This window comes from Neovison vison, chromosome 3 (assembly GCF_020171115.1).
Source record: "Neovison vison isolate M4711 chromosome 3, ASM_NN_V1, whole genome shotgun sequence".
Taxonomy (NCBI): Eukaryota; Metazoa; Chordata; class Mammalia; order Carnivora; family Mustelidae; genus Neogale; species Neogale vison.
The window spans coordinates 154,803,598-154,947,776 of record NC_058093.1 but is presented as its reverse complement, the minus strand read 5'-3'; the positions used below and the strand labels follow the sequence as shown (position 1 = coordinate 154,947,776).

The following is a 144,179-nucleotide window of genomic DNA, read 5'->3' as shown; positions in this document are numbered from 1 at the left end:
TGGCTCATTAATACCTATGTAATGAGATCATGGCTTTTTGTCACTAGAGTTCTTTCTAGCTTCTCTTGAAGCTTTGCTGCTCCACTTCTTACACTTCTTGCTAGAGTCTTCTCTCACCCTGCTTCCACTCATCCCAGCTCTCCAATTTACCTTTTCTCTGATCAGTACTGCAACTCCCCCTGCACTGAGTTGTCGGGTACCAGACTGGGCTCCAGAATGCTGGCTCTTCCTCTGTCCAGATCTCCATTTCAACCCCAACATTAGACCTTTTCACAGGCACACACCTGCACTCACACTAGCTTCTTCTGGATATAGTTAAAGCAAATCCTTAAAATGTGGACCAATGAAGCTAGTCAAGAGCATTAAAACTGACATGTACTCTTGGGCTGTTCTTTTCAGTGCCCCAAATCAGGGTCACTGTGGTATAGAAGGGTCTTCCATACTCACCTAAGACACTGCCATATGCCCAAACGCGGGAAACCATAGCCTCAAAGTCTTTATGATATTTTCCCCTACATGGACTCCAACCCCAACTCCTTCCCCACAAGTGACTTGGTAGATCTCACGTAAATGGCATCAAACAGGTCACAAGGCAAAAAATACCCCAAGACTGACTACTGGCAATATTAACATACACATGAATATCAGCAGAGAGAAAAAGAATGATAGTATGCCAAGTGCAATATGAAGCATTATTTATTTCAAGAACTATAGGGGATAAGGAAGTGACTGTTTTCCAGAATTTCTGGGAAAATATCTCCATAAACAGTGGGGCATCTTGTGTCTGGGCATTTGCCTAGAAAATTAGTGTCAATAGGAAAACATTCCTAAAACTCCAAGACAGTCTCAGATTTGTTTAATTGTGCTTCCCATCTATAAAAAGTCTGAAAGCATTTACCTCTTTTATATTTATAAATCATACCTATATGCAATTATATGAATGCATTATATACATTATAAAGCATATCCAATACAAAATTTTAAAAATGAGATGGGAGAGAGAAAAGAAGGAAAAAATAAATAAACTCTCTTATTTTCCCCACTCCCAGTGAACTGTTTTATATACTCCCTGACGAACATGAATATCATTTTTGGCAATGGCAAACTTGAGTACCATTTTGGTAATGGTTAATCTAATAAAAGTACTGTGGGCCATAGATGTGACATTAGAAGAGTCAGTGATATGACCAACATCATTCAGTAAGGAATAGACACAGGTAGACAGGACTTTAAAATCCTATTTCTAAATTCCTCCTCTACAGCTCAGAGTGGAAGCTGGAACATGCCTATCTGTCTCCCTTCTATTGATAGAAATTGTACTCCATGTGTTATGGATGCCATGGGTAAATCTCTCACCATTTCATCATAAAGAAACCTATGGGATATTCAACATTTCCCAGTCATCTTTGTCCCCTGGTTCTCTGCCCAGATTTCCAATTTGGATTGTTTCCTTAGGGATTCATGCCTCCCATTCTTTATAAAACTTCTTTCTTGTGCATCCATCTACCAGATCCTTCTACGGGAAGATGTGAAGGTTCTGGTGGGGAAAGAGAATCCAGATGCCTTGGCATTTTTGTTTCCTTATAATAGGCACCTACTGAAACCAGCTAAAGGGCATCGTGAGCTGTCCTTGACTCTCCAGAGCACAAATAGCATTTATCTCTGGGCAGCGGGCAGCTCCAATGCGGGTTTTTGTCAACCTGTCAATTTTTTTTTTCTTAAACAGAAAGCAGAGTTCAGTAAATAAAGATAAATGATTGTGCTCCTTCTCTGCAGACCCTGGAGCTAAACTGAACAGGCCTCTTATGGTTTGGCCCTGCTTCATTGACTGTTCAGACAGCCCAGTAATACGACAGATGTACCCAGCCGTTCCCTCTTCCCCGCTGTCCATTAGATTATGTTCATTTTGTCTGAGATGCCATTAGAAGTCTCAAGGTCAAAGAAGTCACAGGGAAGAAAAGAGATGACTAATTTTTTCCTGCAGTCCTTCATTGCCCAAAAAGCCTCCAGACAGGTGGGCTATTGCTTTGTGAGGGGCACAAATTGGGGGAAAAGGGGACTCCATGCAATTTACTTGAAATAAAATGCAGGTGTGCAATTAACCCAGACACTTCTGGCAACCAGCACAGTCCGACACTGGAAGTTTCATTTGAATCAGGGGAGAATACCATTTGGGATATTTTCCTAAATGACAAATGAATGATTTGCCTACATGTTGAGGAAGAGTCTGGGGAGCAAAGCGGGCTTCTATTTCTTTCTTTCTTTTTTTTAAAGAAATAAAGATAATTTTATTTTGGGGTCCCAAACAGGGTTTCCCTTGGGATTTCTTGAAGATTTCATGCAAATCGGGAATTTGCCCACGCTTAGCAACTGCGATTATGCACGTAATGGTCCTTGAATTTATACAGTGTGTTACTCCTGAGCCCAAAGCACTTAATGCACATGGCCCCATCATTAACACTTAGAATCATAGAATGTGAAACCTGGAAGAGACTGAGGATCACCTGCTTCAGTTCCTCCACAGACAGAAAAATAAGCAGCATTGTATGGGGGCCTTTATTTGCTTCATGCATATAAGGAAGATTATCTTTCTAAATAATGGCAGGAGCTACATTTTCTTTATCTCTAAAAGTCCCCACAGCATCTAATGTAAGCCTGAATACAAGAGAAACAGAGACAAGTCATATACAGCATTGACTGGTAGAATTACAGAGCCAACAGTTGAAAACTCAAAGACAACCTAATCTCTCCAGAACTCCAGGAGTTCTACCCAAATGTCCAGAAAGGAGGTATACAAAGGGGAAATTACAGAGGGCCCCAGGGTCCTTTTACTGAAGGAAGAACACAAAAGCAGCACTCAGCATAGCCAACTCTCCCAGTAAAGGAAATTAGATGATCACAGAAAACAACAGCATTTGGCAGCTATCAAGTCAGATCCCTCTGTAGGGTGCTGCGTAAAATTCTGTGAGGGTACAAAAAAAAAAAAAAAAGGTAATGCAGTTTCTGCCCTCAGGGAATCCCCTCCTTGAGAGTAGTAGGGGGAATGAGAAATATTGTAGAGGGGTGAGAAATATTCACAGACATCTATAATTCAAAATAAGGTGAGTGCCATAGTAAAGAGGCAATTTCAGTGCTAAGCAGACTGAGAGTATCTATACACTAATGACTGTCAAACCTCATCTAGATTTAGCTTCCGCGTTCCAGACTCACACATCCAGCTGCTTGTTCCCATCTCCACCTGGATATGCTCTCCTCAACTTTGAAAGTCCCAAATGGAATTTATCACTGCCTTCTCCTTCCTATATCTTCTACCCCAACCCTCCTTCCAAGTTCCTTGTCTAAGCCACACACCTCAGGTGCCCATCTTAATCAGGGGAAACACGACTCCACCCCACTCCACCTCTACAGTTACTCAAACCAGAAACCTGGGAATCGGTCTTGACTCTTCCCTCTCCTTCAATGTATTTTTTTAAGATGTTATTGATTGATTGATTGATTGATTGATTGACTTAACTTTGGAAAGAGTGTGTGTGTATGCAGAGGGGCTGAGGCTAAAGGAGGAGACGAAGAGGGAGAAGGAAGAGGGGAATAATCTCAAGCAGACTCAGAGCCCTCCGCCCCCAATAGAGGGCTGAATCCCACAACTCTGGGATCATGACCTAAGCCGAAATCAAGAGTTGGAGGCTCAACAGACTGAGCCATCCAGGTGCCCCTCTCCTCCACTTCTTATAGCCAATCAACTCCTGGTTGTTTTGTCTCTGAAATAGCTCTAAATATGTCTATTTTACTCAACACTTACTGCCAATATCCTAGTTCAAGATGCCATCATCTCTTGAACTTGAACTGTGGTCTCCCTATTTCCTAGCTTTCCCCCTCCAATCCAAGATGCACATCAGAACCTAATCACCTTAAATTCACATCTAATTGTATCCTCTTACAGTTGCTCTTGGGAAAAATCACTTACTATGTTACAAAGTTTTTCCCTATCCCCTTCCTACTCACCTCTCCAACTTCATTTGCCATGAACTTCCTTCCCTCTTAAACTCTCCCATCTTAATTTTCCATTAATAATAGGCTCTGCTGAATTCCTTGATATTGTCCTTATTGGCATATTTTATTCCCTTTGCCCATGCTATTTCCCTCTTTGAATCCCTGTTGTACCCTCCCACACAAAGGCACTCGGCCACACTCACATGTCACATAGTTAGCTCCAACTCACCTTCAGAGTTCAGCTCCAATCTCACTGACTGCAAAATTCTCCTACCCCTACACTAAGTCCAGACTCTGTCTCCACAGCATCTTTTTACTCAGACTATTTCTATAGGATCTTCTTGCTCTACCATAACATGCACACTACATAGTAATTTTTTTCAATGTCCATCTTCCTTTTAGGGCTGTGAAGTCTGACTTGTGCCCTGTTTCATGCTCAGTGATTAGAACAACAAATCCACATAGTGTTTAATAAATATTTAATGAATGAATGATTACTGAGTGATATACGGAGCATTTAATCTCAGGTAAGCAAGTCTCCAAAGGTTTAAAGAAGGACACTCTTTAAGTGAAAATTAGGTATATTAGAAACAATTTAAAAGGTTCTTATCCCAGCAGGCTAGTGCCATGCCTAGATCAGACCACAGCTGAGATCGTCATTTTACTGAGCATTAAATTCATTCACAAATGTTAATGGGTCTGAAAAAAAAATAATTACAATGGTAACAAATTAGGGGTCTGTTACACTAACTAACTTTTCTCTATTAACACAGAATTTACTTTGAAGAGAAGAAAGAGCCAAGTGAGCAGATTTCATAATTGCAGAACTTTATTTTCACTTTGCTCTAACTTTCCCAGTGAAACAGAACATAAAGAAAGCCTTTTGCAAATGGATAATTACACACTACATCTCAGGATTATGAGATACTGTGTAACCTTTTCTCCTCCTTTTCTAATGTGACTGAGCACTATCATAGAGCTATTCTTGCCCTTATGGGGAAAAAAAGGCACTTCAAGTCACTCTTCATATCTAATAGCATGATTTCGTGTTTATTAACATATACCCATAAAATGTATAATTTTTCAGCACCTGAAGGGACCATACGGATCAGCTAACTCAAACTTCTATTTTAAAAAGCTGAAACTAAGGTCAAGAAAAGTTAAATGATTCCTTCTAACACAAAAATTCTGGAATAAGGGAAACTTCTATCAAATAACAATAATGGCTGCCTTTTTGAAAAGGTGAAGTGGAGGGTCATCCTTAGGAATGGGAAGAGAAGATGAAATGAAAACAGGTGTCAAATTAAAGGTAAATCAAATTATTTATTTGACATTTATCCCCTGCACATAGAGGAAGTTAAGATATTATAAGGTTAGGAGCACAGACTAGGGAATCACACACACTTAACCTCCAAACCAAATGAATCCCAACCTACCACTACAGCCTTTCTTGGATATATATTCCAGTTACTCGTCACACAAAGTTTCACCTATACATTATTTACGGCTAACTCTGGCAACTTTCTTCATTGTCATAATCAAAGTGTCCAGAATTAATCACATATGTGGGCAAACTCCCAGAAACCTCTGTAATAATGATCTTTCAGATGGTTTCTCCTCCTCTTACCTAACTTCAAATTTTTAGATTTAAAACCCTGTCTCTCAGGCCTTCAATTTTTACCAGGATCATACCCATCTGAATGCCTATTGTGGGTAACCTTATATTTCAATCAGTCATTTGGAGTAACACAGACCAAATAGGTTGGCTGCGTCTAATCTTTTCAACATGTCATATTTGACTTTCTCCATTTGAGAAGCTTTCCACAGTCAAGCAAATTAGTTCATTTTTCTTACTAAACGTAAACACTTAAATCCTTTATAAAGAATCAGGGTATCAGAAGATCCATCAATAGAATTCAAGGAACAAAACATTCATAAGATCTCTTCTTCACTAAGAAAGCAACATTTTTATCTTTACAAATAAGAATTCAACTTTGGAAACCTTTTATAAATTCACGGAAACAACTCTTGTTAAAGTCAATGATGACCTTTAGTTGCTAAATCTGAACTTTAAGTTTTCATGTGGCTTCTCCCAGTGGCAGTATTTGTCATAACTAATTATTCCCTCTTCCTTGAAGTCCTTCCTTCTTTCGGCCTTCGGGTCACTGTTCTCATTTAATCTCCTAGCAAACTGGCTCCTGCTTCCCAGATTCCTTTTCTATTTTCTCCTCATTTTACCAAATTCTAAACACTGGGCTGCATCAGGGGTAAGCTTTGGAGATTTCCTTTATTTACCCATATATATCCAAACTTGTGGCTTTAAATGTTACCTAAGTGCTGTTAGCTCTCAATTCAGACCACCAATAAAATGCATTATTCTGTAACTACCTACCTTTCAACATCACCAACTGGATATCTGACAGGCATTAGTCTTTAACCTGTATAAATTAATTCTCTTGATTTTACCCCAAACTTGCTTCTCCTACTACCTTCTCCATCACTATAAAGAGTAGTTCTATTTTCCCATGTGTTCAGGTCTGACATCTTGATTTCTCTATTTAACTCATGATTTATTTCCAACCCCAAAACAAATCCCACAGGCTCTACTTTCAAAAAATCAAAACAGAGTGTAACTATCTTTCTACTTCCTACAACATTTTAGAACAAGCTACCATCATTTCTTAGCAAGAACGGTACAACACCTTCTTAACTGGTCTATTTTATGTACAGAAATTCGAATAATTATTTAAAAACTTATGTCTGATCACATTTTTCTACTCAAATTCTTCCACTTCCCACTTCCCTGGAATAGGAGACATGTCTTCCCAGGGCCTACTGGATTCTACATAATCAAGATTTCACTACCTCACAGACACATCTTCTAACTTCTCCTTATTCTTCACTGCAATCCAGCCATACTGGTATTTCTGCTCGTTTCCAAATGAGGTAAGTCACTTCTGTTTTGCAACTTTTTCTCTTGCTATTTCCCTGGCTAAGAAGACTCTTCTCCTAGATATATAAATGATTTGCTCTTTCCTCCCTTCCTCCCTCCCTCCCTCCCTCCTTCCTATCCTTTCCCCTCCCTCCCTCCCTCTCTCTCTTTCTCTCTTTTTCTTCACTAATCTCCCTACCCTGGCTTATTATGCTCATTTTTCTGCTACATTTATCTCCACTGCACTTGTCATTATCTTATTTGCTATATACTTATTTATTATGTCTTTCCCCACTAATTCCACCAGAAGGTAAGTTCTATATAAGCAGGAAATTTATTTTGTTCACTGCTAATTCTCAATACCTAAAATAGTGCCTGGCACACAGTAGGTATGCAGTAAAAACTGCCAAGTTTCAATGAATGAATGGTAGTTGTAGTAAATGTCTTTTTTTAAAAACAATTATTTATTTATTTGACAGAGATCACAGGTAGGCAGAGAGGCAGGCAGAGAGAAAAAAGGAGGAAGCAGGCTCCCCACTGAGCAGAAAGCCTGATGTGGGGCTCGATCCAAGGACCCTGAGATCCTGACCTGAGCCAAAGGCAGAGGCTTAACCCACTGAGCCACCCAGGTGCCCCTAAATAAGTCTTATTTGAGCTTAAAAAGAACATGTTTTGTTTGTTTGTTTGTTTGTTTGTTTGTTTTACTGGAAATGCTGCAAAAAGCCATGAAAATTGAGGCTTAAATTATTAGTCAAGATATCAGTGGTACAAAAACAAAAAAGATAACAGAGATGCCCAGGTGTCTTAGTCAGTTAAGCATCTGACTCTTGATTTCAGCTCAAGCCTCCATGCCCAGCATGGCTTTAAAAAAAAAAAAAAAAAAAAAGATATAATTTGAGGAACATTGGACAAGTTCTCCAACTCAAAAAGAACCCTTAAGTTGAATGACATTGAAGCTTAAATTTCATTTCAAAATATTAAAAACCCAGTAAAAAAAACTGTCTTGCTCATAAAGCCACTTATAAAAAAAATTTAAAAGTCATCCAGTTATGGCCACTGAAAGAAATCTTCAACGTTTCCAGTAAATGTGACTCCAACAAAAAAAAAAAAAAAAAAAGGAAGTAAGGAAAGAAGAATGAATGAATGAAAATTCCTGTTTTTCCTACACTGATATGTAAGGACAAGTCATGATCTTGTGAATACGATAATTATGTGAGACAATTGTTGATTCTTCACCATCATTCCAATGTAAAAGGGATGATCCTGGTTAATTCTGCATATTGTTTTTATCTTCTAAATACTTGAGTTTTGTTTTGTTTTGTTTTTTAAGTTTAGTGAGCCAATTCTGAAGTCTGGCTCTCTTTGCAAAAATATCTTTTTCTCTGAGGCACCCTATGACCATGCATAGGTGACTGACGGAATTATCATCAATTACTCCTCAGAATACCTCAGAACTGTGGCCAGTACTATACTATACAATTAGCAGTGCTAATCCTAATAACCAATGATATTCTCAATGATAGTATTCATTATAATTTCACATATTTTCATCATAGTGATTAGCACATTGCCCTTCTCATACTACTTATACAATAAATATTTGTTAATTTGTGTACACTATGGTATGCATTTAAAAGACCTGGATTTGAAAGTTAAAGGAACTCTTTCTGCTTATTAGCTGGAAAATCTTAGGCAGCTTGATCTCTCCATACTGAGAATTTCTCATTATCATTTAGATAATGATGTCTATCTCCATTCACAAGACTGCAGTGAGAAATACCAGAGGTCATTCATGTGAAGCTCATCGCACTGCACCTTATACATTACCGACATCTCTGCAGTTGGTTGAATCTGAGTTACTCTCTCCTGTGATTACAGCCTCTTGAGCCTGAGTTCTCAACTCTGGCCATGTTGTAGAATCTCTGAATAAATTTTACAAAGGACTAATCCTCTGGCCTCACCCAAGATTAATTAGATTCTCAGGGAAAGAATACGGTCACAGGTAATTTTTCAAATGTGTTCAGGTGATTCTAATGTACAAATAAGGGTGAGAACCTCATGCTGAAGTCAACCTGGTTAAGCCCATATCCCAGTTCTACCAATTACTTGCAATTTGACTTTGGTAAAGTAAATTAATCCCTTTAGGCTTCACCCTCCAAATCTGTAAAATGGGATTAATAATGGCACCTTCTTCCCAGAACTGGTATTCAAAGAGTTAATTCATAGAAAGAGCTTAAAATACTATTAGTACATATTTATCAGTTCAATAAATGAGAACTAACAGTATTAATAAAAATCATCTCTATTTCATTCCTCTCAAGAACAGACACTACTGTGTGCCCATTTCTCATCACAAAAATGAGATAATGTTTAAGTGGGTAAGAGAAGAATCAATGAAACAAGATGGGATTAGGAGGGAGACAAACCATAAGTGACTCTTAATCTCACAAAACAAACTGAGGGTTGCTGAGGAGAGGGAGGTTGGGAGAAGGGGGGTGGGGTTATGGACATTGGGGAGGGTATGTGCTTTGGTGAGTGCTGTGAAGTGTGTAAACCTGGCGATTCACAGACCTGTACCCCTGGGGATAAAAATACATGTTTATAAAAAATAAAAATTTTTTAAAAAATGAGATAATGTAACTAATGCATGTTCCATTTATGATTATAGACCAGTTATGGCCTACTTTTGGATATGTTACAATGCATAACCCTACAGAATAAAATCTCAGTGTAAACCATATCTGCTCACAACTCAAAGAAGATCAATTGTGAACCACTTAGGGTAAGACATTCACCTGGGAAATAAATGAGAAGAGAAATATCATAAAGGGAAATGAGATATCACACAAGCTCACAAAATTACCCCTGGCTGGCCTTAGTGGGGAGCAAATGAGAAGGGAAAGGAAGGTTGTTTCAACATATTTAAATTATAAAAAAAAACAATTTGGAGAAATCCCAGTCTTCAAGAAAAGGGCAATATTGACTATGGGGTGGGAAATCCCTGGAAGCTCACTTCTTTGACATGAAGATTGAGCAGTCTATTATTATATAAATAGAATATTAAGATGACATTAAAAACCTAGTTGTGATCTATGTTTCAATCTTCAGAGCAAAACTTATCAAGAAGGACACACTGTATAATGGCTAAATATGTTTTCTTCATTATATTGGCACTTTACAAATTCAGAAAGGAACATTTAGCTCACACCATTTGTTTTCCTCAGACAGTTCCAAGAAGAAAAATGCTAAATAATTATATTCTTGTTACTATCCAGAATATTCATTTGATATTCAATACAAAGACTAATATGAGGAGGTGGAACATAATTTCTCTTCACCTATGTGATACAGTACTTTTATTATCCAAGGTCTTTACTGAAAACTTAATAGACTGCTTACAGCCTACCATTTAATCTATGAACTTTGCATTCTGTTAATTCCCACATTGACTACATAACACAGGAAGAGTTTTTCAAAAAATGAGTTTGTAGTAACAGTAACTAAGTTGACATACGGTGAATTGTTCTATTTTCTGGCATTTTTTATTGAAAAAACATGATGCTTGCTGCCTTATAGTAATGATGATGATTATTTCCAACATATTTAATAAAGTGCTTTAGATTTGACTATTTCTATTAAATTAACCAGATGGTGATAGCACATAATTTCACCCAGAAATGTACATTAATTATTAACAATAAATGTAGGGCAAAACAACAGACTTCAGCAATATAACTGCACATCTGCAAAGGAGATTGTTGGCGATTTGAAAATGCTAATTCTGTGATTAATCTTCCATTTGGCTACTGAGCAGCAGAAGTCGTGCAAACAAGAATGCTAAGATGAATGATGGAGCATGCAGACTTCAAATCAGATTCTGATCTCAGACAGAAGGAGACTTTGGTAGGCAGTAGGAACTTCTCACCAAAAATATGTATTTTTATCACAGAACTATTCAGAGGAAGATGTGTTCTGTTGTCTTTAGTGAAGCATCTGTCCTTGGAATAACAAAGGAAACCCTTTCTTCTCGTTCTTTTCCAAAGATTTCAAATCCACTATCCTGGAGCCTTACACTTCACAGATTTACCATTTCACATAGCCTGAAATCTCCTTTCCACAATACAAGGAAGATTATCCTCTATTGTTAACAAAATCATGGTGCCTTCACATCTGAAACACAGCAAGCAATTCTGAGCTCTTCGCCTAAAAGGAGATAGAACAACAGTGGAAAAGTTCTAAATAATCAAGTAGACTGATTAAGGACTTTCTGTGAGAGGACAGACTGGGAGGAAAGGAACCTCCAATCCAGAAACAAACACGGAAGGGAAAAACAACTGAAGTCTTTAACACTACAAATGATGAATAACAGGTCAACTCCACACTGGATGGGCAAAGCTCAGATAGTAAGAACACAGATAAGCCAGAAGAGTTCATATTGTTGGCTTTTTGAAATGGACATAATGTAGTTTATAACTTAAAAAAGTAGATGGGGAAAAATTTAAGAAAGTTCTCTTTACAACTTCCTGATCTTTGCAACCCAAGAAGGAACAGAAACCAAAAGTATAATTTTAGAAATTTTTCATGTTTTAAGTTTTCATTTGTATTCCAGTTAGTTAACATACAATCTATTAGTTTCAGGTGTGTAATACAGTGATTCAGCATGTACATATTATCTCCTGGTACTCATCACAACGAGTAAAATTTTTTCATCTTAATTCACAGGGAATACATTCAAAATGAGTTATAAGATATTCTAGGTAAATAATTAACCAAAGATAATTAATAATTTATTTTTATAAGGCAATATGTGAACACCTTAGACTCTGACAGTCAGTCAGAAGGGATATAGAGAAGTCCTTGTATCTCCTATTCAGAATAAACTTTAATAATAATTACAATCAACAAAATTGATAAAACTTTAGATAGACTGACCAATTAAAAAATATGAAGACTAAAATTATCAGAATCAGGAAAAAAAGAGAAGACACTATCTGTCTCTAAAAAGGATTATATTACTATAAATAAGATACAAGGGCATATGATGTATAATTTTATACCAACAAATTAGCTAACCTAGATAAAATCGACAAATTCTTAGAAAGAAACTATTAAAACTGACTTAAGAAGCAGAAAATCAGAATAGACACGTAACAAGTAAAGAGACTGACATAGTAATCAAAAAAGTTCCCATAAGAAGAGACCAAGACCATATGGTTTTACATGTGAATTCTACCAAACATTACCAAACAGCAAATTTTTCACAAACTCTTACAAAGACAGAAAAGGAGGGAAAAAATACCTACTCTATGAAACCGATATTCTACAAAGCCAGTATTACTCTGATAGCTAAACCAAACAAAAACATCACAAGAAAACCATAAACCAATAGCCATTATAAACACAGATGCAAAAATTCTCAACAAAATACTATCAAACCAAATCCAGCAACATACAGAAAGGCTCAAACACCATGACCAAATGGGATTCAACCCAAAAATGTAAGATGAATCAGTGAGAATGTAGACAAATGAATATATGGAGTAGTTGTTTTCAAAGCTGCTTGCAAAATAAACACTTGGGAAGTTTTTTAAAACTAAAAAAAAAAGTAAGATTTGTTCCCCACATGAAAATCAATCAATACTACCATACTAATACATATTAATAGAATGTAAGACAAAAAACCCCATGATAATCTCAGTAGGTGCAGAAAAAGGATTGGATAAAATCCAACACCGTTTCATGATCAAAGCACTTTCAACAAAATCAGAATAGAAGGAAACTTCCTCAATCTAGAAAGGGTGTCTACAAAAAACTCAAAATCAACAACATACTTAATTGTGAAACATTGACAACTTATCCCTTAAGATAAAGATGTCCCTTCTTACCATTCTGTTCAACAATGTATTGGAGTTACTCATCTAGAAAACTAGACAAGAAAAATAAATAAAAGTCATCCAGATTGGAAAGAAAAAAGTAAAACCAATCTCTATTTACAGATGACATGATTTTGTATAAAATATTCAGGTATTACCAAAAAGCTCTTAGATGAATAAAAAAGTTTAAACAAAGTTGCGAGATAAAATATCAATATACAAAAATCAATTGTACATTATAATACAATAGCAATGAATAATCTTAAAAGGAAATTGAGAGAATACTTCCATTTACAATAGCACCAAAGAATAAAATATTCAGTAATAAATGTAACAAAAATAGTGCAAGACTTCTATGCTGAAAACTATAAAACATCACTGAAATAAATTAGTCTTAAATAAAAGGGAAAACATCCTGTGTTCATGGATTCAAAGACTTAATACTGTGAAATTGACAATATTCTTCAAATTGAGCTATAGATTCAATGTAGTCTTCATCACAGCTCCAGCTAATTTCTTTGCAGAAATTAACAAGGTAACCTTAAAAATCACATGGAAATTCAGGGACCCAGAATGGCCCAAACAATTCTAATAAAGAAGAATAAAGGTAGAACATTCACATTTGAATATTTCAAAGCTTACTACAAAGCTAAGATAATTAAGACAGATTCATACTGGTATAAAGGTAGACACATCAATGTACCAATATAACAATGGAAAAGAATTAAAGTTCAGAAATAAACTTTTACATTTATGATCAATGATTTTCAACAAGAGTATACCAAGACGATTCAATGGGTAAAGAACAGTGTTTTCAACAACAATAAAATGAACCTGGACCTCCCACTTCACATTATATACAAAATTAACTCACAATGAATCACAAACCTAAATGTAAGAGCTAAAACTATAAAACCCCTAAAAGAAAACACAGGAGTAAATTTGTGACCCTGGATTAGGCAATGGTTTCTTACATAGAATATCAAAATCATAGGCAACAAAACAATATATTGAAAAACCACACCTCATAGAAATAAAAAACTTTTATGTTTCAAGGGATGCCATCAGCGTCCTTTCCCTTTACAATCAGGAAAGTAAAAAGATAACCCAAAGAATCAGAGAAAATAGTTGCTAATCATATATCTGATAATGTTCTAATGTCCAGAATATATAAGGAAAATTTAAAATTTTTTAAATAGTAAAAAAAAGAAAGAAAGAAGAAAAAAGACAAATAACCCAATTAAAAATCTGGCAGCACATTTGAAAATACTTTTTTCAAAAAAAGATACACAAATAGCAAATAAGCACATGAGAAGATGTTAAGTGTCATTAGTCATTAGGGAAATAAAAACAAAAAGCACAATAAAATACTTCTTCACTAGGATAGCTATAACCAAAAAGATAGACAATAAGTAGTGTTAGTGAGGATAGAGAGAAGTTAACACTCACTCATTGATGGAGGGAATATAAGTGCAGCCACCTTGGAAAATAGTTTTGTCAGTTATTTAAAAAGGTAAACATACAGCACATCATTAGTTTTTGATGTAGTGTTCCAAAATTCATTGTTTACATATAATATGGTGACTAACAAAACATAATAAAAAATAAATAAATATGAAGAAATAAGAGATGTGAGAAGCTACCAAAGGGCTTTAAATAAAACCAAAAGCAAACTTTAAAAAAAAATGTAAAAATAAATTCTAATCCTTCTAATTATCAAGTTCAAAAAAATTAAAAAAATAAAAAGGTAAACATAGAGTTAGTATGTGACCCAGGAATTCCATTCCTAGATATATACTCAGCAAATTTAAAAGCATGTTTACACAAAAAAATGTACACAAATACTCATAACAGCATTATTCCTAATAGCCAAAAAGTGGAAACAATTCAAGGGTCTATTCATTGATGAATGGATAAACAAAATGTGGTATATTCATATAATGGAATAATACTTGTCAATAAAAATGAATTTAGTACTGATACAAGCTACAAAATGGATGAAACCTGAAAGCATTATGCTAAGTTAAAAAAAAGGTCAGCACAAAAGTACACATAATGTATGATTCCATTTATTTGAAATCTTCAGAATAGGCAAATCCACATAGAAAAAATAGATTAGTGGTCACCAGGTGCTGTAGGGAGGAGACAAGGTGAGTGACTGCTAATGAATACAGGATTTTTTCTTAGGGTGATGAAAATGTTCTATAATTACAGAGTTCTGCATAAACTATGAATATATTAAAATCCACTGAATTACACACTTTAAATGGGAGACTTTTATATGCTATTTAAATGATATCTCAAAAAAATAATCACATGTGCTGGTTTCTAAGTCTACTATTGCATGGGTACAACCAGAAGTGGAACTCCTTTCAGGCCATATATCACTACCATCCTGTTTTTAGGCAACTAGGAAAAAAAGCATCTCATCCAAAGAAAAGCCCTCTAACATGGCGTATATTAAGATATCTTGTTACAATCAAGAAGAGTGACAATAATTACACCTAAACACAACTGTTCTTTTTACATTAAGGACACTGAATAATAAAATCCCTCTATTATTATCTGCAAAATAATAAATAAGAAAAACATTATGACATGGTTCAAGACATGAAGATTTTATAATATCCTATGCATACATTCTCTTCACTTCTTATAACTTTTAAGTACTCTAAGGGGACTATTGTGTTGTTTTGTGCTGCCATTGTATGTTTTATCAAGTCCATTTGCTCACATATTAAAATATAGTTGCTCCTGTGGCCTGCTTCTCAAGGTTTGTCTTAGGGGATATTAGCTAACCAAAAATACTCTGTGCCTTAACAACGGGCATTTTTAAAAAAAAACAACAGTTTCTCTAATCAAGATAACATGAATTGTCTCTATTGCTACTCTTCAGTAGTTAAAGACAGAGATCTTAACCTCAAGAAAATCACCAGGGTGTGTCATAACCTACAATGCCTCAGGACAAGAACACCAGGAACAGTGTAGGCAAATGAGTAGCACAAGGGACATGGGGTAATTAATTAATTGGAAATTCTGGCCTTCAGAGAAGTCAGAAGTCCAAAACGCTGTGCTCTATAGGGAAAGTAAATTATGGAATGGATTTGTTCAGGAATTGTTCTATTTGTCCATCTATCCATGCATCCATCCATACATCTCTTTGTCCAGTATCCAAATACATTGTAGACCCTAAACCAGGAATGAAGCATTCAATAGCTAAAGAGGCCAGAGTTGAGGGAAGAAAATAGTAGACATTATGATCAGAATCCAAGTAATTTAGAAACTAGGGATATACCCCTAGAAATCCCTAGTTTCTAGTGTATATGACATTATGGTAAGAATCCAAGTAATTTCCCTAGTTTCTAGTATGTATATATGTAAAATACTATATATACTATATATATACACATACTATATAATATATATAATATATATATATATATATATATGATATCCACTACTGCAAGACCATATCATTAATAGAATGCCAAAAGATGCCAAGCTCTGTACTTGCTCCTTTTTGCCTATCAACCCATTGAACCCTCACAGAACATGAGATGGGTATTATATTTTACAAATAAGGACCATAATGATCAAGGAATTTAAATATCTTGCCCAAGATGATTTAACATGTAATGCTGGATTCTAATTCCAAAGCCCATGATCATTCTATCGTGTTATGTTGCTTACAAGATTCCCTTATGCAGCAGGGCAGGCAACCCTAGACAAGCTGAAGTTCAAAACAGAGTTACAGTCCCAGAAGTGAAAATGATTGCTATGCTTAAAAAAAAAAAAGAGGTCATCAAATTTACAGGTTACCTAGTATATCAAAACACTAGAAATTAGATGCCACAAATCAGTCAAAGTCGCTGAATGGTATCTGTTGGTCCAGAACATCTCAGGAACTAGGTAAAAGTGATCTCAATGAGAGAAAGACATCATTAACTCCATCTGAGAGGAACAACATGGTGGCTCATTAGGAACAAACCCTAAGATACATTGCATTCTGAGTACTTGTAGCAAGGCTCAAATCCTTATACTCTCACAAAAGGTTGAAAATTTCTTATCTGAAATGTCTTCTTTAATATTAAAGGGGACATTTACCTTTCTTCTTCCAATATAGAAACAATATTTCTTCAAACTGGCAAGCAAAGAGTAAATACCTATTTAACTTATCTGCTGGTTGCAATGAACATTACTTTGATTTGATAACTCCTAATGATGACAGAAGACACCAGTGATACAGACAAACCATTGGGTTGAAAACAGAAATATCAACATAGGCACAATCTCCTAATTTTCTCATCTTTGGTGTACATTAGTTGGTTAATGGACTTGAGCCAGGATATCTACACAGACAAAACAAAGTGGAAAATTGAGCAATTATCTGATGAATTTAAGCACTAAAGAACGTGACTTTGGGTAATTAAGATTTTGTTCTAAACTGCTGAAGCATCCCTCTTTGGGGAAAAATCATAGAGACATGAGCAGAAGCAGGTATGTACATTTGTTTTTTCCCATTGCATTCTATAGCAGCCTGAGGAGACTTCGCAGGGCTGGAGAGGGACCCAAACTTTGGACTGTTTTCTACAAACTACATGATGAGGCATGCCCCTCTGGCTGCCATCACTGAAAGCCAGAATACAAATAGAAATAAGACATGGCAGAATCTCAGCTTCAGCACTTTCCTGAAGTTTAATGCTTATGATTTGACAGAAAAACAGTTCCCCTCCCCTAGAGTGGCCAGGGATCCAAGACTTATAGTTGCAGTAATATAATGTGTCAATTTAGTGGCAGGATCCAACATGCCAGCACTCTTGGTTGAGGAAGCACCAGACCCTCACATGGCATGATGGATACGGGGATGGGGGTGTTAGGATCTAAGCTGTGCCATATGGTACTTGTCCATAATCGGTTCCCATAGAGCTGTGAAGGCAGCCAACCACCTGGCAAATGATCAGCCTTGAACAGGTTACCCCTTATCTATCAGTATTATTATCCATGTTTGATAGTTAAGAAAACTGAGGCACGAAGAGACTGAGTAACTAGCTCAAAGATATATATCGAACAAGTGATAGTATATATCGAACAAGTGACAGAACCAGGGCCAAAGACCAGGTCTGTCTGACTCCAAAACTGCTGTATTCCAATGATCTCATATACCCTTAAATAAACCCAATTCCCATAAAAGTGAAAATGAAATATACAGTTATGTAATTTATTATCTCTCTTGGGGTATTTTCATTGTTAATATAGGATAAGGCAGTTAGCTCAGTATACTGCAACAGACATTCCCTAATTATATCATGGAGTATTGGAGCATGACTGGCCCATTGGACCAGAAGGATCCAGACTGTTAAACAATGCAGCAGACTGTCCCTCAGAACTTAAAATGAAAAAAATTAAAACCAGATACAGAGGGAATGGAATATGTTACTATTATCTGAACTATTCAAGTAAATAGAATCATATGTACACAAAAATTTAAATACTCTAAGCATGTCAAAATATAAATTTTAACCACATTTTTATGGATCAAAACAGACTGAATACTGAAAATTCTATAGGATTACACCTTAAACTTAATATGAAATATTAAACTTTCCATTAACCAGTTTATAATCAAGTTCAACTATACAGAATATCACCTGTATCAACACAGCCAAAATTCTTCAAGGTCTGCACAGTCCTCCAAAACATTAGCCAGGACTTAAACAAAAAAGATATGCCTGATGTTGTATTTCTTCAGACATTTGAAAAAGAAGTTTTATAATTCAGTAACTCCTTAGCACAAAACCATACAGCAGAAAGGGGAGCGGTTAGGGATAAGTAGCAATTCTGAGAAAGTTGTTTACTAGCTTCTAGGACTTCCTAAGGAGTAAAAGCAGCTCAAAATGGTGCATATATATGTCCACACCAATTATAACAGATATCCACACAAAACACTTTGTTTTAAATTGAGAAAAGAGGAATTTTGAGTGATTATACTAATTCAGGTCTTTTTTTTTTTTTTTTTAAGATTTTATTTATTTATTTGACAGACAAGAGATCACAAGTAGGCAGAAAGGCAGGCAGAGAGAGAGGAAGGGAAGCAGACTACCCACTGAGCAGGGAGCCCGATGCAGGGCTCGATCCCAGGATCCTGGGATCATGACCTGAGCCAAAGGCAGAGGCTTAACCCACTGAGCCACCCAGTGCCCCAATTCAGGTCTTTTTGTGAAGGAAGAATGTTATAGAACTTCTACATAAGGATCTGGTTTCCAAGGACAGCTCAGAAGTTCTCTTTTGTAAAATTATGGCTAATGAATTTGTTTTAAAAAAATTAAAACATCCCAAACTTGAAAAGTAAAGCAAGAAATGAATTACATACAAATTTCAAGAATGAGAGGGCATTATACATCATATGTAATATCAAGTGACAATACCAGGACACTAGACTGGACAAGAATTACTATGAAAAATTGCCTGGTTTAAATAGCAATTAAGGATTTAATGGGGGAAAGTAATCAAGAATATGGGTGATCTAGCCAGTAAAAGAGCATTAAATGAGTGATATAGTACTCAAAATATGTCCTGTGAATATTCATGAGTTGATCTTATTGTGACTTATCTACATGGTGACATTTTCCAGTAGGAAAACATTTGACTAAAAGAAAATAGCTCCTGAGTTTCTGAACATTATCAACTTTATATTGTAAAGGAAACAAAATTAAGTGCTATGAGTAAATGATGGGCAGCTGGATGAAATGTTACAGAACAGGGATGGTATGATTTAAAATGGCAACTTATCACTTCAGAAAACTCTGTGTGGTTTGATATGCTCATCCCAAGAAATAGAAAACATATTAAAAACAGTTGGTTTAAAAAGACAGAAATATCTTCCTGGCCTACCTCTCAAACATTTTTGCATATGCTTGTTCACTATGATAATTGCTTTCGTTAAAAATGGAAAAGAATTATAAAGAAGTTTCAGGTAATAAAAAAAAAGTTTATGTCCAAATTAAGAAAAGTGTGCACTTTTGCTCTTGTGAAGCTACCTAGAGGGAAACAATAACAGCAACAGGAGTGGCAAGAAAAGTCCACTAGAGGAATAAAGAATCAACTCAGGAAAATGACATAATTTCAGAGCCCTCAGTGGATATGAAAATCAGGAGAACTAAAATATGTGTGTGCAGGTGAAATGTTGGCTGCACTTAACTCATGCAAAAGAACCTGCTGAGAAAATGCATCAAGTTTGACCTGAATTAGCCAGACAGGCTGTCTAATGCTGTGTCTGCATATCAGCAAATGGTGTAAGAAGACTAAATAAATACGTATGTAGTTTTGTTGCCATAGAACTTCCTTGTGAACATACTGTCAACACTATTTTCTTTTTACATCTTAGTCTAAAACATGACAGTCAAACAGAGTAATTTTCCCAGATACAATTTGTTTTTCTTCAGAAAGTGGCTGACCATGGTTTCTGGAAACGCAGGAGGCATTCTTCCTCTTTGGGTGGAGTTCATAAGCCCACCATTTTTTTCTGAAGCTTTGCCTTACAGAGGTGCTAATGACTACTCCCAGCCAACTTTTCTTTCTCTTTTTGGCATCATAATCATGAATACATTCGGCATCCAAGACTGAAACAAAGGAACACTTCTCCAGCAACTTAACAGAAAGGAAAATATTCACAGCCAAAGAAATTCTCTGTCCTTCAGCGTCAAAAATAAAGTCCAACTTTTTCCCATTCATATTAATTGGATTTAGGGTTTAAGTCCAAGTTCTGATTAATGCCATAAGAAAAGGAAAATGTACATTCCTGTCCTTCCCCCAACTCCTTTTATACAGAAGTTTGAGATTTACAGATCTCTAAAGCTAATGGGAAGATGAATTTCACTTAAAGCTATTGCAACTTATCAAGAACTCCAAACATTCTTCCTTTCCATCAAAAGTAAAATTCTTGGTCGGTTTGCTTCCTAGAGAAAAAAAAAGTACATGATCACTAGGGAGATGGATATTTATAATTAATACACCCTGTGAATGTCAGCTTCAGCATAACTTTTCCCTCCACACTTGTCATGGTGTCGCATTCATCCTTGAGGGATCCATCAATTCACACAGAAGCATCAGGAGGCCAGAAGGAAAGTTTGTCTTCATTTCTACCTTCTTTCCAAGGTTAACTATCTTCAGATCACATTCAGACTAAAATAAGGAACTCAGGGCTTTTTTCCTAGGGTTTTAGTTCTTAAATGTAAAAAGAAAAGAAAGAAAAATTAAGCCTAAAATAAGTGTGATACATATTCATGAAGGTCAAAGCCATACTCAAGTCATTGCAGTGTTGGTGACCTTGAGCTGTATCAATTTACTGATCTTCATCTGTAAAGGATCTTAAGAAATGTACACCAAAGATACTGAATACCTGCAGATACAATGATACATCCATACATTTCTACTAGAAAAAAAATCTAAATACAGAATCATAGAATGGTAAAGGTGTTGATTACAACAAAGCAATGACAGTGACTCGTTTCACTACAATAAAGACTCCAGCCTAAAGGATGAAGTATCCTTCTCTGCTTGTCCAAAAAATGTAAGAGTAAAGTAGAAGCAGATCCAAGATTGTCTTCTTTCTGCTATCTGCTACCTTTATGCTCTTGTCCCCAAGCATTACACACTAGCTCTTTCCTCATTCTTGATTTGTATATAACACTAAAAATCCTTGGTACTATTTTTTTTTAAAACTGATAAGGTATATATATTTTTTATTATGTTCAGTTAGCCACTGTATAGTACATCATAACTTTTTGATGTAGTGATGTAGTGTTCAATGATTTATTAGTTGTATACAACACCCAGTGCTTATTTTCAAATATTGTTTCTATGAGCCTCAGTTTAGCTGGACTGAGATGTCTTGAAATTTTTTTTTTTAAATAGTTTTGTGGTTCTTTTTTGCATTTCCTCTTAGTCATCTATTCCTTCTTTCTTCTGTCCTTTTAATCTTTGACTTCATCTGATTTTAAAACCAGCACAGTCAAATTTACTCTAAATGAGTCTTCATGCTCTGAATATATAATCTGAACTTTATTTCATAGACTCTCCCATCCCCTCTTTGGCCACAGGACTGCCTCAATACCTACTGAATGGTGTCCAACCCATAGGGTAGAGACTCTTCTAGCTTCTTCTTTACCTTACAGATCTCTTTCTTTCTTATCTGATATATATATATATATATATATATATTTTTTTTTTTTTTTTCTCTGACTCTTCCCCCACATCTTGATACTCCACCACCTGCAGCAACTATAACTCTTCTTCCTATACCTGTCCTTGCCCTTGAGTCTCTTCCTTGGCAATACTTATCCAATGCCAGATCTGACTAGCCATTCCACCAGTAATTCAAAATTCACATGTTTAAAACCTAGTTAACCAAGCCTCTGCCCATATGAGTTCCCCTTCTACAGAGGATTACATTTCTTTTTTTTTTTTTTAATATTTTTTTAGTTATTTATTTGACAGACAGAGATCACAAGTAGGCAGAGAGGCAGGCAGAGAGAGAGAAGGAGAAGCAGTCTCCCTGCTGAGCAGAGAGCCCAATGCAGGGCTCGATCCCAGGACCCTGGGATCATGACTTGAGTGGAAGGCAGAGGCCTAAACCACTGAGCCACCCAGGCATCCCCCAGAGAATTATGTTTTTCTTGTAACTAGCATAAATAGTTCTACAAAGTTAGTTTACAAATATGGTCAAACAGAGACTCAACACACCAGCAGAACAAACCCAGACACCCAGAATTTTAGCCTTGAGGTCCCCTTCTCCTCTGAACAGTTTAAACAAAAAGCCCAGGTATCTACAGTCCTAAAAGTGAATTGTCCCAACTCACTCCCAATCAGAATCTAACAAGTCCTAAAAGTGAATTGTCCCAACTTTCACTCCCAGTCAGAATCTAACAAGTTTCTTGCTGACATTGTTTCCTTCCCCCCCCCCCCCGCTTTTTAAGGGTCAAGGAATTGTCACGGGGGAATCTAAAACTGGGTTGTTTGGGGCAAGCACTTTGTGTGTATTGTGTGCACTGCGTGTACTGTGGATCCAATCAGTGACAGGAAGATCCGGCAATGTGGATTCTCTAAGAGCAACTGACCTCACCCTCAGGGTCCTTCCCCCACCCCATGACACCCCAGAGATTCAGACACATCATCAGTTATGGGAGAGGAACACATGTGTGGTTTACAAGGACATCCAAGTGATTCTGATACACCTTTACCTTCTTTTTCCACCACATTGAGCACCTCAAGTTCACTATTAGCTTTTCTTACTCCTTACTATGAATTCCAAAATGTTTTGATCATTTGTCCCAAGGTTCTTGTCATTTTTTAAATATAAAAAATAGTCTAAAATATCAGTATCCTTTAGCATTTGATAAAAATTCCATGGACAGTAGGTTATGTTAAGTATGTAGCTTTTACTTTTAGCAAAATTAGCTCTTCCATTTATAGGAGTATCCCATCCATAACACAAACGTTCTGTGATCTGTATTTGAGAAGCACTATCCGCATCTTCCCTCTGCTTGAGTTCTGCAGCATACTCCTGCTACATCACTGATTGTCTAATTCCTCTTATCTGAGTTCAAATGCTTCCCACCATATCCACTACCCCATTTTCATTGATTTTTCACTGGTAAAGACATTTTGAAGCTGTAAAACTTTTCCTCTTCTCTACCTATTAAACTATCTGAAGAACAAATTATGTCCTTCCATTCATAAATCTTGCCCTGCCAAGTCTCAATAGAGACTTTGGCAATTACATTTTGTGTATATGTGTTTAAATATCATTATCTTTGTTCTCCTCCACTCAAAGTAATTTCTTCACTTTGAATTCCCTACACTGTCTCAGATTTATCTTATCTCTTGTTGCCCTTGTCAGTTACTTTTTAAAGTACAGTTTCATGATGCTTCCATTCTCTCTTCTATACTGGAATACAGAAAGCTCGTCTTCAAGTCCTTTTAATGTTTCCACTAACAGAGGGCACAACTTCACTTATAGAAGATCAAACCTGGATTAAAACAGACATCTAATATATCATTATACATTCCTACAATGGTGCTTGTAGTTTCCAATTTTTATTTAAGTGTCAGATGAATTATATATCCTCATTAGCACTTCTGCAAACACCACCTATAAATTTCGATGGAAATTCTGCTATTTATGGAGTTTGGGAGGTAGATTCCAGAGAACAGAAGGAGGGAGTTGTTCAATAAATGCAATTTCTGGCTCCCTTTCCTCCTTTTAGGCTGAGATAACTTAGTTTACCAGACACTAAGGGCACGGTGTTTAGTCAAAGTATTTATTTCAAGTTGTCAGAAGCAAGAGGCTAAGAAGAGATTAAATTTACTGCACAAAGACATGTTTTTACATAATCTAACTAGGAATTTCTCAAAAGCAGACACATGCTGTTAAACACACACACACACACACACACACTCAAACAGAGGGTGTAGAGTCTTTTTCCCACTACTTGCCACTGCAGTTGCTCAAAGTGAATAAACTCAGGCAAATATGCAGCCAGGTATCTAAAATATGTTACCATAAGGAACTGAGAGTCTGGAAGCCAAAATTCACATCTTCAAATGTGTAAAGGAATAACCAAGCCTGTGGTCAAAAGTAAATGTATATTTTGAATTCAGGAAATCAACCAAGTAAGAGAATGATCCTAATCATTACAAGGAAGAGTGAAGTTTAATCCTGAGGCAAGGACAATTTTCCTTTTGGCATCTGGTGATTGTCATATATGTTCTCTGCCTACTTATAGATGACTCAAGACCTGAACAAAATATATACCAGGGGACCACAACTTCTGTAGGCATATTCTGGTTAGAGCTAAGGTAAAGGTAGGAATTTTGTATCCTCAGAAATTTTGTATATGACATCTCCTTGTCATCAAGTGGATAAATGTCACTAGTTGATAAAATTAAGTAGTACACATGTAAAACGTTATTGCTACTGAAGTACTGACTTTGAGAAAGTTCAGAGAAGAAAGTGATGAAAATGGACTGACATAAGGATTGTAACAATGATGATAATACTTAGTTATTATTACTATTATCACTATTTACTGAGCACTTTCTACATGCCAGACATTGTTCTAGGTACCTTATCTCACTGAATTCTCACAGGATGACTGTGAGATATCATTACTTTCATTTTTACATCAGGAGAGCAGGTTGGAAGAGGCAAGTAAAGTGAGACAGACAGAAGTTCTGGAATAGAGATGACAACCCAGAACAGTCAGACCCTTAACCTAAACTGTCATGGGGATCCTCAGTAGGATCCTGAAGACTAGAAAGGACTGGGAAGCAAAGGACAGAATAATAAACCATTTTAAAGACGTAAGATTAGCTGGATGGGCTTGGAGCACCTCTACTTGGAGAAAGGGAGATACATTGAATAGGTAGGGTAGGGTCAGATTGTAGAAGGAAGGCTGCAAGGCAGTCCTATAAATGCATAACTTCATGGGTTTCTGGTTTCCCCAAAGTCTCAGCCTCAGGAATTGCTAGAATTCTTTTCTTTATTAATGCAGCAGGTATCTATTATTGGTCAAACATGAATTTAATTCTGGTCTTCATATATGAGGAATGACTTCTGACAGATCACTTAACTGTTCCAAGTCTGTGTTCACATCTGTCCCATGAGGATAATAACAGTGTATATGTCATAGGGCTACCATGAGAATTAAATGAGATAATTCCCAAAACATATTCAGCCCCATGTCTGACATACAGTAATCAGCCAATAAGTATTAGTTCTTATCATGACTCTGCAAGGCACTGTTCTAAGAATAAAAAGAACCATCAAGTTTAGTATCAACCCCTAAACTGCTTAACTTCAGAAAAGGAATATTAATATAGTTGCTGTTCTGCAGATTAAATGACACAGGAGGAGTCTTTCCTATGAGGAATCCCAGGAGTTGCAACCAAGCAAGAATTACTCCCTCGTTCAGCTTGTACCCTCATAGCTCTCAGTTTGGATCAAGTATGTGGACATTGTATCTGCAAAATAACAGACATTCCATTAGAAGGAGGCCTGTGTCCTCTGTGTGTGGATAGCTGTGGAACATGGGAAACAAGAGTCTGAAAGAAGAACTAAGCTTAATGCCAGACAAAGTGACTCAGTGGTATGTGTATCAAGCTGGTAATGTTCTCTGGGGACTCATATACAAGGGAGAAAGAACAAGGTTAAATTAATTTGTTGGATCATTTAAATTAGGTTATCCTGAATATCTATAGTCTTCTTCTAAACTGATCAATTTAAAAAGCTGGTTTGGAGTGACTCCTCTGTCCCCACATAGCTCTTCCACCATCTAGTGATTTCATCGCCATGCTTTTCCAGGGACTCAATATACTCACCCTTGTTGTGGAGAATAGTCCTTTGTTTAACTAGGTTTGTCTTCCTCAGAGCCTACCTTACTCAAAAGTCACTTTTTGCTTTCTTCCTAATTTCCTTTTTCCTTGTCCCATACTATTAATTGCACTCCTTAACATATCTGGTCTCTGCTGTATGTCAGGAGGGAGGCAATACAGTTACACAAACTTATCTAAGGTGAGAATGACTGATCTTACCAGCATCATGCACACTTTGAAAATGTATGCTTACAATATGCATATTGAGTGACAGTATGTTTAGAATCCAAGTTCAGCTCTAGTCAGGAGAAATCATGCTCTTTTATACACTGAAGGGAAAAAGAGAAGGCAATACAGGAGAGATTGCAGGGGGTTTCTGGCAATATGGACAAGTACCCCTTCTTCTGGCATGTCTGACTCAAAATGCCCTTGTTATATTGGAAAATACTCACTCATAGAATACTGTTAATGTGACACATGTATTTAGAACCAGAAGGAATTCTAATTTGAGAATGTATGCCAGTGGTATTGAATTATGCCTTCTGGGAAGATGGTGATGATTCCAACAAAATTTCAGCAACAAAAAGCAACACAAAGACCAACGACATTCAAATTGGTTTGACATAAAGATAACCAGGTAGACAGAGACATTCTGACTTTTTATCTCAGCTTGGGACTTACAGGCCCCCTGATGAAAGGGACTCAAGCCACAGCATTGAGGACCACTCAATAAAGATGTTTTCCCAGTATGTGGCAGCAGTTAAAAAGCAAATAGGTTTCCGGGATATAACAAAAAGCGTTGGAAGATACAGTGGCACAACGAACAATGAGGCTTTTTTCTTCAGAGGGACTGGACGCCTGCCATCTTACCACCTGAAAGCTACGGGGCAGGTTGAAAGAATCCCAAGCAACACACGTCTGAGACAGCTCGAAGTGAGGATGATCTATTCTGAATGTCTGGAAAGGCGAATTACTGGCAGTCAGATGGAAGGATTCACAATTATGAAAGGCATAGCGAAAGCTGATCAGATTCTCCTTTCTACTAGGCTTCATGCTTCAAAACAACCAGAACCTCATTTTATTAAAATGCTCATCGCTGTCAGTTAAGGAGACAGGAGTCTGCTTGACAGCATTGCCTGAAAGGCATTGTTAGGGATGCTGGCGGGGCTCTCAGGCCACCTGACCTAGACAGGGCTCTTGCTTATGCATCCTCATAGCTCAGTCCCGGAAGCTAAAATACACTGTGAAGACAAGTCAGGCTGATTTCTAGATTAAATTCCCCTGTCCACTGCTTTGTGCTTCAACGAATGTGGTAAGCTAAGCATGAACTTCAGCAAAAGGGCTGTTGAGCAAATAAAGGCAGATAAAGAATGTTAAAGTACTAAAAAGAAAAAAAAAATTATAAATTGCAAACTGTCAGACCATCCAAAGCCCTAGCCAAGTCCAAATGGCTTCATTTTCCTTTTCTAGCCTGGCCAGTCCGCTTGAGTCTCTCCCACTGGTATTTTTGGGATACAATCCAGGCCATTATGAATAGATCCAACAATGTGCAGTGATCTTGAAGCTTGCAGAAAAGTTTGGGACTAGTTAAATTACACCCCATTTATCTTTACCAAGGGATTGTGTAGATCTGTCAAAAGTATCCTTGGTTCCCCGGTGAGCTAACTTGCAGTAATTCTGCCATTTGGGAAAGATTTAGAGGTACAGTTCATAATAAATGCTCAGGATTCAGTATTTCCTTTAAGTTGAATCTTCAGCCTCCTTCCATTTCAACAACTATAACCTCTTTCCTTTTGTAACATATAGCTATTCACCCTGGGTGTCTCTTCTGTTAGATATGGAATGATGCTCCTTTGTAAACCTTAACCTTCACTCAGACGTGGAAGGCTGTTTCCATACTCAATCAGGCCATTTGTTAAATATTTTCCTGGGGTATAGCTGGTTTAACCTCCTGTGTTCCTGAATGTGATGTTTTTCCTTTTTAGAATGGCAGTTAACTAAAATGATTTTGTAGGGTAACTGTTAGAGCTTTCAAGGATCCACGTGCCAGAGTATATGGTCTTGTGACAAGAATTTGTGTCCTAGAGCCAGAGGAGCTGAACTGGGTATCAGGCTCTACCCTTGGGAACTTTGCTGTTTTTTAGAGAGTTCATCTGGCTCAGCCTTGATTTCCTCATCTGTGAAATGAGAATAGTGTCTGCCGTCAGAAATATATTCGCATAATGCCCTCCTTTGACTCACTGATCCTTTTCTGCTTTTTTTTTTTTAAAGATTTTATTCATTTATTTGACAGACAGAGATCACAAGTAGGCAGAGAGGCAGGCAGAGAGAGGGGTAACAGGCTCCCTGCTGAGCAGAGAGCCCGATGTGGGGCTTGATCCCAGGACCCTGGGATCATGACCCGAGTAGAGGCTTTAACCCACTGAGCCACCCGGGTACCCTTCTCCTCTTTTGCCTTACTCCTTACCCACCTTTTTTCCTCTCTCCTTCACCTTTCATCCTTCTGACCTTTTTCTATATCCTATTCTGTCTATAATATTTTCCAGCTACCCCCTCCATTCTTGCCAGAGAAGTCTATTAACAGAACCTACATGTGTAGCACTCATTCCTGCAGACTTTAGCACTCATTCCTTGAGTCATGTTGGCCATTTTCTCTCCATACTCCAAGCATTATTCAAATATTGTTCTGCCTTTATGATTCTGCTTCAGTCTCACCTTCCCTGTGTAAACTTGTTTGATGATTCTACCCAATACTCAGCTCTTTTTCTCAGTCCTTACTATACTTACAGTGTGTCCTTTAGGAGTCAGTCACTCTTCTGCATGTTTTTATTTGTTTGGATTTTGTCTACATAGTCAGACTCTAAGCTCACTAAGGTCAAATTTGTACATGGTTTGCATTCCCTGAAGCACCTATCCTATCTGTAGAAACATTATAGGTTTTAAAATATGTTAAATGATGGGCAAATAAATATTAGTCCACTTCTCTACTTCGGTCTTAACTATTTCAATATTTATAGCTCTAGGTGAGAGAACTCCCTCATTCCCTTAGAAGATTCTCACTTCATAGGCCTATTATTGCCATGTTTCTAGTTCATAATTAAATATTTAACTAAAAATTTTTTAAGAATAATTTTGAAAGAAAAAAAACCTTCTGAATAAAATTTTGACTCCTGTCTATGGCTTTAATGTTAGGGTACTATAATATCCAGTAATGTTCTGATAAATGGTTAACAACCATTTTTATAGGAAAAGGGTTAAAAAAAAACCCAAAACTAATCTGTATTGTTTGTCGGTTTCCATGTGTAAAAAGTCCCATCATAGCTGACTTCAAGCTCTTAAGAGTGATGTCAGAGAGCAAAGTCACGCACATTCAGCTACTTGAGTCATTACATGCCAGATCCAGGTCACCAATGAATATCACACCATCTTTAAGACCGTTGACTTTCTCTGTTTTGGAATATCTTAAGATTTTGTCTCTCCAGACAGCTCTAAAACACACTCATTCTGTAAATATCATTCCCATTGACAAAAAACAAGCAAACAAGCAAACAAGCAAACAAACAAAAGGAAACCCACAAGAAACAAAACCACACACAAACAAGAGCTATCCAGGGACAGATGTGAACTTTCCACTTTGGGAAATTTTTCTCAGAATTCCTTCCTAGACTGTTCTAATAAAGACTGACATGTTGGTCCTTTTACATGAAGAACTGAAATCACCTCTCTTCATTCCCAGAATAAGAGTTCACCTGTAAAATACTAACATTGCTTTATCCATCTCTAATAGATGGTGCAATATCTATAAGCATATGCTAGAGAAGTGGAATTCACTAAGTGTTTCTTTCATTTTAACCAGCTGTTGGCATATAGCATTAGTTTGATATACTTATGTACCAGCAAACATTGCATTTGTCATTCCAGGCATTGGTCTTAATTACTTAAAACTCCTCCTTTCTGGGGCACCTGGATGGCTCAGTCAGATGAGCGACTACCTCTTGGTTTCTACTCAGATCATGATCTCAGGGTGCTGAGATCAAGTCCCCACATCGGACTCTTTGCTCAGCAAGGAATCTACTGGAGATAATCTCCCTCTCCTTCTGCTTCTCCCCACTCACACTCTCTCTCACTCTAAAATGAAAATAAAATCATTTAAAAAAAATCCTCTTTTTCTAAATATAACTCTCTTCAACAACAGTCTGATAAATGCCTTTATCTCCACAATGGTAGTTTCCAGCCTTTCCCACCATAGCTGATTTTAAGCTTCCAATATGACATCAATAAGTTAATAAAATTCCTGAAAATACATCAGTTAACTCTAGTGAACTAAGACTCTAAGACAAAACCAGTCCAGCTTCCACACATCTACACCCCAAGTGTACTCATGGTGGTACCTTATGGTACTACTGAAGAGTGGGTGAGGCATCTCTTTATTTTTCCTATTCTATTCAATGCCATACTTCTTAGGGTTGTCTAATTCAGAAAGTATCCTTGATTTATTTCCAAAGGACCAAAATTCTAGTCTGGATCTTCCATAATTAGCTATGAGACTTTATGTCCATCCCTTAACCTTCTCTGGTCACAGCTTCTCCCTCTGAGGAAGAAAGACTGCAACATATGTGAGATGGCTTTTCAGCCCCAACATTCGTCTTTCTGATATAAGCACTGAAAAATGGGCTTTGCATTAATAAGCAAGTACAAGTCCTTGGCATCTGTATCAAATCTTACACATCTATAGATGTTATATCTAGAACATCTTCAAAGTCTCATATAGTTTGAAAGTTTCAAATTTCAAAGTTTCTTTTCTTTCTCTTTTTTAATAGAATTTTTATTTATTTATTTGATAGGCAGTAGGCAGAGTAGCAGGTAAAGGGAGAAGGAGGCTCCTTGCTGAGCAAGGAGACAAATACATAGGGCTTGATCCTAGGACCCCAGGGAACATGATCTCAGGCTCCTCACTGAGCAAGGAGACAGATCGATCCTAGGACCCCAGGGAACATGATCTCAGGCTCCTCACTGAGCAAGGAGACAGATAATGGGGCTTGATCCTAGGACCCTGGGAACATGACCTGAGCCGAAGGCAGTTGCTTAACCAACTGAGCCACCCAGGTGCCCCTCAAATAGTTTCAAACTTACCAAAAGATGCCAACTGAAGCATAAACTGTCTATATATATTAGTTTATCAATTTCTTCTGCAGAAAACATCTCTAACTGGCATTTTACCCGTTTCTATTTACTTCTGAAGTCATCTCTGTAACTCCTTCCCCATGAGGACTGTTGCTTTATTTCTTCTCTGTTTTGTTGTTGTTGTTGTTGTGTTTCTCTCTCTTTGACACACAGTGATAAAAAGAAAGACCTGGATAATAGGTTTGATTAACTTAAAAAATTCATTCTATCAGCCACCCATCCCAGCAAATGGATCACATGCATCACAAAAGATTTAGATCACTGTCTCTGTCCCAAGATTGTAATTCTTATATATCTGGCTCCCCTTTGGTAGGCCATTCTATTATTTAAAATAATGTATACTAACAGCTTTGCACACTAAAGGTTGAAATACTGGCTGTCTCTAGAGAATACAGAAAGATAATGTACTTGTTTTCAACAGAGTTAACATTACTTTATATGACCTCTGTACTTGCAACATAGCAAACAGCAACTGTAAACTAGTGCAAATCAAGAATTCAGCTCAGGCATCTAACCTCATACTGTTCACATGTCAAATGTGAGCTCGAGCAGCAGGAAACTGGCCTGCTCTTTCTAATTACAATTATGATAAGAGTTTAGCACAAGTCTACTTAAAATCATAAAACCTTTCGGTGCAAGATTGGTGTTTTATCTCATTGTATATTCATATGATTAGGTTTATTTGACTGCTCAGAGGAAAAAATGACTCTCATTGTCCAACATATCTTATTTAGGATGCTACGAGGAGTAACCCATGTGCAATCACACATTGTCTAGTTTTCATGCAAATAGCACAAGCATGAAAAACAAGATGATGGGAAAGGCTTTTCCTCTCCTTCCTAAAACTAATCTCTTCCTTCCAGGGAGACCACAAATCTCAGGTTCAAATAAAAAAGTCTTTAATTGGGTGGAATTTCTATGCAAAAAACTAATGCTATTTGGACCAGCAGGCAAGTGCAATTCTCCATCTCACCGGGGAACCACATTTTCCCTACTAAACTGGGTCCCTTTTTCCCAGCACTGGAAAGGCAAAAAGTACTCCAATTAGTGAAGCTGATTTTTCTCCTATCACTCTTCTCTCGTGTGCCAGTGTGGGGTAAGTAAGGGTAGGCATGGGAAATTGCTTTAAGTCATTGATGGAAGAACCAACTGATTGATTGATATTGGGCTGAAGCAATCTTCCCGTTCATCCATTGGTTTGCCACTCATCGGGAAGCCAAGAGCACTGAAAGTGAGCCAAGCCTGTCAGATGTGCCACTGAGAACACTGTTCTTTGCAGAATATTTTTGGATGCCAGATGCCAATCACTCATGGGACTTTGCTGCTCAATAAGAATTTCAGATGTGGACTTTAATTATAGTCTAGCAGAAAAAGGATGATGGAGGGAGTAGAAGCAGCTTTATTTTTAGCAAACCCAGCTCTTAGCCACCACAAACCCTGGGAATCTATTTTAGGGGCTTGTCATTGTTGTTTGGTGACTTTCATCAATGTTGCTAAAAAGTATCAGGTTGACAGTTTGGGGAGTCAAAGGTCTTCATCCTAGTGAAGTGAGAGACAATGACCATATATGGGAGGAGCTAAGCCCTGATGTTCTAGTATTAACTTAGAGAAAATGCTGAACCTCCTAGGAGATGTAGAAAAGTTTAGATTTTAAGAATAATCAGTTGCCTTTTTAGATTTTAAGAATAATCAGTTGCCTTTTATGCCTGCCTCAAAATGCTTTAGAGAAGGGTGGCAAGCTCATCAAGGAGTTTACAATCAAGTAAGAGAATAAAGTAGAAATTAAAGAAGAGAAGAGTTCTAATTTTGTTAACACTTTAGTCTCCATGTGGACTTTCATGGACCACATGGATTTCTGGTGAAGCAGTCATTTGTGGCTGAGGCAATCAGTAAGGTAATGACATTTATTGAGCACAAACTTCATCCTAATTAAGAAGAAAGAGAGCACAATGACTCTCTCCTCAGGACCTCCACATACGTAATTGGAGAACACGTCAACAGGTAGAAATGCATACTTCTGTCATATATTAATAGTTTCACAGAATTGCTAACTGGGTTCAGAGAAATGGCAACAAATTAGTGTGATATTTAGGAAGCCGGCTTTAAAAAGACGGCTATGGGGGCGCCTGGGTGGCTCAGTGGGTTGAAGCCTCTGCCTTCAGCTCAGGTCATGATCCCAGAGTCCTGGGATCGAGCCCTGCATCGGGCTCTCTGCTCGGCAGGGAGCCTGCTTCCTGTCCTCTCTCTCTGTCTGCCTCTCTGCCTGCTTGTGATCTCTGTCTGTTAAATAAATAATTAAAAAAAAAAAAAAGACGGCTATGGCATATCCTACCCTGACCCTGCACATACACACAACCTAGCTAGGAGCTGGACATAAACTCTCTTTTTATACCATGAGGCAGTCATCAAAAAATAAAGACTTGATATCTGTGAATTGGCAACCCCTCGGCCCACTACCATTTTCAGAGCTCTGCATGTCACATTTTGGAGCTTAATGTTAAAGGGCAAGGAGCCTAAGACATCCTACTTAAAGGCTGCTGTTTTATTATTTATTTATTTATTTATTACATTCGATGTGCTGTCTTTACATACTCCTCATCTTAAAAATCATGGTCATTACAGGCCATCAATATTTATTAGACAAATAATGCTTGAATCATAATGCTTTGGAATTAAAGAAAATCATATCCTGAACAGATGGAGAACCCTGGAGGAGCTTGCAATCAAATGAGAGAAGTCAAATAATTCAGCACAGACTTCAAAACAGATGTAAGGACTTCCTGTTTACTATTCAGTTTCATTCAAAAACTATACCTTAAACACTGTATTTGATTTCTGATGTGCTCTAGGTGATTTTGAGGATATAAAGTAGACGTAAAATGCAGTATTTCCTATCTACTACAGCATACAAGATAAAAATGTACTGCAAATGCAATTACATATAATAAAATACCAAAAAGAGGGACTTAAGTAATATGAATTACCTTAGATCAGATCAGAAGGAGATCAGTATGGGCTGAAGGACAGATTTCAAAAACTCCATAGAGATAAGGCAGTTATCTAGCTAATAGCAAAATAATAAATAAATTGAAATACTTACCCTAAATAATGGACTCTTTGGCCTGAACTATCTATTTTATGATTCTGGTTTGATCAGAAAAATGAGATATATGTATATAGATCTTGGGTAGTCATAAAACACTGTTAGTTAGGTGGAATTAAGTTTAAAGCTATTTCACCATAGTAAAAGGATCTCTTACTAGTATGCTTTTTCAGTGCTATGGAAGTAATACATGCAGTTCCCTTTTGTGAAAAGACTACTGTGATCTGAAGAGACCATAATGTACAGTCCAACTTCCACTGGCTCTCCTCCTAGCCATGTCTGGAATAGTTCCTATTCTCATACTATGTCCATATGAAGTGGGCAAAACTACCACCATCTGTTCAAAGCAGCAAGGGATAGCTCATAACAGCAAGTCCTAATGACCTGTCTCGATCAATTCATCACAAGTATTCACTGAATTCTTGAGTTGTTCAAGACAATCTTCAGAGGTATATGGAATACAAAGAAGATTCCTGCCCTCCAAGAGCTTACTGTAGAGTAGGGAATCAAAATAAATACATATAAAAATAATTAATTATTAAAAATGCAATGAATAAAAAAGTCAAATGAATAGTACCAGATATGGTAAAGGGGACCAGTTTGAGAGAAATATTTCTCCCTTTCCAAGTTCTTTAAAATTATCAGCACATCTTCTCTCCTTCTCCACACAGCAGTCAGGCAAAGGCTAGCCACAGACAGAAATCCATTTCCTGGCCATCACCCAAGTCTGCTTCCAGACTTGCTTGTCTCCTTAACCCTATACTCTGGCTACCAACAGCTAGTTCTAGAGCTCCTCAGTTTGGCAACTTACTGAAACTTTCCTTTCTTGTTTAGTAAATCTGGTTTCTTCTTGACTTTCCATTTTGTACCCTCCTCTGAATCCCATATCATCCACAGATTCAGATAAGAAACAATATCATTGCCCAGCCTAACAGAAGACTAAAAGCTATGTTAGCCCCTGGCCACTCCTGCCAAACAAAGTAGTGTCAGAGTAATGAGAAAAGGAGAGATGAAACATGCATAATACGTCGAGGCACAGGAAAACCAAAACAAAATCAATGCCAAGAAGTAAAAAGTTCAGAGTTAGAGACGGAAAGGATGATGTTCCTCCAATCTGATTATCTCCCAAAACAGCCAGTGAAAAAGACGCTTTAAGTCACTATCTTGAAATCCTTTTGTAAGCATTTAATGTTAAACAATGACTGTTTGTTGGGTTAGTGCTCAGAGCTCTGCACTTATCTACCCAACTGTGCTTCATTTTTTCTGTGGCTTGACTGGTCCATGCTAAACTAATAAACAGTGTGGCTATGGTCATCAACCTGTTGCATTCTCTACCTTTATGATTTTGATGCAGATTTACGGATTCCCATTCAAAACAAAAAGAAGTGACTTCCAGAGCACAGAGTTCTGAAGCACTACAGATACCCAATCTTCTCAGGTAGGATGTAGCTTCTAATGAAAAGGACTGTGCCTATGATTCTAAGTCTTGAAAAGAAAAGTGAAACAAGAATATTTGCTCTTTTGCCTCCATACTTACCTTCTTTCAATGACCAAACTCTTGCACTCCTAATCCTCAGAGACTTTGAAGAATTGTTAAGAAAACTCACAGAAGAAAGAAATAAAAGAGCAAAATAGAAAAGAAAGTGGGTTGTTTGAACTTACTTTCAGAAGAATAGAATCAAGACTTCCCCTGACTCTCTACATCTTAAGAAAATGTGGCAGCTCAGTTATGGGTGATGGCTAAAGGACTCGCTCTATGACTCTTTTATGACCACTCAGAATGTAACTCAGGTGCTCAAAGACCAAGAAGACAGATGCTGTAAGCAATTCTAATGTGTCTGGGGACAGCTGTGGTGGCCAAGCTGTCAGCAAGGTTGATATGCTGACACAGTGCCTTAGACTAACACCAACAGCCCTGTCTCCTAAACGCAAAGCCCCTGCAACAATTACTAGGTTATTATGCCATAACATACAGATTCTTAAGGAAAATTAAATACGTGAACCATTATCACTTCCTATTATTATTGTTTCAATGGCTCCCAAGGTGTCTTTTGCCTATTAAAAACAAACAGACAAACAAACAAACATGGACTCTAGAGCTAGAGAATCTGAATTTGTTTCTGTATATGACATTGGGAAAGAACTGAATTTCTCAGTATTTTGATTTCCTCATCTAAAATGGGAGCAAGACAGCGGGGAGCCTGCTTCCCTCTCTCCCTCTCTGCCTGCCTCTCCGTCTACTTGTGATTTCTCTCTGTCAAATAAATAAATAAAATCTTTTAAAAAAAAAATAAATAAATAAAATGGGAGCAAGAATAATAATATCTATTTCACAAGGTTGTTGAGATAGATTCAGTAAGTCAAAACACTCAAAGTAGGGCGCCTAGAACATGTTAAGTGCTATTAAGTGTTAGCTATGTGTGCTGTTATTATCACAACTTGCTGAGGGCTTATAGACCAACACTCTGCTCAAAAAACATAAAGAATCCCTCCACTGTCTTCTAGAAAAATTCCTAATTCCTTAGATGAAAATACCATGCAAGTGAACAACATTTAATTTTGTTCAAAAAAGAGGGATTCAAAGAATTAAATGCAACTGGTTCTGAACTGCTTACACCAAGGAAGTTTTATTCTATAGAGTTTCACAGGAGACACAACGCTATCCACATACAAAATGTTACCAACTCAAGTTTTCATCTGTGAATTATTACTTTTACAAAAAGGCAAATGTCAACACCCCTCTTCATTTCCACATGCGACTACATTAAATGGGTTTTTGCCCACGGAATCCAAGGCACCCAGAACCACAGAACCTCATAAACAAAAGAAGATACATTCTAATGTCTAGCATTTGTACAACACATCTCAAAGGAACCAAACCTCCTTAATGCTTGTTTCACCAGAAGAAAACTTTGAGCATTCTTTTTTTCCTATGCCGCAACTGATACTGCTGTGGGACAAGGGCCCCAATATAAATAAATTACAACCAGCATCCACTGCCATAGGACAAGGTCATAGAAAAGGATTAGCAGAATTTGAATATTGAAAAATTCAGACTGGGTCTAAACAGAAATAATGTCCTAATTGTAACAAGCTTCTCACTAACTCCTTCTTGGTAAGGTAACTAGAAATGACTATGTTATAGTTATAATCCATATATAGAACATGCTATCCTCTCTGCTTATCTGAAATAAATACTATATTAAGAAAGCTGAGGGGTAACTCTATGGTCAACTAATCTTTGACAAAGCAGAAAGAATGTCCAATGGAAAAAAGACAGCCTCTTCAATAAATGGTGTTGGGAAAATTGGACAGCCACATGCAGAAAAATGAAATTGGACCATTTCCTTACAACACACACGAAAATAGACTCAAAATGGATGAAGGACCTCAATGTGAGAAAGGAATCCATCAAAATCCTTGAGGAGAACACAGGCAGCAACCTCTTCGACCTCAGCCGCAGCAACATCTTCCTAGGAACATCGCCAAAGGCAACGGAAGCAAGGGCAAAATTGAACTATTGGGATTTTATCAAGATCAAAAGCTTTTGCACAGCAAAAGAAAGTTAACAAAACCAAAAGACAACTGACAGAATGGGAGAAGATATTTGCAAACAACATATCAGATAAAGGACTAGTGTCCGAAATCTATAAAGAACTTAGCAAACTCAACACCCAAAGAACAAATAATCCAATCAAGAAATGGGCAGAGGACATGAACAGACATTTCTGCAAAGAAGACATCCAGATGGCCAACAGACACATGAAAAAGTGCTCCACATCACTCGGCATCAGGGAAATACAAATCAAAACCACAATGAGATATCACCTCACACCAGTCAGAATGGCTAAAATCAACAAGTCCGGAAATGACAGTTGCTGGAGAGGATGCGGAGAAAGGGGAACCCTCCTAGGCTGTTGGTGGGAAGGCAAGCTGGTGCAACCACTCTGGAAAACAGCATGGAGGTTCCTCAAAATGTTGAAAATAGAACTGCCCTATGACCCAGCAATTGCACTACTGGGTATTTACCCTAAAGATACAAACGTAGTGATCCGAAGGGGCACGTGCACCCGAATGTTTATAGCAGCAATGTCCACAATAGCCAAACTATGGAAAGAACCTAGATGTCCATCAACAGATGAATGGATAAAGAAGATGTGGTATATACAGACAATGGAATACTATGCAGCCATCAAAAGAAATGAAATCTTGCCATTTGCGACGACGTGGATGGAACTAGAGCGTATCATGCTTAGCGAAATAAATCAAGCAGAGAAAGACAACTATCATATGATCTCCCTGATATCAGGAAGTGGTGATGCAACATGGGGACTTAAGTGGGTAGGAGAAGAATAAATGAAACAAGATGGGATTGGGAGGGAGACAAACCATAAGTGACTCTTAATCTCACAAAACAAACTGAGGGTTGCTTGGGGGAGAGGGGTTGGGAGAAGGGGGGTGGGGTTATGGACATTGGGGAGGGTATGTGCTTTGGTGAGTGCTGTGAAGTGTGCAAACCTGGTGATTCACAGACCTGTACCCCTGGGGATAAAAATATATGTTTATAAAAAATAAATAAATAAATAAAAAGGCTGAGGGGTGCCAGGATGGCTCAATCAGTTAAGCATCTGCCTTTGACTCAGGTCACAACCTCAGGGTCCTGGGATCAAACCCTGCTGTGCAGGGAGCCCGCTTCTCCCTCTCCCTCTGCTGTTCCCCTTGCTTGAGTTCTCTCTCTGTCAAATAAATAAATTTTAAAAATCTTGAAAAAAATACAGAAAGAAAGCTGACATATCATGGTGTATTTTCTGTTTGTCTCAGCCTAAACTATATGTGTTTTTAGGAAGCCTCAAATTAAAGAAGTTTCCAAGAGGTATTAAAATGAGCTATCTGAGAAAGTGGGACGCTTCTTATGACTGGAGCCAAGATCTTGGTATCCAAAGTGGACAAAATTGGATAAAAAGCACCTATTTACAAAAGGCTCCCTTAATAGTCTGGGAGTGCTGACAATGGCCTTGCACCTAGGCCTCTGTTTTTCCACTGCAGTGTTATCTGCTATTACTCCCTTCTGTTCTCTACATCACTGTTTTTGTTTTTGTTTTTTTTAAGATCTATTTATTTATTTTAGAAAGCAAGTGTGCAATCAAGGATAGAGGCAGAGGAAGAGGAAGAGAGAGAAACTCCAGCAGACCCCCCACCAAGCCCAGAGCCCAGCACGGGGCTCGATTTCACAACTTCGAGATCATAACCTGAGCTGAAATCAAGAGTCAAACGCTTAACCAACTGAGCCACCTAGGCATCCCTCTGTATTACTTGTTAAGAATAAGCTGGTTTCTCCCCTCTTATGTGCATCACAATTTCTGAGATTGGTCTCATAGTCCCCATCACCTGCTGCAGTTTTCTCTGTCCAGTTAAGATTCACTTCCTACCTCTGCGTAACATCATCCCTGATCATCCGAGCCTAAAGAGGTACTTCCTCCCCTTTTAATGTTGTGAGCCAGTTCAGAGGAATCACTTTGTTGCTCTCTTTCCCCTCTCCCCACTGAACCTTGCAGACGGTATTTGTTAAATGAATTGTATTCCTTATAAATGCTACTATATTGTAATAATTTCCTTATCCCATTTATGCTGTCTCTAAATATATGTATAGAAGACTGACTATATCACAGCTCAGATGAATAAGCTAGAAGGTAGAGGGAAAAAAGTGAAAAAGGCATTGGGACCATGTGGTACATAAAGAAGTCCTTGCTCTTCAGAAGGGCCCTGGCTTTGACTTCATGAACTTTACCAACAGCCAGGTTTTTTTTTCCTTTTAGTGATGTTATTTTTAATTAAGTAAAGGAGTTACCAAGCTAATTTTTCACAAATGGAGGGAAAAGAAGGACTCTTTCACTTGAGGAATGAAATCTTATTTCATTTCCCCTTTCATATGTGTATTTAGGTTGTCTTCTGTGACCTTGGTGAGCAAATTCTACCACTGTGCAGCTGAGGTTCCGAGACAGAAGGGCCTGGTCTTCTCCAAGCAGCATTTGTTCACCCCATAGAACTTATCTGGTGATTCCAAGGAACAAATGGCTTTTGCTGGGCTCTTCAATAATATGATTTGCATGCTTGAAATGAGATCGCCAAAGTAATTGTAGAATATTGCTTGCCATTACCGTCATTAAAAACAGGCAGATGTAGGAGCACTCCCAGGGAAAATCTTCCTGCTGGGTTTTCATGGAGATAAGTGCACAAAATCCACTTTTGAAAAGATGTTGAATGGAATGAATTTGCCATTCACTGGCTGTCTGATGATGATTTGCTTGTTAATTGGAAGTTTAGGCTTTAGAGAAGCCTTAACAAATTTGATTGCTAAATTCAGGAGGTTTACTCCCTCCTTACAAGCCATATTCAGAGGCATAAATCCTACTTTTTGCATGTGTGCCTATGTGCTCATTTAGAATCTCTGTAAAAAGATACCAATCCCTGACCCCCTTGTCAGTGCCACTTTTTGGAGTGACTTTACCAAAGGACAAAGGACAAAGTATTTTGTCCCTTTGCAAATGTCTCTAGGGCCCAAATATTCACTAATGGGAGGGAACAAAGCCATGAGATAAGCTGAGAGAAAGGGCATAAAAGTTATTAGGCTATTTCAGTGCATATGTCTATTGATTATCCCATTCTATGTTTCTAATAACTGGGAGGCTGGACCCCACTTCCGGACACCATTTCGTTTACTTTGCAAATCAGCTCCACTGCTGCTAATAAACTCAAGTAAAACTTTAGAAAGGGGGTGTGGGGGGAGGGAGCCATGAGCAAACATTTCTTTGGAAACCCTGCTGCTTCTCTTTCCTGTTCCAACACAGGCTGAGTGTCCTTTGATCTAAACAATGTCAACTAACTGGCAAGGTTAGCAGCCCCCTGAGAAGGGTCTGCTTTATTTTTAATGACCACCGTTGCACATCTACAAAATGACTTTATTCATCCCTGTCCATTACCTATCCAGATTAGTCTCCTCTAAGTGATGATAAGTTTATTGCCAGACATGGAGAATGACAACTGCCACATGGAGATACATGGCAGTTACATAGACAATCTAGACAAGAGCTCCTATATGGTATCATAGAGCATTTCCAAGATCTAATAGTTCTAGGAAAGAACAGCCAAATCGCCTTTCTTTTTCCATCATTCCCAGGGATTTAATAGTATATATGTACATCACCTAATAAGCCGGCACTGAGCATTATTTATATAGTAAATGATATTGGCATGTAATTATATAAAACATTAATATAGTGTGGGATCAGTTCTATGCAGATGCATACAAATAATAACTGTTTTAAATATTTAGTAAATTAAAAGCCTCTCCATTATCCGTATTTGCCATTACAAACAACACACCTAGGCACTCCTAAACTACAATACCCAGGAGGAGGTAAATCTGCCCCTCTAGGAGATTAAAACTCCAGCCTTGCACCCTCCTGCAGCTTGTTAGACAGAGACCACTGTGGTTGCATTGATTTACTCAAAAGTATTTATTAGATATTGTCTATGTGCCACAGACTGTGTAGATGCTGGTGATATACTGGTGAGAACCGTCTCTTCTTTTAAGGAACATATAGTCTAGTGGGGATGAAATGAAACTGAACACTGTAGTGGTAAAAACTTAACAAATATCAGTTATGAGGGAGAGGCAGCCAGTCTAGTCTCAGAGGTGTAGGGAAGGCTTCCTGGAAATGATGACCATTAACTGAACATCAAAGGAATGACAAGGAGTCACTCCTAGATGTTTTTGGTGGAGAAATATCACATACAGAGACTTGGCTGCAAGAGACTGAAAGATGCTCGAAGGCTGGATAATGTTCAGGAGAGCTGGCAGGAAGCATGAGCAAAGAAAATGGCAGTGCTAGTGAGGAGGGGGATCCTAGGGTTGTGAAGGAGACAGGCAGGGTCATGAAGGCTTTTGCATCACTGGCTCCTGGCCCAGTGATTGCTCAATAAATATACAGAACAAATGCATGCATGGATGAATGAAAAGTCAGGGACACACGTGAAATCCTGGCACTAAAGTTGACCAAGAAGAAACATTCACTTTGCTCAGAGTTTAGGGATATAACCAGCTCCCCTACATACCATTCTTATGACTCTAAAAATGGACCAAAGCAAACTGTGCTGTGAAGCAAAATACATTTATGCCAAATCTTTGGTGAAATCATAGAGAAGTCACCTCAATGGAAAGGGGCCCCAAAGGCTTTGCCTCTGACTTGCCCTTAGGGTATCGTAGAGCTGGGCTCCTCCTAGAGAAGACCTGCCTATTTCCTCAAGGGTGGTCTAGACACTTCATTTCTGGTTACCATGTGGAAACTGATAACAGATAACACTGTTTCCAGTGCTCTGTAGAAATTAAGTGAATTTCCAAAAACAACTTAAAAAAACATTTTCCCAGGAGACTTCAGGGTAGGGGAGGGGGAGCAAAAGAGTAGAGAAAGAAGAAAAAAGGGAGAGACTTAGTTTTTCCTTCAAGCTACCCCTCATTGTCCCTCCAACTGACCCTTTTTCACAGCAGCTCTCTGAATAATGGTAGTCCTTAACAAGGAACTTAATCACCTCTAGAGTTTCACCCATACCCTCGTGGCATAGGAATGCATCCTATCACAGATACACACTGCTGCTTGCCTGATATGAAACAGGTCACTGATGGGGTTGATATGAAAATGATGCTAAGGAGACCGCTGGCTGGCAAAGCAGTGATGGCAAGGGAGCAGAGTTCAGAGAGGACAGGGTCTCTCTTGCCATCTGAAAGCAAAGCAGGCCTCTGACCTATTACAGTAAATGAATTCAGTCACAATATTTAACTTATTTTGAATTGCAAATTGTAGGAAAGCAGCATATGAGATTTTTGTTTGTCAGAAAGAGGCATAGTGTTACAAAGGCTGAGAAACCACATACAAACCCTGTGACAGAGCCTGCTATCTTTCTGGGTTTCTTCCACTCAAGATTTTTAACATCAGTGGTTTTTCACACAACACACACATGCACACACACACTCACACAGTACAGTAATGCCATCTACTTAGGTAGTGTTTGCCCTGTATAATGCTAGGACAAAGTAATCTATCCTCCTTTCATACTGGGTAACCACTCTCCTACATCCTATGAACTTAAGATAAAATAGAGAGTGTTTATTCACCAGAGTTGAGGGAAATTAAACAGAGGAAGCAAGGCTAGTGAAGAGTTACAAAGTTTTATCCAAGGTCAGCTTTGCCTGTTAGTAGTAGAGCTGGAAATAAAAGTCAGGACACCCTCCTTCGTTTTTCTTGTCCTGTGCCCATTGGACCAAAGGGCTCTCAATCAATAAGCAGCCAGTTATGACGGATTCACATTCTACCCAGTGTCAATAAAAACAAAAATCAAGTTTTAATCAAAACACATAACCAAGATCTACATTTCTCTTGGCCACAATAAATCTTCCCCAAAGGAAGCGAGCTAAAATTCTTTACATTTAAAAAATGAGCTCCGCTGGGACTCCAAATTCCAGTTCGATTTTTGAGCCAAGGCATTTTTTTTCTTTATCATGCACTTGGTGCTGTAGTGTGATAAGGGCCCCATGCAGACCATAAAACTAATTTATCATCTGTAAGGTGTACAAAGAAAATGGTAGCTGCCTACTTGTCTGCTTGACATATGAGGTCATTTTTGCCGCTAGCTTTCTAATACTGAGCAATTTTATCAGCTATTTATATACATTAATTGTGGGTACCCATATGCTCAATGTTGTATTTAATAATGCATTGCATTGAATATGCATTCCTTAAGTTTTAGCATACAGCAAGCATCCTGCATTTAACTATTTGGTTTGCCTGTTAAAGCCCATAATTCAGTTACGCCATGTTACGTACTCTCTCAACTGAATTTATGTTTCCTTAAATCTGGCTCACCCTGCCGAAACCCATTGAACTGGACAAGGCCACCTCACATGTCCCAAGGGCTCCAAGCAAAAACAAGCAGAGGAAGTGCCATGGTCCACTTAATAATACTCAAGCAAAAGGATTATTTGATGAATCCCTTTCCCCAAAGGACAGCAGCATATTCACGCTTCACAGTGTAAATATAAATACAGTTCTCAGGCAACAGAGACAGGGATGTTAGATAAAGTGTGAAAAATACCACGGCAGACGGCTATGCCAGAGTGATTTCTTAACTATCAAAAGGGAATCAGTTCAAACATTCTAAGCAATCCCAACCCCCAACTCCCCAAGGCTTTCCCAATTTATCCCTCAGAAAAGAAAACAAAGCCAGTTTAGCTGGTTCTTTGGCCGACTGATTGCTCTAGCCATTTCTCCATGCTAGAAAACTCACTTCCTGATAAGGAAAAGCCCAGCTCATCACCTACGCTAGGCAGTATCTTCCCACAAGCTCACATATCACAAGTCTTAACACTTGCATCATAAAATTAACTGCTGTAGGACAAAAACTTAAATGGCCCTGATCAAAGACAAACAAATTCTATGGGTATAATAATCTATAAAGTATTATTCCTTGAATGCCTTGGCTCAGAATACATATTCAGAGGAGCTTTTGTTACCCAGTAGAACAAAAGAATGGCAGAATTATGATGGGGGCGGGGGAGGAAATCAAGGCAGCCAGGCCCAAGTAAAACATAGCAAACGGTGGATCAGAATAGGCAAAGCCAGCCTAACGGTCCAGGTGGTGAGGTGGGCAGGGGACCAAACAAGAAGGAAGGCACTGAGCTGACAGTCTACACAAGAAGACAATCATGCTTTTTACCTTGTTGGAGTCTGTTATCTACGTGGTGTGGGTCACTTAATCTGGCATTTAAATGTGTTCAGAAGTCTTGCTACAACTGGGTAACTTGAAACATACAGAAAATAAATAACATAGTTCCTCACTCTGGTTCAAGGTATGAGTACTAACTATCTCCCTGATACACGTGCTGTTGATATAAATGGAAAAATCCACATATAAATTCTGACATTCCCTTGGTTCTTCTGTAGAACTGTGAACCTCTAGCTTTCATGTAGGGTAAGCAGGATATAAAAAGTAAGCTGTCATGAATATACCCATGAATCCTTCCAGTTATCAAGCCACCAAGCAGGGCTATCTGAATTTGCTCAGCCTTACCAGACATTTCAATGCTAAAGCTTTTTGATCTAATAATGAGTTAAAGGCCCTTTGGCCTAGGCCCTGTAACATTGATCAAGGCAACCTGGGTCAAAAGACACTGTGTCATTGCACCTGATCCTTTCAATGCCCCGCCATCCCATCTCCAAGCTCTTATACCTCACAGTCTTCTACAGTAATTGTTTCTTTCTCTTTAAGAGAACCACTTAGAGCCATTAGTCCCATGTTTGCCCAATCCTTTCCCCCTGCCCCAGAAAGTGCTTGCTCTCTCTCTCTTTATATAATTTCCCTAAAAACCAAGATATGCCTGGATTAGCAATAACAACAGACGAAGCCCCACTATGTAAATACTCTCTTGTATTGACATTTAACAATGTTGTGTTAGAAAATCACCTCAATCAATCTGAAATGGCTCCAGGCTAAGCCTGGGTAACCTAACCATACAATCATGTATAGTTTCAAACTCCTATCCTAGCCCCCTACCTGGTATGTTAGAATCATTGCCAAATTTATCAGGAGCAAAAAAATATTTGATCTCATAAGAGTTTAATTAATGCATTTAAAATAAATGCAAGGCAATCCCAAAGACCTTGGTTAAAATACATAATCAAGCGGGTAACTATTCCAGAAAGAAAAATTTCAGGAGCGCTATCTGATACCTCAAAAATAAAAGTTTAAATTTAAAAAAAACTATAACAAATAAACTATTTTCTTAGACCTAACATAAACTCTCTTTTGCCCCAAGTTATGCCTGTTTAGCCCTGATACTTTTAGGAGCTTTTACAATTTTATACCTCTCCTTCATTTTTCCTGATTGTTAAACTACAGGATGCCAAATTTGGTAGTTAAGTTCATGAAATTATTGAGGTCAGGAAAATGCATTAGATCACTTAGAAGCAACTACTAAGGGGGCGCCTGGGTGGCTCAGTGGGTTAAGCCGCTGCCTTCGGCTCGGGTCATGATCTCAGGGTCCTAGGATCGAGTCCCACATTGGGCTCTCTGCTCAGCAGGGAGCCTGCTTCCCTCTCTCTCTCTCTCTCTCTGCCTGCCTCTCCATCTACTTGTGATTTCTCTCTGTCAAATAAATAAATAAAATCTTTAAAAAAAAAAAAAAAAAAAGAAGCAACTACTAAGTAGAAGAGAAAGGATTCCAGAACATGGTTAGAGGAGTCTAAGAAGGACATTGGGAAGGAGCAGCTTAAGACATAGGAAGAAATCAGAGAATACAGTTTCTAAGGAGCCAAAGAAAGAGTATTATAATAAGACTTGAGAAGTGATTAATGTTCTTAAATTCTACTGATAAGACAAAATAAGTATCCCCTAAATACAGAAACAGAAACATCTTTTTTTTCCAGTCTTACTGAAAAATAATTGATATACATCACTGAGTAAGGTTAAGGTATACAGCATTATGGTTTGATTTACATGTGTTGTAAAGTGACTATCACAATAGATTCAGCTAATATCCATCTTTTCACATAGACATAGTAAAAAAGGGGAGCAAAAAATATTCTCCTTCTGATGAGGACTCATATAGGAAAGTTAAGAAAGCAAATCCTGTATCATATGGCAGTGTTAGCTATAGTCATCATGTTGTGCATCACATCCTTACTTATTTATCTTATAACTGAAAGTCTACACCTCTGACAAAATTAGCTGTACTGAGTGGCAGGGGTGAGAGCCAGGGGCCAATGGGTTAAGAAGGGGTAAACTGGGAAACACAGAAAATGAGAAGAAAAACTCTGTCAAGATGTGGGCTGTAACAGGCATAAGGCAAATAATAAACTGGAAGATTTTGTTTTGTTTTGTTTTTGTTTTTTGTTTTTTAAAGATAATGTAGAATATGTAATCCCAAGGAACCCTGAAGAGTCAAAACAATCCTGAAAAAGAACATAGTTGGAAGTCTCTCCATTCCTGATTTCAAAACTTACAACAAAGCTATAATAATCAAAACAGTATAGTGCTACCATAAAGACAGACACATAGATTTATAAAACAAAACAGAAAACCCATAATTAAACACATGTATCTATAGTCAAATAACTTGCTACAAGGTTGCCAAGACATTTCAATGGGAAAAGGATAGTCTTTCGATAATGGTGCTGGGAAAACTGTATTATCTATATGCAAAAGACTGAAACTGAACCCTTCCCTTACAGTACCAAAATAGCTCAAAATAGATTAAAAATAAGAGAGAAAACTCTAAAACTCTTAGAATAAAACATAGGGGGAAATCTTTATGACATTGGATTTGGCCATGATTTCTGGGATAAGGCATCAAAAGCATAAGCAACAAAAGAAAAAAATAGATAAATTGGACATCAACAAAATGTTAAACTTTCTGCAAAAGACATTATCAACAGAATGAAAAGGCAACTGACAGAATGGGAGAAAATACATACAAATCAAATAAATAATAAGGCATTAATATCCAGAATTTATAAAGAACTCCTACAACTCAGTAACAACAACAGAAAATAACCCCATTTAAAAATGGGCAAAGAATCTGGAAGACATACAGATGGATATGAGACACAAGAAAAGATGTTCAACATCACTAATTATCAGGGAAATGCAAATCAAAACCAGAATGAGATACCACGTTATGCTTGTCAGATGGACAGAATCAGAAAGACAAGAAATAAGAAGTGTTTATGAAGATGTGGAAAAAAAGAAACCCTCGTGTACTGTTGGTGGGAACGTAAGATGCTGCAGCCTCTGCGGAAAACAGTATGGCAATTCCTCAAGCATAGAATTACTGTATGACCCAGCAAATCTACTACTGGGTATATGCCCAAAAGAACTGAAAGCATATACTCAAAGAGACTTTTGTACATCCAAGTTCATTGTAGCATTATTCCCAATAACAAAAAGGTGTCCATCAACAAATACACAAATAAACAAAATGTGACATATTCATACCATGAAGTATAATTCAAGTTTTAAAAAGGAGGGAAATCTGACAGTAGCTATAACACCTGTGAGCCTGGAGACATTATGCTACGTGAAATAAGTCAAACACATACACACAGAATACTGTATGATTCCACTTACACAAGGTACCTAGAGTAGTCAAATCCATAGAGACAGAAAAAAGAATGGTGTTTGCCAGGAGATAGGGAGAAAAGAAAATGGGGAGTTAGTGTTTAATGAATATAGAATGGCAGTTAGGAAAGATAAAAAAATTTCTGGAGATGGTGGTGACAGTTGCAGAACAATGTGAGTGTACTTAAAACCATGGAACTGTATAATAATAAATGGTTAAAATGGTAATTTCATATTATATATATTTTACCACAAAAAAATATATGAGGGAGATTATTTAGGAAGGAGACTCACAGAAGACCCCAGCTATGAATCAATTCCTGTATCTCAACAGGAAGTATGAAGATAAAAACAATAATCAGGGGCACCTGGGTGGCTCAGTCCATTAGGTATTGGACTCCTGACTTCAGCTTGGGTCATGATCCTGGAGTCATGAGATCAAGCCCCACATGAGGCTCTGCACTAAGTGTGGAGCTTGCTTGAGATTCTCTCTTCCTCTGCCCCTACCCCTGCACCCTCCAAATTTTAAATAAATAAATAATAACCATTTACCATGTGAACAGTGTACGCTTTCCTTGTGATTAGCAGATACTATAATTCCTATTTTTCAGATAAAAATACTGAATCACAGAAAGATGAAGTAACATATCTAAGGTTTTCTGTAGTTGCAAATTCCTATGCCAACACCTTTCTCAGGAAACCCACAGAACCACTGCCAATGATACAGTGCACACCCTGCAGTTTTTTCTTGTGTGTCTTACCATGAAACCTTCCACAATGGTCTGATCCCTCCCTAACTCCAACTTCTGATTCTTTTCTCCCTTCTATCTTTTCTACTGAGTAAATCCACTCAGATGTGTAATCGCACCCCCCCACCCCGCCTCCGGCCCTTGCCTTTGCCCCTCACTCTCTTTAGACTTAATTGGAGAACTGTGCCTTCAGGGCTGTTTTATGTGATTATGATATCTAAGAGCTGAGGAGAATTGTTGCTCTATGAATGCCTGTGATTGAGTTGACTCTGATCCATAGTGCCCTCAGTCAATGTGTTCTTGGAAAGGATAGAAAAATAGATGGGCACTTGCTTCAGAAATGCTACCCTAAAAAAAAAAAAAAAAAAAAAAATTAAAAAATTAAAAAAAAAAAAAAAAGAAATGCTACCCTATTTTCCAGCTTGTTGCCATTCCATCCACCCAGTGTCATCCACAGCCCTAAGCGGAGCCTGAGGTAAAACTAAAAATCAGTAATATTAATCCTGCCTTATTTTAAAATTTTGATATGCTGCTCAACATGGATTTTTGCACTGATTTTAATTGTTTTAACATTGCATTAAAATATTCTTATCTTGATTACTGGGTTCTTTGGTGCCCTCTTAAATGTGTCTGAGGCAAATGCCCTCACTCACCTCACCCTAGTTCTGACCCAAATCTATCGCCATGACTAAAAACAAAGAAGAAAAAAAGGAAAAACAGAAAACAGCCTTCCCTGAATCACTTACTACAACAAAATAGTGAAGTCAGGTGCCAGTCAAGTGTTCTAGGGATAAAAGACATGAGAAGGATCAGCTATAACCCTAAGTAGAAAAGAGTCCAGCGTGAATGTCTTTCATGTACCTTTTTGACAAGACGGTTTCAACCTAAAATCAAAAGCTTATATTTAAACACCATAAATTGCATATCTATGAAAAATGAAGTCCCTAAAGGCTAACTTTCTGCATTTTTGTTCTCTTTAAAGAAGGTATTAGAGCAATTTGGACTGTCTTCTTAAAAGATTTTTATTGTTTTGTGATAGGTAGCAGGAAGCTATCAACTGAATATGTAGCCAACAGGTCAGAAAGAAAGCAATGTGGCTTGACTGCTAAGTATGTCAATTCTGTCTTCAACTGACCGGAGGCTCGTGTGTGTGTGCGTGTGTGCGCACGCACGCACGCACACACACACACACACACATATTTTACATTTCTCACCGCAGGCCTTATTTATCAGCTCACAGCTAAGCAACCTGAAATAGCTTTGTTTTCTAAGCACCACAGACCTTTTCTCTTTGACTAAGAAATCTGTCAGGAGACCTGGCAGAACATTCTCCCACTCAGTGACAATGGGGATGAGCAAGCCTGCTCTTCCCTTTCCAGGGAATGCATTTGGAACCAGCTTGAGAATGCTCTGGTCAGATCTCAATGTGCAGGATTGTTGAGAGAGGAAAAACTGTCTCTTCATTCCTCAGGCAAGGCAAATGCCATCACATTGCAGGCTCTGTGGGAGAGTGGAGATAATGAGGTATTTTGAAACAGCGGACATTGTCAGAAAGACAGAAATTGGGAAAAGGGCTGAGGTGGTGAGTGATTATTTCTCAAAGGAGCAATGGAACACAAAATGGATCTCAGTTTGGGTTAAGCAAGGGAGATGAGAAAAGGAAGTGTGTTATGAATTATTTACCACTGGATATAGTTTTGCTTTGATCTTAGTCCTAATTGTGCTTTGTCTTGGTGTGTACGAAGTGAAATGAGTTGCCAACTCTACTGACTATGTATTCCCATGGACACACACATACCCCAATGTTCCTTAAAAGATATACATAGCCCAAGTTTAGATTCACTTATGAAGTGTACGTGATCGACCAATAAATATCTTCTTTATCATGGGCTTAATGATAATTCTATCATTAATAGAAAATCTACACTTAATGAAAAATCTATCATTAGAGATGCATGAATATGGGTTAATCATTATTTCCTCACTTGAACTTTATATTTATAAGTAAAGAGTGCCTAAAGCAAGAGGTGACATTGATTAGGTGCACAATGAAGTATCTCCCAAAGCCTATTAAGTCTTTAATACTTAAGATGACTATATATCCTCCTCTGCCCAAGACAGTCTTGTGGTATGCCTATTATCCTGAAATAATAATTAGCACCTTCCATATTAAAAGTCATATTAGATAAAAAATTATACATTTATCCTATCAACACCATACTTTCAGTCAATCTATTAGTTTACCGTCCTCGGCGGGTTGGGGGGGGAACCTAGAGAAACATGATGATAATGGGTCTTTGGTTACAGTGCTGTGCTAGTAAGAGAGATGTACTGAGCACTGAAGATAAATGTCACCTATTTCATAATTTTGCTTCAGCACTGAACTCAGATCTGAGACATTTATTCTATCCAGACCTTGTTTCTAGTACTTTGCTCATGACATGTGGAATGTAATACAGGACCTCTCATACTTGGCTATAACCACTCTATCAATTAAAACCAACCAAGGAAAGCATACAACAACTAAATAATATATTTGCAGGAGACTGTGCATATCATCTGCTAAGCAGAAGCTTCAGGATACAAAAGGCCAAAATGGCCACCACTGCTGCTAGCAGAAGGATTAGAGAGGAAAGTGGGGAAACCTGAAAAACTCTCAAACTCAGTAATAGTCTCATCAGGAATGGAAAGTTGCTGTGGGTGTTCAGTCAGACTGAGTAGATCTCAGAGCAAACTTGGCTTCCTCCAGAGATTTCCCTTGCCCTTTCGACTAGGTCAGATATCTCTGTGGGATTCTCCATAAATACTCCAGACGTCCTTTCTCATAACCTTTGCCACACTTTCCTGTTATTATTTTTTAAGTTATCCATCCTTCAGCTAGAATATAAACCCCATAATCATAAAAATCATTAACATGTATTATGTCAGGCAGTAGTCAAAGCACTTTGCATTAATTCAGTGAATCCTCAAGGTCTCCCCACCAATGAGATTCCTCTTACTTTTGATTCAAAAATAAATGAAACTGATGCACAAGTAGATTTCTCTAGGTCATATATTTTCTAAGAGGTATAACTAGTAAAATATTCAAATTCAGATAGTTTCCAATCAAAATGCTATGTTGCTTGCTTTTAATAGCAGAAACTAGTCTGCTGTGTTCTTTATTACTGTTTGCCCAAGCCTGCTACAATGCCTGCACCATAATTAAGGCTCAAAAGTATTTAAAAAATAGATGAATAATAAGTACCCTTTTTTTGCGGGCCATCATGGGAAGTACTATTCCAAAGAACCAAATAAGTCACAGCTCCTGCCTTTGAGGAGCTCACACTTCATCAAATCCCAATGAAACAGGGAAAACCTAGTCAATAAGATAAAGACAAGGGGGATGCTTAAAGCTTTGACCTTGTTCCACATATTTTAAATTCAACAGCTTGTTGTTAACTTAATATGTTGTTATGATAGAGCTTAAATTTAAAGAAGTGTTTTGAAAAGTAACACAGAGGGAAATAGAGGAGAATCTCAAGAAATGTGGTAAACTTACAAGTCAGGTACTATCTCATGGATGTCACAACAGTAACACTGAAGAACTGTAATGCTGTTTTTCCTTTCCTCTTGAAGGTGCTGCATTGTCCTTCAGTAGCAGGTCAGTGAACAGAGAGAGATGTGGACAATGGCTGGGGGAAGCTCTGGGGAAAACTTACAGTGCTAGACAGCTAGGAATGAATGATATACCATGATAGGACACCCTGTGATACTTTCACTTTTTATGCCATGATTTAAAACACACGGTATAGTGTTTTGTTTTGTTTTTAAATTCTAAATTGTAATGAATAACCAGAAGGTAATTGTAAGAACATTTCAAAAACCAAAGAAATCACATTTAAGGACACAAGAGCCATCAGTCTAGGAAACTTTGAAGAGAAAGGGCTGGCCATAGTCAGTAGCTAAGAGTTGTAGGGAACACAATGAAAGTGTAGGACAATAACTCTGGATTAAATGAATTAGAAATAAGAAGCCTCCATTAGAGTCTGTCTGTGGGAAAGTGTTTGCTATCATGGTAAACGGTTATTCTTCTATTGTTAATGTAGGAACTTTTCCAGCCACATACGTGTCTAGAATTACGTACTATGCCTTAAATCCGCTCTTGCTTGTCGACACTCTGAGATGAATTCTCAACATTTAGAGAGACCTTTTAGTTCCCCCAATCTACAACTACATGTCAACTCCATCTCTACCACACTGACACCATGATGACTGACATTGGTTTTGATTTGACATTTCAACTGTTGAAATACACAGGCACACTCACTCACACTCACATACACAGAGCCTTCAACTTGAGATTTGATTGGCATCAGTCATTTCATAACCTGTCTCTTGGGGATCAGACCAATGGACCTTTTTAAAGCTTGCCTTATTGAACTAACCCTTCTGATCTTGGCACATGATTCATACTTGCTAATCTTCTTGGGGGCCTTCCTTGCTCTTAACAAGCCTGTCACTTCTTCCTTCTCTGAAATATTTTCTTTAGGTACAAGATGATTTAAAATGTTATTTTTTATATCTCTTCTTTACTTTTGTGAGAAAAAAATACATATAAACGCATCAAAGAAGCAGCTATTCCACCTGATTAGTGAATTTCCCCCAAAGGAATATAGACATCACCATAGCTATGGAATACATTTTAAAGGTACATAGGCTTCAATTCAGCTCCACAAATATAACACCATGAAATGTTAGATCTGGAATGTTCCTTAGAGTTTTTGGTACAACCTTCAACCCAGTAAAAGAATCTCTATGTCATCTCTCTCAGATAATTAGTTTCTGTTTGAACATTTTCTGTTAGTAAGTTATTTTAAATAGAATCTCACCTGGTATTCTTCTACTTCTTAAAAGTTCTTACTTAACATTGAAATCAACCTCCTTTAACTCCATTCAAAGTGCAAGCTTTGTCATCTGGAATCCCATAAAATCTCATCTCTCCTCCACAGGACAGCTCAGAGCTGAACTAAGCTGGCTGCCTACATTTCTAAAGGTTTATATCTTTCTTGTACTCAACCTCAGGACAATCTCTCTCCACTGCCATTCTTTATTGCCTCTCACACTCTGTGCAGACACCCAAAGATCCACACTGTGAGAGGTTCTATAATCATGCTTATAGGTTCTCCTAGAATACATTCACCTCTTGCTTTCTTCTTATTTCACCTCCTCTTAATCACAATGTGGTCTTTTTTTTCCAGTTTGAAAACCAAAACATTCCCTGAACAAAAAAGTTCTGTCATTCATTGAGGGCCTGATACGTGTCAGGCACTGAACTAAATGCAAAGATGGGAAAGACACAAAAATGGGAGAAATATAATACTCTCAAGAATTTTATAGTCCATTGGAGGGAAAGAGACACAGTTAAATATATAGATAAAGAGAATGAAAATAATGTGATAGGTGCTATTCCTTCTTTTTCTCATTTTTAAGTTTTTTATTTTAATTCCAGTGTAGTTAACATATAGTATTACATTTTAGGTGGACAGTATAGTGACTTAACAATTCTATGTTACTCAGTGCTCATCATGGTAAGTGCTATTCTTTCAAATGTTTCAAGAAATTTATAATTATATAGGAGAACTATATGATTTCTGTCTGAAGGAAGAGAGTGAAAGGGAGGGAGATATCCTCTACCATGGGAAACAAAAAAGGCAACATATAAAAAGTCACAACTTGAGGAAATAAAAATCACATTTTATATAATAGTTATAGTATCTATTCATATTTGAGGTAGTAGTGATCTCCTCCTCTATGGTTTCAAACTTCTACCCTTCTCAGAATATAATTTATCCCATAAAACTCTTATGGGATATTTTCCTGCACACAATAGCTCAATTCTTATTACCTAAGAGAGAAAATACAGTAATATTAATTTCTGTACTGTCTTTACCCTCAACTAATACTATTTCTCTACTTATGTCCTTCATTTCAGTATGCTCAAGAAGATTACAATTTCAACAGGTTCTAATTTTGGCTTTCAGCCTTTTAATCTGGGTATACTAACATTTCCAAATTACTGCCTCTCTTACCACACCTCCTTCTTATGGAGATCGCTGTACCCTCAGACCCTAGAAAGGGAGCTCACAGCTGAATCTCCACTCCATACTCAGAGTGAGAAAACATCTTGTCAGGATTTAGACAATTGTCAATTGGAAGACCATTAGCTCTTACACTGTGTTGTCAGAGGTAGAGTAACCAGCAAGGCACATGGAAGGCAAGGGCAGAGAAAAGAAAAGATGAATAAGCAGGCCATGAGTTAGCAGTGTAAGCCAACCGAAAGAAAGAAAGAATGGCTCAAGCATGCAAGAGTCACAGAAGCCAAAGCCCAATGTGCCTCAGGAGTGGTGGACAGAAGAGCCTCTGTTCACAACTTGCTCATTCCAGTCCTTTCGTGGGTGTCTGAGCAGGACTTAGTCTTATGAACTTTTCTAACTGCAAGAGCACCTGTTATGTTCTTTCAATAAAATTCCTTTCTATACGAGCCAGAATGAGTGGACTTCTGTTCTTTAACTAATACTCATATTTTTCTTAGAGTACAACTTGTTCTTGGCCACACTACACCAGGACAGCTTCCAACACTCTGTGCAGGAAAATAATATATAGGACTATGATTAAGCAAATGGTAATATGTTTCTAAATTTTTTATTGCATCTTAAAGTTAAATGAACAAGGGAAGAGTGTTTCATGCTATTTCCTTTGTATAAGAAAATGGAAGTGTTTGATGAAAAGGGCAGTAAATGAAGTGGAAGGATTTGTATACTATCTCTGAAGTAAAAAAAAAAAAAAAAAAAAAAAAAGTTTGAATGTTTTGATATGAGGTAGCATAAAGACGAATCCAGAGCTGCAAAAAAAAGTCCTAGGATACACCAATCTTTTTTTTTTTTAAGATTTATTTTTTTGACATAGAGAGAGACACAGCAAGAGAACGAACACAAGCAGGAGGAGTGGGAGAGGGAAAAGCAGGCTTCCTGCTAAGCAGGGAGCCCTATGTGGGGCTTGATCCCAGGACTCTGGGATCAGGACCGGAGTCAAGGCAGACGTTTAACCAACTGAACCACCCAGGTGCCCCTAGGATACACCAATCTAATAGAAGAAATAACTAATCCAAGTAGAAAAAATAAATAAATAAATATGTACTTTATATTTATATATTTTAAATAATAAAATAATACACAAGAGTCCTAAGCAGTCAGTTCTTTTTCTTGTTGACTGTGCTGTTCTCTTACTGCAAACTTCCCATTAGATTGCCGCATTTAGAGTTGCCATGAACCAGATGACAGGACACAAGTGGAACAAGTGGAGAAAAAAATAGGACTTTCCCTTTCACACCAGGAAATATAAGCTTATTAAGATCCTCTGATTAATTTGTCCACATGTCTGTTTTTTCAAGCAAAACTCCATACACTTACATATACTCATCAGGGAGGAAATAAATTATAACTAGAAGTAGGCAGCAGGAAGATTCAGAGTTCATAGTAGTAGTCTCATTCCCCAGCTGTTAGAAATTGAGAAAAACACCTACCTGGCTCCACTCATGGGCTGAAATGAGAATCAAATGTGAATATGAATGTATCTTGCAAAATTTAAAAAGGCTCTATGACTGTAAGATACTGTTCAATGTTGGGTACATATTTTTCTTTTTTTGCAAACGTGGAAGGAATAGGGAATAAAATAATGTGCTTCTCTTATCCTCTCCCTCCTCCACTTCCTTTAAAAGTTTGAAAAGTAGTAATTAAAACTTCAGATAAATCCAAAGTTTTCTCATCCATAATGTCTTCATTGTTTCCTGGCTCTTTGAATGTCAATGAGTATATAGCTCAAAATTACTCCTGTCAATTATGAAGGTCCTTATCTTGGCATTGATTTTTAGATGCACAGATCAATAGCAGGATATGGCCCAATAATTAATATTGGGAAACTGAATTGCTTTTTTTCCCAGGCACTTAGCTTTAACCACAGAAGTATTTCTCTTTTACTAATACTGTGTTTTTATATTTATCCCATTTTGTTTGTTTCTAAGACAAATTCTCCCACATAACAATATAAATTATTTTTAACTCATCAAATAGACCTTTGTACCTGCTACATATTTTAAACAAGGCTGATGACTAATTATATATAAAATATTCCATGAATAAGTATTTTAAATACAAATTCTTTAGTCCATACTTTTCTGTACAGTCTTCCTCATGTACTCTCTAATACTATTGTAATTTCACTCAAAGTCTGTTTTTTTTCTTTCCAATGAATATTATTATGTGCCCAGCATTGTGTGAGGCACTGGGGAAATAAAAATAAATAAGACATTGTCCCTTTAATAACTTACAATCCATTAAGTGGAAAAGGACATCATAATAAACACACAGTGATCTGTACAACAACAAATGTAAGTAGAATATGCAGTAGTACTTAGAGGTTTTCTTTTAACATGTAGCTGGTTCATACTGACTTGAGATAGTTGATTGTATACCTTTTCCCAACTGTATTCAGTGACCTCACAATGGGATTTCAAAATCAACTATGGTGGGACTATTTATACAATGGGAATAGTCAAATAACAGTAATGAGAACTCCCACCGTTTCCTGCCCCAAGACAGTCATTTGTTAAATGTTCACTCACACCATTGTCTGTATCCCTTCCTGGGAGATTAAGGAATGGTGAAGGCGAAACCAGAGAAGCTGACCTTCAAATCCCTTTATTACCCTACGCAACATAACACAAGTGAAAAAAGGCTTTTATAAATTGTACTTGTGTTTTTGCATAATCATTTAACAATTGCAGTATAAGGTCAATTGTCTGGAAGAATGGAACTGTGTTAACTTTTAATTCTTTGGACAGCTGATCAAACAGGCCAAGAAGCTGTGTACTGGCCATTTAAGTGAACAAATAAATACAAAAAGTGCATATCAACAAGGTAATTTCTGTCACTGATTTAATTTGGATTACAGCATTTTCAAAAAACGAGAATAATATTTCCTAGTACTTTTAAGGATTTATGCTATCGTAGATGTTTAAAATGTATAGGGAATTGTCACAAAATAAACCTTACTGATATTACTTTGTCTTTGAATAGGCATGGCCAGGTAGTTAAATAACTGACTATTCAAATTCAGATGAGGTACCAATTAGAATAGAAAATCAAATACAGGTCAATATATGATGAACCTCTGAGTTCACTATAGGTTAAAAGTCACAAGAGTTTCATATACATCCTAACAATCTGAATGAAATGATTTACCAAGGAGAGCTTGTTCTCTCTCCTCAGAGAGCTTCAGTCTGTGAAGTTATCCATGCCACCACATTCTTCTTTTTTTATTATTATTATAGAATAAAGTATCAATAGAGAAAATCTCAAAAACATAGGTCAATGAAGTATATAAAAGTATAAGCCTGCCATTCACAGATAATCCCTATTTAATGCACTTCCATTCATGTGTGTATTTATATACATGTACATATACATATCTATATTTTATAGACAGACAAGAGAGTTAGATTTGAAACTGCTTTGGTATATTGAATATATAGTTCTGTATTATTACATATCATTATTACAAAATTTAAATGCCAACAATGTGTTTCTTTATATAGGTTCATTACTATCTAGTTAAATAATCCCTTATATGTAAATTGTTTCCAGTTTTTTTCCTACAAATTATACAGTGATGACCATCCATGAAGTTAATCCTCACATACGCACATATGATTAATAGAATAAGTCCTTTAAGATGTTAGTTCGGGATCAAAGGGTAAAATAATTCTAAGAGTTCTGAGAAGCTGTTCTTGCACAGAAATTTTACCGATTTTTACTTTACCACAATGTATTCAAGTAACATTTCTCTATATCTGCACCAAAACCACATTTTTTTCCCCAGTGAAGATTAAAAATTCCTACACTTCCTTTCATTTATAGTTCTTTGAGCATAAATAAATTAAACAGGCTTTTGTAAGTTCATAAAGTCCTAAATTTATAAGTCACTTGAACTTCTTTGTGAAGCTCCCATCCATGTCCTTTGTCCAATTTTTTTTTGAGAAAATAGAAACTTTTTATGTAGTAAGTACGCGAATTATTTTCTCTGTATGTTATAAATATTTCCTCAATGTTATATGCTAATGAATTTCAGGGTCAATATCGCTTCTATATTACTTTCCTTATGACATTTACCTATTGTAAAACAAATCCATTTGCTCTATCACCTACAAAATAAACCACCTCCTCAACTTACAAATGTCATTAACCATAATGATAATGGTGGCAATTATTAAATAACTTACATTTGTACAACATATAGATTTGGTATATTTATAAAGCACATTTATGAAACAAGTATAAAGCATGTAGCAGTGTTGTGTTCCCAATGCAAATTGCTATATATTATAGGAGTTATTCAAAACCAAATTTTATTATACTTAAGAAAATATTAAAATTATCTTACAATATTAATGCATATTACAGATGAATAAACTGAGAAACAGAAAAACTACATGACTTAGTCTAATCACAGATAATGCTTAAAAATAATTTATTCTAACTCCAATCAACAGTATGTTATCCAAATAATAGACCAAAGAGACAAAACACCCACCAACTGGTCCAATCTATATTTCCAGTATTATTCTAATTTCTTCCAATAAACAAAGCTGATCTCCCATCAGCACACCTAACATCCAAAAGCCACTTTCATTTCTAGCAACCTGAACCAGCTCAGGCAACAGTCAAAATGGCAACCATGCCCTTTCACTATCTCTCTGCATACCTATAGCATTTTCCAAGACCAGCTCAAGTTCATCTGCTTTCATAAACTCTTCCCCTATTTCCTAGCTCCAGAATGACCTAGAATATTTTTCATTTTTATTTCATACATAGTTAACAACAATAATAGCAAATACACACTGACCATTTTCAAGTGAAGAAACTGAAGCACACCACACATCATATGGTTATTTTGGGCTCTGTATATTCACCAGTGTATATCTGTCTTTCCCATTAGCTTGCAGGGACATATCTTAACTCATTTATATTTCTCTCAGCAACATGCGCAGCATTGTACATACCCCAGACACCATATAAATGCTCACTGAGCAAACATTGTCTATGCTGTTACCAGATTATTCATTTAGCAGCTCTTTATCTGCATAAGTAGTATATACATTATATGAATCAGTTAATGATTATAATAGTTAATAATAGTTAAGAATCCTTTGTAACCACTATTATCTTATTACCAAAGATTAGATTTAACTATGTTTAAGACTGGGACAATTTAGTTATATGACCAGCATAAATTCTGTTTACCACTGCCCTTGCTAGAACTACACTATGAAAATTGATCACTATAAGCAATTGTTTGCTCACATTTGTTTTTGTGACTCAGGAGCAAAATATTTCCCTTAGCTGATGATAACACATCATAACTGCCCCAGATATGTTGTTCAAAGGAAGTTATATCAGTTTGAGTTTCCACAGAGGATACGCTAATCATATAAATAAATTATACATGGGTACAGGAAATTGCATTATAGCAAAGTGGACAAATTGAGTTTAAGAGAAGAAAACATAATTGTGTAATTTTAGTAAGGAATAAATATTGACCAAAATGCACATTTTTGCAAGGAATGTTATCTCTGATCAGCAACAAACATGTTTCTTGATCAATATTTGCAGTTTGATTCATTTTCCTGCCATACAGAACTTGATGGGCTCGTCAATATATACAAAGGTTAAAAAAAAAAAAAAAAAAAGAGGGAAGGTCAATTTTAAAATAAGCTTTTCTAAAAGTTCCTTTTCTTTCTTTCTTTCTTTTATAAGTTTCTTAAATGTCTGTAGGAACACCAGAGCAGCAGAAAGTGGGATCTGCTGAAAGAAAGGAATTTGGTGATAAACCTGGTAAATTACTGATCCAAGACGTATAGCTGAAAGCGATACCGGAGGAGGGGTCATGTTTTTGAAAGCCTTGAATACAATACTCTGGTGATAAAACCTTATTTTTTATGAATTAGAAAGCAAATAATAATAATAATAATAAATAGTGAGCAAAGGATCACTGACATCACAACAACCTGTGCAGTATATAGATTGTTTTTGTCTGTAAGTGTGAAAGTGCAGTATAGGGAGGCAACAAGCCAAAGGACAGCAAAAGAATGAAAATTACACACATCTGTATCAGTACCTTTCCAAAGCACAATGATTTTTAGTGAACTTTTCAGAATCCAGAATTTCAGCATGAAGGATGAACATGATGACAAAATACAAGCCTCATTAAGAAGCAATGACTTTCTTTTTTCTTTTTTTTTGTAATTTAATTTTTTTCCCAGTGTTCCAAGATTCATTGTTTATGCACCACACCCAGTGCTCCATGCAGTACATGTCCTTCTTAATACCCACCACCAGGTTCACCAAACCCCCCAGCCCCTCTCCCCTCCAAAACCCTCAGTTTGTTTCTCAGAGTCCACAATTACTCATGGTTCATCTCCCCCTCTGATGACTTTCACAAGCTGTCTCTAAGCATTGAACCAATATCCACTGAAGGTACTATCATCTCTACCTATAAGCCAAGATTACAGAGTTGTTTTGATAATAGAGATTCCTTGATCAATACAATGTCTCTTTAAGAATGGGCCTCAGGCCCAACTAATTGGGATTCAAGGGGAGACTGACCACTACTCCCATCAACATTCATGTGGTGACCTCTAGATTCCACAAGTGCAGACATTTCTGTTCACAACAAGGGACAGGAGTAGCAACACACTTAGAGTCAGACTATTAAAAAAAAAACGTATCAATTCCTATAGGGATACACAAGTCAACATCAGCAGAAACTATACAAAGAAAAAAACAGAATTATATAGAAACATTTTTTTTTAAATACTCTCAATACATCAAACTCAAGTGAGGCGGTCTCAGCATAGGCAATGAACTCTGGAGGCAGAGATGGTTCAGTAAGTGAGCTGTGGACTGAAGACGGACAAAAAGCCATGAGAAAGAATTCTATAACATCAGTCTGCATCCAACTGAGTATGAACCCAAACTGATTTGAGCAACTGAAGAACTGCTTGCTAGAAAGGACACTATTTTCTGCAGCAACAGGTCTCTCAAGATAGGATTATTGAAAATATCAGATATTTAAATGCCCAATAGGTCATCCCTGAAAGATAGATGTGAGAGAAAAGAATGAGAGGAAAAAGAAGACCTGCCAGGTATTTACTTGGGGATTCTTGGCACATAATATTTTCAAGATGAATGTTCTTTCTGTTGAGATGTGCTGGGTTTTCAGATTGTAAAAGCAATTACAAGCATAAAAAATTTGCAAGACACAAAAATTATAAAAATAACTGAGAAAATGGCCTATAATTTCATCATCTAGAAATAATCAGGGTTAATATTTTGAGATGTTTTCTTCCAATCTTTCAGTGATACAAATATCTATAATTTCTAGAAGATTTGGAAACATGATGATTGTATGTTATTTCTGTTCATTTAAAAATATGATATTTTCCTACATCATTAAATAAAATTCAAAATGTAAAAGTAAAAATATAGTTACATCTAGGTTCTTCACTTGTAACAAAGGTGCCCTTTGGTGGGGATGTTGATAGTGGAGAGGCTATGCAAGCATTGTAGGGACAGGGGTATATGGAAAATCTGTGTACTTTCCTGCACTTTTGCTGTTATCCTAAAGCTGCTCTAAAAAAAAAAAAAGTTTTAATTTTAAAAACACAAAAATGGGAAAAACGTGCCCTATCAAATATGAAGACATATTGCCACCATAATTAAAACATTGTGATAGTATCAAATATATAGAACAGTTAGAATAAATAGACCCATACCTATTCGGAAACTTGATTTATGACACAGTGGACATTATAAATCAATGGGAAAGGATGAACTATTTAATACCTTTTCTAGGGGGGCACCTGGGTGGCTCAGTGGGTTAAAGCCTCTGACTTCGGCTCAGGTCATGGTCTCAGGGTCCTGGGATCAAGCCCACATCGGGCTCTCTGCTCAGCGGGGAGCCTGCTTCCTCCTCTCTCTCTCTCTCTCTCTCTCTCTCTCCTTGCCTCTCTGCCTACTTGTGATCTCTGTCTGTCAAATAAATAAATAAAATCTTAAAAAAAATAAAACAATTGTTTAATACCTTTTCTAGGAATATTGGTTATCCAAATGAAATCAAATCTTTACCTTACAGCATACACAAAAATGAATTCCAGGTGTGTTTAAAATGTATACACAGGTGGCAAAACTATAAATCTTAGAAGATATTGGAAATTTTCTGCATTACTTCTAGGTAGGGAAGAATTTCTTTAAGAAGATGCCAAAAGCTAAGCCAAAAACAAAACAAAACAAAAAAAGATTATAAATTTGACTATATCGAAATTAGGCATGTCTTTATTGAAAGACAATAGGAAATGCATATACATATGTATATACATATACATCTATCTATATTTATAGATACATATAAAATATATAAAGATCATATATTAAATATATGCAGATATGTATTACATACATGCATTAACAAATGTTTAAATAGATAAATGACTGAGCTCACTTTAGCACACCATAACTGCTCTACATCAAATGTCTTTTCCACCTTAAGTTAGTCTGATAAATTCCTGTAGTACCTTTAATACATCATGAACCTTTTAATTCTGAGAACACGTGTCTGACAGTCACTCTCTACCTCACTTGGCTAAGCAGTCATTCATCTATCCTTTGTGCCATTTTGTACCTTGCACGTTCCAACAATTAGAGCATCTCCTTCATGAGTCAGACACTGTGAGAAGAGCTTTCTTAACATCTGCTACCTCATTTCTTCCTCACCACAATATTTGTGTTGTGATGCATTAGTCTCTCAATTTTAGAGATGGAGACAATGAAAATCAGTACATTCAATCTAATAAAGTCTCACATATCAAAGAGGCAGAGCTATAATCTGAACTCTGGTCTGATTGTTGCTAAGGCTCTATCATTTAGGGCCCCTGTGTAATAGCGTACATACTACAATGCTTACATCAAAGTTTTGTTTTTTTTTAAGGCTATCTAGTTATCTATTGCACAAGGCAAATTACCCTGAAATTTAATGGTTTTAAACTTCAAATTTTAAATAAATTTTAAACATTGTTATATTTCATTATTTTGTGGGTCTAGAATTCGGGAGTCTTAGCTGTATTATTCTCCTATTCCACTCTGTGTTGACTGAACCCACTTGGTAGCACCCAACAGAGAAGTCAGCCAAGACAGCATCACTAAACATCTGGTGCCTAAGCAGAGATGACTAGTGGGCTGAGCTCACATGAGTCCACTGACCACCTCTCTAGCTTGTGTTTCTCTACTTAGTAGTTTCAGAGTGATCAGGCTTCTTACACAGAGACTCAGGACTCCCAGAGAGAGTGCTCCAAGAGACAGAAATTAGAAACTGGCAGTTAAGTCTTTCACCCAGAAACTAGTACAGTGTCACTTCTACCCTATTCTATTGGTCAAAAGAGTCTCCAGATCAAGGAGAGGAAACATAGATTATAGGTCTCATTAAAAGGAGTATGAAATAATATGCAACTGTCTTTAATCTTCCGTATCACAGAAAATATTGATGACAGATTTGAAGAAAATATTATTCATACCTAAAACCAACAAGAAACTAGAACAGCTCTGTCCTAAACAACTTTCTGTGATAATGGAAATATTCTCTGCATAATCCAATACGGGAGCCATATGGTAGAAACATGTGGTTATTGAGCATTTGAAATGTAGTTAGTGTGACCAAGGCACTGAATTTTAATTTTATTTAATTTTCAATTAATTTAAATTCAAATATTCATAAGTGGTTAGTTGCTACCATATTGGACAGCATAGCTCTAAATATATAAAAGATATTCCTGCAAATCAACAAGAAAACAACAGGGAACCAAAATAAAAATGGCCAAAAGATACAAATGGATAAGTCATGGGGCAGGAACTGACTCTCAAGTACAGAGAAAGGTATTCAAGCTCAATAATAATCAGAGAAATAGAAATTAAAATGATGATATACTTTACATCTATCTGAGTAACAAAATTAGAATATAGGAAATGTAAAATGTTGCTGGTAATATAGAAAAAGAACCACCCTCTTCCACAGCTAGTATGAGGATAGCCTGGAATAGCTATTTCTGAGAACAATCTAGCATCACTTGGTCCAATTAAGTAATCATATATGCTTATCATTGAGACTTGTATAAGAATATTCACTGTAGCAGGGAGGGGGAGATAAGTTAGACATCCATAACTGGAGGAAGGGTAAAAGTAAAATGTGGTCAATGAATATTGTGGAACATTACAGTCATTAGAAGCAATGGTTACAACAAAACTACATATAGCAAAATGGATGGATCCTAAATATACAACACTGAGTTGCAAAATTAAGAAACATTACCAGCCTCATAGCACAATGCTTTTGAAAAATAAAATTGCATATGCATACAAAGCAATAATACATATTCTACAAGGTTATATATAAGGTTAGGGACACTTAAATACATTGTTGGTTTGCAAACCTAAAAGCTTCGTGGGTCAAATCTGAAACTGGACCCCATACACAGAGTGCAATGAGAGACTGAAGAAAGAGTCCGGCCACTCCAGACTAGTTAAGTGATAGTTTTAGTAAGCCGGGAACTTATCTACAAGGCTTGTCTTGGGCAGCATCATGACAAGTGGATCTCCCCACCTACTCACCTCAATCTTAAGAATTTACAGAAAAGCCTTAACGGGGCTCAGTCACATATATTATCCAGATGATCTCAACAACACATTGCTCTCCCAAGGTTGGCATCCTGGAAATGGCTTTAGCTATGGGAACAATAGCCAGACAGGACAGAGGGTGAGGAGCTTCCTATTGTCTGGGACCAGCTCTTGAGCCAACCTGCAGTCAAGCCCTCTCGATGACTTTCTCCAAGGAGGGAGGAGGATATTATGTATGCATGCCCGGCTTCCAGAATTGTGAAAAAAATAAATTTTTATTGTGTCAGCCACCAAATTTGTGTTCATCTGTGACAGCAGCCACAGGAAACTAATAACTAACCACTAAAGGGGAAGTGAAAGATACTGAGAGATTAATGGCTTTGCTAAAGTCCAAAAACACCTACTGCAGACTGACCTAAGCCGTAAGTTTATTAGGCAGGGTGGCAGTCCCTAGTGAGTAGGAATATCACCCAGTGACCAGATTAGAAATTTAATATCCCCAGTGGTTTGATATCCAGAACATTTCTAGATATTTTCACCCATCTCACTCTGGACCAAGAGAAACTGAGTCCCCTCTCCCATTTCTATAGTCCCTCCCTTCCCAGCTCCTGATTACAGTCTGAAGTATGGACTCTTTACCCAGGTCTGAAGCATAAGAACTGCACCACCATTTTTTTCCCCCCTGCATCCCCTTATAACGACTCTGTAGCCTCTCCACATGATTTCCTTTATCCCTCATAGACATCCAAAAGCATGACATTAAATGCAAAATAATTACACTATCACGGTTACAGGAGAGTTGCTCTTTCCCAAACTCTGCTTTTCTCTCTGCTTCAAGGTCCTTAACCTTGGCTCATCAGAATCACCTGGGGTTTTCTGAAGTTTACTGATGTGTTAGTCCCATCCTCTGAGATTCTAATTTAATGTGCCTGGGGTGCAGCTTGGGTTCAGGGAATTTTAAACACTCCCTGGGTGATTCTCACTTGCAGCCAAAGTTGAGGACTTGCTGGTCTAGCCTGTCTTTTCTTTCTAATCTGCTCCAGGGGAAAGAAGGAACAGGATCTCATTCAATGTACCCCAAAGTAAAAACTAATAATATTTATTGTTCTATAAATATCAATGATTTAAATCTAACTCTTATTTGTGAGGTGAACATTGGTGAGTATTAACAAAGGATTCACAAGCATTGAGTAGATACAGGAAGACAGGGCCATCCTCAAGCCTCCTGGTCATGCCTTGAGTGGGAAGAACCTAGGCTTTACCCACAGTTCCTTTACTGGCAACACACATCAATGATGCTGAAAGCCTAAAACCAACTGCTGGATCCAGCTGAGGTCACTCACTCAACAGGAAGCCAAGTTCCCTTTCTCTCCCAAGCCAATCCCAGTCTTGGCACTGCAGCCTGAAATTTCTGAAAACAGCTTGCCACTCAGTTTGCAGCACCGATGACTTAAGTACATTTTTAAGTGTTGTGGAGCTTAACATCCACGTATTTCCTCCTATGTTCTAATTTCCTGCTTCTCCACACTATTTATGTTCACCTGTTACCCAATTAGCACCCCAGTAAGCTGAACTCCTGTCGTTGTTTTACCCTAGCAATTAACCCTCTCCAGCAACCCCCTCTGTAAAGAGCTTCTGATTAAAATAAATGCTCGATTATTCACCTAACAACAGGAAGCATGCCACAGTAGACAAGAAGAACAAGTTTTTCCCCCAGATCTCTAAATGTGTCCAGTATTGGCAGAGAAGAAAGATCTTCCCGAAATAACCTAGAGGACTTGGTCGAGGTTTATGGTAAGGGCACAAATTTATAAAATATCAGCACCTGTCTAGTAGTTTTAAGATGATCAGCACCTCTAGTCTGAAGAAAATGCTAAAATACAGAGGAAATTCAGTTGCTTTCATTTTTTTTTTTTAATTCTATAAACTGGTGACATGAATTTCTCATTAATGAACCATAGTGACATACAGGAAAGATGTAAAGAGAAGGCAGGGAGGAAGAAAGTAATAGGAAAATAGAAGGAAAGGAATTACTTAAATACTAAGTTACCCAACGCCCTGAAGAGATGTTCTGTTTAAGTAGTATTTCTTTATGACTGAAAAGTATTGTGCACATGACGCACAGCTTTCCTATTATTAAGAATATAACATAACATATTTAACACAGAAACACCAATTTAATATAAAATTTTCTGGAAAATGTTGGAAGAACCTCAGAATTCTGAGTGCCTAAGATCATCTTCATGAACCACAACTTTGCCAGGCAATATAGCAGGGATAATATTAAGTTGGTAATACCTATATAATTCTGTGGTTCACATTGTAAAATTTACAATTAATGGTGAGTCAGAGATGCGATAACACAATTTTCCTGGAGGGTACACACTGTCATGTCAATATCAAAGTGTGTCATAACTGTATTTGTACATGTTATACAGAATTACATATAATTGCCTACATATCTTATTTGTAATATTTTAAGGGAAAGTCCCTTTTTAATCTAGACAGCTATTTATTGATCTCCTTGTGTTCTATTTTTCTTTACCCACACGTAATTCATAAGGCAATTATCCTACAATCAAAAAGGAAGAAGGCGTGCTCACTTCGGCAGCACATATACCAAAAAGGAAGAAGGCAAACGCAACCAACAGAAGCCCATGTGTGTAAGTGGCCAGAAACAATCAAAAAAATGAGTTTAGTTTTATCTGAAAAGAAAGTTATTAAAAGTTACAATTTTTAATACAAGATTGCCTGCTAGGCAACTGAGGCAGAAGGTATTTCCAAGAACTTCACTCTGAAAATGCACTCAAATGGTCCTCTGCTTTTCTATGAGTTTCCTGAAATCTTTCCACTGCAGAAACTGCAAAAGCCAGGCATTTTAAGGCTGCTGGGGTCTGTTTTCTCTAGCATGGCTAGATTCTCCCTTTTTCAGAAGCCTTCATTAACTGAAATACTAATCCTACCTAAATTTGCATGGGGGGGGGAACCCTCTTGCATACTAAACTATGTAAACCCATGAAAACTGTTTGCAAACAAGAAGTGGCCGGCTCATAGCTGTGACTTTCCTGCTCCAAAAGAAAGCAGCTTGCCAGCTGCGGTGCCCGAAGCAGAGAAGAGCACAGTCACAGCTCCCTATGAATTTTTTTTCCCCTATGAAATTTTAACAATTCATTAACAGGAAAAGGCTGCATAAAGGGATGCAGGATCAGAAGCAGTTTGGCAGCATCAAATTTTGAGAGAATGAAGGATGGAGAAAGGGGAGATGTGGAAATTCAGGCTGAGAAGGAAAGGAAAAAGAGGGAGATTTGATAGAAATAGGAACAAAGAGAGACTGGAAGCTAAAAGAGTGGAGAGATTAGAGGATGGGGGAGAGGAAAGGGAAGAAGGGATTTGAATAAAATTCAAATCTCTAATCTGATTCTACTTTTAATCTTCTTCAGGGGTGGGGGCAGGCTGAATGTATGATGTTGACTGTTCCACATTTTTTCTGAGCCACCCCTAACTGACCAAACCATGTGTTAAAAACAGTTTCCCTCCTGGAAGGGATTATGCCCTTTGACTTTCAAAGACATCTCTCCCCTTCCCAACATCAATAAGGCTAGATGTGGTGTGTGCGCTGGTGTGGAGCACAGCGGGGCGTCTGCAGAGCTAGGAAATTACACAGAAGTCAGACAGTCTGGCGCAGGGGACGCATTGTTTCTTAAACACCCTTATCTCGGACACTGTAGGCACATTTGTCTGTAAATATACATGTTATGTATGTTCCCATGTAAATAAATAAGTTTAAATACAATTTCCAAATGAACAACACGAGAAAAAATTGTCAATTTTTGAGGGTGTCAAATAATGACTGCAAACAAAGTGTTTTGCAGCCGCCGGCAGCCTAGCCCAACCCATCCCTGAGGCCACCCTGCCATCTAGTGGGACTCTGCCAGAACTCCTCCTGCAGCCACAGGCGGCCTCATTTACCCTCACAGCTGGAGACAGGGAAGTGTATTCTCCTAAATGTGTTAACTTAGCAGTGCTATACACTAGAAACAAATTAATATATAATTCTTCTGTGTCTTAAGGTCATTACTGTTGAGGCATAAATTAATAGAGCTATTCCAGTTAATTCATTTTGGCATTTGCTTCTGCATGTCTGAGCGCATATGTGAAAATAGGCTTCCCCTCAGTGCCTTTGGGGGAGAGAAGAAAGGAGGCCTAAAAGTATCTTAGCCAGATGAGCAGACTCTCTGACCTAAAAGCACGGTAAGGGCGATACCTTCCAGATGCAGCTGCTTTTACCTTTCTCACCACTCTGAGCCCCATTTAACAAAATTCTTAACAACAGCCAAGCTGAAATACAGGATGGTGGGTGGGTTTTGGGGGGCCAGCAGAGGGGGCAGGCTCTGAGGGACACCATCATCAGAAGGCACCATTGCAAACATATCTGGTTCAGCTATCTATGAGGCAGAATGTCCTGTCATAGGCAAAACATGGGCTACTCCTTAAGAATAGAAGGAAGTGGCATTTCAATATTGAGTCTGACCACCCTGGCTACTGAAGAGGCTATAATGATGGTCATATGCTCTTACCCCAGAGGTTGCTATATCTTTATCTTATGGGTGAGTTTCCAGATCATATTCAATCTACAGCATGGCTGTCCTACTGTGGAAAAAACACAGAGCAACAGAAAGGGAAGACCAGTGTGGGAGGGAGATAAAATTTTCCCCACCTGATTTCAACTGTTCCTAGGATGCACTGGGACACAGGTATTTGAGGAATGGGTTACACAGACTTCTTTTTTGCTTTGTTTTGGTCTGTTTGGAAATTTCTGATGAAATTCTGAAGCTCCACCCACTTCTCAAGGGAATTCCATAATAGCCAGGGTAAATGCATATTGGAACATCAGATCATCCCCAAATTTTATTTTCGTCAGGGCTACTGTCATTCACATAAATATTACACTCTAAAACAAAGATACCTAAAAATGCCTTCAGGCTTCTGTTCCTGGAAAAATAAAATGTTCTCTTGAAATGTGTTTGTCTTGTGAAGAGGTAGGGGGGAGAGGGTTTCTGCATGTCCATTATGACCAGAATTGTTTAATAACTGCCCTGGACAAGCAGGCCTGGAATCAGAACCATGTATTCCCCCAACATCTCTGCAAAGTAAATTAACCAAACCAATATACTATAGTATTGGCAATATAAATGTTGTAAGATAAAATACTCCAAAGAAACCTCAGCACCTAATAATTTAGTTACAAAGAAAAAATTAACTCAAAACAAAAACAGGTGATGCAAAACATCCTCAGTCGAAATTTCGGAACTTTAACTATGCCTTACATCACCCGCAGGACTTATACAAATGCAAAGGACCGGGCCATCCAAAGGCCCAGTCTCTGGGTGCAGCCTTTTTGTTTTTGCAAACTTCCGTAGACAATCCTGATGCAGAGCCAAGTTGAAAACCAATGATTCAACGTTACAGAAGAAAAAAGAAAGTAATCCTTGCATGAGTAATTCTGTTGAGCAACCATAAATGAGAACAAGCATAGGAAATGGAATTCCAGATGGCACCGCATGGACTTTAGCCACTGTGGGTGTTTGAGAGGTGAAACCAGTGAGAGTGAGGGTTAGTTCTAGACACAGAAGGTGTCCTGGAGAGGGCAGACCTTCAAGAACGGGTAGAAGATAAACAGAGCAAGAACAAAAGAGCAGGTATTCCAGGTGAGTACATTAGCACTTCTACAGGAAAACAGACTGCAAGCTCTAAGGATCATGGAGAGCTGCCCGAGGAAACAGAGCATGTTTGAGAACAGTGAGCCCAGTCCACTTCCAGGGCAGAAAATGGCCAGAGTACAGCCATCAGAGTAAAAAGAAGAAAGTACTGAACAGTCTGAAATGCCCTATCTTAACAAGGGCATACATCTCACTTTTATCCAAGGCCTCCCTGACTGCCTCACTTCGGGGTATTTTGAATCCCTTAGAAGTAAATGGTTGGTTTCTCCCATTGTGCTGTTACCTGGGAGCTAAAGATTTCCACTTCTGGTGAGATAATGCACTCAGCTGCATTAAGCAGACAATTAATTTATCCCGTTGGCTGCCCACTACCATCCTTAATGTACTTAAAAAAAGAAATAATGCTTACCTAGCTTTAACTTGCACGGTGTCTGGAAGTAAGAAGGAATGCAGAACGTGATACTAAAACCACTGCCCTGAGAACCACCCTGACCCTCACTGGATCAGCGTGTCATACATAACTTCATAATACTGTTACAGAGACATCAGAGCGGATGGGTAAGAAGGATCTTCATATGGGGGAGTGGAATATTATTACTTCATTTCATCTTTACATACCACAATTATAAAAGTGCTGAAAATCAGGAGGGTGACCAGTATTATCAAAATGCCAGGCTGTCAAACACCTGAGGTAATCAAAGATATCCCATCATTGTGTCTGAGATGGACAAGACTAGGCCCTGATTTGTGAAAATCTGATTTGTCTGAGTTGGACTGCAAATAGATCCAATATCTTAATTAAAAGAACACAGTGTTCTATTGGGACTAGGAAGTCAGAACATTCCAGAAGTACTTCCTGTCCAGGTTGGTATAATACTTTAAGAATATGGGCTGGAGGTTGATGATCTCAAAAGATTCCTGCTAAATCTCAGATACATAATTCTGAACCATTTAATTTTACTTTACTCAAAAAACTTTCAGCGGACTCCTATGGCCTTTATGGCTTAAATTCTTTAACAGGCTACTCAAACCTCACCAAGCCCAGTCAAAGCATTCTCACATTGTCTTCCCATATATATTCTGTCCTAGTTATGTTGATCTGAATAATGCCTGCTGGATATGCCATTCTCAAACTTGTCCCCGCCCCACAGTGTACCACATCGTTCCCCACACTTGCCAACAAATCTCTCTCTGCCAATCAAAATCTCCCCCTAAATCCCAGTCAGTCCCTTCCTCTCTCCAGGAATCTTCCTTGAAAGTCTCAATGTGAAATATCTTTGTCTGAGTATTGGTAGTGATTGATATCTCCACTGCTGTATCACAAACTACATGATATGGTTAATTACCTATTTATATACATAAGCCTTATCTCCCTTTCTAAATGTAAATTCCTTGAGATCAAGATCTATTTTAAATATTCTGTCCTCTTTACATCAGCTAGTATAGTATCTGCTCTAGACTTTTTGAACAGTGTGGTCCAGAATCAGACATTTGTTCACCTCTATATAACTAAAATTTAGCATAGAGCCTAGGGAGCTACCCAATGGAGAGTGACAGTTTTCCTTTTGGGTTTCTCAAAACACAAATACCCCTGTTCTTATCTACCCTGTAGAGTTACAGACCACATTAGAAAAATGCAATAAAAATTGAAGTGTCTACAAGATATTTTCAGTATGTTAAAAAAGAAAACCTCATTCATCCCTTAAAGAGAAAAAAAAAAAAAACATTATACACGCTCTTAAAGTGAAAATGATACAGAAACATGAAATAAAAATTAGTTCAATCTATGGGATTCATTCACTAATTGTTTTTGATCTTTGGATGATTATTTAAAAAATAAAAAGAAACAGTAATTCATGCCCATTAAAAATAGTTCATTGACAAGTATCTGCTCTATACCAGGGGCAGATAAAAAAGAACCTTAATCTTTGTAGGGTACACAGAGAACAGCCTCAGGAAAAAAAAAAAAGAAAGAAAAGAAAAAGGAGACAAAGATTTTCTAGGAAAAAGCTGAAGAGAATACTATGGAATTGGACTCAGTCTTGGCCCAGTTATCAGTCATGATGGTTATCTATACATTTCTTATAAAACAGATCATCATGGATTTAGCTGCATCATTAGTAACTATGTAAATGGGAAATTTTATGTAACCCATAATACAAACAAAGCCATGGCATGGTAATGTGCTTTTTATGTAATCCATCAAGACCTTTCTTTCCTAGAAATTTCACAAAGAAGGCATACACTTGATCAGCAAGTCTGTAAACTAAGGGCAGCAAAACATTATAGGTGCAAACAATGCTAAAATCTGAAGTTGAGAGGTTCCCATTTTCTTTTGGATTTCCAAAACCAAAAGTAAACACCTGCCTTTTACCCCACTCTTCCTACCGCTCTCTCCCAGCCTCTGCACATGGATAAAGAATTTGTAATATTGCCAACCTTGCCACTTAATGATCTGGATACATCTACATAATGGCCTCCCGTACTGGCCATTATAGATGAGATTCACGTTATTTATAAATTAGCTCTCTTGTTCTTGCATATTCCTGAGTTTATCATCATTAAGGATTAGAAATGTTTCTCAACAAAAGGCCCAGGCACTATGGTGATAGACACAATAGTAACTGTTAGATACACAGATAGGCATGTTTCCATTTTGGTCTTTTGTATCCATCTTCACTTGTCCCAGATATGCCATTTTCTGATTCTCAGGGTGAAGAATGTTTTGAAATACATTTGCGTATTCATGGATTGTTGGCTGTATTCACATTTTTATATTCAGCTAATATTTAAATGTATTTAGGAAACAGGCCTCAATTTAGATTTGCAATGTGGTATGAAATATCATAAAGGGAAATCACTTTCAGGCTGTTAGATCTGGTGCAGCTGGGGAGACAGAGAGGTTCAAAACATCTGTCAGCCCACAATGATTTCACAAACCCTTTCCACACTCAACAATATTGAGTGATGTGACTGTTAACCCAGAAAATGTAAATACCTGTAGAAACATGAGAGCAAAGGAATGAACCTAATTTTCAAATATTTTATTTAGATTCTTACCAGTTCACAGTCTGAATCCCTTTGGGCAGACTAATATCTTCCAGATGAGGGCCTGTGTCTATGCAAGTTTTAAGACTGGTTTAGTGTATGGCTGGAAGTGACAAGGAAGGACTTCCCATTAGGAGAAAAAAATATGAAAAAAAGGTTTTGAGTGAAGCAGCTATTTTGAGAAGACATCAGTGCCTTCATCAACACCTAAAACATTAACTCTCAGTTCCATATTTGCCTGTAGGCAATTAGCCCTCTGGATTTTGTGCAGAGCATTAGGAGATCTAACCCATATAAAAGTATAGGTCCTAACTTTACACATGTTATATCCTGTGGCCTCAGGCTAAGCTCCATAGCCCAGTTAGTCATCTTACAAAGTTACCTGGGCAAGAGCACAATCTGATTCTACTGCCTGACAGAACAGTTCATTGATATGGATATAATGGTGGCACCTCTTTTCCATAAAGGATTCTAAATGCAACTCTTTCATAGCAAATAAAATAGCCGAACACAGAACCCAACTCAGCGGCAGTACTTCGTAAAGTTTCCATGATGAGATTTGACGATGCTGTCATGATGACAGGGGTAATAATGACCATGTTCTCAAAAACAAAGATATTCCCCAAGATTTCTACCAGAAAAGGGCAAGCGATTTTCTTGTGCCTTACCCCAAAATAAAGAAATAAATAAAACAAGCAAAACACAAATCAAAAACAAAAACAAAACTCATTTTATGCTGCTATATTATCAATAATTTTGTGTGTGTGTGTGTGTGTGTGTGTGTATGCACACTCATGCATGCATTCGTGCACATGCCTAACAAGGAAATAGGCCAGAATTAATAGCTGAGGCTGGTGCAAATATCCAGGTTCCATTTGTGGCCTGAGATAAATGGCACCCTTTGGTGGTATGTCCTTCTTTCCAGATGTAGCAATGGCTCAAAGTCAGACAATGAAGAAGTCACCGCCTGTCTCTTACAAAATTTACATTGACTAGAGAAAAGATCACTCAGCAAACATCCCTGGCCCACTCACATGATCCTGGAGACACATAATCTATATTCATAAAGCATTTTAGGATAATTAAATATCAGGTTCTAGGACAGTGCAAGATACAATTAATCATTGAGACAAACAAAGAATCTCCATTCAGCTAAATGCACTTCACAGCTTGGGGGAGAAGGGGGCTTAGGGAGATTTTCTTTACAAATCCGCTCAGGGTAGTGGGTTTGCAGCACTCAAATTTGCTATGTTAATTTCCCTTCTACAAGCAGCAGTTTAGAATCAACTAACAGATTACAAACTGAGAACAATGAGATAACTTTGTAACAATTTCAACATGGAAGATTCCAGATTATGCTCAGTGGAAACCAGAATAGTGTTAGAAGTATCACTATTTCTCCAGTATGATTGTAAAGTAACTCAATAATTAGTCACCTTTATCTGAATATGGCATTTATTTCCTTACTCAGAGTACAAGACCTTTGGATCAAGGATCATGTGATATATTTCTTTTGCATTCTCATCAACATTTGGCATAGTACCTTGCAATGAGTAGATACCTAATAAATAACTGTTGATTGATAACTGAATTAGTATTTCTGACATGTAATTCTGGTTATAACATTATCATCATTGACAAAAAATTGTGACTGGCTCCTTGTTGGCTGTAGAATAAAGTATGAGACTTACAACTTTTAAGTCATTCTATACTTTATAACTGAGCCCAGAATGACCTTTCCAACTTTAATTTCCCCCTATTGCCCTCACAGAGCTCACTGTTTTCTATTTATGTGCCACATTCCCTTCAACTTCCTGGTTCGATTTGTTTCTTTCATACGAAACATTCATTTTCTCATTATTTCATAACTTCCCTGGTTAAACATTAATTCCTCATGTGCCCTTCCTAATTCTCCCTGAGATTCTCAACTGAAGTGATCACTGCTTTCTTTGAACTCCCAGAGATTATTGGACATAGCTCTCTCATGGCTTCTCAAATTCTGCAAAGTCATTGTTGTGTATGTCACATTTGCTCCGTTACTGTGTAAATTCCCCCAAGGCAGTATCTGCCCCAAGACTTTGATTCATCTTTGAAAAACCCCAAATCCTTTTATCTCTGAACCCCAAAACTCTTATATAGAGACATTCCCAGTAAACATTTGTTAATTCAACTTGATATTGATTAACCTATTTATGGAAGAGATGGGTAGAAGATGGGTATGGAAGAGATTTTATGGAAAATCTAGGTAGAAACTCAGATAAAGTAACTGAAAATATTTTCCCTTTGGTATAGGTATTCGACACTGAGTTCTTCTGAATGGTGTAATTTGGCTCAGTATGCATTTACTAAATGTCATGTTTGGTAACTTTTCAGAGTCACCCCAGCTATAGCAGATTCATCCATATCCTAACACAGGCTCCTCTCCTTCATTTCCTAAACTCCCTACCTCAATCGCTACTATAAGATTTTTCCTTCCTCACTCCATTCACCCATATCCCTTCCTGGCTGACTTTACACTTATTCCATCCTTGCATTCTTACCTTGACATGTAATTAGGTTGCTTCTAACCTGGCTAGCTTTCTGGCAACAGTTTTGTCTATCCAGTTTGGCCTAACACAGTGACTGTTTGGTTTCCAAACAGAATTAAGAAAAACCATGGGTTCACTCCCTGGGTACAGGAATTATCAGTACTTTCATTCCATGAGAGAAAGAGGCAATAAATACAAAACTTACTCTCAACATATACAGTCGCTTTTACATCTGGTGAGGGAAATTCTATTCCTCCAAAACAATGCAAATACTCTGCTTAGAAGATACCCATATAGTCTAGCAAATTTCTGTACTTTTCTTAGGAAGTACATGAATTTTTCCAGGAAGACCTCCAAGAAAGTACTAGACTCTGACATTTTCAAGAGGATGTTAGGCATTATTCACTGCCACATCCTAAGTGTCTAGTGCAGTGCCTGTGATACAGTGGACCCTCTGCAAATATATGATGAATGAGTAAGTATATGTATTAATAAGTGAACGGATTTCCTCTTTCCTCTTTCCTCAAAGAAGCTGGGCCAAATTGTCCTCTCACTTTCTTCTGATGAGCATGCCATGTGTAAGAGCTCTGCTATCTATCTGCCAAACACTGACTCCTCAAATCAGATAACGGTAGTCCTTAGATAAAGGGAGAAAATAGAGAAAGCCGGACAGAAGGCATAGGACTAATGGATTTAGAAAGAGTTCAGGAATAAAAAAGACATTTCTAAAATTATAAAAATGCCTTTATTTGCACAACAGTTTACTATATTTTCCAATATGATTTTGAATGTATTTTCTCTACTGAGTCTCATGATGACTGTAAGGCAGCCAGATAGGTATCATTCCTTTCCACAGCTGTAGCTCCACACACACATCACACATTATATTACCGATGAGAAAGCTGACATCTCCAAAGTAGACCCAGCTAGGGGATTACAGAACTCCTAATTCCAGAATCCAACTCAACATTTGTAATGACTATTTCTTAGCTGTTAATCTGACCTCAATTCATTGTGCTAAACAGATACTATGAAGAATGCTTTTGGTTTGTTTCTTGCCAGCTCCCCTTCCTTCCATCTCCCCAATCACTTGTCTCTTCTTTATTTTCTCTTTAGATGGAATAAGGGATCCAAAACTAGGGCTTCTCATCATTCCCTGAAATACTTTTGCTTTTTCTTATATTCAAGAAGGCTTTCATGCTATTTTCATGATGACCCCCACTTCTACCCCATGTACTCCCAGTTACTCAGCTCATTTATTGGGAATGAATAATTTATTCCAATTACTACATCCATGGCTAAGCAAGTTCTGAAGAATCCCGGTGAAGTGGAGGAACATAGCAGTCAAGTGCTGTCTTTAGAACGGTATGGCTGAAAACTGGTTAAATCAGGTGCACAAAATGCCTGCTCTCCACAAGACTGCTTCATTCTTCTCTAAAAATGTCTGAGGTTGTCCTCTCAAATCATTTTTAAAAGAAAAGCTGACCACCTTTTGCATTTCATTCTTTTTGCAATTATAACACACAAGTGCTATCTAGCTAACAGCGGCAGGTGGAAGAAACACAGGAAGTCAGCCTAAATGTCAAGGGTCCCAACTCCTGGTCTTGGGCCCCACTTTTATGTATTAGGAAACCCTAAGTGTAACCCAAGTAATTTACCTGAGTTCAAGGTGCAATGTCTGATTAGGTAAGCCTAAATGACCTTTCTGCTAAGACAAAGGCCCTTCTCCCTCTATAACTATAGCCCACCTCGGAGAGCTGAGAGTGGCTTGAGCTCAGCCTCATTCAGCCCCTTGCAAGCGTCTGTTCAAGGCACACCTGACCCCACCACAGTTGGTGGTCTGTGACCTTGTCTGGTTGTCCTTTGTTAACCTACCCTCTTCCACATGCAGGCACACATAAAGCTCTAGGAGTCTCCAACATTGTGACACTGATATGAGAAAATTCCTGCTTCTTTCTCCTCATGCCCCATCCTTCCTTGAGTAGCATATTCCAAACACCCTCAGATTTGCCCTCCCTCAATTCATTTGGCTCCATTTCGATTTGGCATCCAAAAGGATGCTATTCCAGACTGCTAATTTTTTCCCTAGTTACCAGGCTCTGCAATATATAGTACTGCTCTCCTCCCTAACAGCTGAAGATTCATCCTACCAACACTTAGAACACTGACCTGATCTGGAAAATGGGCATATATTGCATAGAGAGGTTATTGTGACAATAAATGGTCAGATCATAGCTACTAAGTTATTTTGGTATACTAACGTTATACTAATGCAGTGCCTGGCATTCCAGGCGGATAGGTGTCTAGAAAAGACAGGAAAATCGACACCTAACTGCACTTACATGCTTCTATGCTGAGGAGGTAGAACACCCAGAAAAGCTGCTGACCTCCTCAAACACCCAGAAAAGCTGCTGACCTCCTCAACCCCATTTCTCACCTGGAGAGTAAAACAGGCAAAGTTTATGTTCTTTCCATTTGTTTCTGTAAAATTCCCAAGGAAAGTGCTTGGCAGAGAAAGAAAGAGAAATGAAATTAAACCTCGTATTTTTTTCTCTTTCCTTTCAAATGCCTGAGTTATTCACTCCACGAGATGAGTGACATTTGGAATTAAAACCTCCAAACCCAGAGGAATAAAGACTCAGAAGATGAGAAGATAAGCTAACAAAAGTAGAGTAAGTTAACAGAGGCAAAAGAGGGGGGAGCAAGGGCAGAAAGAGAAGAGAAAATGAATGAGGTGAGAGAAGGAGGGGTGGAGAGGTGGACAGAAAGAGGGCGGGAGCTCATGGAGGAGTTGGGATCTAGGGCAAGAGAGGGGCAGAGGTAGGGGAATGAAGGAAAGAGAAGAGAGAAAGCAGGAGGGTGAAATGGCAAGAGGGAAGGAGGGAGAAAGAGAAAATATAGGTTGGGTGACTAATGCTTAATTTTGATACAAAGGTAAATTGTCATTTAAAGCACCAGATGTCTTCATTTGCCACAGCTAAGATTTAGAAGACAGAAACTCAATTCAGTTGCTCTTTTCTCTGATACAAAATATGTTTTATCCCAATGGAAAAACGTGTTTCTTTCTGCCAATAAGTGTCAGCAGCTAATCTGAAGCTTTCAATGAAACAATGCCATTAAATAATTTAACCTGGAAAAAAGCCACTGATGTCTGTGAAATAATGTATAGATTTCAGATGGATCAAACTTGAAAACGGGAAAAAAAAAAAGTTAAGAAATGGGCTTTGCGAAACAAAGGGGCATCTGCCACTAAACAGAAAGGAAATACATTAGACCTAGGGAATTGAAAATAGCCATGGCAAACCTCTATGCTGACAAAGTGTTGTGTTTAAGTACACAACAGGCTTCTCTCACTGCTGTTGAGAAAATTGTTCAGAACAGAGCTCCTGCAAAATGAATTCTGGTCACCAAATCAGATCAATTATTCTCCCTCCCCACCCCCCACTCCCCAGAATACAAATCTATGCATTCCGTGAAATCTCCCAGGGGAGTTCATAAAGGGTGATTTCACCATTAGGGTGTTCTCCAAGGTCTCCAGCATAAGAAAGAATCTGGACTAAGTCTTAGCAGATCAAAATTCTAATTCAAGTTTTGCCACACACTAAAACTATATAGTCTCTTTAATTTGTTTATCCCAAAAGATCTTAGTTTTTTCACTAGTAAATCTGGATGATGATATTTTAAAAATTATAAAAGCATCATGGAAACACATGATGAAGTTACTCTCTACATGTAACTTCTTTCTCATTAGTCATTTACTTATTCTTCCACTCATCAGTGTTTCATCAAAAGCCAGGCAATTATCACTACTTATTCTAAAGAGACCCATTTCTTTCAACATCTCCATAAAATGGTCCATAGACCAAAAGGTTTCAGGACCGCTCACTCTGTGGTTTCCTCTTCCCTCTCCTTCATTAGTACCTCTATTAATCATCTAGGCCAGCGGTTTCCTCCTCAAACTGAGCATTAAAATCACCTGGTGAGATTAAAACAACAACAAAAAACACAACAACAAACATCATAATAAATACTGATGCCTGGACTTCACTCCACACCACTGAAATCAGAATCTCTAGAGGCTGGTGCAGAGACTATATGTTTTCAGGTTTCCAAGGTGATTGTAATATGTGTGTGGGAACCACTGTTCCAGACATACCATGGAACTTCACCGACAGAAATACATTCCAGCAGTCCCTTTCAAGCAAGACCCAAATCCAAAGCTCTTGATGGAGACTCTCATCAAGAACAAAAACTGTACCTTCAAAAGAAGCAGTTAGAAACAGGATAGGAAGAGATTAACATTATTAAAAACCTAATCATTATCTTCTGCCTAATTACTGAACCAAGACTTATCTCTATAATGGCTGTGATTTTTGCAACCTTTGGAGTTGGTCCTTTTTATTCTGACTCCAGGTAATCCACACCTAAGTTTGACTTAGAGTAAGAAAAATTATCCCTGAATTCATAATTATAGTTTTAACCCAGGTGGGATCTGGGAAACAGATATCTGCAAACTCCCTCAAATGGCACAGGAAGTCAGCACAACTTTCTGAAAGCAAACAAACCAAAACAAACAACAACAACAACAAAAACCAAAATGAAACAGTTTTAGAATTGAAGGAATTAGCTTTTAGGTCATTCTGTCACATTCCAGCCATATGCCCTTGAGCAATTCACTTTACTTTTAACTGAGTTTCACTTTCCTTATTTATAAAATAGGAATAACAACAACTACTTTGAAGTATCATTAAAATGAGAATTACAAGTAAAAAGACCTCACATACAAGGACACAATAAATGTTGACAATGAGGAAAATGATCATGGTCATAATTTAAAGCAGAAAACTGCTGAAAAACTGGTTAGCATTTTGGAAGAAATCTTAAATTTGGCATGGAAATTGTTTACCAGAAAACAGGGAGCAATGTGAAGAATATTGATAAAGCTATTAGAAATTATAATTCTTACATGAAAGTTGAAAACTCCAGTTGTTTGCTACATAGTAATAATATCTAGACATTGAGATATATGATTTCACTCACATGTGGAATTCAAGAAACAAAACAGATGAGCATAGGAGAAGGGAGGAAAAGAGGAGAAGCAAACTCTAAAAGACTCTTCACTACAGAGAATAGACTTGAGGGTTGTTGGAGGGGAGTTGGGCAGGGGATGGGCTAAATGGGTGATGGGTATTACAGAGGGTACTTGTTGTGATGAGCACTAGGTGTTGTCTGTAAGTGATGAACACTAAATTCTACTCCTGAATTCTGTTTAGTTAACATGTAGTGTAATATTGGCTACTCCTGAAGCCAGTACTCCTGAAGTACTCCTGGGCTACTCCCCATCCATTCATTATTCTCCGAGTCTGATTTCTCAGTCTCCTTTCTACCTGGGAGGAGGTACTCCTGAAGCCAATATTACACTACATGTTAACTAAACAGAATTTAAATAAAAACCTGAAACAAATAAACAAAAAACATCTGGACACTGAGAGCCACCACACACTCTGTTTGTGCAAGTGATTTCATATTTAGAAGATACAACAAAGCTTTTAATCACTAAATCCCTAGATGATCATGGTAGGTTGTTTATGGCAATGAAAAACTATTCCCATCTCTCTTCTTCATTTCTGCACCTTACTGAATTGCCTGCAAAGCCAAGAATCACCTTTCTCAGCTTTCTCTTTGACTAAGAGAATATGTGATCCAATTTAGGTCTTCTGTTTTCTCTATTCTTTCTGACTTGATTGTGTATGTAAAGGCTAGAACCATCTTCAGACAATAAGGGGAAAGTCAGAAGACTCACAAAGGGCTGAGCCCTGACATCACCAAACCACAGACCCAATCCAGTAACTACTGACCTTGAGAACCTCTGTTATGTGAGAAAAATAAAACTGTTTACATAATAAGAATCTGTAATCAGGGGTACCTGGGTGGCTCAGCTGGTTGAGTATCTGACCATGATTTCCACTCAGGTCAGGTCATGATCCCCTGATGGGAAGATCAAGCTCCATATCTAGCCTACATAGGGCTCACATTTAGCAGGGAGTCTGCTTCTCCTCTCCCTCTGCCCCTCACCCTACATGCACTCTCTCTGAAATAAATAAATGTTTTTTTAAAAAAAGAATCTGTAATCAGGTTTGTATTACTTGTAGGTAAATACAATCTTCATTGATACGATATAATTAACTAAATCTTAAAAATTCACAACAATTTGGAGTCTGAGTAGCCATCACCTACAGATCTCAACATCAATATAATGGTAATCTACACATCCAAAAAACTGGCTTTTTTCCATACCCAGAAATGAATTAAAAACTGTTTGTAAAATGCAAAGCAAACTGAACTAAGAAAATACAGGCTCTATATCTTTTAACCTAATGCCAAATCATAGGCTACTTTTATCCTGTTTGCGTAGGATGCCACTTTTTATCCTGATATTTAAGTCCTTTCCTCATGAGAACCTATTTACTCTATTTTGATATAAGTAGGGTGTCTTAATTATCATCTATACACGCCATAACTTTCCATGTAAATGAGGGTGCCCTCATCTTTCTCATCAGAAGGAATCCTCCACCTCCTACCTCTCCATTTATTCCAAATTGCCCATATTCTTTCTCATGTTCCATCTCCTCTCTGAAAATAGCTCTGGTTTTTCAAGTCCATAGCTGTCTCTTTAGTTTTTAAGCCACTTACTTAAAAAAGCATTGATGGGTACACATGCACACACATGCCCACACATACAATGCACACATACATACACACACACATTCACAAACACACACACACACACCCCTCTACTACCTTTGCCCTGTGTCTAAGTTTGCCTTCCCCTGCTCTAACTCTGCAAAGGCAGGGCACATCACCCAACGGCCTTCCACCCACACTATACCAAACTTATCAATGGAGCAGCACCAGAGTTTTATTAGGAAAATTCTGTGGATTCTCAGTAAGTAGTCTGGATTTTTGTGAACTCTTCAGGAGATACTGTTCCTGCCCTTAAGTAATACCCCTGTTCAAAGAATCAGAGACCAGGAGACCAAGGGAAGACATCTTTAAAAGGCAGAATTGTCCTGAAAACATTCACTCACATCTTACCCTGCAGACTCCAGCCACTAGAAGTGGCCTTGTCTGTATGGCACATTGGCCAGGCTGCCGCTTTGTGCTCTATAGAAGTTCCATGGTCCCAGGTAGCTTCAAAAGTTCCTCCTGAAGAACATTTTGCTTTTCATCCCTCTCTGCAACTCTGGTACCCATTCTCTTTTCTACCAACTTGCTCTCTTTCTCCTTTGCCTCAATGCATCTTCTGTTTCCTTCTGAATATCCCAGCACTTCCTATTCTGCCTCTCCTTTTGCTTTTCTCTGTGGGACTGATCCAAGGACTGATCATGGCCTTGCATATAATTTTCTCACTCTATGTCTCCCCATCCATTCATTATTCTCCGAGTCTGATTTCTCAGTCTCCTTTCTACCTGGGAGGTAGGTGGTTTAGGAACAAAACCAGTTTTGTTTTGTTTTGTTTTGTGTTGTTTTCAGGATAAAGAGAACTAAGGCCCTGGCAGAAAAGGTATTTGTCCAAGGCTACAGCAAGTTAGTACCAATGAGGACAGAGGTCATTCAACCCCCATGAAGACCTTGTCACTGACTGGTCCCAAGAACCGTGTCAGATGTAAAAATCAATTTCCTGGCAGCAACCAGCCACCACAAGTTTCAAAATAGTGACAACTGATTTGATTAATTCATTCTACAGAGAAATGACAATAAAAAGAGAAGAGTTAAGAAACTTAGAAAGGATACAGAAATGACGAACAAGCCCCTCCTTTCTTAAAAATGGTGTTAGCAGGGTATTAGATTTACTAGTGAATTTGAACGCCCTTTTCCACCCTACCCTACCATGCCTCTCTTTTAGCTGCGGATTTATTTCAAGGCCTTACCAATCATATGCTAAAGCTGGTACATCACTAAAACATCTTCTGGGAGGACAGGGAGAAATCCAATCTAGGATTGAAAGCTGCAACTGTCATAGATAAAAAATACGCTTCCAAAGGCTGCTATTGAGTCAGACAGTTGGAAGAGTTATTGCAAAAGCTCCTGAGCTTCATGTAAGTTACTGGCTACTACTCTGCCCAATGCCAGGAATACCTATTCTTAGGGAACCCCCGAGAGGAATGCAATCAGGCTCCTCCCATAACCACTCCCCTGTGACTCAATATTCTTATTACCGAAGACCACCTCAAAGGAACTGATTAAATGATTTCTACTAAAAAAGAGCTTTAAGAGCCAGATTTCCTTACTCTGAACTGTGCCTTAACTCAACATTCAGCACTACTGAGAGAAGCTCTAGCTAGACAAAAAATACCTTTTGAAGAAGAAAGCTATCCTATATCCTGCCATGAAAAGGTGTGTATTGAATGTGTGACACCACTGTCATCAATAAGCTGTTATAAAAGCCCATGGTTCAATACATTCATTTGTACATTTATGTCCTGCCCAAAAAAACTCCTAGTTTTTAGTCAGAAAGTCTCAACTTTCCTAATTAGAATCCTATATGCCAAATTGATAGTTCCAGTGCCACCAGTACTAGCCTGAGTCCTCAGCTTTATGATCTTACTATCTCATTCAGGTACTTGCATACACATGCATATGTACATATGCACACACGCATACCCCACAAGCATACAGACACATACTTCTAGTTTTATGGCCTGTGTCAAAATTATCCAGGCCTAGCTATTGCCTAGGATCATAGATAATTCAATACTTGTGTCATTAATTTATGTAGCACAGGCTTATTTTTTGTCAGTAAAAATCATAATTGTATAAATTAAACAAGAAACTAAATGGATCCTCACTTTTTGGGATTGCTGTGTGGTGAGTCAGACTCCTCATTCAGTGGCATAGTCTTCAGATCAAATGATTCAATATGTAATTACAAAAGCCCTCTTCTGGAATCCCATTATAAAAGGACAACTCACTGGGAATAAAGACTCGTCCATATGCCTTCTTTCATAGTCAGGATTCTAGTTTTTATTGCAAATAAGGAAAGCAAAGTGGCCTGCTTCTTCATGTTAGGGGTGACTTAACCAATTATTAGAAAGAAAGAGGTGTTTTACTATCTTTAAAACCTGAAGGAATATGCAATGGACTACATTTAAGACTTTAACCTGACAGCTCCAACTTGAAACTTTAGTATGCCCCCAAGATGTTAAATACAAAAGGACCTTTATGTACTTTCAACTGCAAAGTCTTTCTCAACATACCTATATACCTTAACTCCCTCCCTCTTTTTACTAACCTACAAATGCCACAACCTTTCCTTTTCCTGTACAAAAGGATATCAAACAAATTGCACTTCTTGATATATGTCGGTCCCTTCACTCAGGAAAAACGACATGGCTATTTTATTAGACGGGAGGTCTCAAGAGCTCCTGAACCCCACAGACAGTCTCGTAAATTACTAAGAGCCACACCACCGGAACAACAATAAACTTGAAATGGGTTAAGTGGTTTTGTTTCTGGCTCTCTCCCACATCTCTCCATGGATTGTCCTGAAACCGTACAGCTCCCTGGATATGTAATCACAGATACTTGCGTACCTGGGCCCCAAAAGCAAGAACACCATTACACCTGGCCTTGATTTATCATCACCAAATTGACTGCATCTTTGGATAACATTCTCTAGAAGGAGCTGATATTAACTATCTAAGGGTTTATGTATCTCTAAATATAATTCACTCCTTGAAATTCTTCGTATTTTTCAACTTTGCGATGATGTAATTATTTCTAAAAATCTGTAAGTTCTCCATTTTTATCTGTAATAATGTTTCTTTTATTTGACCTAAACTTGCAGCTTTAAGGAATGACCTCTGATATGAGCATTCTGTATTGATCTAGCCGGGATCGATCAAGAAGACAGCTAGAATCAGATCAGCCCAGTGTGCCTGCTGGGTAAAACTGCAGCTCTAGCTTAAAGAGCAAGCAGAGGATTTGAAGAAGAAAAGCTCACCTGTGAATGCAAAGGACTTCTAGCTCCTCTCCTTGGTTCACCACCTGGGAGATACCACTGCATTCAGACTTTAACCACACATACAGCACAAGTCTATCAAATGGGCAGCAATAATAAAGTCTCTCAATAATAATCTAGTCCTCAAATCTGTGGCTCTCTCCACTGCTTTAACATGGCTTCAGAAAAATCCAGGAGTCTGACTCCCTGCCCGGAGCCACAGGTAGGCACAGGAACTGCAATCCCATTCCCTTCCTCTGCAGTCAAAGGCCCTTCCCTATGCTTCCATCAGGCGTTACCCCATTTGTGCAGTATTCTCTCTCCCCCCATCTATTCTCCTCTAAGAGACTGAAAAACACATGCATTTGTGTCTCCGGATCCCTATAGCTATGGTCTACATCACAGACAGACTTCTTAGCTACTGTGCTTGAGCACAGCTTCCATGGTTAGAAGCTTCACAGATAGCTATTTTGCTTTCTATGAAAAAAAAAAATGTATAATGACCAAGAATATCAGGTCTTGAAATAATCTTGCCTGGGTTCCCAGTCAGCCTCCAACAATACCTTTTCTATAACTTTGGCAAGCCTTAATTCTCCAGTGCCTCAGTTTTTCCATCTGTAAAATGTGAATGGTAGAACAGTCCCTGCTTTACAGAGCTATCATGAGATTCTACGTATAAAAAGCTTACTACAGTATTAGTAATATATACAGTATTATTCTGTGCTGAGTAATAGTATATACTAACTGCTCAAAAAAAAAATACAAAAGAATATTATTATTCACTGTAGAACTATGCCAAGTGCTGGAAATAACACAAGAAAAAGACATGTCTTCTCTCAACAAAGAGCTTATATGTATCCTATTGTTTTATATTTGCTATAGTAGCTCACCATTTGTCTGTCCCACAAGGGCCAGGAAACTCAAAGCTGGAAAATATATGTAGGCCTAGTTATATTCAAAATTTCAAATACTATACATTTTGTTAAGTATTTATAAAAAAACTTTACCAAAATCAATCTCATTCTCAGATTTCACTCTCACAGGAAGACATACAGATTTCCAGCTTATGTCAGATAATGAATCCATTAATTTCTTCCTGATTTTGGGTCTAGTAAGCCTGAACTTTGAAGGAAATTAGATGATTATAACTATATTCAAGTTGGGATTTAGAAAACAGACAAAGGAGTAAGGAGGGATATTTGAGGCGGTCAGGGACCTAATGAGGAGCAAATTCCAAATAACAGTCACAGAATACAAAGAAAATGGCCTTTTATGGATACCACAAAGGAATCATTTGGGTTTGAAATATCTTTTTTTAAATGCAATAATTTGGTGAAGATGAAGTCACAGGGCTTCGAGCGGAGCATGAGGCGGCCTGCAGGAAGGCACAGATGGCTGGAAGCAAACTAAGCAAAGACCCAGCCCCACGCAGCCAGTTCTCTGAAAGGCTGTGATCGCCTGGCACAAAGGCCAACCAGACATGTCAGGGAGGAGAGCAGGAGGCAGCTGGAGAAGCTGAGATTAATGAGGAAGCGCAAAATGAGAAAGAGCAACAACTGGAAACCCTTGTGGTGACATCAGGAACAGAGCCAGAGAAGACAACCTTGTTATCACATCTGTTCCGTCATTATAATTAAATGGTAATGCATGTCTCTTGTTGGGTTACCAGGGTGGAATTCCAAGTGGGGGAGCCCCTCACCACTCACTCAGGCCCCCAGCCTCTGCCCTTTTTGTTGAAACTGAAGAATCGTTCCGGGTGCTAATAGGCTGGGTGTCTGGAGCAAGTGTTAATTTTGGATTACATCTGAGTGGAAATAAGATGAAGGTCTAGGGAATGCTTTGCCTTCACTCAGATGTTTCATTTCCAATTACCAGCACTGCGGAATACCCAGGGAGATGTTTTCATTCCAATTTGGAAGATTTCATAAACTTCCAAACTTTTAGGTATTGATCCAAACTCTTGTGCTTTGGAAGCATGCACATGTACTCTGTGGGGAGGATCTAAAAGCTCCAGAGAGAGGGTGGAGGGAAAGAGAAGGTGGTGTAAGTCCCACCTGAGGAGATATGCCCACTCTCAAATGGCCATCCACCTCTGTTTTTGCCAAAATTGGCTCTGCCCAACCCTGAGGCCGATTAGAGGCACTCAGAACCATTAGCTCCAACTGGTTCTGTGCTGAGTAAATACTCTCATATCCAGCTAGAAACTAGGGCAGCTGCCTGGGTTTGCTTTTTTTTTTTTTTTCCCTCTCCCCTTTCTTTTAAAATCAGCAACTCAAAGTTCTCAACCCCAAATGGCTCAAATGTACCTCTTAATAAATATACCGTTTTATATATTCTGCTAGTGGAGGTCAGCATTAATTTGAATTTTGCTAGACTCTCAGTCTTTCCTCACTTGGTTTTGAATATCTCAGATTTTTGTTTGATTTTGGACAGGGTCATTTGCAGGGAGGGTGTAATAATCAGATTTCTACCATCAGAAGGTAAGCTATCTATGCCTGCAGGGAAAGGCCTCTGTCTATCATCTTTGAAATCTAGGAGCTAAATATCAGTTGTTTGTGAAGACTCCCAAAGGAGGTTTTTAAAAACAAAGCACTTCACTAGATGAGAGTGGGGAGGGTAAGGCATGATGCTGTGCTAATGCATTATTCAGCTCAGCTCCAACCAGGGAGTTATCAGAATGCCCCCATACCTGGACATTATGTGGCTGTGTTGCAGGACAAGAAACTGAGATCACTGAGCCTAAAACGAATTTAATTTATAAGTAATATTTGTTTCTTCTTTTACATTTTGGGTTAATAGCCAAATGAATCAGCAAATAAAGAATCAATGGAGAAATTTCCTTTGTGATAAAAAAAATTAGCCTAACACCGTGGTAAGATTTATTTCTACACCCAAAAAACACAAAAGAACACCAAGTGGCACAATCATGAAGTGCCTTGCACGTTTAGTCTCTAGCTGATATTTAGAGATGCTGTACTAGAAGTGATTCAGTAAAATCAAAGCTACCCAGACAAGAATTACAGAAAAAGTATAAATGCTGGTTGCATTGAATCGTGTGGGTCGTTCTGATTTAGGCTCTTTTTATCTGGGCAACACTTCTCACTCTTTTTTCCTAATGCTGCCTTCTTCAGAAATGACAAAGGACAAAACTACTTTTTAAAAAGCGAAATAACAGGGTGCCTGGGTGGCTCAGTGGGTTAAGCCACTGCCTTTGGCTCAGGTCATGATCTCAGGGTCCTGGGATCGAGCCCCGCATGGGGCTCTCTGCTCAGCAGGGAGCCTGCTTCCTCCTCTCTCTCTGCCTGCCTCTCTGCCCGCTTGTGATCTCTCTCTGTCAAATAAATTAATTAAATTAAATTTTAAAAATAAATAAATAAATAAAAGTGAAATAACAATTAGATCACTGGCAGATACCATTCTAGATGCTCAATGCATTTCCCTCTTTCTGGATAAACAGCAAAACTACATTTCCCTGTTCCCTGTGTCTCAACTGGAGCCAGAGGAATGTAAGGAAAACTTGTGACTTATAGACTGTGATGGCTAAGAGCAGGTGGATCTTCTCTACTCCTTCAGTGGGGAGCTTGAAAAGCCACATGCTGAAGATGGCAGTAGCTAAAGATGGAAGGATCTTGAATTCCTGACTAACCACAGGGAGCTGAGCCCCATACCTCCCCTTCCCCTGCCAGTCAGAGTAAGGAATAAAATGTTTAAAGTGTTAATTCACTAAGAAGTGGAAAGGTTTATTTGGTTTGTTTGGGGTTCTCCCCCCAATAGGTAGCACTAGTTAATTTGGTATGGAAATGGATACTTTGAAACAGAGTGCTATTATAACAAAGACCAAAAATGCAGGGCACTGACTTAGAAGTCAGATGGCAGATAACAGGGAAAATGACATTAAAAGTCTGGAAATACGGCGATTTGCATTATACAAAGACCACACATGCAATAACCTGACAGGAAGATTTCACACCTACTAAAGCAGCTGGAAGGAAAGTAGGGTGTTAGTATGTGTTTACAATTTTTGCTGAATTTGGTTAGAAATTATAATAAAGTGGTAAATTCAAGAGAAAATTGATCAGCTTGCAAAAAGAAAAGGGAATAGAGAGAGTCCAGTAATATGGGACCTTGGATTATAAATATTGACTGTTTTGCGGGCTCCAAGGAACAGGAAAAAAGATCAAATAAGGCTTTGAGCAACAGAATCCCACTAGGACCCAGCTTTCTGGAAAAAAATCAGATTAAAGATAACCCAACAGCCTCAAGGTAGCTGCCATTAAGCTGAAAGAGGAAAACGTGACTGAGAGGAAGCAAAGAAATAAGGCAGATCTGGACTTGGGTGCCTCAGTTACTAACATGTGAGACTGACTTAAAGCAAATAGATGAGCAGCCTACTTAGTTTTTCAAGAAGTGTGTTACTAGAGTATACCATTTTTAGGTAAGCTACAAGAATAGTACAATCCCTTTACCATTCAGGATTTTTTTTTTCAGTATTCCAAGATTCATTGTTTATGCACCACACCCAGTGCTCCATGCAACACATGCCCTCCTTAATACCAAGATTCATTGTTTATGCACCACACCCAGTGCTCCATGCAACACATGCCCTCCTTAATACCCACCACCAGGCTCACCCAATGCCCCATCCCTCTCCCCTCCAAAACCCTCAGCTTGTTTCTCAGAGTCCACAATCTCTCATGGTTCATCTCCCCCTCCAATTTCCCCCAACTCACTTCTCTCCTTCTCCCAATGTCCTCCGTGTTATTCGTTACGCTCCACAAGTAAGTGAAACCGTATGAAAAATCCTTGTGACCTCAGCTTTCTAAATGGTCTCTGAAAACACCACAGCCCCAAGAAGGGCACACATCCCAGTGCTGAGTGATAGTTAATTTTATCTGTCAATTTGACGGCATCAGGAGATGCCCAGGTATGGTTACCAGGATTTCTGGGTGTGTCTGTGAGCAAGGATCGGGAAGAAATTAGCATTTGAATTGGAGGACTCCAATTGCCCTCCCCAATGTGGGTTAGCATCTTCTAATCAGCTAAGCGCCTACACAAAACAAGAAGGCTGAAGCAAAAGGAATTTGTCTCCTTCGTTCTGCCTAATTGCTTGGGCTGGGACATACTGCCCCTCAAAATGAATTTATGTCATCAACACCCCTGGTTCTCAGCCCTAAAGGCTCCAACTAAAATACACCACCAACTTCTCTGGGTCTCCAGATTACAGACAGCAGATCATAGGACTTCTCAGCTTCATAACCGCATCCCTTAGCCAATCCCTGATAATAAATCTCCTTTATATCCTATCAGTTCTGTTTCACTGGAGAACTCTGATCACCCCAAATGTTGCAGAAGCCCTTCCACCATGGAATGGTGCCAAGAGCCAAGGAGATAAAAGAAAATACTTCCAGAGGATAAACCAGGCTCATCAGGAAGTTCCCCACTGAACTTGACAACGCCTGACCTACAACACTTCAATTTACTATGGACTAATGATATCGATATGTTTTCTATCCTTCTTTTTCCAAATGGGAATTTTAATTCATATAACCTTGTCCTTACCCAACCACTGTATATAAATTTGATTTGGGAGGCACATGGATATTTTCTTCTCACGCACAGCCTAAGGAGTCACATCAACATTCAATGGGCATAACTGTGCAGTCAGTTCTGGTAGCATTGACTAAACAGGATTTTGAGTTGCTTCTTTTAAGAAAAGGTGTCATGCAAAGTACACATGCCCAAACAGTTGCCACAGATGCACCCTCAAACAGTACTAACTAGCAAACCTCCCAAAGACAAAGTCAATAGTAGGTGCGCAGGTCCCCTGTAGGCCCTTCATTATAAGACAGCACAGAGATGTAGCAGAAGTATAAATCAGACCATGGGAAACACAAGATCTTTCCTCAGCATGATCAGGGGACAATAAACAATTATAAAATAACATGCCAGAAACGTCCCCAGCCCTTTCCTGCAGGCTTAACTTTCATAGTTCAGGAAATTCTAGTCCCTCCTTTGGAGTGACTATGGTTTTTAGGTTATAAGCCTTGGAATTTACCAAGATTGACTGCATTAGGTCTATAAAGATTTACAAAAGTCAAACTCTTTTGGGGGGAACGTTAGTGTTATTGGTTGAAATATGTCCCCCAAAACTGTATGATCACTTGCAAATGTGAACTTTTCCCAAAATACACTCTTTGTAGGTATAATCAAGTTAAAGTAAGGTCATAGTAAAATAGGGTAGGTGCTAATCAAATTATTGGTGCCCTTATAAGAGAGGGGAATTTGGACACAGGGAAACAGACACAGAGGAGAAGGAAAGTATAGATGGAGACAGAGGTTGAAATGATGCATCTACAAGGTAGGTGATGCCAAGGATTATCAATAAGCACCAGAAGCTGGAAAAGACCAAGAGGTGTTCTTCCCTAAAACTTTAAGAGGGATGTCTACGAGATCTACCAATGACTTGATTTTGGACTATAAGAACTATAAGAAAAATATCTCTTATTTAAGGCAACCCAACTTGTTATACTTTGTTGTGTAAGATATAGTCAGCTAGCAGTAGACCAGTCTTAGGTAGAATATACCTACCTCTTAAGACAAAAGTATGCTTTAGTATAGGAAAAAAATGAAACATGTGGGCAGGCTTGTTACCAGAGGCCACTCTCTGTCATGGACAAATGCTATATTTCGTTAGTTCTAGGCACACAGCAAGACTACATTTCCCGGTCTCCCCTGCAGTTACATGGCTAAAGGAAAATGGGAGAAGTATTGTTGCCACTTCGAGGTTTGGTAGCCAAAGGTGCCATGATCCTCTCGCTCATCCTCTGCCATGCAGCCACATGTCAACACCCTCCATGACCTAAGGAGCAGCACAATGAACATAGCAGAGCCTCTGTCAAGTGATTAGCAAAGCCTTACAGTGCATCCCCACTGATCACACTGAACTGACACAAAAGTGAGAAATAAACCTTACTGACTCAAGCCCAACAGTGTGTTGGAGATGGCTCATACCAGCTCAGAAGTGCCAACAAACAGATCTTCCTAATTCCACATATAATGACGAATCATTCTTAACTTAAATCTTGATTGACATCGGCCATGGTGGGTATACTGACCCCATGAAAACAGTAAATGCTACAAACAAAGACTTTTTATTTCCTCGCTTTTGTCTGTTGGTCAGTTATTAAATTTTGCTATCACACCACTAGTTAAGATTCTAAGGAATGAAGGTTACAGCAGCTAGAATTAATCACATTAACTAATAAAAATCTGGTAGTTTTAGTTCTGGCAGTGTGATACTAAAAACAATCAGAGTGGAATTCTAAAATCTTGGAAAGAATATCCTTTGGAGATCACCTGGGCCAAATTACTTACTTCATAGATGGAAAAAAAGTAACATTCAGTTAAAAATAAATAAAAAAATAAATGGGACTCTCTGATCACTGGTAGGGAACATATTGGAGAGAACTGAACTGCAAGTGGGAGACCAGCTGGAAGGCTACTGAGAAGCGGAGATTTGAGGTGATGGTGGTCTGATCTTGAATAGGACAGTGGAGAAAGAGAGAAGCAAACAGGTCTGAGATTTTTGAAACCAGAATAAACACAGATATACTTGCTCCCTTACTTGCTTATAATTCTGTTTGCTGCTGGAGACTAATTTTGGGATAGAAGGACCATACTGGTAGGACTTAACAGGCATCCTTAGTGTCTAGCTTGAGAGTTACTATAATAAAGGATCAAAATTAAACCTACCAAGTAGCTATTTTTTTTTAAGTGGCTGCTATATTTTAGGCATTTTATATATATTAATTCTAACTCTTACAAAGGACAGAAACTTCTCTTACAAAGGACAGAAACACTGGTAAGAGATGTGTGTACCCTTGAGATGAGGAGGAAGGAAGCAGGAGATGGAATGCATGGAGCTTCTAAAGCCAAAGGTATTAATATTTCTATACCAGAGATGAGGAAACTGAGACTCAAAAAACCCGATTTGTTCAAGGTCACACAGGTAACAAGCAGTAGAGCTAAGATTCAACGCAGGTCCATTTAAGCCCCAAATTTCTTTATACTATTACACTTCTTCCTTTTTAAAAAAATGTTTATTTATTTTTTGAGAGAGAGTGAGAGCAAGAGAGAGCACAATCACAGAGGGAGAGGGAGAAGCAGACCCCCGCTGAGCAGGAAGCCTGATGCGGGGCTCAATCCCAGGACCCTGAGATTATGACCTGAGCCAAAGACAGACAGTTAACCGAATGAAACACCCAGGCACCCCACACCTCCTTCTTTACAGTGAATTTCCATGTGGTTCAAGACTGGAAGGGTACAAACCAACCTTGGTAAGAAAAGTTTATCAAGAAATTTCCAATATCAAACAGTGGCAAAATAGTAAGTAAAATTATTAACATGAGCTTACAAATACACCTTTAATATATCACTAATGCGGGGCGCCTGGGTGGCTCAGTGGGTTAAGCCGCTGCCTTCGGCTCAGGTCATGATCTCAGGATCCTGGGATCGAGTCCCACATCGGGCTCTCTGCTCAGCAGGGGGCCTGCTTCCCTCTCTCTCTCTCTGCCTGCTTCCCTGACTACTTGTGATCTCTCTCTGTCAAATAAATAAATAAAATCTTAAAAAAAAAAGATTTCACTAATGCTTCTGATTTCTGTTATAATAAACATAATACATATAAAGCATTCTATAAATGTCCATTATTACTAATTCTATCAGTACAAAACTTAGGGAAAAACTAACTGGAAAGACTGACTATTCAAGATGTTAAGCAACTAAAAAAATACCTCTCTTTCTTCTTTCCTCATTCCACTCAAAAACACATCATCCAAAAAAATGTAACTGTCTAGGCAGTCTGCTGGGGCAGGTAAAGAATCATTAACAGATGCACATGTAGGCAGCAGTCTCTCACCCGGAAGTAATGAGCCATGTAGCATCTAGATGTAAATGTAAACACATCTGTGAGTATCCAACACGCTAACTGCCCAGTGTAACTCTAGCTCCATTTCCTAGCTAGGAGGCTTTTCTTCTCCTAGCAGAACAAGGATGTAGCAGACAGACTGGCTTGACACTGGATTAAAATCCAAGATTCCTCAAACTTTGAGGAATTCCTCTTTCTTCTCCAAAGTTCTGAGAGCTATAGACCACCTTCTGAGTGTTCACACATATGGTGTTAGAAATGTATACATGGTTTGTCAAAGCAGAATTCTCCTGGGCTTTGGAGAACTGATGCCAGCTAATTTTCTGAGTGTTCAAACAGGCTAGGTACTCTTTTAAGTGTGTCATTTGGATTATTTCATTTAATTATCATATCAACCCAACTCAGTGGGTACTTTAACTTTATTTTACAAAAGAAGAAGCTGAGGATTAGACAGATGGGTCACTTTTCAGAGGCTCCACAGCTAGTGACAGATGAAGACAGGATTAGGATCCACGCATTCATACTCCAGAGCCTGAGCTTTCTTCCTGTGCTCTCCATAGCTCTATGGCCTCATGGGGGAGGGGGACTGGACCCCTCCCTCAGCTTAAACCTAGCTAGCCCAGGCTCCATTCCCTCCCTGTCATATTCCCACCTCTGAAGCTTATTTATCAAGAGGCTAACCAAGATGGTTTGTGGATTCTCCACACCATCCACAGTTCTCCTCCTCATATTGGCCTTAGAAGCTCCACGTATTCCATCTCCTGCTTACTTCCTCCACCTCTCAGGGCTACACACATCTCCTTCCAATGTCCAGAAGTTTCTGACCTCTTGAAGGTTAGACCAAATGAGGTCTACAAATGATTTTAGTACCATCTCTAGATTACTATATCAGCTGTATCTGCTTTATCACCCCCCTTCCTTTGCTAACTGGCTATACATTTCTGGCTGAGAATCTTTCTTAGAAGGATAGCAATAGTACACAATGCCCTCCAGGTTAATCATAAATGCACAATGTTAGCATCAATCAGGCAGTGTTTACTATATACAACCCATGTCAAATGCTACCTAGAAATAGAATCTACAAGGAAAATAAAACAAACATCAAAACACAAAGTACCATACATGGGGCACCTGGGTGGTTCAGTCGTTAAGCATCTGCCTTTGTTCTGCTCAGGTCATGATCCCAGGGTCCTGGAATTGAGCCCCACATCGGGCTCCTTGCTCAGCGGGAAGCCTGCTTCTCTCTCTCCCACTTCCCCTGCCTGTATTCCCTCTCTTGCTGTCTCTCTCTCCGTCAAACAAATAAATAAAATCACAAAAAAACCCATAAAGTACCATATGTAAAAATACAAAGTTAACAGCAACAGAAAACAATACATAATCAGGTTTATGTTTAATAGTGTTTTGAGGTATTAGCATTCTATGCTAATAAGTCAGTACTGTTTTAACAATAAATTCAAGAGGATGGGGCTTAAGGTTAGAGAATGAAAGGGGGAAAGAACATTTAGACAGTCAAAAGCACTTTCTAGACCTTCTTCAAGTCACACCACAAACACTGCATGCTTTTTCAAATGTACGGCAGTCCTCACTCTTTACTATACCGGAAAAGATAATTGGATACAGTTTCAAGCTACCCTAAAATTTATTATTTATTTTAATCCCAGATGCCTTTGAAGAACATCCAGGTAAAGAAGGATTTTATGTGTAGTTACTCACAAAATACCTTTGATGATTTCTTCCAAAAGCAAGATATTTTCTAAAACATCTCTCAAACCCAAACATGTCCCAGTTTCCCAAATTACCCAGGAATGATTCTTTTGTTGGCTCTTTCTTGATCATGTGCATTAAAGGCAGAAAGATAAAACATGCTCTCAAGCATTTCATAGTGGATAATTATATTTTTAAGGATCTTCAGTTACATTATTTTAGCATCTGTGTAATTAAACCAAAGTGCGATTCTCAATTAGCAGGTTTTCCTTTCGTCTCTTGGATGTAATATCTTCATGGATAGGAAAGTGTTTTCCCTCTTTGAGTAGCTATATTTATCCCCATTAAACCAGGAGAAGTGTGGTGCCGGCTTTAATGAAGAAGTCCATCCGTGAGTCAGTGACGCCGAGGGGAAACGTCAGGGTTGCCCATCAACCCCTGTTGAGCACTGCAAAGTAATAACGCTTTCTGTGGAGAGACTGACAGCAAATAGCAAAGGTGTGAAATGAGAGATGAGATTTTCTTTGGAGCTTGTCCAGATTGTGATAGTCTTCTAACCCCCCTCTACCCCACCCCCCACTAGCTTTTCCCCATCTGTAGACAGTGGCCTGCCAGTCATCAATGCTATTCCCCAGAGCATCCCTGATGATTAAACACCTGTGGCAAGCAGAGCCTCCTGAGTTTCTGCCACATTTGGCTGAAATTTCCTTTTGGTCATGGAAGAAAATTAAAGTTTAAGTTTCAATACTAACCAAATAATCCGCCATGATTATGGGAAACACAACATTGTATTTTGATCAGCTTGCATCCATTCAGTCTGATACATGTGGTTTTCATTGGGAAATTATTGCATTCAGGATACACTTCTTCACTACTTAATGGTTTTGAAGCATCTGAAAAACTTGGGAGATATGGCTTATGAGAAATGTCACAGCACAGGATTCAGAGAGTTATCTTACCCAGCCTTATCAATAACTAAACCAGTCATTATGTGCGGCAGGTGATTTTACTGCAAAATTTCTTGCACTAAACTATATTTTCTCTTGTTTTGATGAAGAGGAAGTAGTGCTCAACATTCTTGTAGCTTGAGACGAATAATGCTTTGTGAATTCCGAAATGGAAAAAAATGAATCAGAAAATTATTTCATCTCAGCTTGTTTCCACATTGAAGCTTATAGCCCTCACTCTGTGAATGAGCTCTGGGAGGTGACTTATTATAAATTTTACAAAGAATTCTGCATAGAATGCTAATATCTCAAAACACACTATGAAAAAAAAACAAAAACAAAAAGAAAAAAAAAACAAAAACAAAGTTCCACAGGAAAAATAACGGAGAAATGTGGAGATTCACATGGGCTTTTCTTTTGTATATTAAAAAAAGAAAACTGGGAAGTCCAATTTGTTTAACTGTGTTTAAGCCATCCTTTTCAAACTTATTTGGACCTCAGAAAAAATATATGCATGCATATTTTTTTAATTACTGATTAATTATCTTTTGTAAATCTTACCTTGAATTCTATTAGACATGAGATCCTTGGTATCAGAATTTGTTTACTGGTAAAGCCAAATATCTGGAAAAACTAAACAATTTGCATTCAATTATTAGCACTTTCATGGCAATTATTTCTTTAAATTCTCTCCTCAAGAGAGCTGAGTTCATGGGAAGTGAAAAGGTGGGTATGGAGTGAGGTGTACAGTCCCTTTCTGAATTACAAACACAAGGAATTAGAGCCAGGGCCCGGCAGAGATATGGAATAAAAATGGCAGCAATAAAAGCTTTACTCCATTCTCTTTCCCACTCTCATGTGGAAGTGTATCTGGAAAAAGAGGCAGAAACACAGATAAAATATTCTTCATTAGGCGTCAACGTCCATCCACTGGGCCTACCCTTCATAATTATTGAACACTTACCATATTCTAGACATTGTGCTTCGCACTTGAAGGCAAAAGCAAATTAAGACAAGACCTCTTCCCACAGTCAAGAAAGAAAATAATTAAAAATTTTAACCGAACTCTAGCCCACATTTTTAAGGGTTCTCTCACCTTCCACAAAATAAAATACTGTTGGAGTAACATTGATAAACATTTCCTCTCTCTGCTTCTCTTTCTGATCCTACCATCTATTTCAGAATCCCTAATTTTCTCTTTTAAAGTTTTCACTCCTTCAAAAAAAGATTAAAAATGATTTCTTTCAACAATTGAGCATAAACCTGTTGAATTATATACCAGATTAAAAGGACACTAAGCATTATCCTTATGATTATAGAGGACATAAAGGGGACTAAGTAAATTGGGCAAGAATGCTGAATTTGTTTATTAATTAGTGAATTCATTTATTAAAAAGAGATTTATGAAGTTCCACTTTGTATAGTCATGAGTACTAAGTGTTCTCAATACTAAGATCACACAGATGCCTTCACCATTAGCTGGTTCTGGAGAGGCTTATAGTTAAGAGAATCATGGGTAGATGGGCCAGATCAGCTTAGTGCTAAGTGTTCTATGAACCCTAGTTTGCTTGATCTAAATTGTCTGCTCGAGTCTGTTTAAAGCACTAACTTAATGAATTTGAAGCCATTTGGAAGCTTAATGTGGGCAGAATCCCCTAACAGGAAAAACAGACAAGAGAAGGAGTCCAAAAAGTAAACAGACATAATCATATAAACTGTGGATTTGGAGCTCACCTTAAGGGAAAATTAACAGACTATTATTGTATCAAGTGCCTACTCTCTGCAATGTGCCATGCAGGAGTCATGAGTGACCCCAAAAAGTATAACTCTTAACTCACAAAATTAAAATTTAGTTGCAGGGCTAAGAAAATAAACACAGATACAGAAACAAGCACACAAACAAATGCCCTAGTTTAGCATTAAAATACAGAGCTGGACTCAGGTTAACCAAAACCACAGCAACCAAAAGGAGGAAGAGACTTCTGGGAGTGAGAGGCATCAGAAATAGTGGTGGTGGGATTTAAGCTGGAACTTGAAAAATGAAGCCTACATAAAAAAGAAATTGCACTGTTTGATTAAGAATATTTGACCAGCCATAACAAAATTGCCATATTCAAGATGATTTGCATATCTTGACTGTAAATCACTGTGGGACTTCAAGGAGCATTGTGAAAAACTTGGGGCCTTCTTCATTGCTACCATTACCCCTATTCCAGAAGCAGCCAAGTGACTCTCCAGGAAAACCAGTTTTATTTCATCCCTGTATCAACCAGGACTGGTCATGCTGGGAATAAAACCAGGGTGACCTCCTCCTCTACTTCCTGGCAGTCCTCACTAAACTACATGACCAGGTGTCCAGCACACAGCAAAAGGGTAGAGAGAGAAAGTACAAAAGAGTGAATTTAGTCCTCCAACTTCCTTCTCCTCTGTTCAGTGTCAGCATTTTTTATCTCCAAAGAAACTTTATTCCTTTTTAAGAGTAGACTCAAAATTACTGCTAATTTTCTACAAGGAAACTGTTCTTTGAAATACACCATATACCATTTTCTAACCTCCCCCCACCTCCCCACTTTCGTAATGCTGGCAATGCATTGGCTGTGAACATGTAAGTATAGTTGCTTTTGAATGCTGCAAGGTAAATGCAGAAAATGACAGCTTAAATGGAATCATTAAAGCAGATGTAGGTAATATCTGAATGCTACCAAGCCTTCTTTGCAAGGCAATAAAGTCTTTATTTTCAGTTCTGATGCCTTGCACCTTTTCAGGGTAGCTGACAACCTATCATTTCTTACTTTTTCCCCCCATTTCCAGCATGAACTCAGGGGCCTCTTTCTATCTTAAGTTGCAACCTGTTGATTGGTGGAAAAGGGAAGAACTGTATACAGTTCCACCCTAAGCGGTTATTTCTGGCAGTGCAGCAGTGAGCTCTGTCAGCTCATTCAAAGACATTAGTGTGAGAAAGTCACAACAAAATTGCTACCTGTCCATGTACTGGGGGCACCACAAAGTACAAGTTTCAGAATAGCACCAAGACAGACCCAAGAGACCACATCCCGGTTTTGAAGAAGCCAGACTTTCACAGTAGTATTTTGCATTTCTTTAAGTTTATCCTTCTCCATATAGTTTTCATTATACTTTTCTAGTCTTCTTATGAAGAAAGCAGTTGGATGTTGTTACCTATAATAAGGACAGGGAAATGGAAACTTACATTGATTTTTAGAAATATGGTAAAAATAGTTAATTGCAATGTTAGGTATTTAGAACATGGTATTGCGGTTTGCTTTTGGGTTTGTTTCTGTTTTTTATTTGACCAAACACTTATACAGTGCTTCATATAGGCACTTTCTAAGTTGTTTTTGAATATCAACTCATTTAATTCTTACAACAACCTCCTAAGATCAATACTATTATTATCTCCCATTTTATAAATGAAGAAACTGAGGCCCAATGTCACAAGAGTGGACGTAATGGCAGAGTTAGAACTCAAATCCAAAACTCATAGCTCCAAAGTCCATGTTTCTCAACTCTTTCACTCTGTGTCTTTCAACACACTGGAAGGTATACTACAAAAGAACGAGAAATAAACCTAGCTCTTTGATTCTGGGGCTGTTGACTCCCTCACTCACCCAACCTACCACTGAACAAATCTTTATTGAGCAATCACTACCAACAAAGGACTGGTAGTGATTTGGGGCATCAAAAGAAATATGACAAATACAATCAATCTTCATTATTCATGGATTCCGCATTTGCAAATTCACCTACTGCTAAAATTGACTTGTAATCCCAAAATCAATGCTCACTGGCTTTCAGATAATTTGCAGACATGTATGGACATGCCCAGAGCAGTGAAAAATTCAACACTCCAACCTGCATTTCCCAGTTGAGGTCAAATAAAACAAAGCTCTGCCATCTTGTTCCAGCTCTTATACAGAAATGACCAGAGGACGGAGACAGTAGGAAGTAACACAGTGTAATGCAAGAAGCTCCAGCTCTGAGACCAGTGGAAGGGGTTTGAATCACAACTCTGGCACCTATTAATGGTGGTCTCAGGCAAGTTACTTAACATTTCTGATCAATTTCCCCTAGGAAATGTGGTTCAATATTCACTAAGTCACAGTTTGGGTGACTTTATAGAAGAAAAATAATTATAAAAATCTCCTTCATTCAAGTTAGTTACATCTTAAGTGACAGGAAAAGACAAAGATATATCAGAAATTATTTAGGTAACTAGGCATATGTGCAATATGTAAGAAGGGCAAAATCACTGAGTGGCAGCACGCGATTTTAAAGCTTCAGGTAGGCAAGTTGAAATGGTCAGTGTAAGCATCAGGAAGAAGATGGAATTTGGGACTCAAAGAAACAAAAACACAGCCAGAAGAAAATCTCTCCAGCCTTGGAGTTTTCCCATGCTCTTGGCTTTTATTAACTATATAACAAGACCCCTTTGGATGGTGGCTACCATCCCACTGACTAAATTACTTGAAGACTTAATTGCAGAAATTTCAGATTTTCTATCATATCTTTACAATGATACAAGGTGACCCTGAATCTTTAATTAGAATGATTCAATTGTCAAAGAAGTGAGCCACCTGGGCACAACTGCTGGTAACCTGTAAAAATCACAGATACACCCTCAGAAACTTCATGAAAAGGCAGATGCTGCATCTCCTCCTCAGGGTATCTTGACAAAGTGGTCACTATCGGCTTGACAACCACAATCATGGGGACACACAAGGAGAAATGTTGCCTGCTTCCTGCCCACAGTAAGATGAACCACATTCTTGAGAGAATCTGGAGATAACAGGAGAGGCTTTTGGTCTCTATGCATTGTTTTGACTGGTTACAGCTGTCATTAAGGGATTGAAATTGTAGAGTATGTCTTTCAACAAAGTTCCTACTTTCTCTCATCTGCTTAGAGACTGTAGAAATTTTTAAAATATGGTTTTTTGACACAGAAATAAAATGTTATACAATATTTGGTTGTCCTTGTTGCTAGGTGTAATCAATCATAGAAGAGATACATGGGAGAACTGCCCCTGGATCTATAACCTAGGAAATAGTCTTTGGACATTGTGGAGATAGAAAAATAGGCAGGGACTAGATGGGAGGACTGGTCTGGAAGAATCAGCATATTGGAATCAAGTGTGACGGAACTAGAAAAACTTGAAACTGACATGTCATGTTCTGAGCTTGATGAGATAAGGAATAATGTAAAGTGGGGATGAGCTGAGAGTATAAAGTTATAAGGTTTTGTGGAAAGTGTGTAGGACCTGTACCAATTCTGAAGATGGATGTAATTATTGTGCCAAGTTGAAAACTAACTGCAAAGTTACTACAGGCATCCCTTTCTTTTTTTGATCCTATTAACTTAGAAGATATTAACTTCTCCATCCATAAAAACTTATTACTCTTTATCTTTCTTTTCAAAACATATATGACTATTCCACTGAAGAAAGAATCATCATACTGGCTCATGATATTGATAATTCAAAGTACTCCCTAAATCACTTTGACCATAATGCGATGAATATTTCAAGCAAGAAACACACACACACAGAAAGGCGGGCAGGGGGGGAGAGATGGGGTGTGGGTGTGTGTGTGTGCGTGCACACACATGCATGCATCGAGGTCATCTAATTGTTTTACTTCTTTAGTCAGTTGGTTAACATCGATCTTTTTTTGGCATACTGCTAGTGAGTACATAAAATAAAATATGTACACCGGGATATGGTCCTGACAGAGTAATCATAATAGAAAATGAGGTGATCTACTGGTAAAACAACATTATACCCAAAACAACAAATCAGAGTCACAGTGCTATTACTGTTTTCAGACCATGTACACTGGGCCCATTCCCCAGCAGCCAACCAACAGCACCACAGCATTATCTCCCCTGCTCGCCTGGACACCAGGTATTAACATCATGTCTTACAATTCTGGAGACTAAACCAATTAAGGCACAATTTAAAGAAGGTATTCATAAATATTGTACCAGGGTGGTACTGACACACCTAAGTATTTAAAAAATACTTTAAAAAGCATTTAACTATTAAAAAAAAATAGAATATGGCTCCAAATATATGTAATCCATTTTAGGAGAAGAGGTTCCATAGAGAAACTTCTGCATTATGAATAAATATGCAAAATCAAAACAGTAGCCCAGTTCAAATCTCTCTCCTACTCCTCTGATATACTTCTCCATGTCATATCCATTTTCACATAAACAACACAGTAATACAACATCTGCATTGCTAAATAATGCTACTATGTTCTAATTTCTTTGGAATGGCATGAATAAAATCTTTCTACTCCTGTTTATTAGAATTTATTGATGACAATCCTTTGCAAAGTAGCAGAAGGTATAATTAATTCTGGTACGACCCTAAGTTGGATATAGAAACTCAACAGGGCTTACTTTTGACTTCAAATGATCTATCACCTGATAATGTGGAAGGGAGGCAGCAGGAGGAGGATATGAGCTTCCATAACTTCACTCTAAACTGCTTCAATGCTACCCCACGCAGTTAATGTTATATACACACTGTCAGCTATATAATACAATCGTACTTTTCTTTATTTCACAGAGATGTTTGGATACAATGTTCTGTGGGGGGAGGAAAAAAACAGTATTTCAAGGTTTGGGCAGGAATTTTACTAAAACAAATATTTAGAAATCTCTCTCATCACAGGGCTCCCACCATTACTCCTACTACATTCAATTCTCTTTGCTCAGGACATCTGCTAGACTAGAATACGGATGATTTCACAGTTATACGAAATGAAAATTAATGCAGCATTTCAGTAATTCCCCCACATAGGCTGCTTATATATATGCAGTATCCTCATCAACAAAAGAAATGATATAGTTATGTTAAAGGTATAGTATCTGATACACCTTCAGCATGTCTTACTGATGAACGTGGTTGCTCTGAAGGAAGAAGAAGCGAAGAGGAAAGTTGTTATTCTGGGTTTAATTTTGACAGATAAAATATAATAAACTAATAGTTTAGAAATAAGGCAGGATCAGTGGGTGTGGTGCAGAAACAATGAATTTTGGAAAACTGAAAAGAAATAAAATAAAATAAAATAAAATGAAAAAAATTAAAAAAAAATTTTTTTAAAGAAATAAGGCAGGAAAGAAAGTGATCGTGTCAACCTGGAATTCATAACATTAAAGAGAGGAGCACTTGGATATGTGAATTTCAGAAGAGAATGTGATGTCAAGGAAAATAGAGATATGGTGCCCTGGTGAGTGCTTTTTAAAGGAAGTAAGACTCACAAGAGGTGGAAGTGTCTTTAAATTGCAATTTATTATGTCTTTGAAAATTATCTCAATTTTCAAGGCAGGCAAGGGGTAACATGCAAGAAAAAGGTGTAGCAGTAATGATGCTTCTGATAAGGGCAGATTACAAAGATGAAAGGAGGGGTACATTTCAACTCTCTAAAAACTGAGCTATCAAAGAATAAGATGGGCTGTCTCAGAAAGTGCAGAGGGAAGAAAAGAGAAGTGTTCTACATTATCTGAAAGGTTTCTTTCCACTTGAAGATTCTGTCATTCCATGTTATGTGGAAATAGATTTTCATTCATTAAAAAATTGTTTTTAGTCAGTGATTTCAGACAATAATAATTTACATATGAGAATGGTGCCTTGGGATTTACAAAGTGCCATGATATGCACATCAATTCTCACCACAGCCACCAGAGATCACTGCCTCTAGATTATAAACAGCAGACTGAGCCCTCCTCCGGAGATTAATCCATGGCCCTAGGGTATCACATTTGCAGGACTCAGGACAAGAATGCAACTAAAGGCCCACATACCTTATGGCTAAATAATATTTAAAAGTTATAAATCAACAACAAACAGAGCTCCATATTTAAACTCCCTCCTCCCTTGGAAAATGTATCTTCAAACCACAATGTCAAAAATATATATACTTTTTTATGACTAAAATTTGGCAACATATAAAAGATGGCTGAGTTTATTATTAATAATTATAATTATAGGTCTGAATGTTCTATGGATAGACCTGTGATATTTAAAATTATGTTAATAATTCTTAAGTTATATATTTATTCCACCAAATGTATTTCTTGACTTCATTTTAATAAAATTACTAATCTTATTGTTACCAATATTTTCACATAATTTGGATTTTATTGAATATAATGATCTATACATTTTAAATGTAAATTATTCAAAGTATATATATTTTAATATATTTTGACCAAATATAAATATAACATAAAAATATTTTCATGTCTATTTTCTAAAGTCTTCTCCTAACGTATTAAAAATTAAAAGGTACAATATCAGTAATAATTAGTATATAAAATTTTTGTAACTATTATCCTCATAAGCTGATTGATTTAATAATTTGAAAATACAGTAAGATATACTAAATATTTATTAAAAATATTCACTAGTAGTTTTCAATGTTCATCTAACTGTCAAGGTAAAGAATCAATATACTCTTCATGTTTGTTACATATAACTAAACCTATGTACATAGTAATTTGAAAAGAATATAAATTGTTTAATATTATAAAATTTCCCTAGCTACCATGGCACTTTGTGTGTACCTCCAGAATCATGATGTGGAACCTGAAGAGCAGTAAGAAATGGACCCCAGCTCTATTGCAGAAATTAACTGTATCAATGCCTTCTTAGGGAAGACTTGACAAGCTACTTAATTTGTCTTTTATCTTAACTATATCCTTTCTCTGCTCAAATCCTTCCCATACTCCAAAGCACTGTTTGCCTCTGGCTTCCACAGTGTTCAACCTACAAGCCTCCATGACAAAGGTGCTTGGTATTTTGAAGACTTAGAGAAAGAATGGTGTTAAGTTATGAGAGCAGATATTTACAGTCATGATGCACACTGCATCAGACTCCAAGAGAAAAAGGCACACGAGTACTTTTAAAGCAACTGGGTGGCTCAGTGGGTTAAGGCCTCTGCCTTCAGCTTGAACCTGGGATTGAGCCCTGCATCAGGCTCTCTGCTTGAAGGGACCCTGCTTTCTCCTCTCTCTGCCTGCTTCTCTGCCTACTTGTGATCTCTGTCTGTCAAATAAATATGTAAAATCTTCAAAAAGAAGTGCAACTGATCAATTTTGCATGTGTTTGTTATTTAAGGTCCTCTAAGCAAATGGCCTAGGCCAAAATCCCCTTTTTCCCCAAGAGTTGTAGAAATTACGTGATCTACAAGCTAATCCATGCAAATATCCTTTTAATGGACTAGTGCAATCTTCAGAGGTGGTGAGATCCCCGTGACACAGGAAAAAATTTTTCAACATCATTTGGCATCAGGAAAATACAAATCAAAACCACAATAACCACCTCATACCAGTCAGAATGGCTACAATTAACGAGTCAGGAAACTAGAGATGTTGGCAAGGATGCAGAGAAATGGAACCCTCTTATACCGTCCGTATGAATGCAAAGTGGTGCAGCCATCCTAGGAAACAGAATGGAGGTTCCTCAAATGGTTAAAAATAGAACTACCCTATGACCCAGCAATTGCACTTCTATGTGCTTATCCAAAGGATATAAAAATAGTGATTTGAAGGGGCACATGCACCCCAATGTTCATAGCAGCAATGTCCACAATAGCCAAACTATGGGAAGAGCCCAGACGTCCAGCAACAGATGAATGGATAAAGAAGATGTGGTACACACACACACACACACACAATGGAGTATTACTCAGCCATCAAAAAGAGTGAAATCTTGCCACTTGCAACAATGTGGATGGAACTAGAGGGTATATGCTAAATGAAGTAAGTTAATCAAAGAAAGACAAATACCATATGATTTCATATGGAAATTAAGAAGCAAGACACATGAACATAGGGGAAGGGAACGAAAATTAAAATAAAAACAGAGAGTGAGGCAAACCATAAGAGATTCTTAACTATAGGAATAGAACAGAGGGTAGCTGGAGGTGAAGCAGGGTGGGGTAATTGGGTGATGGCATGAAGGAGGGCACTTGATGTTTTGAGCACTGGGTGTTATATGCAACTGATGAATCACTGATTCAACACAGTATGATTATCACATACTGATAATATACTATGTGTTAACTAAACTGAATTTAAATAAAATTTTTTAAAATGCACATAAGTGGTAAAGCGATTTCTAATTTCAGCTAAAATATAGGACATCTAAGTTACCCTGAAGTACTATAATCAATTAATGGCTTTTTAGAAAATGTTTCTATCCCACCATTAGAGTATATATACTTATTTAATTCATATTGAAAGGTAATTTGGAGTAAAAGTGCTATCAAATCAACTCTGTGGCCAGCTACAAACTAATCTAACAGTCAAAATAAAGAAATCTATTATTTTAGTGGGCCCATTAAAGTTTGTACATGGAAATACGGAATTAGTTTTTAAAGTCAGATGTCTAAATTAGATCCAGTTTTATGGAGAGACTCTTTGAATCTCCAGTACTTTCTCCAGCTACATAGAAATTCGTCTGAACTCTAAGTAGAGTTTCAGAATGAATCTATGCATCTGCAGGACCCTCACTCACACTGATAAAAATACAGTTTCCTGAGGACTTAACTCATTAGAGCAGAGTCAAGTAAGTCATTTTAGAAAGATTCTCAAAGATGTTTATTAAAGCAAAACAAATATTTACTATTCTCAGTTACCCAGAATATGTCACCAAACAAAATTTTTTGTTTCCTAGGCTCTAGTGTGACCCAGAGAATTAAAAGAAGCAGTACAATGAGGGAAATAGATGGACTCTGAAGCCAGGCTGCCTGAGTCTGAACCCAGCATGCACTACCCAAAGCAGTGTGAGGCAGCACATTACTGAACTCTGCTTCTCCATTTTCCCTTCTCTAAAATGGAGATGATAATAGTGCCAGATGATAACAGTGCTCCTACCACACAGGGCTGGAACGAGAATTACATGAGTTGATCTGCCTAAGGCTCTTCGACCAGAGCCAGATACCTTTGAAACACTCAATGAGCATAAATTATTATTACAACAGATTTGGCAAAAGAGTGGTTGATAAAGGATTAAAAAAAAGGAAACAGAGAAGAGCAAGAAAAATAAACAAGCAGAAACAGGGTCTCTTTTCTGACTCAATATCTAGAGAAAAGAAAGCTGTTAATTGCTTTTCTAATCTGATAACTGTCAATTCATGATAAGCATAGAAAGGAATCTGTGCTCCATTATGAGTGATCCACATTTTCCTCCTAGAATACAGGAATGCAAATCAGTAGGGGATCAGAGTGAAAAATCAAATGACCAAGTAGTGAAGGGTTTTTTTTAAAGCCTAAGTGCAGGACATGGCCCATCTGGAACTCTACAACTTGGGGAGGTGAGTTTGACCATGACAGCTAATGGGGAAGGATTTATGATCAGTGCCCTTCGCCAGCATATTATTCACCAACTGCTGACAGGCCCAACCCTTGAGAGTGAAATGAGTAGGGATGATATCAGTCACTCTCTGTCACTCGAATTGCAAATCTTCTAGTCAGCAAGAGAAACCCAGAAGCTGATACGAGAAAGTAAGTGTCAACAGGTTCAGCTGTGGCTGGAGGTGCCCCTCATAGGTCAGAAAAGGGAAATAAAGACAGCAACACTAATTGAGCCCGCAATGAATGTATGAATCAGTGGGGCCCATGAACTCTACCATGGATCTGAAGGGTGACACCAGAAAAGCACGGGCTGGAGTGTCAGAGGAAACCAGTTTCAAATCTCAGCTCTACCACTTAATAAATGGCCTTGGGCAAGCTACTTAATATCTCTAAGCCACCATTTACCCATCCATAAAATAAAGATAATAAAATCCATCTCACAGGGAAGGCTATAGAGATTTATTAAGATAATTGATAGGATGCGTCTGGCACAATGTCTGGCAAGCTGAAGGTATTCTATAAACCTTAATCCCCATTCCAGGAGGTGTCCTAGCGGGCTCACAGCCAAGGGAGGTTGGGGTGGGGGGAATGCAATTAAATAAGCAGTTACAAGCTAGAGACGAGAAAGGGACTTCAGAAGGACACAATGGGAGTTCCCCAGTCCAGCCTGGATAAGTTAGAAGCAGCAGAAAAAGAGATGCTCAGGAAAGACTCAAGAGGGGAATGTGGGGAATGTGGGCTACTGAGTTCAAGACAGCCAGCAGGAGGGACAAAGAACATAAGGCAAATGGCATAAGCCAAGGCCTGGATATAAGAGAAATCAAGGAGTGGCTGTCCTGAACCTCAGTCGTGCCACAAATTCTTGAAGTCACAGCTCCAAATCTACATAGCCATCTCTCCTTGACTTCTATCTGGCTTATTTCTCTAGTCACAGTTTAATCTACTGTTGAAGAATAATATCCACCTACAATACAGTATTATAATGACACACATAAACAAGGATTAGCCTTCCGGGCTTTGCTAAAAGACAGCAGACTGGAATGACCTGGCCATTGCTGAATAGGAAAATCCCCACCGTTACAGTTCACTGTGCTACTACACCTACAGGATCAGTGCATAACTATTGCTCTCTTCATCCCCTACTCAAAAGCAAACAGATAAAAACAAATAAATGCAGTTTGCTCTATAAGTTAACAGAGAAAAAGGCAGCTGTCCTCTAAAATACCCAACTCTTGAAGAATCTCTGTGAGCACAGAGAGAAAACTGGGATTGGTGCTTACTGTAAAAGAAACTTTCACTCAGGCCTCTTCCTATCATCCTCATTAATTTCTAACAAGGAAGAGCAGCTCAGTCTGATTGCTAAGAGTCAGAAACATAAAGCCATTTTTTTTTTTTTTCTTACTAGTGATCAAGATCACTGCCTGTTACACATCAATGCCCAAGTTGGGTACAGAGCTCCCACTTCTGCCCCACATGCTAAACCTCCAGGGCAGGATCTGTTTCTTTGGACCTACCCAGCCATCCTGCATCTTGTCTGCCTTTCTGACTCCCTACATGGTTAATACGCTAAGCAGGAGTATTTAGGGCCTGCTTCCTAGAAACAACCATTTTACTCTTCTCTAACTTCCTTCACTGCATCTGCTACAACCAGGGCAAGGAAGAACAGATTGGGAAGCATTCTGCAACCAAAACCACTTTGGCAATCCCTGACTATCTGAGATTCAGAGGAGAGAATAGAAGTAGCAAAGATTACCCTGATCCAAGTCATGTGCAGCTTTCCTTAGAGCACTGCACTAGAAATTTGGAAACAGTAGCACAGGTATCAGCAGAATAATATTTTGTCTTGCATTTTTACTTGGTTAATTGCGTATATCTATCTCCTGCAATAATCCCAGAGGGAGGAGATTTTAGAGGTATAATGAGACACAAACCACCCCCCCATCCCTAATAGTGATAAGGACTGAAATCAGATTTATAAAACACAAGATCAGTGTTAAAAATATAGAAATGGGGAAAGTTAATATAAAGAAACCCAGAAAGAGGCATGATGACAAATAATATTTTTGTGATAAATAATAGGTAGAACATGTTGATTTTATGGATAATCAGTACATGTATCTTAAAAATTTTTGATATCTACAGGGTGCCTGGGTGGCTCAGTGGGTTAAATCCTCTGCCTTCGGCTTAGGTCATGATCCCAGGGTCCTGGGATGGAGCCCTTCATCGGGCTCTTGGCTCAACAAGGAGCCTGCTTCCCTTCCTCTTTCTCTGCATGCCTCTCTGCCTACTTTTGATCTCTGTCTGTCAAATAAATAAAATCTTTTTAAAAAATTTACGATATCTAGGAATATTTAAAGATTGTGCAAAAATCAATCATTGGGTTAATTAATCAATATTTATTTGGGGAGGGCACCTGTTTTGAGACTACTGGGATACTGGAGAATACGGTAGTTACAATAATGTTTGGATACTTCCTAAATAAATGGGCTATGCTATATAAATAATTCAAAAGAAAAAGTCTAGGTCTTCAGGTAACATGGCTGGGAACAAACTTATTAGAAACACAAGCATTTCCTCTGAAGTCAATAAATCCTAGTTTAAGTCCAAATTGCAATATCCGAAGATTTCAAATCCTACTGAACTTTAGTTTTTCAACTCAGAAAGGGAATTATGAAACCCACCTTATCAGGTTGTTGTTCCCATTACAGGAGGTAACTTATGTACATGATGATTTCTGACACTGCCTGGTTAACAACAGAAGTTCAAAACCATGAGCTGCCTTTCTTTTTCTTCCTTAGGAAGGTTAAACTTTATCCATGAGAAAGCTATTAATAACAGTACGGAACATGGCAAGAACCAGCTAAGCAAGCACCTCATTCAGGCTGCAGATTTTGAGAAGGCCAGTCCATTTGTAGCAGTATGGGAAAATTCTGCAAAACAGAAGTAAACTAGGATTAAATCAGAAGAGAGGGTGGGAAACTCTTCCCATTTGGTCCCAATCTTCCTGTGGGATAATACCATAGCTCTTAGGGAAAGTTGACCTGAATTCAGACTGTTAGAAGCAGGGAATTTACATAATGTACCACACCTTATGAGTTAAAGACCATTATCAGCAAGGATGTATTATCTGCCCACTTTGTGTTGTGGCAAAGAGGGAGGAAGAAGAGAAAAAGGAGAAAGTAGTAAGAAAGAGGAGGAGGATGAAGAAGAGAAAGAAAAATAGCTATACAGGAGAGAGGAAAAAGAGTGGAAGGGGAAGTTGCTTAGTGTCCCAGACATCACAGCTGCAGTTTGAAAGGGCACATCTGAAACGGGCCTGTTAAATTCAACAGTTTCATCATCACTGCCACCAAATTGAGCTGCTCTGAGAAACACTTTGCTATGATATATGAGCCGGGTGAGGCTGATTAGCTAAGTCTGTATTACACAGCACATGAAAACTCAACAAAGGTTTAGTCATTTAAAAGGACAACATTGAGTTTTGGCCAAGGATTTTAAAAATGAATATTCCATGTGGGGAAAAAATTGTTAAATACGATAATGACAGGAGAAAATCTTGCTGTAATTATTCCTCCATATGTTACCACCTTCGAGGGAAAATATATACATATAAAGTGAGAATAATCCCCCATATGGGTTTTCAGATCCATTTTTTTTTTTTTTTAAGTGAGCAATCACAGGTTCAGAGCGAAGGGGCATTATTAAATGATGGTCAACTGCAAGCCTTGCAGGGGACCAGCTGCAGCTCCAGTATAACATGGAGAAGACCAGGGAAAGATGACCAGCCCTCCAGATTTATTGCTCATGAAGAGCTGGAGAGCACCACGGATTGCTCAAGCTAGATGGGATATTGAGAGGTTATTAGGTCCATTACCCATCCCCTAGGCCACTTCACTTGCTCTTTCATGACAAAGTAGCATTTTACATGCAAGGCAGAGCTGGAGGCAGAATGAGTATTATACACAGGCGATGGGAGCAGGGGGAAATGTGGATGTTTCTTCCACTTAGAATCATGAAAAGTCCCAACTACATTCTGTCTAGTCCATTTCTTCCTCCCCAATAATTAGGACAGCACCTGACACATCACAGATACTCAGTGAATCTTTGTGACAGGAATGAATGAATGAATCCTATGCTGGGATTTCTCTTCGTTATTGTTTTTTGAGCTCCCCCAGGAAATTTAGGATTCAACCACCATTGCTCTGGACCAGAGTTCTAGTCAGAGTTTCTCAATTTCCTCCTTTATAAGCTAGATTTTCTAATATCTCTTTTACAAAAAGAGGATTTGTATGTGTGTGTGACTGTCACACACTCCAAAGGCCATCTGAAAACTTAACAGCTTACTCGGTTATAACTAAAATAAATTTTAAAGCAAAACACTGGCAGGACTTCCTGAACAATAATTCTCTTTGTGGTAAATACAGCACAAATATCAAAGTTGCCTATAAATAATTAATAATTCTACCTCTTCCATTAAACCTTCTTTTATAACACTTGCCCACATGAATCCTTATTCTGTAAACTTCTATAGCAAGTTTTATTATAACAGCCATGGAGTACTTGGATAATCAGTGTCCTATAATTTTTCTAAATGTTTACAAAGATCTATTTGATCCCTCAACAAGCATGGCAGCCCTTAGAGAAGGACTGCATACCAGGCCTCACTTAAGCCACACAAAATTCTTTGTGTAATTTTGGCATAGTATGTCATACCTGTCTGCTTGGATCTCATCAATACATTCATAATAAAACTAAAGAAAATCAATCAGTCATCCAGATGATCCAAGGCCATTTGTTGCTAAACATCTGAGTAACACTGGAAGAGTACCTAGCCTGCCTTCAGAAAGCCAGAGTGGACAGGCTGCTCAGAGCTACTGAGAAGTGAACAGAATTCTGAAGGCCAAGGACAGAAGGGCCAAGGGAAGGCGGGGTAGAAGCAGACACAGAAGTAGAAGTAGAAGTTGCGACGTTCCAAAGATCCAGGGACAGGATCTAGGTTTGGGCTGGGGTAAGATGAAGTAGAGCAGAAGAGAAAACAAGGACCTATCATAAAAGACCTAGATTAAACCAATTAGTTGTCTACAATTTAAAAAGATGGAGGCTAAAAGGTGAGAAAACTCAAATCTGCCCTTAAACTACATGCAATATAAATTGATAAAATATTATTTTATATGAGATTTTTAAAAACATACAGAAAACCCAATGGCATCTCTGACAGACTGTTACCCAAATTTTTAAGTACTAGGGGAAAGCTCACCGACTCCATTTCAACTTGCACCATTTCAGTTGATAGACTTTTTTTTTTTCTTATTCTGAAATAAAATCATCTTCTTGGTCTGAGTGTTTCCAATTCTGTCTTCAGGGATGGCTACACAGAAACTCATAAAGTAATAATTACCATGAGTCTTGTGTAAGAAAGACCACCCCTATTTCTCCATCAGAGCTGGAGGTGCTTCTAGATGAGGTAGAATGCTACCATTTTAACCCCATCATTTGACTACACCATATAATACCTTTCACCTATCATGGATTTTTGTTCCAAAAATAAATACTAAAAAAGCAACAACAACAACAAAGTTAAAATTGAAAAAGGCTAACACTGCACACAACAAAATTAAAAGAAAATAAACTGAAAAATCCCACCATGTTAATAAGTTCCAAACTGTTAATATTGACCAAGAAAAACTGGACTTAGTAGAAAAAATCGTTGCAAAATAAAACTGACAAGGCCATAACTACATTACAGAAAAGTGTGTTATTGACTAAAAATTGACAGAAGAATCTAATTTTCTTTCCCAAATTTTGATCTGAAGAATCTGATCCAGGAAAATTGGACATGGTAGAAATAACTGCCATAAAGAAAATTCAGACTGGGAAAAGCATTATTGCAAGATTTTTTTTTTATACATGACTGATGAAGCAAATCATCATTATAAACTTCATGCATAGAAAATTGTTCCTGAAGAAAATAATTTTAATAAAACAGAACTAGAAAAATAAGGAAAAAGTAAATGGCTTAGCTGTACTCTATAGAAAACTGACCAAGCTATTAAATTGTTTTGAGGTCACTCTCAAAAATCTTTCTCAGTAAAAATTCATTGATTAGAATGTATCAGTTGGTAGAATTCTGATTTATTCACACAGAGTTCAAATATCATCACTGTCAAAATGCTGGGGTAAAAAGAACACTGAGTTAATCAGCATTGTTTTCAAACAAAACACACTAAAAATCTTTACCTGTATAAACAGGCTTCTGGCAAAGTTTAGACAGATAAGGGATAAATCTAACATCCATGTTAAGGGAACGTTAGGGTCTATGAAGTCAAATCCTTGTTCAGAAACAAAAAGGGCATTAATACTGCTCCAGGATAACTTCTCTAATGTTCTTATAGTTGAGTACTACAAATTCAATAAACAAGTATTTCCTGTGCTTCTACTTTATGGCAGATTCTATATTAAATGCAGGCTGAGACAGGCAGACTTGCTCCGGTCCTTAGAGCTTATACAGAAGTCTGCTCCACAGAGAAACTAAAAGAGAGAACCCTAGGATCACCTGACTCAGAGTTGTACTTAGAAAGTCACACTGTGAGCTCCCTCCCACCAACTCTTTTGTAAGAACAAAAACCTGTGCAAATGAGCATAGAAAGTCTTGACAAATGACACTGACATTTGACAGACACCACTTGGGTCAGAACAGATTTACTTAATGTGATGGTTAATTTTATGTGTCAATTTGACTGAGCTAAGGGATGCCCAGATAACTGGTAAAAAAGTATTTCTGGGTGTGTTTGTGAGAGTGTTTCCAGGATAAATGAGCACTTCAGTGGATACGCTTACTAAAGAAGATACCCTCAACAAGTGTTAAGTGGGTATCATCCAATTATTTGAGGGCCTAAATGAAACAAAAAGGCAGAATAAGGGCAAATGTTTTTTCTTGGCTTGAGCTGGGCTATCCATCTTTTCCTGCCTTTGGACATCTCTACTCATGGCTCTTGGGGCCTCTAGACTCAGACCAGAACATACACCATTGGCTCCCCTGGTTCTAAGGACTTTAGGTTAGGACTTGAACAAGACGACCCACTTTCTCAAGCTTCCAGCTTGCAGATGGCCATTCATGGGACTTGTCCTCTCTCTCTATATATTCATCTATCTGTATATCTAATCTCTTTCTCTCTATCTATATAGATATCCCATTGGTTCTGTTTCTCTGGAGAATCCGGAGTAATACACTTAACCAAAGGAGACAGGAGGAAGTAACCATTTTCAAGACCCAGAGCAGAAAGTTCAGCAACATAAATGAAGTATAAAGTTTCAGAACTTCAACTAACAGGGTACGCAACCATGAGTAGTGACACCTGAGTCAGTAAAAGAGTCCCACCAGACTCTCAGTAGGAGGAGGTAGATACAAACAGATCACATCATCTGGGTCAGATACACACAGCAATCATGGATCATGTCCATATACCATGACTACAGGGTTCAATGCAGGACTATACAGACCCTCAAGCACAGTTTTTCATGTACTTCTCTCAGCCTCTAGGACAGTATAGTCTATTCCAAGTACATTTTGAATTCAGTGCCATGGAATCAGAACAAGGGCCAGTTGCACAGATATCTCTATTATGCTAACAGACAGCTATATGGCCTATACTCAGAAGCTGTCAGTGACACGAAGAAAGAAATAATACCCATAACTTTTATTTAATAGAGTCTCATGGGGAAGACTGCCAATCATCTCTCATTATCTGTTCTCTCCTTCTTACATGACAGTTGAATTTTCAGCAGGGCAACTGGCCATCTAGCTAGGACTACCTTTCCCAACCACATGGCAAGATTCTCATCAATGGAATATTAATGCAACTGACGTTGGCAACTTCTGGATTGTGCCCTCAAGAAAAGGGTAAAGTCTCTTCCTGTGGAAGTAATGAAAATATAGAAAGCTGGCTGGAAATATGTGGATGAAGGATACATGTTGTAGGTGAGAGGAGCAAAGAATCTTTCCCAATAATATAGCTCTATCATAAGGACTTTTCTCAACCTTTCTAGGCACCTTATAATTTTACAAGCATTTAAAACCTCTAGACCAGCTTTGCCCTTCATGCACAGGAGAAACTGATTTCTACATACTTTTACCCAATTTTATTTTGGGCCATTGTGAGAACCAAATTTATATCCAAACCAATTAAGCCACATGTATTACTTTTTTAATATCAATGGTTATACCTGAAGAAGGTCTCTTTGTAAGAAAGAATATGGTACAAGGTGTCCAGATTTATTCCATCTTGTGCATATGTCATCTAACAGAGGATTCCAAATGTAGGTTAAATTTAACAAACTTCACTGTTTGCACAATTTGCTTGAAATGGACTGTTTTAGTCCTCAGACTTTGATTAACTGAATTATTTTGCGTTCTACAGGGATTACAAATCTTTAGAAAAAAAAAAATGTATTTTGACCCAGAGATTCTGCTGGATAAAATTTAATCTTTAACAAGTCAGATAATATTTAACCGCCTTGTTATATCACAGGGCCATGATTTTATTTATTTTTTTTAAAGATTTTATTTATTTATTTGACAGAGAGAGATCACAAGTAGGCAGAGAGGCAGGCAGAGAGAGAAAGAGGGAAGCAGGCTCCCTGCTTAGCAGAAAGCCCAACGCGGGACTCGATCCCAGAACCCTGAGACCATGACCTGAGCTGAAGGCAGCGACTAAACCCACTGAGCCACCCAGGCGCCCCAGGGCCATGATTTTAAATACCAATACTTGTTATGTTATAATTAGCAGGGTTCAAATTTTTTTAAACAATGGAAGACTAATGAAAAACAGAGTTGATCCTTCAGGAAGCTTTTGTTAAAACTGGTAGTTTAATCTTATTGAGCACCTGCTGGGTCCCTTGTCTACTTTTACACTTAATTCCTATACAAACTTATGCAACCTGTTCGGGTTTTTTTGAACTTCTGATTTTTCAGAACTTCTCCTCCTCCCCAGGTGGAGATTTCTGGACAACAGCCACTCTGGCTTTGAAAGGCTATGATTCTAAGAACGTGGGGCAGAAGCCACAGAATAATGGCTCCTGTCACTGCCTTGACTCACTGCTCTTCTTCTATGGGCACTCATTCTGGAACCAGATGTCTGCAGTTGGAGATATTTCCCCAGAAGCAACATCCTGTAACTGCTCCTCCACAGCTTCTTTCACAAGTTGAGTTGACAGCAGTAGTGTTGCCTTAGGGCCTTTCCCATGCTGAGGCTATAAATGGGGTATCTGAACCATCAGCCCTGACTGGACATTACCTCCTTATAATGTGTGCAGTATTAGAATGGAGAAACTTTTGAATTCCAAATTCCCTCCCTCTGTTAGAGAAATTGCTTGCCAATGATTCTGCTGACCTCCAAAATAAGTCCTTTCCAGGGTGCCCTGTCTCCTTCCCACATTCCAAGAGGCTGGAGGTGGTTCTCTGCTCTGCCAAGGCTGTGTTCATCTGGCCACAGTGAGAAGACTAGGCAGATTAATTAGATGCTACAGAAGGGGTGAGAATCCTGCTGTTCAAGATGAAGCAGATTTGTGGGTGAGTTAACCAGACTCCTCTGTTCAGATTTATGATTAACTTCAGAACTGAATAATGCACATCAGTTGACATACTGGATCCATCCAGGCCAGAACTCTGCCTCCAAGAGCAGCACTGTGGGGCATTTGGAGGGGCACTATAACAATAACACAGTGTAACAGCATAACCTCAAGATCAACATCCCTATAATAATAGTTTACAGAGCTATAATTCATGAATTAACCCACTCCATTAAATACTTTATATTTTTGAACCATATTATCTTGGAATCCCACTCTGCTACTTAATAGCTAAGAAAATTTAGGCTAGCTGCTTAATTTCTGGGTTCACATCTGCAAATGAAGATAATGACAACCTCATGTGGTTATCTTGTAAAAATTGACTGAGTTATTGTATGTAAAAAGTTTAATATAGTGTGTTCAGTAGCTATTCCATATCATTTTCATTTTTATAGGCATGCGATAACAATTTCCAAGTCCATGAGTCGGAGAGGCAATATGTAATACAGTGAACTGACCTGGAGTTTTACCTCTGATATTTTCTCACTACATGTCTTAGGTCACACTATTTAAGCTTCAGAGCCTTACTCATTGGGACTGAAAATAAGGATATTAATGGCAACTTTAGAAAGGTGGTAGAGGTATATGTGAAACAGCAGGCATGTACTAAGAGATCCATGGCTATGATTACCACTTGGCCTTCTAACTTCCCTCAGGAGAAGCAGTCTGAGCCCCACTAGGGAATGAGTATGGCTTATGAAGGAGAAACCACCTTTCCCATGATGACGCGAGGACAACAACACTGCTCAGAAGATGTTTGTTAAAATGACATTCACATTCAACGAAACAGAGTTCTTATTTCCCTGACGGAAAACAATGTTAAGGGTCCTTATTACAAAGAGATTTTAACCCTTATTAGAGATTTTTTGTGATTCTCTCAAGGGCCTATTGATGTCAACAAAAAAAACTGAAAGGATAACGCAGAACAGTGAAATGGGACTCCAGAAATAGAAATTAGGACATTCTTTTTTTTTTTTTTTTTTCAAGATTGTATTTATTTGACAGAGAGAGATCACAAGTAGACTGAGAGGCAGGCAGAGAGAGAGAGAGAGAGAGGAGGAAGTGGGCTCCCTGCCCAGCAGAGAGCCCGATGTGGGACTCGATCCCAGAACCCCGAGATCATGACCCAAGCCGAAGGCAGAGGCTTAACCCACTGAGCCACCCAGGTGCCCCAGGACATTCTATTCCTAGCACAAACTGGTAAAAGATAATTCAGACCTAAAGCATATGGTTGATGGGCAGAGGTATCACTGTTGTGCTAGTGAGTGTCTTCCTTACTCAAATACCACGCCCTCTTCAGCCAGCTTCTTATAAAGATCTGCAGGTTCTACAAACTGCTGGTCACCAGAGGGGAGGTGGGTGGGGGGATGGGTGAAATAAGTGATGGGGATTAAAGAGTGCACTTGTGATGAGCACTACATGATGTATGGAAGTGTTGAATCACAACACTGAACACCTGAAACTAATATTACACTGTATGTTAACTAAATGGAACTTAAATAAAAATTTAAAAAATAACAATATGCATGTTCAAAATGAAAATGCCAACATCCCTAACCTTTAAAAACATCACCAAAAGTGTTTCCCTTTCTAACCACTAAATTTATTTTCTGAGAAGAAAAGAAAAATAAGTATTAAATGAGCAAGAACTTAGGTGTGAAGCTTTTAAGCATTTATGACTTGAGAGAAAACATGTACCAGTAGGTACAAGCTTGAGGTCTTTTCTGATTACTTACTTTCCCCACTTATATATGATGCAAATGGATTAAGAATCAAATATAAAAATATATGGGGTGCCTGGGTGGCTCAGTGGGTTAAAGCCTCTGCCTTCGGCTTGGGTTATGATCCCGGGGTCCTGGGATCGAGCCCCGCATCTCTGCTCAGCAGAGAGCCTGCTTCCTCCTCTCTCTCTCTGCCTGCCTCTCTGCCTACTTGTGATCTCTGTGTGTGTCAAATAAATAAATAAAATCTTTAAAAATATATTAAAAAAATATTAAAACAAAGCCATATATAACACTGGAAGAATATACAGAAGAATACTGGGGTAGGAAAGATTTTCCTTTGTAAGAGTAATCTCAGAAAGCTTAGAGGAGAACATCACAACTTACATGACTGCACAACTCATAAACCCCCTTAAGATATTAGGGGAAGAAAAGTAAGAGACTTAGAGTCAAGTACAATACATATAACAAAGAAGGGATTAATATCTGTAATATATAAAAATTATTTCCATCTACAATTTAAAAAATGGCCAAAATATATTAATAGATAATTCACAAAATAAGCACAAAGAGGAAAATATTTAATCTCTCTAGGAATGCAAATTAAAAATTAAAAACAACCTATAGAATCTGTTTTGTACTACATATAGGCAAAAATCACTATTTTTCCTCATAAGGATATAGGGAAATAAGCCATCTATACCCTGTTGAGACAAAGCTTAGAACAGCTTTTAAAAGAGGGCAATTTTGCACTATCTGATGTGTACACATTTTGGCCCCAAATTTCTATCTCTGATACATATCTACAGAAATACACAGATGCCTAAAATTACATTAACGAAGATATTTACTGCAGCATTTTTTTATGTTAAGATAAAAAGGAGGCCGGGGCACCTGGATGGCTCAGTAATTAAGTGACTGCCTTTGGCTCAGATCATGATCCCAGGGTCCTGAGATCGAGCCCTATGTTGAGCTCCCTGCTTTGCGGGGAGCCTGCTTCTCCCTCTCCCTCTGCCTACTGCTTCCCCTGCTTGTGCTCTCTCTCTCTGTCAAATAAATAAATAAAATCTTTAAAAAAGAAAAAAAAAAAAAAGGAGGCCATCTGAATGTTCACTAATAGGCAGAAGGTCAAATAAATTTTAGTACCTGTATAACACAGAATACTATGCAGCCATTTAAAAACACTATACAGGACTCCAGACTGATATGGAAATACATCTAAGCTATTGTAGCAGATGGTTTGTTTTGTTGTTTCTTTCCTACAGGAAGTTAAGGACATCTACCATCCCACATACTTTTCTCACAATGACACTGACTTTTCTTCCTACATAGAAATGGGGCTATGTTCCAGCTCTTTGGGTAGAATTATGACTACAGTGTTGAGTGGAAGTGATGCTGTGTGACCTCCCAGATAAGGTCATATAAGAAGATACAGCATCCTCCTGGCTCTCACTACTTTGGGGTACACCTATTCTGGAGGAAGCCAACACCATTCTGTGGGGGAGCCTAAACTGCACCGCACAGAGAGATCAGACGGAGAAGCCCATGTGGAGGGGAACGAAGGCCCCCAACCAACAGCCATATCAACCTTCAGACACATGACTAAATAAACCTTCAGATAACTACAGCTTCCAACTTTCAAGTCCTCTAGGCCCCAGACATTGGGAAGTAGAGACACATCTTCCACACTATGTTCTTTCTAAATTTCTGACCAACAGAATCCATGATCATAAAATGGTTGTTTCATGCCACTAAGTTCTGGGGTAATTTATTATGGCACCAAATACTGGAACAGATATCTTACATGAAAGATATCAGGTCTCATGACAATATAGGCAGTATAATTCCATTTACAGAAAAATATCAATCCAAACTGCAAATGTATGTGCAAATATAGAAAAATATATGCATGTTACTATAAATATGTATGCATATGTTTTCGTATATGCCTAAGCATAAAGACAATTGTCTAAGAGAGACACACAGTGTGTGGCAAATGCTGCCTCAAGAGATGGGAAAAAGAATAGGACAAGGAAAGAAAGACTTGAAATTCACTCTCTGTATATCTAGATTGTTTGCATTTTATGCCACTAGCGCCTAATTTAAAGGACAAGGGAAGAGGAAGGGAAGAAAGCACAAAAGGAGGAAGGGTAAACAAACAGCTTTGTCTAGAACTGAAAATCTAGCTAAATCTGTGAATATATAAAACATAGATTTTTTTTTTTTAAAAAAGCATAGGTCAGATTCAGGAAAAAAGACTGAGCCTTGATAAAGAATTGGAATCTAAATACTACCACTTATAAGCTATATAAATTTGGATAATTCATTCAAATTTCCTGACTATAAAATGAGGATAATACTGTATTTTTGGGGCTGCTGAAAGGATAAAATAAGATGCAGATTGTAGTCCTAAATATAATGCTTAAAATATACAATGTTTTCAATAAAGGGGAAAGTTTTCTTTACCTTTCTGCTTGAAAAAATGGAAAAAAAAGGACACTCAAGTGAGCAAAAATATAGAAGAGGCAATTCAGGTGTCAGAGACAACATACAGATCTATCTAAATAAAACTTGAAGCTAATTTAAGGTGTACTCAGAGGTTATAAAGGAAAAACCTGAGCTGATCATATGCAAATATGTACATATCATTGTAACTGATCCTTTGTTCCCATGCAACTCAGATACACTCAACCATGGTACCCAGTTGTGCTATGCAAGGTGCAATTGTTAGTGCCGCAGGGTGTTGAGCACCTGGCTTTCTTGATTTAAAAAATATATAATTTCTTCTCCTCTTACATACAAATCAGTACTTAGAGGCAATTCCTTGGTTTCTGACCACCTAGCAATAATACAGCAAATTTCAAATCTAGGTGTTGTGAAAGAGACATAGTCCAAGGGGAGAAGAATGCACTTGAAAACCCATTAGAAACATGTGCAGAGTGTCCTTTGAAGGCTCAGCTCCCCACCCCCTATTCTGCCCTGAGTGTAAGACCTTATTCCAAAAGGTTGAATAAAAAGGGAAGATAGACTAATGATTAAAAAAAAAAAAAAATCAGATACAGCCTTGCCCCGATAGCCCACCCATCATACTTTCAAATAAGCTGATCACTTACAGTAGAGGTTATTTAGAACAAAGTGGAGCTCCAGAGTCCATTTATTTGAATGTATTTCCATTTCAATCACCCTGCTTCAGAAGTTGCCTCTCCTTCCCGTCACATAAGGTGAACAGATGTGATTTTAAGGACTTACTTCACGAACTCCTGCTCTGAAAAAAAACAGAGCTGTCTGCATAGAGAATTTCTTTTTTTACCCCATTAGGAGCACAAGATTCAAAAATTAGTTCATTTCTGATCCTACCCTTGTGAGGGCATCATATTATTGAAGTTTCCTTTCAATACCCTTAGTCATAGGTTCTTAGATGAGTGAGTTTTCCTCTACTCTGAGCATAAATAGATTAAAAAGATCTGTTCAGGTGAGGAAGCAGAGATCAAGAAGACTTTCTGAAACTTTTCATTTCATTTGGCATAATCACTGGTATACAAAGGCATCATCTAACATGAATGGAACATCAGTTGATGTTCCTTTTCCAGAAGATGGGAAAGGACGGATGGATCTGAAGAGAACCAACTACACAGTTTTTTGGGCAAAAGGTGCTTTTGTGACAAACAGCTCTTTATTTCAAATGATTAGCTGAGACCACGTGGGTGTCTCCCCAACACTAAATCTGGATAGAAATATGGTACATTATGATATTATGTACATTATGGTACATTTAGCCATGTGTTTATATTCCTAGTGTATTATGAAAACAATATAAACATTGAAAAGCAAGATATAACAAAAGAAACACCATAAATTTCTACCTTTTCTAAGACTAAGGAAAAATAATAGCATTACTAACCAATATGCCATTTTTGAGCACTAGAAATACCCAGGATACTCTGAGAGAGACAGGACTCCTACTCTCCCTAATGGGAAGATGAAAGTTACATATATACAAAAAGGCTATAAAAATATAAGAATGTTCTGAATAACTGAAAAATAAATGAGGTGCATGTGTGAAGACAAGGGGTATATGGGAATTCTCTGCACCTTCCAATCAATTTTGCTGTGAATCTAAAAGTGCTATTAAAAAAAAAAAACTCTATTTAATTGGTAAAGAGACCATGATAGATAAATAGATAGGAAGTCATCTAAAATGACGTGTCAAAATCAGGCAAAGTCACAGAAAATGTCTTAGAAGAGGTAGACTTTGGTGGACCTGGCTCAGTTAAGTGTCAGACTCTTGGTTTTGACTCAGGTTATGATCCCAGTTTAGACCCCCCCCAAGAAGGGCTCCCCACTCTGCAGGGAGTGTGCTTAAAGATTCTCCCCCTCTGCCCCTTACACTCACTCCACACCCTTTCTCTCAAATAAATAAATAAATCTTGAAAAGAAAAAAAAAAGGAAGAAGAGGTAGACCTAGATTTGGTACTTGAGAGAGGGTGGAATTGGGACAAACTTAGTGAAAGCAGAGAACTACAATGAGCAGAGGCCAGGAGCCCAAATGTTTGGACTTCACAGAAACCATCCTCATTCTATCAAAAGGAACATGTTGGAAGGTACTCGGATATAAATCTGAAGTCTTTAGAAATAAATCTAGAAGGTAAGGTCCTTGTTTTAAAATTAAAACATCAATCATTCTTACTAATTTATGCTATAACATGCCTACTCAATAGGGTCAAAACGCAGAACTAATTAATGATTAAGGTTGAAGCTCTTAGAGTCAAGGCATATGATTTCAGAAAATTTGGTAGTGGCCTTGCATCATGTTCACCTTTGACACCAGGTCACTTGGCCAGCCTGAGAAATTTCTAGCACTACAGTGTTGGAAATATTTAACAAACCAACTTCTATTCAGCCAGATTAAGAAAGCAAGGTAGTTTCTCAGGGAAAAAAAAACGTCCGGAAGCCTGTAGAAATTTTTTTCAGAGGAAGGAGTTCAAGAGGAGAAGTGCCAAGAGCAACTGAAGTAAACAAAAAAAAAAAAAAAAAAAAAACCCTCATGCAATGGTAATTTGAAAGGTAGGAGGGAGGTTTGTGAATTTAATTATGATAACACCAGTTTGTCAGGAAAGCTAAACTCAACAAGAAAGTCCTTAATCATTAACACTGTCATCCCAGAAAAGTGCCTTCTCGCAACTGCCTGTTTGATAGATTCTGGATGACAAAGACAGCCTGCAGACAAGGACCTGTCAATCCTGCTGCACAGAACATCAGAGAACCCCCCTGGAGTGTGTGTGTGTCTGTGTGTGTGCGCGCGCGCGTATTTGTTTCCCCTTTTGCTCTTCACCCTTTGTCCTTGAAAATTCTTGCCTCTTGTTCTCTAAAACAAACCGGCAATGCCTACTCTGCTTCTTTGCACTTTTTCCTCCTAGTACCTTCTGCTTGGTTTTTTCCCTGAAGGTTTTACTCATCTTCACTGTCTGCTTCCAAAGGCGACCATGTTATTGAAAACCATTCTCAAGCCACGGTGTGTTTCCAGCATGCCCCTCCACCCCAACCTTCATCTAATCTCAGAATAGAAGCTTCTAAACAAGTTGCATAGGTTGAGAGGTAGTTAGAGGCCACCCCCTGGCCCAGATACCCACAGCTAGGACCTGTGCCAATGAAGAGGTCAGACTTTAATTGGTCTCTTGTTGACTACTGCCCCTTTTCCCCTCTTTGCCAGCCGAGGAACATGGCAGGTAGTTCACCAAGACACACAGAGTCATTCACCTCTACAGGCTTGTATTCCTCTCCTCTAAATCAACAGCCTTTTCTTGTTCCCTCCTCAGTTTTCCCGGCATACAGTCTTTAAAAATAACCTAGTGACTGAGCATTTAAATTGAGAACATTTTACTAATATCAGAGCTAAGTTATCTAGATGGGGTAGTGTTAGGGAGAGAACTGAAAGATCACAAGTACCAAAAGAGGTGAAAAAAAGTTCTATGTCACCCAAGAGTCAGAACAACAAAATGAGATTGAAAGAAAGTAAATATATGCTCTACTGTAAGGGAAGAACTCCTAAACAAGAGTGGAGACGGCAGGATGGCTTCTGCGGGGAATGGCAAGAGAGGCAGCAGCAGGGTCATTAAAGTCGAACTCACAAAGTGCCTGAAATAAACTGGAAGTAACATTCTATTCTAAGAGCTCAGTTTGGTCAGGGCCCAATTTGGTTAGCACATGGTAACAGCAGATTTCCCAATGTGGACATCTGTCAGTCTCAGATTTTGAGAAGGGGGAAAACTGCTATTCATTTTTTGTACATTTTTTGATGCCTATTTTAAATACAGTTTTATTTAAGACATTGCATTTTCCACTTACAATACAGTGCTTACAAAGAATGTACAAGATGAAGAATCCCTAAAATTCAGAAGGGGTAAAATCTGGCTTGCTTGCTGCCATCTCCCAGATATGCATTTCTATGATAGAGTCTTCATTTATTACAGAATCACAGGTCTCTGCTCCTCTGCTTTATTTGAACTCCTAAGACAACTGAAGTTAATCATATTATGCTTTGTCCCATCTTTGCATGATATATATACCATTTTTATTGTTAATGATTTATACTTACTTCTTTTAAGATTTCATTTATTTGAGAGAGAAAGAGAGGGAGAAAGAGAGAGAGAAAGACAGCATGAGCAGGGAGAGGAGCAGAGGGAGAAGCAGACTCCCCATGGGGAAGGTAGCACCCAATGGGACTTCATCCCAGGACCTCGGGATCACTATCTGAGCTGAAGGCAGACCCTTAACTGACTGAGCCACCCAGGTGCCCCTGATGATTTGTATTTCTTACCTCCCTAACTAGCTAGTCAATTCTTTAAGGACAGAGGATACTTTGTTCCTCAAAACAATTAGCACTGCACCTTTGACATTGTAGCCAATCATGAACATGTCCAAAAATCACTATCATTAAATGTTAGTATAAATGGAAATGAGTACAAATCATTGTTTATGTATCAGAGAATGTGATAAGAAATTGGTCTAATCTTCAGAGCATTGTAATACTTAATATTTCCCCCATTTTATAGAAGAGGTTGAGGTTTAGAGAAATAAGGCTAAAAAACTTAACAGTTAACGAGTCACAGAGCTAGAACTAAAACCCACCTAATGCACTGTTCTGGCTCCAAAAGTCAGAGAATCCAATACCTTTATTATTTTGTAGCACATAGTAACAGCTAACATTTTTGGAAATCAGGCAATAGTCATTGAGCTAAGTGCTTAAGATACATTAGCTAGCTTACGATTTAAGCACTATTACCACATGAACTACAGCCATTTATAGATGAGGAAGCCAACACAGAGAGACAATCAAAGAACAAGAATGTAGAGCTAGTAAGGAGCAAAGCTGGGATTTGTCTTGTCTCATTCATGGGCACCATGCTCTTTATCACTTTGAAATACCATTCAGATAAAAGAACTTAAAATTCAAGAAGAAAATCTAGGTTATCAAACACCTAGCCCCATGCCATTTCCACCACAGCATAATTTGTTGATTCAGTAATTACTTAGAAGTGATTTTCCACTGAGTCTTGTTTAACATCTGTTGCTGAGTCCTTAAAAACTTGACCCAACCTTGTCAAGATAATTCAACACTGCTGATGTACTCTGTTTAAATTCCAACATACCAACATTAAAAGTGATCTTTGGTGAGGAAAATACGTAACACTACTGCCCAAACACCCCTTATAGATATTGGTGGTGAGCCAGAGTGAAGGTATCCCTGATGTCTGGGGCGGGCATTTGCACAGGAGGCAGAACAGAAAAAGTGCAAACTGCAGTCAAATGCTCTACCACTGAGCTATACCCCTGAGAATGTGAAAACTAAAGTGTTGCATATGAAGGTTCTGGTTCACAAGCTAAAGCCATGGTTCCAAAAAAACAAAACAAAACAAAACAAAAAAAACTATTTTCCAATTTTTTTTTTTGCCATTTACTGATCTACATCATTAATTGGTATTTAATCCTCATAGAGAAATTTTAAAGGTAATATACTGTAGAAAGGGATACCACTGAGCATCAACACTCAAGCCACACACTCCTTGAGGGCAAGCATCCCACCTCCTCTCTCTTCTGGTACAATAGCAAACACATGGGAAATGTTTGATCAGTAAAAGCTGAATTTAACCAAATCTTTCTGAAGTCCTAACCTGAACTGTACCACTGGCTAACCAGGCAACAAATCACTTTAGGAGACTCAGCAGAGGTGATAGGCCTAGAGGCCTGGGATATAGGAAGACACTTCTTCAAGTTATGCAAGAACATGACAAATCTACTGAGCCCTAGCAATGGCTATAGCCTGAATAAATAATATAGCTTATATACACACTTTCATGATAATTTTTCTTCAACATAATATATATGCAAAGGTGAATAAGATTCAACTAAATTCATAGTTGCTTTTTGTAATTGTGAATTTTTTCATCATAGAGTATGGTACTATGTGGAGAATCTATGAAATTTTATGGTATTTTTAAGAGATCCTCACATAGAAAATGTCTGGATATACTGGATCAGAGGCCATTTACGGTTCCTTTGTATTCCAAGTTTTTTTTTTTTTTTTGTAAGCCTCTACTCCCAACACGGGGCTTGAGCCATGACCCCAAGATCAAGAATCACATTCTGCTGACCTGCACCAGCCAGGTGACCCCCTATTCCAAGCTTTTATGATTCTTTGGCTTGAAGCAGAAACAGAGAACTAGGCAATGCTTTTCAAAATGTGTGTGCTTCATTCTTAGTCACTGCGTTTGGTGATCACAATTCCCAGTTCACCAATGAAAAGTTAGGAACTTAGTATTTCCATATCTGTTTTTATAATGTTTTCTGAACATTTTCTGAATTGAAAAGATAATTATTATCTTTTAGTTGGGTATCTTTGTCTTCTTCTAAGAAAGACGCAATGAGGTTTTCAATGGTGGGTGTAAATTTCTCAGTTCCATCTCTCCTTATATCCCTGTACACCTTATTTGCTCTTCACACACAAACCACTGTTGTTGTTTCCTGAGCTTGCCACACACCTTCACATTATGCTGTTCCATTAGCTGGGGGAGACCTTTAACCAGTCTTCAGACATATCCCACTTCTCTGGATCATTTTCATCTTGGACCATCACTATTAGCTACTCCTTCCTACCATACAGTGGTTGTGTGCCTATCCCAGGTCTTTTACTCTGCCTGATGTTATAGTTCATTGTTTGTATGGCTCTGCACTCTCATGGCCTGGAAGCTACTTGAGTTAATCATGATTATTCCTCATTTATCTTCTTTCCCCTAGACAGCCTAGCTAAGGTGATCTCTAAGTGCTCATTAAACGCCCTGAATGAATGAAATGATACATGAAGTAACCACCAAAGAAGGCAAATATCCTTGATTATGAAAAACTACACTTGAATTTAAAAAGTTTAAACTTGTTTCCAACTTGTATCTGACATGGTTTAACATGAGTTTAAATTTTTTAAAAATCTTACCCTCCTACTCCTGATTACCTGATGTTCTTTACACTTTATCAAAAGGCAAGTGAAAGGAAATAAATTCTTTCTGCAGTTTCCTGGCCCTGCTTCTATACTCTACAGAAAGAATTAATAAACCAACATTATTCCTGGAACTGGGTTGATATAAATTGATGGTTCTAGTACCCAAACCAAGATGTGGTGGTAGGATAAGACTGTGAGAGCATAAATTTTTGTTAAAGGGAGAAACTACATTAATTCTATCACCACATATAACAAACCTAAAATTAAAAAAAAATAGAAAGGAGAAAATTACATTTCCTTTGTAGAAGTGAGTAGACAAGGGAAGAAAAAAATACATTTGTTTCTTTAAGTTACTTCTAAACCAAGTTGAAAAAATTAGAATGTACGTGTAAGAATGAAGACATTTGGTAAAACAGAGAATATTACATAGAGTTTGCTCTCGTGGCAAAACTGTTTCTTCTAGAAACTGAAGAAGGACAATATACCATTAAGCGCGGGAGCCAGGACAAAGAGCTGACAACTGCTAACATGAACAGATTACTTCATCCTGGTCAGGTACTGTGCTAAGCTCTTTACTAGCTTATAATATTTTATCCTTACAATAGCCCTCTGAACTGTGAATTGAGTGCTGTTATTATCTCCATTTTTCAGATGAGGTTTAATAAGATTAGGCTGCCCAAGATGATGGAGTTAGTAAGCAATGAGACCAGGATTCAGACCCAGGGAAGTGTGATTTCAAAGTCTTAACCACTTCCTAGTCCTAGTATAGTTTGAGAATAGGAAGTCCAGAATATAATCTGAATTTTGTCTCTGGGCTAGATTTAGAACATAGCCAGACTTTCAACAAACCCAGGCTAAGGGTAAGATTTTTCAGTTTGATAGTCCAACATCAACAAAGATGCAGAGGTCAGAAAATAAGAGGTATCCCCAGAAGACCCAGGGAGATAAGAGCACAGTATCTATGGAGACAGTGGGATGGTAAAGTTCCCCAGGGGGAGGGGAAGAGGGGGACCAAATCTGACCTACCACATATTTTGTACAGCCAGTGACTGAAGAATGGTTTTTACATTTGTAAGTGATTGAAAAATACTTCTAAAAGAATATCAGGATTAAAAAAAAAAAAAGAATATCAGGATAAGTGAAAATGATATGAAATGCACAAACTTTGAATAAAATTTCAGTGTTCATTAATAAGGTTTTACTGGAACACAGTCATGCTCGTTCATTTTGTATTGTCTGTAGATACTTTCAGAACTGAGTAGTTACAATACAGACTGTGAAAAGCCTAAACTGTTTACTGACTTGTCTTTTTTAGAAAAGGCTTACTGATTCCTGATCTAGAAAAGTAATAGAGGAATGTATGTAAGTGACAGGCAGTTTCCAAAATGACTGATCAATCATAATTTGAAAGGTACTGGATCCAAAACTCTAAAGGATTTTGAGACATAAAGTGACATAATCAGGACCCCAGGTGTTTAAGATTTAAGACATTTTCAGATGTCTTCTGTGATGATCGATCACTTATTATAAGGTCACAAAGGGAAGCAGGACAGCAAGGCAACTGCCTCAGGAGCAGTATAGTCATTCTGGATCCTAGGGTTTCCAACTTCCAAAGAAAACAGTTCATCTACTCCTGGACTTTCCATGACCTCAGACAAGCCACCAGCCCTGGGCACTCACAGCATTCATTTCCCCAAGAGAAACTATCTGGTTGGATTGATGCCTTATTCTACAAGGTGCCTGGCTAGCTTCCTGTATGTTTTGCCTTTCCATGGCTGCCCTTGACTGAGACTATTCCTTGACTCAGACAAAAGCAGGAAAGCAGTTTCTGAGGTGCTCAACACTCAAAGCAGAAACTCCAACAACTACACAAGAACTGTCCTAAAAGCCTGGTTCATTTTATCTACTGCTTTAACCACTTATCTTTCCTGCAGCACTCTGTGCCTTTTACTGCAATTGCATTTGTTCTTTTTGGAAAGAAGGAAGGAAGGAAGAAGTGGGGGGAGAGGGAGGAAAGTGGAGGAAGTGAAGGAGGGAGGAATGGGGGGAAGGAGGAAAGGAAACTGAGAGAGAAATGCCCTTAATAGTATTCTCTCTCCATTAGTGATGACAAGTCAGTCATTTATCCTCTTTTAAAGATCTTTGTGTCATACTTAGTTTGAATAAAATAGCAAAAGATTATCTGTATAACTAGCTCAGCAAATCCTAACAGTTTTCAAATCTGAGTTCTCAAAAGGCTTTTGTCCTCTCTTCTGAAGCATTTAAACTATTTGAACAGAATAGCCAAAACCATTTTGCTGAGAAACTGTATGGATGGAGAAAACCTGAGTTCTAATCTTCACTCTATCGCCACTAGCTAGGAGATCTTAAGAAAACCAAAACTCTTTGGAGCCTCATATTGGTCAAATATGAAATATAAATAATATTACTTCTGAGACATATCTCACAGCTGGCTCAAGAGATCAAATGGGAAGGTAACACATTTCAAGCTTCAGAAATTGTCAAATATAGGATACATAGGAATGAAGAATATAAACATTAGTATGCAGAACAAACATTATAGGGCTATAGAACAATAAGCCATCATGCCAGGCCAAATTGGTAAGGGGTTGCTTTGTGAACAATTTAGAATTTCATCAGGATCTTAAAGAAAGAGAAAACAATTCAGGCTGGAAGAGTGGAAAAAAGCACAGAAGCCAAAATGCCTGAGGTATGTTTAAGGAACAGTGAGTAACGAGCATGGCTGGAGCAGATGAAGTATGTTAGCAAAGTCCTCTCTCTTTCATTCTCTTAAAAAAAAAAAAAAAAAGTAAAAGGGGCACCTAGGTAGCTCAGTTGGTTGAGTGTCCAACTCTTGATTTTGGCTCAGGTCATGATCTCAGGGTTGTGAGATGGAGCCCTGAGTCCAGTTGAGTTCCATGCTGGGAATGGAGTCTGTTTGGGATTCTCTATCTCCCTCTCCCTCTGCCCCTCTGCCTCTCTCTAAAAAAAAGAAATGTGTTAGCAAAGTTGAGGGTGATGAATGTGGAAAAGGTAAACTGAAGCCAAGCTTTTCGAGTCCTTGAATAACAGGGTTAGAAGTTTGGAGTTTACTTAGGAGACAAGGAGAGATACTTTTAGCTAATGATATGACGAAAGCATGCAGGATAGATGGGAGAGAGAATAGAGAGCAGAGAAAATCTATTAGAAGCTATGGATACATAGCTTGGCTATGAAGCTATGGCTCTCAGCCATCCAGAAATGAGAAAAGAGTCTACTGAAGCTATGGCCATTGGCTACCATGAAAGACTTAGCAAATGATGAGAATGCTATCGTTGGAAATGGTGAAGTCATAAATGGGAGCCATCCTAGAAGAAATCAACTCAGTTTTTAAAGGGATGACATTTGGGGCTTGAAAATACTCTACTATTAATCACAATATCACATAGAAAACGCTTTGAGAAGGGAATGAGGATGAAAGGGGTTTAGAGCCCCAGAGAAAAACAGGAGGTAACCATTCCCCCAGACTTACCAACTGACCAGGTTTGCCAAAAAAGCCATGAAGGAGGCTTACAACAATGCAGCCAGAAGGGAGGTAGCTCCTCAGGGAGCCTGAATAATGGAAAAAGAAATGTAGAACTGTCATGTTGGGACCCCTGAGAGTCTAAACCTGACCTTCTCTAGAGATACCCCACATAGAGGGAAGCCACAACATAAAGCCAAATTTTTTTGAACTAGGCAAATGGGGAACCAAATGCTAAGGAAGGCTGATTTATATTTAAACACAATATTTTTATTACTTTTTCTAGATATTTGACACCAATCCTCATTTTAAACTAGACAAAGCAGCATAATTTTTTTCTTTCAAAATGATTGACACTCAAAAGGTAATACCCTTTAAATTCCTCCAATTAAAGCAAATTTAATTTTAAGTTTAATTAAAGGAAACTTTAATTAGAAAGAAGATTAAATTTTAATTAAATTTCTCTAAAATCTTCATACCGGCCTTTACAGCTAATATTTCTGTCAGAAACCAAATCCCTTCTTAATATTCTTAAATTCTATTCTAGCATTTTCCTTCGTATTAAAACAGCATCTCACCAGCTGAACCTGCCACTGTGAAAATTACTCCCATCTTAAAATACTGGAAATGCAACTGAGGAACAAAAGTCTCCCTGGGCAGAGAAGGGAAAACAACAGATTCTATTATTGATGAGATTTTTATTTTCAATCTCTTCCAGTTCTTTCTGAGGCGATTAGGTATGGTGGGCCTGCTGTGAGCCAGTTGTACTGAGTCCACAGCATCAACAAATATTTATGGAACACCTACTGTGTGCGTGGCCCTGCACTAAGTTCGCTGTCTAACAGGGAAATATTGTTAAAATACTAGTTCAGGCAGAGGTCTCAGCCAACAGATCCTGGACCAGCTTTGCCTCCTGGATTCTCTGGTTACCTCTCCTTTTCCAGAGACAGGAAGAGAAACATCATCTGACACCTGATTAGTGCAAGATCCTTGCACTGCCCCACTCTGCTCTAAGCCTGCCACAGGACACTAGCAGGAAGAACCCTGGATTAAGAGACAAAAGTCAGATTCCAGACCTATACTGTTGTTAGACTGTTATATCATCTTTAAGGAAAACCTAAACTCTCCATTCTCACATTCTTCACCTATAAAATGGGATAATAAAACTTCTCATGCCTACTTCTCAAAGATGTCAAAAGGATCAAAGGACAAAAAAAAAAAAAAAAAAGCTTCTGAAAACTACAAATGCTGCATATTCCTACAGATAACTACCCCCTATTGCCCCAGTGCACATCCTTATTACATTCTTCCCAGGACCCATGCCCTGCTGCTCTCTATCAGTCCTTACCCAAGCTCAGCCTGTACTTTAACTCCTCCCAGAAGCCCCACTGAACAAAGCCCCCTTAAAAAGAAACATTCTCTTGCTTAGATACTCATTTATATATGAGTATATATATTAGATACTTCATTTATATATGAATCCTGGCCTAGACTGCTTTATATTTAGAGATGCTGCTATAGAGCAGAGCCCTCCCTCTGTTTTGACATACATGAAGCAAGCTTCAAGATCCCAAGCATCAGACTGAAATTAAAATAAAATGAGAATCAACAATTTCATTAAAAGAAGGTTACCTTTAGTTTGTCTGATAGGAAGCAAATCTCCTCTTTGCAGGTTACTAGATTAAGTTTCCAATCACTGTGAACAGGGCTGTGCTGAGCTCTATAGTCACTATTATACTTATCATGTACCCCATTTCCTTGAGTAGCGAACATGTTCAAGGGCCTATGCTGCATGCTATAGAAAAACTTAATTTTTTCTGTTATCATCCCCTAACAACCCATCTCCCTGGCTGATCAGGGTACCTTTTGGCCCTGTACCTTGAAAGCTCTCCTAAATCTACTTACCCAGTCTCCAAAATTTCCACCAAACCTAAGCTCCTCCAAGAAGCCTATCTGACTCCCCAGACCTTCCTTCTGAATTCCTAGATCCCTAGGATTCAGTAACACACAGTAAAGCCTTTGATGGAGGGCCTGACTCCTTGCTATACCCAGAGTCTCAGGCCTGTCTCTTCACCTGCCTCAAGTAGCCACAAGGTCAGATCTTTGTTTTTTTGTTTGTTTTTGTTTTTTTTAAGATTTTATTGATTTATCTGACAGAGAGAGAGATCACAAGTAGGCAGAAAGGCAGGCAGAGAGAGAGGAGGAAGCAGGCTCCCTGCTGAGCAGAGAGCCCGATGCGGGGCTCGATCCCAGGACCCTGAGATCATGACCTGAGCCGAAGGCAGAGGCTTAACCCACTGAGCCACCCAGGCACCCTCAGATCTATGTTTTATGCTCCTTTGGTAGCATCTGCAGTGCTCAGGCCAATTCTACAGACATAGGAGATAACCAAGACTTACTCATTAACTGTTTTTTAAAAAGGAGTAGAAGCCCCATTCTAATTCATAAGTACAGGGTACATCAGAGATATACTATTTCTCACAAAGCAGCAGAGACAATGAATATTTGAGGAGCAAACAAGAGAGGGACGATCAGAAACAGGAGATGGAGGTAAGGTGCTTATATCAGTGGGCCTGGCACAGGGTAAAGATGAGAATGTTGAGATGGGCTTTTCTTAGGGGGCTGAGAGGCCCTCAATGTGAGAGAGAAGTCAGGGCAAAGGACTCAGAGACAATTGCGTTTCGTGGCCAGCTCTGGGCCTGGGGTGATCCATACTGTTCAACTGTAAAATGGGTACAGTGTAATTCCCGTGTTCCTACTTTGAGGACTTTTGTGAGATCTCATTATTTACTGTTTGTAAAGGGCTTTGAACTCTCCAGATGAAAGACACCATGAGCAGTTCAAAGGATGACTCCAGACCATTATTAGCTGTAGTTAGCCTCAAAGTGAGAGGAATGACATGACCATTTTCAGTGCACCTGTCAGCTCGGCCTTTTTTTTTTTTATCATTTGCAGGATTTTTGTGGCTAAATTAAAATTGCTCTTCATTACTTTTTCCCCTGGCAATTAAAAAAAGATCAAAATGGGACTTGTAACAAGGAGGTTGAATGCTAATTTTTGTTCCCTATAGAAAGGCAAAACATACATTTCAGGAATCCTTTCCTCTTTACATTTACAGTCTGCAAGAATTTTAGGGGAAATGGGAGTTTCCTCTTCTGCCTCAGAAAAACTAGGGCTAAAAGAACCAAGGGGAGAAGAACACTTTCAGGTGTTGATTTTTCCTTCTTCATACTAGTTACCAAACTTCCGTACCGCCAATGACAGAACCCCCCCTTTTTTTAAGTTGAACCTCTGAATAGAATCTTTGCTCTCATTATCAAAATGCTGCCAGCAATGAATTCAAACATTTTCTCTCCTCCTCTTTTTCCTTCCCACACCTCCTTCCTTAACTAGCAGAGTCATCAGAAGGTGAGTTTCTCAGGGATCCAATGGAACATGGTGATTTCTTTTCCTGTTCTGGCAGAAGATTTCTTTGGGGTCCCTTCTCCAACAAGGGTTATTGCCTATGGGTCATGTTCACCTCATGCCGAGGTCCCCATATGCCTCTGGTTTTCTTTCTTGCCTTTTCCTTGACCTTTTTGCTTCTAGGAATATCTTAACTGAGAATTGGTTTGCTCCAATTTTTTTTCTTTCTAGCTTTATTGAAGTATACTTATAAATAAAAGTTATATATATTATACAGGTGTACAATGTGATGTTTTAGTATATGCATACATTGTAAGGTAAGCATCATGATCAAGCTAATTAACATACCCATCATCTGACAGTTATGATTTTTGTAAGTCCTTGGTGAGAGTATTTCATATCAACTGTCTTAGCAAATTTCAAATATATAATGCAGTATTAACTACAGTCATCATGCTATACATTAGCTATCCAGAACTTATTCATCTTACATAACTGAACCTTTATATCCTTTGACCTACATCTCCCCAACTCCCCCATCTCCCAGCCCATTCGACTCCCTGTTTTTGTCTGACTTTCTTAGATTCCACAATAAGCAAGACCCGCAATAGCTGCCTTTCTGTGCCAGTTTAATTCACTAAGCATAATGTCCTCCATGTTCATCAATATTTTCATAAAGAGCAGGATTTCCTTCTTTTTTTTAAGATTGAATATTTATGTGTGTGTGTGTGTGTGTGTGTGTGTGTGTATCACATTTCCTTTATCCATTCATCCTCAATAGACACTTAGGTGGTTTGTGTATCATGGCCATTGTGAATAATGCTGCAATGAACATGGGAATACAGCTGTCTCTTCAAGATACTACCTTCATCTCCTTCATTTATATACTAAGAAGTGGGACTATGGGATCATATAGTAAATTAGGAAATCTTTTTTTTTTTTTTTTGTAGCTCCATTTTTAATTTTTTGAAAAACCTCCATATTCTTGTCCTATGATCTTGGAGAATTAGGGCTAACCTTACTCACTGTCCTTGTTTTCCTCTAGTACTCCCCCTTTCTCTTTTACATACAAAAGACAATTCTCCAAAATGGATATGCACGTTGGAGTTACTGAAAAAGATTAGGAAAAAGCAAGTGTCAACTGTTGCTTCTTCATTTTACATTAATCATCACAGGTAGCCTAAGAATTTAGATTTTTGAATAATGTTTGAAGATGACAAGTCTAACCTAGAACAAGGAGTTGAGAATGAGTTGGCTAGAAAATAAACTTTTAAACTGAAATGCTTTCTGTTTTTCCTGCCAAAGCTGGCAGATGTGAGAGCTCTACATAACATGGTATCTTCACAACAGCAGCTACCAACAAAAGGAGGGGAGATAACCCACCCACATGAGCTTCTAAGGCAAAAATCCACTTTGCCCCCATCCAGGAGAGTTGTAGGATCCTAAACTGTGCTGTGGGCATATTAGAAACTTTCCTGGTCCCCCTGCAAGTCTTCTGTCCATATTCAGGTATTCACAAGTATTCTGTACGGGGCTTTTCATTAGAAGGCAATGCCTGTGTATCACAGGAATGTTCAATCTAAAATATCTTGAACGTGTGTTTTATGAGTCCACTCTTTTCATAATGTGTTTCTCCGAGGGGTGCTGGGTGGCTCAGCTGGTTGAGAGTCCAATTCTTGATTTCAGTTCAGGTCATGATCTCAGGGTCGTGAGATCAAGCCCCACGTCAGGCTCTGCACTCAGTATGGAGTCTGTTTGTCCCTTTCCCTTTGCTCCTCCCCCAGCTCTTGCACTCTCTCTCATATAAATAAAATCCTTAAAAAAAAATTTCTCCAAGAACACAAGTTTCTCTTTTCAATAACTGCTGCTCATTTTCTGTTGTTGCTGGGGTTATATAAACTAAAACCAAAGACATCCATTTCAATAGTAATTCCTTGAGATATAATAATTTAACAGCAATGACAATAGCAACAACAAAAAAACCCTGAATGTTCAGAAATAGAAGCAATGACATGGAACTTTTTTAAAAAACTCCACAACACTTAAAAAAAAAAAAAAAAGATTCCACATTTTTATATCTTTACTCCCTTTCGCAGAGTCCTATTTCCAAGAGAATCTCTACCTGTATCTTCTTCCTTACACACAAACACACATAGTACCCTCTCTGCTCTCATACCTCACTCTGCTCTCATACCTTATGTACACATAAACATGGTACTTCTCATTAACTTCACTTCCAAAGATTGCTCATTATTTTCAAATGTCCTCAGGCTTCTTTTGTTCCTTTACAAAACCCCATATTCATCTCTAACTTATCATCCATCACCAAACATTTGAATAAAAACATGAAAAAAATTACTCAACCATTATATCAAGCACTGGGGCGGGAGATAGGTGACCCATATTCTGATCCCAGCTTTGCAAATAATTAGTTTTGTGACCCTGAATAAATCATTTACTCTCACTAAGTCTAATTTCTTTATCAGTGACATATGGAATATAACTGTCCTTCCTATTTTATAAGACTGTTATGGAAAATAACTAAGAACTGAATATACATCTGAAGCTGAATGTTTATTATTGCCCATATCTACCTTATATCACTGTCTCTGGCATCCTTTCTGAGAGGTGTCTCTGATGATCACCATCTCACCTATTTAAAATTTATCCTTTCATTCATCCAGCATACATTTATGATATACCAACTATATACCAGGCCTAAGAGCTCACACACTCAAGGAGAAGGCAGAGATCTTGGCAGAATTGTACCCCTGTGTGAGGGGTGCCGAACATGCTGGGGAACACCTCTTCCAGTCTCTGAAAGCACAGCAAGACTTGAGGCAGCTCTTCTATGTATATAGGGAGTAGACACATGTCTTATTTTGTTTTTCCATCTTAACTCGCTCAGCATTCATTCCTTTTTCCCAATAGGATCTCCTTTTAAAAAATCTACTCTTTCCACAATGGGCCAAGAAGCAGACTCAAACTTATGTTAACTGGGTGCTCCTTCCCTGAGACAGAAACTTGTTCATGATGATGGAAGAGATTTTAAATAGTAGGAATTCACTGATTATAGCCACAGTCCCTGACCCAGCTCTCCCTGCTAGGAGACTGTATCAGTCATTACCGTTTCTGCTCCTCCAGAACTGGCTTAGTTCCTGTCTTCTTCCAAGACTGGTTCTTGGCCTTCTCTGTGAGTTAGCTGTATCCTTCCATTAAATTTCATTCTTGCTTTAGTTAGCCAAGTTGCCTGTGCAACAAAAAAAAACCAGTAATCAAACTAAAAAATTTTTTTAAAATTTAAAAAAAAAAAGAACAATAATGTGCCCATAAACTATATGCAGTGTGTTTTTGTGAAAATGTCTGAAACACATAGGCCTACCTAAGGGCTCAATCCATATCCATTCATTCAACCACTGAACATAAACTATGCATCAGGCACTGTACCCACATGCAGCTCACAGTAGAGCAGGAAGGGTGGACAGATAACAGGTAATGAAAAGTATAACATGTGGCAAAGAAAGCCAAGGTCCTTCTAAAAGAAGTGTGAAGGCAACCTGGAGCTAAAGGAGTTCTTTCTACAAAGAAGTTATACTTTACCTTAAACACAGGAAATGAGGAAGACATTCTGCTAGGTAGAAGTTGGGGATGGCATTCCACAGGGAAAGAATAATCTGTTCTCCTGGGAGAAGACCATGCATACAGGCCACTGCCTCTCTATCTCATAAGTCACCAGGGTACAGGGTAATTAGGGCTATAAAGAAGCCAGGAAGCTGAATGCTAGCTCTGGTCCTACAGCTAACTCACTATGAAAATGCCTTTTTAAGGCATTTCGTTTTTTAAAATGCCTGTTTCCTTGTCTGTGAAATGAAGGTAGAAGGATACATAATATGGGGGCACCTGGGTGGTTCAGTCCATTAAGCGTCTGTCTTTGGCTCAGGTCATGATCCCGGGGTTCTGGGATGGAGCCTGCATGGGTTTCCCTGCTCACTGGGAAGTCTGCTTCTCTGTTTCTCTGCCCTTCCCCTCACACGTTTCCTCCATTCACACATGATGTCTCTCTCTCACTAATAAATAAAACATCTTTTTAAAAAGGATATTTAATGGGTGGCTCAGTCATTAAGCATCTGTCTTTGGCTCAGGTCATTGGGATCCAGGTTGCATCAGGCTCCCTGCTCAGCAGGAAGCCTGCTTCTCCCTCTCCCACTCCCCCTGCTTGTGCTCCCTGTCTTGCTGTCTCTCTGTCAAATATATAAATAAAATCTTTTTAAAGAAAAGGATATATAATATTGAAAGTTTCTAATATTCTATGATTTCATGTATATTTATGTCTACGATAAATAGATGAATAAAGGATGGAACATGAACCTCATCTAAAAGGATCACCCATCCTATCTCCTCAGTCTTCTCTCGCTGCTCTCCCCACAGGATGGGGCAGTGTGGATGGAGACTACTTTGGAAGGTAATAAAAAGGCAGGAAGGCTCAGGTGGATGGGGCGGTGTGTGGAAGGCAGAAAATTGCCTAAAATGCAACTAATTTTTATTCTATTAAAAACTAACTCAACATCGTATCCATTTTCCTCTTTCCAGTTACTTAACACAGCACCTCCTTCATGCAATGTTGACCACATTGTGGTGTCCCTATGTTTCTCTTCTGTTTTTCTCACTAATAGTTTTAATAGCAGAAAACAAATGTAAGGCCCTGTCCAAAAATTGTTAGAGTCAGTGATTTAATATAAATGATGTGACCCCACGGGATAAATTACTTACCAAAAATCCCACCTACCGGTATGGAGAGGAATTCCCTGAAAAGCAGGACTTATGGGCCAAGAAAGCTACCAGTGGAGATGTGCATTTTCTCAGTCCACAGTTCTTTACCCCACCTGACATCTCCCTCCTCTGAAGGACTAAGAAGGTCTGTGCAAAGGGCAGCCTAAGGCTGGGAGATAAGCACACCCCTGGGAGGGCAGCCCTGTGACTAGTGAAGGCAGTGGTCTGAAAAGAAACCGCCCTGGGAAAATCGGTACTCCTAAGACTTCCAAGAAACAAGAAATCTCTACAAACATTTCCTCTATGATAAAATTTTTTTTTAAGATTTTATTTATTTATTTGACAGGCAGAGATCACAAGCAGGCAGAGAGAGAGGAGGAAGCAGGCTCCCTGCTGAGCAGAGAGCCCAATGTGGGGCTTGATCCCAGGACCCTGAGATCATGACCTGAGCCGAAGGCAGCGGCTTAACCCACTGAGCAACCCAGGTGCCCCTCTACGATAAATTTTAAGCGCAAGCTAGGAACAGCTTCTGTCCCTATATAAAATTAGCTGAAAGGGCAACGGATATGAGGAAAATTTGTTGACATCCGTTGGTTCATCACCTCTGCGATTACAGGGTGCAGTTCAAAACTGGAGTACACGGAAGTCGAAGAAGGACTGGAGAGAGGCAGGCTCTGCCGACCTGGGGATAGTGGTTTCAGGAGCGCGGAACTCACCCAAAACGCTTGCTTGTGGAGGACCCGCGGAAAAACACAGCCACTTCTCGCGACAACTGGAGGGCGCCCAGGAGGCAGGAAGTGGGCACCAAGACGCATGCGCCCAGAGGGTTTCAGCCCTACGTGCCCTCTCAGGGCGCCTGCGCATTGGAAGATGGCTCCCACGGAGGACAGGCTGGCGGACTGTGCCCTCTGAGGTCCCCGAGCTGGTGAGGAGGCTCCTTACCTGCCGGGTCCAGCTCCGGTGTAAGTCAGTTGTCCCATTATTTCACAGGCTCTTGCAGCAATAGCTGTATATTGTCCCTGAGCGTGAGGGAAAAAAAAAAAAAACAGATCTCAAATCCAAGGTGAGAGCTCAATCCCTAAGAGGAGGTTACGGTAACATCAGTCCTACTAAGGAAACCCCTCTGGTAAGACCCTGCAGGGAGCCAGACTTACCCAGGTCCCCCGACAGTGCCTCCCTCTCCAGGTGACAGAGCACCCTCAGGGCTGGGGAGCAGGATCTAGGGTGTATGAATTGCAGCATTATCCCCAGAGCTTTATTCTCCTTGTGGCTCTTCT

The 144,179-nt window shown here is 38.3% G+C and overlaps 1 long non-coding RNA gene across 1 annotated transcript; it reads right to left on the bottom strand.

The window, feature by feature from the left end:
- Window positions 1–98,122: 98,122 nt before the first annotated feature.
- On the bottom strand, window positions 98,123–143,656 carry LOC122902915. Its single transcript, XR_006383889.1, has 6 exons — window positions 143,619–143,656; window positions 141,260–141,382; window positions 101,985–102,181; window positions 99,566–99,637; window positions 98,810–98,958; window positions 98,123–98,536 (listed from the first exon to the last, which is right to left on the bottom strand). It is a non-coding gene; the product is annotated as an uncharacterized LOC122902915 (long non-coding RNA).
- Window positions 143,657–144,179: the final 523 nt, after the last annotated feature.